The sequence below is a fragment of the Somniosus microcephalus genome, chromosome 13 (assembly GCF_052327205.1).
Source record: "Somniosus microcephalus isolate GS21.2 chromosome 13, FLI_Smic_1.0, whole genome shotgun sequence".
NCBI classification, from domain to species: Eukaryota; Metazoa; Chordata; class Chondrichthyes; order Squaliformes; family Somniosidae; genus Somniosus; species Somniosus microcephalus.
The window spans coordinates 90,743,560-90,887,738 of NC_140999.1; the positions used below are offsets into that span (position 1 = coordinate 90,743,560).

The 144,179-nt window shown below is 47.2% G+C and overlaps 2 protein-coding genes and 1 non-coding gene across 6 annotated transcripts; 1 reads left to right on the forward strand and 2 right to left on the reverse strand.

Annotated features, from left to right (window-relative positions):
- Positions 1–3,869: 3,869 nt before the first annotated feature.
- LOC147108477 (ubiquitin-conjugating enzyme E2 C-like) lies at positions 3,870–15,431 on the reverse strand. The gene is made up of 6 exons (XM_086005127.1): positions 11,872–15,431; positions 11,743–11,770; positions 11,081–11,167; positions 10,273–10,477; positions 5,903–5,962; positions 3,870–4,109 (listed from the first exon to the last, which is right to left on the reverse strand). The coding sequence occupies exons 1-6, from the start codon at positions 11,967–11,969 to the stop codon at positions 4,060–4,062; spliced, it is 528 nt and encodes a 175-aa protein (XP_085861253.1). The 5' UTR covers positions 11,970–15,431; the 3' UTR covers positions 3,870–4,059.
- A 9,030-nt stretch (positions 15,432–24,461) lies between these two features.
- LOC147108478 (deoxynucleotidyltransferase terminal-interacting protein 1-like) lies at positions 24,462–73,876 on the reverse strand. 4 transcript variants are annotated; one of them, XM_086005124.1, is made up of 13 exons: positions 73,762–73,876; positions 61,638–61,708; positions 59,753–59,849; positions 47,265–47,363; positions 44,993–45,061; positions 42,311–42,367; positions 36,000–36,061; positions 33,413–33,458; positions 32,539–32,597; positions 31,309–31,369; positions 30,047–30,118; positions 28,514–28,569; positions 24,462–26,208 (listed from the first exon to the last, which is right to left on the reverse strand). In XM_086005124.1, exons 1-13 carry the CDS (start codon positions 73,825–73,827, stop codon positions 26,100–26,102), a joined length of 924 nt encoding a protein of 307 aa, XP_085861250.1. In that variant the 5' UTR covers positions 73,828–73,876; the 3' UTR covers positions 24,462–26,099. The 4 variants fall into 4 exon arrangements, with proteins under 4 accessions (XP_085861250.1, XP_085861249.1, XP_085861252.1 ...); XM_086005123.1 differs by having other exon boundaries at positions 42,305–42,367; XM_086005126.1 differs by lacking the exons at positions 33,413–33,458; positions 36,000–36,061.
- A 531-nt stretch (positions 73,877–74,407) lies between these two features.
- Positions 74,408–74,480, forward strand: trnat-ugu (transfer RNA threonine (anticodon UGU)). The gene has a single exon. It is a non-coding gene; the product is annotated as a tRNA-Thr (tRNA).
- The last annotated feature ends 69,699 nt before the right edge of the window (positions 74,481–144,179 follow it).

Genomic DNA, 144,179 nt, shown 5'->3' on the forward strand with positions numbered 1-144,179 from the left:
GTCCCTCTCTCTCTTCACCCCCCGCAGTCGCTCTCTCGCTCTTCCGCCCCCCCCCAGTCACTCTCTCTCTCTCTTCCAACAACAACATGCCCTCCAAAAAGCCTCGGCACCGCCGGGCACTCCAGCTAGTATAGATATAGATAGATAACAACATAAAATGCTTGAAAAATTCAGCAGCCAGGCAACATCCGTGGAGAGAGAAACAGAGTCAACGTTTCAGGCCGAAACCCTTTGTCAGGACTGAGGAAACATAGGAAATGAAACAGATTAAAAGGCCAGTTTGCGGGCTGGGAAATGGGGATGAAAGAACAAAAGAGAAGTGAAGAGACATTAAGAGGTATTCAAAATGAGACAAGCTGGTGATAGGACTAGTAGAGACAAAAGACGGCTCTAGATGAGGTGTGAAATGCGCTGGCAGAATGGGAGAAAGCTGCCATGTGGGAGAGAAAAAAAGGGGAAAGGGCACAAAACAAAGGTGTGGATAAAAAATTATATATAAAAATGAAATAGGGGCCGAGGTTATGATCTGAAATTGTTGAACTCGATATGGAGTCCGGAAGGCTGTAAAGTGCCTAATCGGAAGATGAGGTGCTGTTCCTCGAGCTTACGCTGGGTTTCCATGGAACAATGCAAGAGCCCGAGTATAGTGAAGTTGGAGTGGGAATGGGGCGGTGAATTAAAATGACAGGCGACCGGAAGCTCGGGGTCACCCTTACGGACTGAACGGAGGTGTTCTGCAAAGCGGTCACCCAATCTGCGTTTGGTGTCCCCAATGTAGAGGAGACCACATCGTGAGCAGCGAATACAGTATACTAGATTTCAAGAAGTACAAGTAAATCACTGTTTCAGCTGGAAGGGGTGTTTGGGGCCCTGGACAATGGGATGGTATAAGGGCAGGTGTTGCATCTCCTGCGTTTGCACAGGAAGGTGCCGGGCGAAGGGGGGCTGGGGGTGATAGAGGAGTGGACTAGGGTGTCTCGAAGGGAGCGGTCCCTACGGAATGCTGAAAGGGGAGGGGAGGGGAAGATGCGTTTCATGGTGGGATCACGTTGGAGGTGGCGGAAATGGCGGAGCATGATCCATTGAATGTGGAGGCTGGTGGGGTGAAAGGTGAGGACAAGGGGAACCCTATTGTGGTTCCAGGAGGGAGGGGCAGGGGTGAGGGCAGAAGTGCGGGAGATAGAACAGACACGATCGAGGGCTGTGTCAACCATGGTTTATCTTGGTTGCTCAAAGACTGAGGGAAAAGCAGACTGACACAGAATAAAAGCATCATGACTGCTGCCAGGATACCGGGCATTCACCATCATGATGTGCTGAGCATGGTCACATACCAACTGCACATTCAGCGAGTAGTAACCTTTGCGGTTGCGGTACATCTCAGCATTTAGATGCAGTGCCCACAAAGCTACGTGCGTGCAGTTAATGGTAGGCTGCAGCATGGGGAAGCCCGCTATCCTAGCGAAGCCACATGCACACACCGCCTGCTTCTCTCTGGTCAGAGAGAAGGTAATGAAGTCCCCTCCCCCAGCATAAAGAGCCTCTGTCACCTCTCTTATGTAGCAGTGGATGGCGAACTGTGAGATGTTACAGATGTTGCCTGCTCCAGCCTGCAAGGATCCCGATGCCAAAAATTCAGGGCCTCAGTCACCTTCACAGCCACTGGCAGCGCTGTCCTTGCCCTGGAGTGAGGCTGCAGGTTTGGTTGCAAGAAGTGGCAGAGTTCTGCGAGCACCTCCTTTGTAAAGCGCAGACACCTCACACACTGCTCCTGGCTCAGGCAAGAGAATTACTCTCTGGAGACGCTAGGTGGTTAAGGCCTCCTGCCGAGCCCTTCTCCCTCTGCGAGCAGCTTGTCCTCTTTTTCGCTGCCTCTGCTCCATCTCCCTGTCATGCTGCAGGCCAAGGGGGGTGACAACTAGAGCACCCATGACTGGGAGCAACTGGTCTGACTAGAAGCCTTGAAGTCAGAAGCAAGGCCTTCTCCACTTGCAGCGCCCTCTCAGTCACCTCACCAACTTTAAACAACTCTAGAAAGCTCTAAACATTTCCACAAACTTACACAGAGCCAGTAGAAATTAAATAGCAACTAATCTTAGTGTGCTTGCTGATCCCTTTAACTATCGCTGGTGGCGGGTCCTTGCTGCTGCTGAACACACGTTCAGCTGTGAGGTTAACACAGGGCATTAGCTCCAGCGTGGAGGACAAAAATAGCAGCAATGACGTCAAATCAGCGTTGCATGCCGAGTGACATCACAATCTGCGCACTTCCAGCACCCGCCCTATTGCCATCACGAAGATAGTGTCCAGCGCTACCCATACCAGAAGTGCACAACCTGGATGCCATTTTGGGCAGAAAACAGCACCAAAAAAAATCAGTTGCTTTAGGCTAATGTTTTCGCCATGGGAATTTTAAATTTCTGGTCGTCTGAAATGTAAACACAACTCAAACCTTTAAGACTGGTACAAGAACCCTCCTCAAACTTCCAGCAACAAAACTCTCAGCATTGTATTCAAGTCAAAGCTCCTAGCAAATGATGGTGGGAGAAACAAACCCCTAAAGATGGAGCTCAAAGAGGAAAGGAACAGTCAAGCACAGCACTCCACTTCGTGCCAATACAGACTTGCTTCAGAAGAGGCATTAAGAGAAGAGGTAGAAAGGGACAAACAGCAAATGGGAGTCTGGGTTTTATACAAAGTGCCATTGAATATAAAAGGAAGTGATGTTGAATTTGTAGAAGACAAAACCTTGCATTTATATAGCACCTTTCCTACCTTACAACAGTGACTATGCTTCAAAAAAGTACTTCATTGGCTGTAAAGCACTTTGGGACGTTCGGTGGTCGTGAAAGCCGCTGGAGAAATGCAAGCCTTTCCTTCTTTTAGCATAGTAAAACTTCCCAAGGCACTTCACAGGAGTGTCATCAGGCAAAAACTTGACCCCAAGCCAGAGATATTAGGACAAGCAACCAAAAACTTGGTCAAAGAGGTAGAGAGCGCTTAGGGCCCACAGCCGCCAATGTCTTACCTCCTGCAATCTTTATGTGATGTGCAAGAGGCCAGAATTGGAAGAGTACTGTTTCAGGAGGGGATGACAGAGATCGGAAGCTGCGAGGCCATGAAGGGACTTGAACACAAAGATGAGGATTTTAAAATTGAGGCATTGGTGAACCAGAAGCCAATGTAGGGGAGCGGTGGGTGAATGGGACATTAGTTAGGCCCCAGTTGTTGCCCTGTAGTCCTGGGCACTGATGCGCTATCAATTACTCATAAAAGACTGAGAGTTAGGAGAGTAACTAAAGGCTTTTATTAACAAAAGAATGAAGGTCTGCCTCGAGTGGTCGACCGGTCCAGAAATACAAAGGGGCTGGGGAGCAGTCACCTTTATACTAGGACTTGTGGGAGGAGTCAGCCGAGGCATGTCCAGAGTGGAATACAAACAGTGGTTTACCACAGGCACCCCATTATACCCCGTGGTTTTAGAGTCACAGAAAAGGGGGCAGTGAAGATTCAGGGTAGAGTTATGAGGAAAAGGTTTAAAAAATGGACTTTACTACAAGAGATTGAATGGGGAATCGAAGAGATGTTCAAAACAGGAAAGGTTAGAATAAAGAGTGAAAAATAGTTTTTGCTGGCAAGTGAGTCAGTAAAAAGGGGCAAATGTTTAACAGGTAGATAGAACAAAGCCCCAACCCCAGAGGTGATCAGATCATGGAATTGAAAAGAGGGGGAAAGAGCATTAGAAGGTCACGGGCACAATGGCTCAAAAGGTCCTTCTCTTGTGCTCACTGTAATTTCCAATGCCTGGAGACTGTCTACCCCACTGCAGAGAACTCACCCAGAACCAGACAACAGAGCAGCAACTGGGCTTAATGTTTCATTGCTGTTTATTAGAAAATATTCAGCCAGTGCACTTTATTCACATGGTAAAATTTAAAAATAAAACACATGCCCATTTACATAATTGGACTGACAGACAAACATTCAAAGGGGAAACACAGGAGAACCAAAGGAAAGATCGCAGGAGGTAGGACAGCAGCTCAAAGTTCCGGCCTCACTTTAACTCTTCATCTGTCGCGCGTAGGCTTCATGTAGTCGCAGCTTGTACTCTGTAACAGACATGGAGTCAAGAGGAGATAAGACAGGCTGGTGGAATGGGCACACATGGCAGATGAAATTCAACAGAGAAATGTGAAGTGATGCATTTCAGTAGGAAGAATGAGGAGGCGCAATATAAACTAAATCGTTCAATTTTAAAGAGGGTGAAAGAACAGGGAGACCAGGGAGTGTTTCTGCAAAAATCTTTGAAGGTGGGAGGGGGGCAGGTTAACAAAGCAATTAATAAAAGGACATGGGATCCTGTGTTTTATAAATAGAGGCAGAGTACACAAAAGCCAGGAAGTTATGCTAAACCTATATAAAGCACTAGTTCGGCTTCAGCTGGAGTATTGTGCCCAATTCTGGGCACCGCACTTTAGGAAGGACGTGAAGGCTTTGAAGAAGGTACAGAAGAGATTTACTCGAATGGTCCCAGGGATGAGGGACTTCAGTTATGTGGATAGGCTGGAGAAACTGGGGTTGTTCTCATTAGAGCAGAGAAGGTGAAGAGGTCAGTTGATATGAAGGGTTTAGATAGAGTAAATAAAGAGAAACTGTTTCCAAAGGCTGAAGGGTTGATAACCAGAGGGCACAGATTTAATGATGGTTGGCAAAAGAACCAGAGGCGACATGAGAAAAACTTTTTTTTTTTTTTTTACAAACATGAGTGGTTAGGAATGCACTGCCTGAGGGTGATGGATAGATTCAATAGTAGCCTTCAAAAGGGAATTGGATAAATACTTGAAGGAGAAAAAATTGCAGGGATATGGAGAAAGAGTGGGACTGACTGGATTGCTCTGTGAAAGAGCCGATGCAGATTCGTTGGGCCTCCTTATGTACCGTACTATTCGGATTCTACGGCATTACATCAGACTCACAGACCACACAGACAGACCCCTTCAGCAGAAACAAGAGGAACTGAAATTTCACCCAAAAAAGTAAAGCAGAAACAGACTAGGAATAAAGCCATGGGAAATACCTCATTGGTTAATGTAACAGCAGTGTATCACTTTAAAACAAGTCTATCCCTTCAAGGGACATCACTAGCATAGATTTTAAATTTACAAACACTAAAACTTAATATAAACCAGAAACAGAATGAATGTGAATAAAGTTTTGTAACATTAAATCACCTGTACTAAAGAGGACTTCACTTCCTCCCTTTCACTGTGCCCACTGCCGTGTTTCAGTGTAACCGATATATTTAGATTAGAGGGGTGGCATCTGTGCCTCCCCCCCCCCACCCCCAAAGAGAAGAGAATGCACCCAATGTGCATCACTTACTTGTCCTTGGAGCACCAGGTCCACTGACCTACCCTGAGAAACCCAGGGGACATCAGCAGACAAGGATCGGACTATGGGGCAGTTTTAGTTAGAACGGGGAGACTGTGGGGAGATTTGATAAGAGGTGCTTGAAACGATGGGACAGAGTAGAGGGAAATAGATGGTTTCCAGGGATTGAAGGTCCAGAACGAGGGGAACATGGCTTTAAGATTAAATGTGAAACACAGGACAGAGAGCATCAGAAACATTTATTTTTATATAAACAGAAGATTGAGGCTGTGGAACGTTAGCGGTTGAAAGAGACCCTGTTAACATTGAAAGAAAGGAGGATACTGCTTGTGTGGAGGATAAACACCAACACAATCTGGGTGGACTGAAGGGCCTGTTTCCATGCTGTAATTTTCGTGTAATCCTCAGCTGTCCCCTTTGGTCAGGATACTTGGAAAGACACCAGGTCTGAGTCGGCAAACAGCTCCCCTCTCCCAACCGACAGTGGAGGAGAGTGTGAACAGGTTCTTACCTGGCTGGTTGGACCATAGTTGAGCTGCAGCAACATTCAGGGGACTCTGTACATTCGGTTCTATTGGGGAGAGGAAGAGAGAAAAAAATTAAGATTTGAACTGAGTCATCACCAAATGCAGAAGAGATTCTCTTCCCCACCAACAGAGCAACATTTACCTGGAATTCACCAGTGATATCACCGTGTTCCCCACAAACTCTCCGTGGCCTTGTGATACGATTGACCACACCATCCTCATGAACCGCTTAGGTGGTCCACTATCTCCAGCAACCCCCCGCGCCCCTCCAATCCCAGGACTGTCCAGTTGCCTCCTCCACTACACACTGCTCCCTGGTAACGAGTTACAGCATCCTACAGGAAGACTAAATCCACAGACACTGCCCTGCCGCCATAAACTTCAACCCGTCAAAGTCTGCTCTTGCTTCACTGACATATGCCCCCATCTATTCTCTCCCTCTATGGCCATGTCAATGCCCCGATCCATTTCCATGGGACTTTTTTTTTTTTTTTTTTTACTTCGAAGCCGCTAAATAAATGCAGATTTTGGTTCTTTGGCTCTGGATTTTATTCATTGTACGAGAAGCTCAGTCTCGTCTCCACACTTGAACCCCTGGGCACAAGACAGAGGCATCACTGAACTAAAGGACAGGAGCAAGGAAGTACTTATATAAAAAGCTTCACTCTCCAAAATGTCTTAAAAGCCAACCTCTCTTTACCCAACCCCATGTATAGCTCAGCAGTGGGTCAAAGACTGGCTCACAACGCTCCAATCACTGGCCGCCTGTCTCTAGCTCCCTGCCCACCCTGGATGGTGTCCCAAAGAGGACATGTTCCTCCCACCCAAAGCAAAGCTGCCCCTCTTTGGAGAGCTGCATACAGAGGATGTAGGTGGGGGAAAGGCGAAACCAGTTACTTCATCTATCCCATAGCAACCAGCAGGAAAATAGGTCCCTGAAGCACAGAAACCAAAGTATCAGACCTGGGCTTTAATTGAGAAATTGTGCACAGTAAGGTGAGGGGGTGTCAGTGCCAATCAGCGCACACACTGTTACTTATAGCACAAGCCAAATAGAAACACAGAAGATAGGAGCAGGAGTAGGCCATTCGGCCCCTCGAGCCTTCTCCGCCATTTAATGAGATCATGGCTGATCATCCAAATTCAGTACCCTGTCACTGCTTTATCCCCATATCCCTTTAGCCTTAAGAAAAATATCTAACTCCTTCTTGAATATATTTAATGAATTGGCCTCTACTGCCTTCTGTGGTAGAGAATTCCACAGGTTCACCACTCTCTGGGTGAAGAAATTCCTCATCTGTCCTAAATGGCTTACCCCTTATATTTAGACTGTGACCCCTGGTTCTAGACACCCCTGCCATCGGGAACATCCTTCCTGCATCTAGTCTGTCTAGTCTTGTTAGAATTTTATAAGTTTCAATGAGATCCCCTCTCATTCTTCTAAACTCCAGCGAGTATAAGCCCAATCGACCCAATCTCTCCTCATACGTCATTCCTGCCATCCCAGGTATCAGTCTGGTGAATCTTCGCTGTACTCCCTGCATGACAAGAACATCCTTCCTCAGATAAGGTGACCAAAACTGCACACAATACTCAAGGTGTGGTCTCACCAAGGCCCTGTACAACTGCAGCAAGACATCCTTGCTCCTGTACTCGAAACCTCGCTACGAAGGCCAACATAGCATTTGCCTTCTTAACCGCCTACTGCACCTGCATGCGTACCTTCAGCGACTGGTGCACAAGGACACCCAGGTCTCGTTGCACTTCCCCTTCTCCCAATCTATTGCCGTTCAGATAATAATCTGCCTTCCTGTTTTTGCCACCAAAGTGGATAACCTCGCATTTATCCACATTATACTGCATCTGCCCAATCACCCAACCTGTCCAAATCACACTGGAGTTTCTCTGCATCCTCCTCACTGCACACACGCCCACCCAGCTTTGTGTCATCTGCAAACTTGGAGATATTACAACTAGTTCCCTCGTCTAGATCATTAATATATATTGTGAACAGCTGGGGTCCTAGCACCGATCCCTGCGGTACCCCACTAGTCACTGCCTGCCACTCGGAAAAAGACCCGTTCATTCCAACTCTTTGCTTCCTGTCTGCCAACCAGTTCTCTACCAAGTCAGTACCTTGCCCCCAATCCCATGTGCTTTAACTTTACACACTAATCTCTTATGCGGGATCTTATCGAAAGCCTTCTGAAAGTCCAAATACACCACATCCACTGGTTCTCCTTTATCTATTCTACCAGTTACATCCTCAAAAAATTCCAGTAGATTAGTCAAGCACGATTTACCTTTTGTAAATCCATGTTGACTTTGTTTGATCTTGTCACTGTTTCCAAGTGCTCTGCTAATACATCTTTTATAATGGACTCTAGCACTTTCCCCACTACCGATTCCCCGTTTTCTCTCTCCCACCTTTTTTGAATAGTGGGGTAACATTAGCTACCCTCCAATCCATGGGAACTGTTCCAGAGTCTATAGAATTTTGGAAGATAACCAGCAATGCATCTACTATTTCTAGGGTCACTTCCTTAAGTACCCTAGGATGTAGATTATCAGGCCCTGGGGAATTATCGGCCTTCAATCCCATCAATTTCCCCAACACCATTTCCCTACAAGTACTGATTTCAATCAGTTCCTCCCTCTCATCAGACCCTATGTACCCCAACATCTCTGGGAGGTTATTTGTGTCCTCCTTTGTGAAGACAAAACCAAAGTATGTATTAATTGGTCAGCCATTTCTTTGTTCCCCATTATAAATTCCCCTGATTCTGACTGCAAGGGACCTACGCTTGACATCACCAATCTTTTTCTCCACATATCTATAGAAGCTTTTACAGTCAGTTTTTATGTTCCCTGCAAGCTTACTCTCATACTCTATTTTTCCCCTAAGTAATCCCTTTGTCCTCCTTTGCTGAATCCTAAACTGCTCCCAATCCTCAGGTTTGCTGCTTTTTCTGGCCAATTTATATGCCCTCTCCTTGGATCTTATGCTATCCCTAACTTCCCTGGTTAGCCACCTTTTTTGTTTTATTTTTATGCCAAACAGGGATGAACAAATTCTGTAGTTCATCCATGCGATTGTTAAATGTTTGCCATTGCCTATCTACCGTCAACCCTTGAAGTAACGTTCCCCAATCCATCCTACCGAACTCGCGCCTCATACCATCGTAGTTTCCTTTATTTAAATTCAGGATACTAATCTCCGAGTCAAATACTTCACTCGCCATCTTAATGAAGAATTCTGTCATATTATGATTGCTCCGCCCCAAGGGGCCTCGCACAAGATTGCTAATTAATCATTTCTCATAAAATACCCAGTCTAATATGGCCTCAATCGCCACTACTCTTCCTCAGCCTTCAGACATCATCCACTAGCACTAGCGTTCCTCCAACACCAGCTTTCTCTGTGGATCCAGGCGCACAAGGAACTGAGCTGGTTTACAACTCGCATTTATATAGTGCCAAGGGGCAGCATGTAGATGAGAAATAGGAGGGGCCAAGGTTAGATCCTTGGGCGACACCAGAGCAATGCTCCCTTTAAGCTGCGCAGCCGCGCTCCGGAGCTCCCGCGCAGCGCTGCTCCGGAGCTCCCGCGCAGCCGGCTCTTAAATGGAAAAACTGCGCATGTGTGGTATCTTGAATGGGCCACACACCCAAAAGAAATTAACAGGAACATTGCACCAGAGGTAATGATGCTGGAGCGGGAAGAGAAGCCGCCGCAGGTGATTCTCTGGCTACGATTAGATAGATAAGAATAGAACCAGGCGAGTGCAGTCCCACTCAGCTGGACAATGGTGGAGAGGTGTTGGAGAAGGATGGCATGGTCAACCATGTCAAAGGCTGCAGACAAGTCAAGAAGGACGAGGGATAATTTACCTTTGTCACAGTCACAAAGGATGTCATTTGACCTCCAGAGGCAGAGGACAAGGGCACCAAGCACCACTCCATCCAATCAGTAATCCAGGTAAAGGAAACCACCACAACTTGAATTTATATAAATGTAGAAAAACACCTCATGGTACTCAACAGTAATCAGACTCAAAAAAGCCACATTAGTTGAGTAAAAGCTTGGGGAGAGGGAATTCCAGAGGGCAGGGCTCAGACGGATGAAAGGTACCTTACCACAGAACACACCCTGCAAAAGCAGTATTCAGACACAGTACCCAAGAGGTCTCACTTGCCCCATTGGAGACCTCCAGCCAATGAGATGTACATGCCACACCAGAGACAGTTTGTTGGGCAGTGAATGAAGGCATACCTCACAGCTGTGTACTGTTAATGTCAACCATACCTGTGACCTGCAGTGGTCCCTTCCAGTACAGCACTCAAGTATCCTTACCTCCCAGTAAACTCTGGATTGACAGCAGGATTGTCCTGACATCGTAAAGTGCTGACCATTTGTCTTTGAGAATATCCAGGCAAATGTTCCCTTCTCCGTCTACATTGGGGTGGTAACAGGAAGTGAGGAACTTGACAGTAGGTGGGTTGTATGGATATCCACTGGGGAATTCCAGAGAGAGCTTGTACTGCAAACCTTCGTAAACCTGCAAACCAGACAAACCACAGCCCATTTACTACACATGCGATGTCTGCGACCGATGGACATCATAGCGCATTGTCGATATGACTGAATTTATTAAATTTCCTTTTTTTAAAAAAAAATTCGTTCCTGGGATGTGGGCGTTGCTGGCAAGGCCAGCATTTATTGCCCATCCCTAATTGCCCTTGAGAAGGCGGTGGTGAGCAGTCCATGTGGTGAAGGTACTCCCATAGTGCTGTTAGGTTGGGAGCTCCAGGATTTTGACCCAGCGACGATGAAGGATCGACGCTATACTTCTATCTCAGAATGGTGCGTGACTTGGAGGGGAACTTGGAGGTCGTGGTGTTCCCATGCGCCTGCTGCCCTTGTCCTTCTAGTTGGTAGAGGTCGCAGGTTTGGGAGGTGCTGCCGAAGAAGCCATGGCAAGTTGCTGCAGTGCGCAAGGGTGATCTCTGAGTGCGACAGGGTGATCTCACAGAGCCAGGGTGATCTCAGAAAGCCCAGGGGCACGGCTTCTATTGATCCTGTCGGACTCGGGAAAGTTGGAGTCCACTGGCAGTCACTTGAAATCTATTTCACTAAAACCACCTCCACCCCACCAGCTCACCGTTCCGCCAGCTCCTTCGATAGTGCCAATCCACCGGAAGAGATTGTCCGATTCAGGGAAAGCAGAAATTCCTTTGTTACCAGACATCTGAAAATCAAAACAGGAAACTCTCCTCAGTAAATTCATGCACAAACTTCTAAAAACACAGGATTGTCCCTCCTTGGTGCTTCTAACAAAAAGCAGAGAGGAAAGATGTGGCAGGATTAGTGCTAGTGACATATGGCCAAGGAGACTGGCAAGAGCAAGGTACTTTCTGCATAGGCTGGACTCCTACACAACTGCAATACAATGGCCAGACACAAGCCAGCCTGATCCTACACTGGACCATGAAAGGACATTCACCTCAAAGCTCTTAACAGGCAACATCCTGCTCAAACCGGGTTCAGGACAGCGGCTGGAACACATGAGCACCAGCTGAACCTCAAACAGTCGCAAGAAGCTCCCTCCCTGGAGAGAAGCAGGGATCAGTGTCTCTGGGGAGGGGGAGGTGGGATGGCTGTCGGTGTAGGGACCGGGTGGTAGGGTTTGGATGATCAGCCATGATCTCGTTGAATGGCGGAGCAGGCTCGAAGGGCCTACTCCTGCTCCTAGTTTCTATGTTTCTATGTAAAAGGAGCCCAAGCGACATCAGAACCAGGGAGCAAGAGACACAAACAACTCACCATCAAAGTCATCAGCTCCTGCTGCAACCTGCAATAGAGAAAGGACAGTTAGAGACAGAACAGTGCAGCCCTCCGACTAGGAGCCAGCCCTCAGCCCCAACCAGCCCACTGGCCCCCGCACCAACTCACCGCTTGGACACCGAGCCCCGGGCGATGGCGGTGCCGCTCTCACTGCCTTTCCGGGCGCCCGAACCAGCGGCAGCGGCGGGATCCACATTCTGGGCCATGGTGGGCGGACACTGGGCCCTTCCCGGTCTCCCCGGGTCCGAGCACTCTCGCACGGGCTCTTCCTCTGTCGCGGGCAGCCTCTCCCCCGGGTCTGTCTGAATATCCCGGGTCTGTCTGTCGCGGTGTCCTAGGTCTGTCTGTTTCTGGACCTCTGTCCCCGCGGTTTATTTGAATTTTACACCCGTGAACACTCCACCAATCAAGCTGCAGTTTTGATTTAATTGAGCCAATCAGCACCGGCTATTTATGTATTTGTTGCCTAGTAGCGGATGATGTCACAGAAGCGGCTGATGGCGGACAATAATTGGTACATTGGGGCACTCCCTACGATATGATTGGTGTGCGCTGGGGCACTCGCTGTGTTCTGATTGGTGCACTGGGGTATACACTGATCTGATTGGAGTTCTGCGGAACTGTCTGTGATCTGATTGGAGCGCTGGGGTAAAACAGAAAATGCCGTAAATACTCAGCAGGTCAGGCAGCATCGGCGGAGAGAGAAAAAGAAAGTTAACGTTTCAAGCCGATGGCCTGGAACACTGGCTGTGATCAGCTTGGAGCTCTGCGAATCCCTGTGATCTGATTGGAGGTTCCATTGTACTTTTGCAGTGGAAGTAAGGTGTGATAGCAGAACCCTCGCTAATCTAGATGACGATATATCTAGATTTGCCTCAATGAATTCAGCACTACCCTTGACTGACAACTGGAAACAGCTGACAGAACAACATTTCTGATTTTCAAATTCTCAATCTTGTTTTCAAATTCCTCCAGCCCTACAACTCTTCCAGATATCTGCGCTCCTCCAATTTTGGCCTCGAGCATCCCCGATTTTAATCGCTCCACCATTTGTGGCAGTGCCTTCAACTGCCGAGGCCCGAAGGTCTGGAATTCCCCCCTTAAATCTCTGCCTCTCTTTCCTCCTTTAAGATGCTCCTTAAAACCTACCTCTTCGACCAAGCTTTTGGTCAATGTCTCAGTTGTGTGGCTTGGTGTCATATTTTGTTCGATAAGTTCCTGTGAAACACCTTGGGACATTTTATGACATTACAGCCACGATATAAATACAAGTTGTTGTGTTGTCATCAGCTTCAACATGTTTGGTGGACTTTCTTTTTGATTAGCTGGGTGCCTGACAGATACAGAAACCCATCACCATGGCCAAGAGTCTCAAAGACAAACTAGAAAGTCATCCACAAAAGTCGTTTTAGCTTGCCTGAAATGGATTGCACACTATTACTTGAGAGACACAGCCTCTTTGCCGACTTGGCAAGAGCCAAGGCTTAGGGATCTCCAAACATTGGGTAGGGTGACTGCACGAGTTTAACCAGCCCAACTATGACCTCCACCCCCAGTTACACCTGGAGATCCCAGCCCCCAGTTAATTATATCCACTAGGCTCCTGGGCCACCGGGGCCTGGCCTGGCTCAACTACTCGAGAAGGTGAAACTTGCCTTGGTATCAGGTCAACTGACCTTATAATCTAGGTGGACACAAAAATCAGACAATCAGCATAGAGATGAAAGAACCTGCCTCTGAACTACAAGTCAATCAGATCACAGAGCTCTGCACCGCTCCAACCAGATCAGAGAGATCCGCACCACTCCAATCAGATCACAGAGGGAGATCCGCACCACTCCAATCAGATCACAGAGAGCTCCACACTGCTCCAATCAGATCACAGAGATCCACACCGCTCCAATCAGATCACAGCGTGTGCTCCAGTGCAGCAATCAGATCACAGCAAGTGCCCCATGGAGCCATCCCAGGTGCCATTAGATATGAGAAATCAGGAGATATAGGGCTTAACTAAAACAAAAAACATGAATTGGATCAGCACAGGTAGGGCCTGAGCAGAGAAGTTTGAAGGAACAACTGGATGGGGTGAAGTATCATGAGAGGCTGCTTAGAGAGAGGATGTCAGAGATATGGGAAACCTGGAGAGAGGGAGGGAACAATGGCAGTGAAATCCTCTCACTTCACTGGGCAAACATCAACAGGAAGCTGGCTGTTGCTCTTCAGCAAAGAGGACAACTGCTAGTGTCAGCCTCTCTCCTGGGAGTAGACTGAGCTTGTTGGGGAGGAGGATGGGAAATGTGTGGTAGAGTACTCAGTTGTGTGGTACGCCCCAATAGCTACAGGGAAATCAGCAGCATCCACTCCAGACTTATGGACCAGAAAAAATAAGGACTAGTTGTTAGAAAAATTTGTAACCAATTATCCTCAGCATTTATAGACAATTGAAATGTTCTTCTTTCCCCATTTAGACACGACAAACATATTTTACTATTTATCATATTTTAACCGATCACAGAAAAAAAAATCAAATCAAGTTTATCATGAAATCTTTATAAATATCAACCTGGAATATCCAAGGTCTGCGCTCTTCTACGCTTGGCATGAAGAGTGAGACCCCAGAGTTCCTAGATGAGATTAAAAATCTAGACATTATCTTTCTACAGGAAACCTGGTGTAGAGGAGAAGGACACACTGGCTGTCCCAGTGGGTACACAGAGCTGGTGGTCCCCTCCAATAAATTGCCAGGAGTAACCCAGGGCAGAGAATCTGGAGGCATACTGATTTGGATCAAAGCAGAACTTAGGAGTTGCATTGAATTTGTGGAAAAGGGCGAAAACCACCTATGGCTAAATATAAGAGGGGCATCATCTCCAGCAGGAAAGATATTTTCATTTGCACACTCTATATCCCCCCCGACAGATTCCCCGTACTTCAAAGAAGACACCTTCTCCAACATAGAGAGGGAGATTATCCAATTCCAGGCCAAGGGAAATGTGTTGATATGTGGGGACCTCAACTCAAGAACGGGAGAAGAACCAGACTTCACCAACAATCACGGGAATAATTACATATTTGGGAATAACCATTTTGATCTCCCTTCCCATCCACACAGGCATAACTGCGACAAACAGACAAATACTAACGGAAAACAGCTACTGCAGCTCTGTCGAAGCCTGGGTCTGTACATTGTCAATGGTAGGTTATTGGGAGACTTCCTAGGAAGACCCACCTATTGCTCACCTCTTGGCTTCAGCACCGTAGACTATATGATTACAGATCTAGACCCATCCTCTTTCAGAACATTCACCGTCAAACCGCAAACAACATTGTCAGACCACAGTCAAATTACTGCATATCTTGAAAGGACAGAAACAACCAACACAAACACAACCCAGTAAACTGTACAACATTAAAAAATCCTACAGATGGGCCAAAAACAGCACAGAAATATACCAGAAATCAATTAGCAACCAAACAACTCAAGCTCTCTTGGACACCTTTCTGGAAAATACATACACACACAATAAAGAAGGCGTAAACCGGGCAGTGAATAACCTAAATAATATTTTGGATAATCTGGCATCAATGTCAAACTTGAAAGTTCGAAAGAACAAACCCAAAACAAAAAACTACGAAAAATGGTTTGACTCTGATTGCCAGAACATGAGGAAAAAACTCAGAAAAATATCAAACCAAAAACACAGACAACCAGAAAACGAGGAATTACGCCTTGCTTATTGTCAGGCACTAACACAATACAAACGCACACTCAGAACCAAGAAAGAGCAGTATATTAAGAATACACTCATCTCCATTGAGGAATCCATTGATTCCAATTGTTTCTGGGACAACTGGAATACATTACACAAAAAACAACACGATGAATTGGCCATTCAAAACGGTGACACATGGGAAAACCATTTTGAAAAATTATACCAGAAAAACACACTAAGCCCAGAGCAATACCAAATATGCGAAAAACTGGCAAAGCTAGAATCTGCCATAAAAGATAACCAAAACCCGATAGACACCATAATATCTGAAAAAGGGCTAATTGAAAAACTCAAGGACCTGTGACCAGGAAAGGCTTGCGGGGCAGATGGCATCCTAAGCGAGATGATTAAACACACGGACGATAAAATGAGATTGGCTATACTGAAACTCTTCAACTTGGTTCTGAGTGTCGGTTACTTCCCTGATATCTGGAACAAAGGACTCATAACGCCCATATACAAAAGTGGGGATAAAGGAGACCCAAATAACTATCGAGGCATCTGTGTAAACAGTAACATGGGAAAGGTTTTCTGTAGTATCATAAACAAAAGACTTATAAACTTCCTTGAGGAGCACAATGTCTTGAGTAAAAGCCAAATTGGATTCCTGCCAAACTATAGAACATCAGATCATATCTTCACCCTACAGACCCTAATTGACAAACACGTCCATCAAAACAAAAGCAAAATCTACGCATGCTTTATAGATTTCCAGAAGGCTTTCGATTCCATCTGGCACGACGGTCTATTCCTGAAACTTATCGAAAGCGGGGTAGGGGGAAAAACATATGATGTAATTAAATCAATGTATACAAACAACAAATGTGCAGTTAAAATTGGAGACAAACAAACAAAATACTTCCCATGGGGCGGGGGGTGACGCAGGGCTCGCCAATCTCACCGACACTCTTTAATATTTACATAAATGAATTAGCAAAACTACTTGAACAATCTACAGCACCCGGCCTCACCCTATATGAATCCAAGGTTAAATTCCTCCTCTATGCAGACGACCTGGTTCTGCTGTCACCAACTAAGGAGGGTCTACAGCAGAACCTGGATCTGCTGGAATCAGTCTGTCAGACCTGGGCCCTGACAATAAACCTCCAAAAAACCAAAGTCCTCGTGTTCCAACAAAGATCCAGACATCAGGGACCCAAAATAAATCTCACACTAGGAACAACTAAAATCGAACAAACCACTAACTACACATACTTGGGCATAAAAATCAGCTCTACGGGAAATTTCAAACTGGCTGTGAATGAACTGAAAGAGAAAGCAAGAAGGGCTTTCTACGCCATTAAAAGATCAATCCAAATAGAAATCCCAATTAGCATTTGGCTCAAAATTTTCAAATCAGTAATTGAACCAATTGCACTATATGGCAGTGAAGTGTGGGGACCGCTAACACAACAAGAATTTGCAAAATGGGACAAACACCCAATTGAGATCCTACATGCAGAATTCTGTAAAAGTATCCTCCGGACTCAAAGGAAAACCGTAAACAATGCATGCAGGGCAGAACTAGGCCAATTTCCACTAATAATTACTATCCAAAAAAGAGCCACCAACTTTTGGAACCACCTAAAAATGAGCAACCCCCACTGCTATCATTACGAAGCCTTGAAATGCCAAGAGAGGACCATAAAGAATAACTCCCTCAGTCAACTAGTCCTGGGACTCAGTGAAGCAACCACTAACACTACTAACAATAACCAGCCCCAGGACAGTGACATCGTAGCAGAGAGAATTCGACCCAACACAATTGTCACGAAACAAAAGGAAAAATACCTGTCATATTGGGCAGAAACAACAAAAACCCAAAGCAAACTCAATTGCTACTTGGCCCTAAACAGACAATACAACATGGCTGAGTACCTGACCATGGTAAAGGATAACAAACTGAGAAAAACCTTGACAAGGTACAGACTTAGCGAACATAGCCTAGTGATCGAAAAAGGCAGACACAGGCAGACCAGGCTGCCAAGAGAGGACAGGATATGCTCTCACTGCAGTCAGGGAGTAGTGGAGACAGAGATGCACTTCCTCACAGCCTGTGGAAAATATCAGGGCATCAGGGAGAATTGCTACCAAAAATTCTCACAAATATGCCCTGAATTCAGAAATCTGAATGACGACCAAAAACTCCCATACCTACTGGGGGAGGAGAGAAGCTGTGTAGCACTGGCGGCACACTATGCTACAGCTTGCCATGAACAGAGGGACAACCAGTAAACCTAAGAAAAGAGTATATATAAATAATGCGAATGTATATTTATACACTCAGGGATATACCTGTTTATACACTGTATGAATAGAACTGCGTTTATGTGCTCAACCATAAATGTATTTTGATGCTTTGGCAACATAAGATGTACCTTATCATGCCAATAAAGCGATTTGAATTGAATTGAATTGAATTGAAATGGCTTAGCCCAGGGACGGCTCCCATGTCAGAAAACAATTGGGCTTCTCGCACACTGGAGTAACTTGGGACCGAGTTCCATTTTTGGCCACAATCATTGAATAGTACAGCACAGAAGGAGGCAATTCGAGTCTGTGCTGGCTCTTTCGAAGAGCAATCCAGTTAGTCCCACTCCCCCACTCTTTCCCCACATCCTTGCAATTTTTACTCCTTCAAGTATTTATTCAATTCCCTTTTGAAGGCTGCTATTGAATCTGTATCCACCACCCTATCAGGCAGTGCATTCCAAATCCAAACCACTGATTGCGTAAAAAAAGACTTTAATTTTGCCTCTAGTTCTTTTGCCTTAAATCTGTGCCTTCTGCTTATCGACCCTTCAGCCATTGGAAAGTTTCTCTCTATTTACCCTATCTAAATCCTTCATGATTTTAACCACCTCTATCAAATCTCCTCTTAGCCTTCTGTGCTCTAAGGAGAACAACCCCAGCTTCCTTAGTCTATCCACATAACTGCAATCCCTCATCACTGGAACCATTCTAGTAATGGCAGCTTAACCTTGGCATGAATGGAGTGGGACTTCTGTTTGTCCCATCCGGATGCCTCTGAGCCCCCAGCCGATTTCTTGGGGCAGCCACCACTAGTGGCAGAGAGAGAGGTTGCTGCAGGACTGTGGGGTGGGGAGTGTTGTGTTAAATTGTAAAGGGCAACCTTGCTTTGTGCAATCGATCTCATTAGGCAAGGCGGCCCTTTTAAATTTAAATTTGGCGGATATATAGTCCACCCAATGTCACTTCCAGAGGAAAATTAGGCAGTTACGACAGGTGGAAACTGTCAACATTCAAGACTAGACTGGACAGGTGGGTGAAGCAAAAGAGGTTGAATGGATAGGTGAACAGGGCGGGTAAATGTGATAAGGTCTATCTGCTCATGTGGAGGGTAAACACCAACATGGACTGGCTGGGCCGAATGGCCTGCTTCCATTTTTCTATTTAAGAGGTCTACTTGTTCCATAGGAGCAGGCCATCATCTTCAGCACTTGGCTGCTTCAACCCACTTAGCACGGAAATCTCACCCCTCACTGCTGTCACCTCAGGTAAGACAGCTGGAGAAAGCGGTCAATCAATTATCCTGCGAGGCTGCAGGAAGGGGGAGCGGGTGGATGTACCCACACCTATGTACAGGGGACAATCTTAGCCCGAGAGGGTTGTTTAAAGCAGTGAGCCCATGTCCTCCTACTCTTGGGCCACCAACTGGCTGCAGTATGTGACTTCATTTCATTGACCCAGCTTGTGGCAAACATAGAAGATAGAGTAGGCCATTCGGCTCATCGAGCCTGTTCTGCCATTTAATGAGATCATGGCTGATCATCCAAATTTAGTACCCTGTCCCTTTCTCCCCATATCCCTTGATCCCTTCAGTCTTAAGAAATATATCTAACTCCTTATTAGATAATATATTTAATAAGTGGGCCTCAACTGCCTTCTGTGGTAGAGAATTCCGCAGGTTCACCACTCTCTGGGTGAAGAAATTCCTCATCTCAGTCCTAAATGGCTTACCCTTACCCTTAGACTGTGACCCCTGGTTCTGAACTCCCCCACCATCGGGAACAGCCTTCCTTCATCTAGTCTGTCTAATCCTGTTAGAATTTTATAAATTTCAATGAGATCCCCTCTCATTCTTCTAAATTCTAGCGAATATAAGCCTAATCGACTCAATCTCTCTTCATACGTCATTCCTGCCATCCCAGGCATCAGTCTGGTGAATCTTCGTTACACTCCCTCCATGGCAAGAACATCCTTCCTCAGATAAGGCGACCAAAACTGCACACAATACTCAAGGTGTGGTCTCACCAAGGCCCTGTACAACTGCAGCAAGACATCCTTGCTCCTGTACTCGAATCCTCGCGCTATGAAGGCCAACATACCATTTGCCTTCTTAAATGCCTGCTGCACCTGCATGCTTACCTTCAGCGACTGGTGCACAAGGACACCCAGGTCTCGTTGCACTTCCCCTTTTCCCAATCTATTGCCATTCAGATCATTTGTCTTCCTGTTTTTGCCACCAAAGTGGATAACCTCGCATTTATCCACATTATACTGCATCTTCCATGCATCTGCCCAATCACCATGTCCAAATCATACTGGAGTTTCTCTGCATCCTCCTCACAGCACACACCCAGCCAGCTTTGTGTTATCTGCAAACTTGGAGATTGTGGTAAACCACGTTCACTATCGTATCACTGTTAGTAGTTAGCACTGTTCACCACTGTTCGTTATAACTGTATCACTGACCACTATTGTATCACGGTACGAGGTCGCCTCTTGCCACACTGCTATACCTGGGATGACCACTGCCGACTCCGCCTTGGCTCCACCCACCAGGCCAGGTATAAAGGTGAGCGACTGGCTGGTATTCCTCCTGCTTGGATCGGATCACCCACGAGAGTGGGCTCTGTTATTTAGTCAATAAAAACCTTTAGTCACCTTCGTAACTCTTCGCCTTTTATTGGAGGAATTGATAGGTATATCAATTTTATTGACTAAATTTAATGATGTCCGACAACGAGTCACAACCGGCGGAGGAGCCACCAGCGCAGCTCCCAGGAGCACAGCCACACCAGCCAGCTTGGCTGCGAGCCCTCAGACCGCCGTACCTGGACCTGAACCCACGAGCAGCAAACTCAGCCGCAGACTTTAAACACTGGCTGGTCTGCTTCGAATCATACCTGAGAGAATCCAGCGTCCCTCAGGCATCCAAACTAAGTGTCCTGCAGGCACAACTGAGCCCGAGAGTATACACTCTCATCGAGGACATGACTACCTACGAGACCGCCATCAACCTGCTGAAACAGAAGTACCGGACCCCGCTAAACTACATGTACGCTAGGCACCTCCTAAGATCACGGCCGCAACAGCCAGGAGAATCAGTAGCCGAATTCTCACAGGCGCTATATGCACTCGCCAGGAACTGTGAGTTTAAATCGGTGTCGGCAGCCGAAAATACTGAAGATAATATCCGCGACGCATTCCTGAAAGGCCTACGGTCCGAGTACTCACGGCAAAGACTGCTGGAAGCTAAAGACCTCAGCATGGAAAAAGCTGAAGCCCTCGCTATCTCCCTGGAAGTGGCCCACCAAGATCAGGAAGCATTCACCAGGTACTGCTCGCGACCCTGGGACTCGGGCCCGACCCCTACCACAGCACCCTTCCCAGCGCCGCCCCCGGGACCTACCTCTGCGTCGGCGTCCCGGACCCGACCGGCCCCGCCACCCCCGGCACCGGCCCCGACATCGGGCATCCGCGATCGGGCCGCCGGCTGTTTTTTTTGTGGCCAGGAGAAGCACCCGAGGTCGCGCTGCCCAGCCAAGAACTCCATATGTAAAACCTGCCTGAAGAAAGGCCACTTCTCCAAGGCCTGCAGGAGCGGATCCTCAGAGACCAGCAGTGCCGCATGCGAACTATGGGGGCGGCCATCTTCGTTTAGGGCAACTGAGGCCAGCATCCCCACACATGAGTCATGGGGGCGGCCATCTTTGTTTAGGGCAACTGAGGCCAGCATCCCCACACATGAGTCATGGGGGCGGCCATCTTTGTTTAGGGCAACTGAGGCCAGCATCCCCACACATGAGTCATGGGGGCGGCCATCTTTGATTAAGGCAACCGACCCCAATAGTGCCTCATGGGGCCCTACCTCGTGGGAGACGCCATTTTACTCACCACGCCCGACCGCCTCGCCCGCAGATGACAACGACTCGCTCAGCTACACACTAGCTTCCGTCACCCTGGACCAAGCCCGCCCGCACCATCTGTCCAAGTCAATGATGGACATCAAAGTGAACGGCCACGCCACGACCTGCCTGTTCGACAGCGGAAGCACGGAGAGCTTCATCCACATCTAGTTCCCTCATCTAGATCATTAATATATATTGTGAATAGCTGGGGTCCTAGCACCGATCCCTGCGATACCCCTCTAGTCACTCCCTGCCACTCGGAAAAAGACCTGTTTATTCCAACTCTTGGCTTCCTGTCTGCCAACTAGTTCTCTATCCAAGTCAGTATCTTACCCTCAATCCCATGTGCTTTAACTTTGCACGCCAATCTCTTATGCGGGACTTTATCGAAAGCCTTCTGAAAGTCCAAATACACCACATCCACTGGTTCTCCCTTATCTATTCTACCAGTTACATCCTCAAAAAATTCCAGATTAGTCAAGCATGATTTACCTTTTGTAAATCCATGTTGACTTTGTCTGATTCTGTCACTTTTTTCCAAGTGCTCTGCTATTACATCTTTTATAATGGACTCTAGCATTTTCCCCACTACCAATGTCAGGCTTACCGGTCTAGAATTCCCTGTTTTCTCTCTACCACCTTTTTTAAAATAGTGGGGTTACATTAGCTACCCTCCAATCCATGGGAACTATTCCAGAGTCTATAGAATTTTGGAAGATGACCAGCAATGCATCTACTATTTCTAGGGCCACTTCCTTAAGTACCCTAGGATGTAGATTATCAAGCCCTGGGGATTTATCGGCCTTCAATCCCATCAATTTCCCTAACACCATTTCCCTACAAGTACTGATTTCATTTAATGCCTCCCTCTCATTAGACCCTATGTTCCCCGACATCTCTGGAAGGTTGTTTGTGTCCTCCTTTGTGAAGACAGAACCAAAGTATGTATTTAATTGGTCTGCCATTTCTTTGTTCTCCATTATAAATTCCCCTGATTCTGACTACAAGGGACCTACGCTTGACTTCACCAATCTTTTTCTCTTCACATATCTATAAAAGCTTTGAGTCAGTTTTTATGTTCCCTGCAAGCTTACTCATATTCTATTTCCCCCCTCTTAATTAATCCCTTTGTCCTCCTTTGCTGAATCCTAAACTGTTCCCAATCCTCAGTTTTGCTGCTTTTTCTGGCCAATTTATATGTCCTCTCCTTGGATCTTATGCTATCCTAATTTCCCTTGTTAGCCACAGTTGAGTCATCTTTTTTGTTTTATTTTTATGCCAAACAGGGATGAACACATTCTATAGTTCATCCATGCGATCTTTAAATGTTTGCCATTGCCTATACACCATCAACCCTTTAAGTAACATCCCCCAATCCATCCTAGCCAACTCGCGCCTCATACCATCGTAGTTTCCTTTATTTAAATTCAGGACCCTAGTCTCTGAGTCAACTACCTCACTCTCCATCTTAATGAAGAATTCTATCATATTATGATCGCTCCTCCCTAAGGGGCCTCGCACAACAACATTGCTAATTATTCCTTTCTCATTACATAATACCCAGTCTAAGATGGCCTGATCTCCAGTTGGTTCCTCGACATATTGGTCCAGGAAACCATCCCGTGTACATTGTAGGAATTCCTCCTCCACAGTATTGTTACTAATTTGGTTAGCCCAATCTATATGTAGTTTAAAGTCACCCATGATAACTGCTGTGCCCTTATTGCATGCATCTCTAATTTCCCGTTTAATGCCATCCCCAACCTCAGCATTACTATTTGGGGGTCTGTATACAACTCCCACTAACGTTTTCTGCCCCTTGGTATTCCTCAGCTCTACCCAGATTCCACATCATCAGAGCTAATATCCTTCCTTACTATTGTGTTAATCTCTTTAACCAGCAATGCTACCCCACCTCCTTTTCCTTTTTGCCTGTCCTTCCTGAATATTGAATACCCCTGGATGTTGAATTCCCAGCCTTGGTCACCCTGGAGCCATGTCTCCGTAATTCCAATTACATCATATCCGTTTACATCTATTTGCGCAGCTAATTCATCCACCTTATTACGAATGCTCCTCACATTAAGACACAAAGCATTCAGGCTTGTTTTTTTAACACTCTTAGAATTATTATTTACTGTAGCCGTTTGATTTACACCCTTGATTTCTCTGCCTTCCACTTTTGCTTTTCTCCTTCCTGTCTTTTGTTTCTATCCTTGCTTCCCTTTCCTCTGTCTTCCTGCACAGGTTCCCAACCCCCTGCCATTTTAGTTTAAACCCTCCCCAACAGCACTAGCAAACACTCCCCCTAGGACATCGGTCCCGGTCCTGCCCAGGTGCAAACCGTCCAGTTTGTACTGGTCCCACCTCCCCCAGAACCGGTTCCAATGTCCCAGGAATTTGAATCCCTCCCCCTTGCACCATTCCTCTAGCCACATATTCATCTGAAATATCCTTCTATTTTTACTCTGACTAGCACATGGCACTGGTAGCAATCCTGAGATTACTACCTTTGAGGTCCTATTTTTAAATTTACCTGCTAACTCCCTATATTCAGCTTTTAGGACCTCATCCCGTTTTTTATCTATATCGTTGGTACCTATATGCACCACGACAACTGGTTGTTCACCCTCCCCCTCCAGAAATGTAGTTCTTAATTAGCTACCAAACACTGCCACAGATACAGGAATCGCAAATTCTGTGAAGCTGTGGGCACTGTGTACAGAAATCCACACACACACTTCCATAGGGACTGCGACAGCCAGGCAACTTTTGGGGAAAAAAACTTTTAATTGATGACAAGAGAGCAATAAAGATCCAATTCTCCAAAGTTGGAGAGTTAAATTCACAGGCATGGTGGAAGCTTGTATTTAATTCCTCACATTTCTGATCTGCATCAGCTCAAGGGGATGTCCAGCACTAACAATTTAGCCGCGTGCCTAAGCATGCACAATTTAAAAAAAACACAAGATTTCAAAGTAATGACTTGCTGAGCACTGTTCCCATGTTGGGAGATGTCGTATCTAACTGCAGCACCAAGACAGATAACATCATCCCCAATAACTTTGACAGCTTTTGTCTCAAGAAAAAAATCCAGTTTCAGAAAACTGATGTGACAGAAGTACCATTTTGGTTTGTTAAAGTTGCCGGAGCCTGATATTCCTGGAGTTGGCAGGTTTAGAATTAATATTTGTAATCACACCTTTTACTATTAAACATCTATTCTGATAAGTCACTATATTCCGGATATATTTATATAATGTCCCTTTGCTCCAGAGCTGACACAATCTCACCTTTCCCCACCCAATAAACGAGTGATAGCTAACACATTTATACAGCACCAATATACCACTTACATTTTGGGAAACACCATCCAGCTGTAAAAGCAGAGTTTGTCATTGTATATTGTATCGAGGAGGAGCGGGAGGAAGTGGGGAGGGGGTGGGAGGAAGAAAGGGGGAGGGGGGAGTGAAGGTGTGAGGGGGGGAGTGAGGAGGGAGAGGGGGGAGTGAGGGGAGAGCAGACCCATCCTATTTTCAGCAAAATTGTATACCTGTTCTAAATAATTGTTCAGCATTTTGCTACAAATAATCAATTCAGCAAATCTCCCCTCACCCCTCAGGACAAGAACTCATCAATGATATTAACACACTGATCTTTGAAAGGAAGTCTGTTCACCGAGCACAAGATCTGGGCGAAGTCTCAATGCTGTTTGCCGAAGGTTGTCTTTAACTACTCACCACACACACCTGTAGCAGTGCCGAGGTCATCGTCTGTGTGCCATGTACAGCAATCTGAGCCTGCACACTTGAATAGGTTCAGAATGGATTGTGAAAGTCAATGCCTCTCCCTGGACATTTCAAGGGTCTGGTCCACTCATCCTCTTTACTGGTTTGGCCTGTGCTGCTTATCAAATGCACATCATTCTTGAGCCCTTGAGCCAAGGATACTGTCGCATTTCAATGACTCATTCTCTGAGGTACAGGCAGCACCCAGGGCTCCCAACACTCAGGGTATGAACAGCAGCTGCAATTCACAAAGATCTTGTAACTGAAGCAGTGGCAGAGGACATTCCTTCCCAGCCCAGATTCCTGCAAGGCCCAGTAGGACATCTCAGGAACTTTCAGATACAGGCTTTACAGATTACAGGAACACAGAGGCACCTTTTAATATATGACCAGCCTCACTTGTTTCACACAGTACTGGAGTACAATAATCAAGTCTGGTGTCTTCAGTGCTTCATGCTTGTTTGTAGTTCCTGAGGTAAGTGTTACTCTCCTGTGCCGAGTGTCACTTTCAGGAACACTAGTGATAGAAACTACAAACAAGTCCTCAAAAGGGCTAATTACACCACCAGACACTCGGTCGCTCCTGGAGATAAAGGCTTCTCTCCTGGCGCAGCTCTGCTCTACTCTTTCTCTGTCCGTACAGCCATCATGTATTTCTGCATCTTCTCCAACATCCAGATGGGAACGACGAAGGGTCGGAGTTCATCCAATCTCAGCTCAGGGCAGTCCCTGCAACACAGGATGAAGATTTAGTGATGCACACAGTGACCTATAGTGAGACACACGCACACCGTGACCTACAGTGAGATGCACAGTGATCTATCAAGTATTATTGAGTGGGTTAGTGCGAGAGATACAGAATTAGAGAATGATACAGCACAGAAGGAGGCCATTCGGTCCATCGTGCCTGTGTTGGTTCTTTGAAGGAGCTATCCAATTAGTCCCACTCCCCTGCTCTTTCCCCATAGCTCTGCAACTTTTTCCTGTTCAAGTATTTAACCAATTCCCTCACACAGAACTGTTAAATGTCATTTGCACTATCTTTACTCTTGTATTAAGGAACATGCTCCACATACACTATCACCAATGTAGCAAACGTGGAGAGGCTGTCCCTTCAACAGCTTAATGTTTGGTAGTCTCACGAGGTCCACCTGTCCTCCCCCATGGCTCTTCCCTATTCATCCCTCTGCATTATACCTCAGTATTGTCTGATGGAGGCAGTTATCTATTTCACCCTGGGTAAGGTCTACAGACAAGAGCCTCCAACAGAGGTTAATTCTCTCCTAACTACCGCCATTCTTCACCGGACTGTTCCCAACTCCATTCTTCACTGGACTCTCCCCAACTCCATTCTTCACCGGACTCTTCCCAACTCCATTCTTCACCGGACTCTTCCCAACTCCATTCTTCACCGGACTCTTCCCAACTCCATTCTTCACCGGACTCTTCCCAACTCCATTCTTCACCGGACTCTTCCCAACTCCATTCTTCACCGGACTGTTCCCAACTCCATTCTTCACTGGACTCTCCCCAACTCCATTCTTCACCGGACTCTTCCCAACTCCATTCTTCACCGGACTCTTCCCAACTCCATTCTTCACCGGACTCTTCCCAACTCCATTCTTCACCGGACTCTTCCCAACTCCATTAATCCTCTCTGATTGACACAGTTTAAATCCCACCGCATGAGACTGCCTTTCTGCAGACTTTCACCATGCCAAGCTGATTATATAAACCCCCTGCGACACACAGCCTTCGACTTCCTGCATCATTTGGTTTCCACTTGGTCTAAAAAGGCTTGATTATCATTTACAATGATCCCTACCTCGTGTTTTTAATCTCCCAAGTTCTCAGTGCCTTGCCTCTCTCAGCAGGTCTACAACAACTTGTATTTATATAGCACCTTTAACATAGTAAAACATCCCAAGGCGCTTCACAGGAATATTATAAGACAAAAAATTTGACACTGAGCCACATATGGAGAAATTAGGGCAGGTGACCAAAAGCTTGGTCAAAGGTTTTAAGGAGCGTCTTAAAGGAGGAAAGAGAGGTGGAGAAGTTTAGGCAGGGAATTCCAGAGCTTATGGCCTAGGCAGCTGAAGGCACGGCCACCAATGGTTGAGCGATTAAAATCAGGGATGCTCAAAAGAGCAGAATTAGAGGAGCGCAGATACCTCGGGGGGTTGTGGGGCTGGAGGATTAGAGAGATACGGAGGGGCGAGGCCATGGAGGGATTTGAACACAAGGACGAGAATTTTGAAATCAAGGCGTTTCTTAACCGGGAGCCAATGTAGGTCAGTAAGCACAGGGGTGATTGGTGAACGGGATTTGGTGCGAGTTAGGACACGGGCAGCCGAGTTTTGGATGACCTCAAGTTTACCATGTGGGAGGCCAGCCAGGAGTGCGTTGGAATAGTCAAGTCTAGAGGTAACAAATGCATGGAGGAGGGTTTCAGCAACAGATGATCTGAAGCAAGGGCGGAGGCGGGCGATGTTATGGAGGTGGAAATAGGCAATCTTAATTATGCCGTGGATATGTGATCGGAAGCTCAGTTCAGGGTTAAATATGACGTCAAGGTTGCGAACAGTATGGTTCAGCCTCAGACAGATGTTAGGGAGAGGGATGGAGTCAGTGGCTAGGGAACGGAGTTTGTGGCGGGGACCGAAAACAATGGCTTCGGTCTTCCCAATATTTAATTGAAGAAAATTTCTGCTCATCCAGAACTGGATGTCGGACAAGCAGTCTGACAATTTAGAGACTGTGGAGGGATCGAGAGAAGAGATAGTGAGGTAGAGCTGGGTGTCGTCAGTGTACATGTGGAAACTGATGCTGTGTTTTCGGATGATGTCGCCAAGGGGCAACATGTAGATGAGAAATAGGAGGGGGCCAAGGATAGACCATTGGGGGACACCAGAGGTAATGATGTGGGAGCGGGAAGAGGAGTCATTGCAGGTGATTCTCTGGCTACGGATAGATAAGAATGGAACCCAGCTGGACTAGCTTGGGATGGTTGTCTGGTTGCCAAAGTTCTCACCTGTAGTCATCACTGGCTGCCAGTTCTCGAATGTCATCTTCTATTAGCAGGTAAGCCTTAAACATAAATAAATTACAGTCAGAGCAGCACCTTGCATTCCCACTGGGTCCCTGTCATCACTTACAACTCATGCAATGGGATCCCTGTGAAGTCTGTGCCTGGGCAAAGCTGCTACTGGGAGATTCAGACTGCATTCCCTCTCCAGAAGAACTAGGGACGTGCATGAGTGAGAAGATAAGAAAATAGCATAAATTGCCCAAGGAGGTGAAACACCCACGGGTCGAGGGCATAATAAAAATTAATGAAATAATTTGGGACTGTAGAAAATAAATTGGAGATAAAGACAGTTTAAGGATATGCATGAGATTTATATCCTGTGCTGAGATTTCAGATCAATTGATGCCTTTAAAAGGCATGAGGCAAGTTGGTTGCTGTGCATCACTACGATCGGCAAATAGGGGGATTTTTGTCTTTACTTCACACCGTTATTAAAATAGCTAGTTAAAATAGAAGCTCGAGTTAAAATGGAAGCTATCGTTCCTCAGCAAGATTCACAATCTGCTGGAACCGGCAGACATTGGGCTAAATTTACCGCCCCATGCAGGGTCAGTGGGGGAATTCTAGCCTTGTGTCTAAGGGAAAGCAAATACTTTTATTTAGAAACCAACTGAGACAGCAGCTACAATGTTAATGTATGTGGATTTGTGGTGTAGACAATTCTATTCTCTCTCAATACTGAGTCATTCAAAAAATCCATTGCAAGTGTGAAGCCCTATCCAGAGGAGTGTGAGGAGGAAACAGCAATTCCTAGATATTAACGCCTCACAGGGTGTAAAATGTGTTCCATTCTCAGTGGGTTTGTTAAATTGTAAAAAAAATGGCTGGAAAATGAATAAAGTTCCTTGGCATAACCACAGCTCTGGTTAGTTCTGGCCAGACATCTGAACTCTGTGGGTCAATAGGTAACATCTCATCTTTAAGATCTACCAAGAGCAAATGTGACTGTTTCACCTTAGGTCCAGCTACTGATTTGATGCTAAGAAATTGCACTTTAAATATGGTATATAAACCCTTACTGACTGATTTTGCTATTATTATTTTGCAGTTTGAGTATCTTGCTGTGTATTCTGGCTTCTACATATTAACTTGTAATTAAATCCCAACCCAGTAGTTTCTCCTGTACACATGGGTGTAATGGCAGGTTATTTCCATCTTTTAAAGGTAGAAGGGAGAACATGGTGGGCATCTCATGGAGAGAGATGTGTGGCAAATGGCTGGCGGTCGGTCGGTCACCCACCCACCCACCCGGTCACTGTTTTCTCACTGTAACATTGAAGAGATGAAAGAGCAACAATATTGGCGCAACATTTCTGGAGACCTCGTACCACTGGCAGTGCCAACCACACAGCGGGCAGGTTATCTGGAAACGGCACACGAGGCCCCGCCAGCAGCACAGAACATGGAATATTTTGCTCGAGGTGATGATATTGAGCCTGATGAGCTGCTTGTGTTGCTTTGAGTGTCAATACTCACCATCTTGCCCCCGGTGGCTGGCATGTGATGTTTCTCCCCGAGCCAGTGCTTGTCCTGCGAGTCAGCAGAGTACTGAAAATCAGGGAGAGTGCAGATGAGAACAAGCATGGCTCAGACACTGGAACGAACCACTCACATCACCACAAGGTAAATTACAGCACTGACTCGCACTGAACACACAGCGCTGACCCCCCCGCACTGACCACTCCCTGCACTAACCCCCCACACTGAACACACAGCAATGAATGCATTGGTACATACCTGAAGGGGAAAAAATGCAGTGCTATGGGAAAAGAGGTGAGTGGGACTAATTGGATACCTCTACCAACAAACCAGCACTGGCAAGATGGGCTGAATGGCCTTCTTCTGTGCTCTATGATATCTGTGGATTTGTAGAGATGCACACAATGCAGTCCAGGGACTGCAGGGCAGGGTTTGGAACTGGACCAGCACAAGACTAGGTGGGGTCAAAACCCTGTCTGCCTTACTGATTTACCGAGAGACAGACAATCAGCACATCACAGAGAATCAACATATCAGAGAGAGAAACAAACAGATACACAAGGGAAAGGGGACAGACAGCTGAACGAGAATATACTCCCTATGAGGAAAAGAGATGTGTATATTTGGTATATGTATCATTTCAGAGTTGTGGAAATTGAAGATGGAATCCCAGGGCCTCCTTGGCTACTCAAAGACCATTTGTCTCCTTCAGAGCCTCCAATTAGCTTTGATCTAGAATTATAAATTATAAACTCTGTGAAGGAGAAGAGACATTGCACATAGTCTCATGAACAGCCAGAGTTGTTGTCAGTAACTAGCATGTCAAACAGTAGCAACAAGGGGCTGTGAGTTAACTGTTGGACATAAGGCCCCGTGTTCTGTTATTGTTGAGCAAATGGAGACTATCTGTTTCAAAGAGACCCTGTGGCATGTCATTTTGATGATTTTTGAGGTGTTAGGAGAATTTGGTGGCTATCTCACATATTCTCCAGTAGACCATTTACTGTGATTCAGGGTTAATACTGAAACCTGGACTCAGCTGACCCTTACTCAGAGAATAAAGATTCGGGTTTGGGGGCATCAGAGATTCTGTCTTCTTACTGAAATGTTGAGGGGGAAAAACCCCAACTGTAACACTCGTCACTAGGACTCTGTCACTGCAATAGGCAATGAGTGTCAATAGTTAAATCACATAGTGAGCCTGCTACCACTGAGCTTTTCAATGCAGGTGCTGAGAGTAATGGTCCACTTGCTCTTACCTTGAATAGTTCAGGATGCTTGATGTAGATTCTTCCACGGGTGCCACCCATTCCCAAGGCTCTGAAACAGGAGGGGCATGAAGAGGTCACCCTCAAACAAAATGCATGCGAAGCATTTTATACGCAGTTACATCAGTCATGCTACATCTGGGATGCATCTTTGCAGAGCTCTGGGACCCACAGATAGCAGGGCAGAGAAGTTACAGAAACAACCCATAACATTTCAGGATCCGGTATAACACTTACTCCAAAAGGAGATGGGGTGCTGCCTCTGTTGGGAACGGTGCACAGTGGGCTTTTCTCCCGCTCCAGTTACCCACAGCTCTTCCTGCACTAAGATCCGGTTTAGACAATCACAGGAACATTACCGGTGGGAATCCACCTATCACAGGAAGGTGCCGATTCAGGGGTTCGGAGGGGGGGGGGGGGGGGGGGGGCGCGGCAGGAAGGGGAACCAATTCTGTAGCACACCTATTTAAAATGCTGCACCCTTTTTATTGCTCTCAAATAATGTAGAGATGACAATGATAATGTAGTGAAACAGAGCCCCACATATTGGGCGGTTGTGGCAAGAAAGCTGCTCCACACAAAAAGAGAACAAAAGGTACCCCTGGAGTCAAAACAGACTCTTCAAATCTTCCACTGCATCTTTACTCATTCTCTCTTCAAAACTGGAACACAGAAATCTTGTACCATCTTGTTTATTAATCACACAGCGTCACTCCTGGTCACCTTACACAGGCATAAGATTAGTACTCGGTATCTAACCCATGCTGTACCTGCCCTGGAGTGTTTGATGGGACAGTGTAGAGGGAGCGTTACTCTGTATCTAACCCGTGCTGTACCTGCCCTGGGTGTGTTTGATGGGACAGTGTGCAAATAATTGAAGATATTCTACTCCCCAACAATGATATCCTCACTTTGTGAGGGTGCAAGAAATTGCAGATCAAACACAGACACTTATATATTCAGCAATGCATTTTCTTGTACCAAGAAAACAAGGCGAGGGCCCAGAGTGCAGGACATCACCATAGTAGGGAGCACCGACACTGGGACAGCCAGCTCAGGTGTTAAAAGCTGGACGATGCAGAGGAATGGAGTTCCAAAGCTCTTCTCCTCAGTTCAGATCTTATTCTCCTGCAGAACAGGCAAGTGTCTAGACACAGCTGATGCGAGAAAGACAGCGTTCCCTGACTGAGGATGTACAAAACATGCAAACTGGCTGCTTACTTGTTAGCACGTGAACCGAGCACAAATGTGGTTGATGTACTCAGCCTGGCTGGGTCCCACTGTGAAGATATAGAATGCAAAAACAATTAATATTGTGCTTTTGTCTGTTGCTCCCTTCAGTCTCCCACTACAGCCTATTCTTTGCCGTCTTTCACTTCCAGCGAAAGGCATCGGTGTGGGTCGCCTGCCCCAACGTACACAGCTGGGCTGTAGGCAAGGCCGCAAGTCTCCTGGCACTGCCTCTTTGTCCGCCCGCTGCCAGCAGGGTGACCCATATGAGCGAATGGTGAACCACCTGGGGTGGACAATGGTTCAATGATGACCAAACACAACTGGGCTTACTACAGCTCTCTGGGGTGTCTGCACAGCAGGTTTGAAGCGCCTCTCATCTCTTTCCCAGTCTGACCCATTTAAGAAGAGAAATAAGAGGAGAAATAAATGGATGAAGGCACCGCCCAGTGTTGTACTGAGCCATCCTAGAGGAGCAGGTCCCTGTGTTGATTCCCTGTCTACTCAGTTGGCCAAACCCAGTCAGAGCAGCAATTGGGATGTTATAACAGGCCTCCAATGCTGGCTAGGAAGGGGAAATCAGCCAAGGCTCCAGATCAGGTTCCAGTAACCCCTGGGAAACAAGCATGTGGACATCAGCCAATAACAATATTGGGCACTGCTGTGATGCACTCCACAGTCAAATAGCCCACTAACACCCACTATGTAGGCTCACAAGAGGGATGGTATCGAAGAGCAGCCAGCGCCCGAGGAATTTCACTCCAGCAAGAGTCAGCGCCTTCGATCGGGGGAGAGGAATTGGAGACAAAAATAAATAACATTTCAAATTCCAGTTAGAGAGGGTGGCAAAAGCTGAAAACATTACCTTGGGTCCTTCCCGTTTGATTGGCTCAGTGTACTTCACCTTTGAGCTGAGAGAAAGGTTAAGAAGTTAGAGCCTTTCTGATAACAGCGCTGTGGGGTTTTTAAATCATTTTTACATTTAAATAACCTGTTCCTGTCTTGCATCAAACTTCACCCAGACTCAGCCCTGGATTGGATGTTGCTGTGCTGCCTTCCAGAGTCAAACAGCCTGCTAAATCTGACTGACTGGGCTCAGATACGAGGGACGACCTCTCAACAACAACAACAACAACTTGTATTTATATAGCACCTCTAATGTAGTAAAACATCCCAAAGCGCTTCACAGCAGCGATTATCAAACAAAATTTGACACCGATCCACATAAGGAGATATTAGGGCAGACTTGGTCATAGAGGTAGGTTATAAGGAGCATCTTTAAAAGGAGGAGAGACGGAGAGGCTGAGAGATTTAGGGGGGGAATTCCAGAGCCGAGGGGTTGGTCAGCTGAAGGCTGTGTGGCACCACACTCTGTGTACTGGAGATCATGACATACACACTGAAACAAGGTGAAGATTTTGTTTGGAAAGGGTATATTTTATAATATCTGCATTGATTTTTCACACCACTAGAAATACCTCCCGAGCAGTTGGCAGTAGGAGGCTGCTACTGGCATCACCCAGCTCCAGACACACGGCCTGAGCATGGCTGCTGAGAAAGGTTAGCTCCAACCTCAGCAGTCATTTTTTATTCTACACAATGTTTTGGGGGCAGGAACGCAGTACTTCATCCATTAAATGCTCAAAACCTTTGTTGGCCCTGAACATATGGTTCCCTGACCCTGATCACGGGGCACTGGAACCTGGAGTGAGGAAGAGGAGCCCCCCCTCGAACACGGGGCACTGGAACCTGGAGTGAGGAAGAGGAGCCCCCCCCTCGAACACGGGGCACTGGAACCTGGAGTGAGGAAGAGGAGCCCCCCCTCGAACACAGGGCACTGGAACCTGGAGTGAGGAAGAGGAGCCCCCCCTCGAACACAGGGCACTGGAACCTGGAGTGAGGAAGAGGAGCCCCCCCTCGAACACGGGGCACTGGAACCTGGAGTGAGGAAGAGGAGCCCCCCCCTCGAACACGGGGCACTGGAACCTGGAGTGAGGAAGAGGAGCCCCCCCTCGAACACAGGGCACTGGAACCTGGAGTGAGGAAGAGGAGCCCCCCCTCGAACACGGGGCACTGGAACCTGGAGTGAGGAAGAGGAGCCCCCCCTCGAACACGGGGCACTGGAACCTGGAGTGAGGAAGAGGAGCCCCCCCTCGAACACGGGGCACTGGAACCTGGAGTGAGGAAGAGGAGCCCCCCCTCGAACACGGGGCACTGGAACCTGGAGTGAGGAAGAGGAGCCCCCCCCTCGAACACGGGGCACTGGAACCTGGAGTGAGGAAGAGGAGCCCCCCCCTCGAACACGGGGCACTGGAACCTGGAGTGAGGAAGAGGAGCCCCCCCTCGAACACGGGGCACTGGAACCTGGAGTGAGGAAGAGGAGCCCCCCCTCGAACACGGGGCACTGGAACCTGGAGTGAGGAAGAGGAGCCCCCCCTCGAACACGGGGCACTGGAACCTGGAGTGAGGAAGAGGAGCCACCCCCCTCGAACACAGGGCACTGGAACCTGGAGTGAGGAAGAGGAGCCCCCCCCTCGAACACGGGGCACTGGAACCTGGAGTGAGGAAGAGGAGCCCCCCCCTCGAACACGGGGCACTGGAACCTGGAGTGAGGAAGAGGAGCCCCCCCCCCGAACACGGGGCACTGGAACCTGGAGTGAGGACGAGGAGCCCCCCCCCCCCGAACACGGGGCACTGGAACCTGGAGTGAGGAAGAGGAGCCCCCCCCTCGAACACGGGGCACTGGAACCTGGAGTGAGGAAGAGGAGCCCCCCCCTCGAACACGGGGCACTGGAACCTGGAGTGAGGAAGAGGAGCCCCCCCTCGAACACGGGGCACTGGAACCTGGAGTGAGGAAGAGGAGCCCCCCCCTCGAACACGGGGCACTGGAACCTGGAGTGAGGAAGAGGAGCCCCCCCCCCTCGAACACGGGGCACTGGAACCTGGAGTGAGGAAGAGGAGCCCCCCCCTCGAACACGGGGCACTGGAACCTGGAGTGAGGACGAGGAGCACCCCCCCCCCCCCGAACACGGGGCACTGGAACCTGGAGTGAGGAAGAGGAGCCCCCCCCCTCGAACACGGGGCACTGGAACCTGGAGTGAGGACGAGGAGCCCCCCCCTCGAACACGGGGCACTGGAACCTGGAGTGAGGAAGAGGAGCCCCCCCCCTCGAACACGGGGCACTGGAACCTGGAGTGAGGCCGGCCTCCCTCCCCACCCCCATCCCCCACCCTCCCATATTCACCATTCTGCTTTTGTGGGGACCACTAACTGTTACCCAGCCAGTGAAGCTAAGGAAAAGAGGTGCATCATCATTACTGTAGGTTTACAATCATTCCCAAGGAGAAGTAACCTGCAGAAAAAGCAGTCAGTTGGAGGAGGGCAGTTTACCAAGTCCTTTCCGACGCTAACAATATGGCAGTATGCACTCGCTCCAGAGAGTCTGTACTCACACAGCAGCACTCGGGGTTGTCCGGTCAAATGAAATCAGATGTCCCGGTGGTCGTCCTTTCCTCTGCAAAAGTACGAGTGCAATATCTTTAAAACTTTACACATAGTGTCCTTCACTATTTCCAGCTGCTACCACCTCTTTGCTTGGGATCAAGCGGGGCGTGGAGATGTATCTTGGTCCTGCTCAGATTAGTCATCACCTGCTCCTTGTCCAGTGCTGTCACGTTAACAAGATTCACCAAATCACAGTGTGGGATCCCCACTGGATTTGGCACCGTTGGCAAGTTCCTGAAGTCCAATGGACACGATGCCCTGGGGCAGCTGAACTGCGGCTTATCCGGGTTTCCAAGGAGACCTAGAATAGCTAACGTCATGTAGACCCAGTGTTTGGGATCGTCTCCACAGACAAGCCAATCACTGAGGCAGTGACAGACCAAGGGCAGTTAGGGGTGTGCACAGGAGGTGTTCTTGGGATGTGAGCGACGCTGGCCAGGCAGCATTTATTGTCTGGGGGCATAAAGAGTCAACCACGTGGTGTGGGACTGGAGTCACAGGTTGGTCAGACTGGGTACGGATGGCAGGCTCTCTTCCCTGAAGGACATTAGTGAACTCGTCTGGGTTTTACAGCAAAACAGCAAATTATCATAGAATTAGAGAATATACAGCACAGAAACAGGCCATTCGACCCAACAAGTACATGCTGGCATTTATGCTCTTCTCAAGCCTCCTCCTATTTTGGACTTTCTTTTTTGCACTCTCTCCTCCTATCCTTCCTCATCTAACTATCAGCATATCCTTCTATCCCTTCTCCCTCATACGCTTATCTAACTTCCCCTTAAAGCATTTGTACTATTTGCCTCAACCACTCCCTGTGGTAGTGAGTTCCACATTCTCACCACTCTTTGGGTAAAGAAGTTTCTTCTGAATTCCCTATTTGATTTCTTGGTGACTATCTTATATTGATGGCCTCTAGAGTTATGCTCTTCCCCACAAGTGGAAATATTCTTTCTGTGTCTACTCTATCAAAACCTTTCATAATTTTAAAGACCTCTATTAGGTCACCCCTCAGCCTTCTCTTTTCAAGAGAAAAGAGACCCAGTCTGTTCATCCTTTCCTGATAGGTATAACCTCTTAGTTCTAGTATTATCCTTGTAAATCTTTTTTGGACTTTCTTTTTTGCACTCTCTCCAGTGCCTCTATGTCCTTTTTATAATATGGCGACCGGAAATGTACACAGTATTCCAAGTGTGGTCAAACCAAGGTTCAATACAGGTTTAGCATAACTTCTCTACTTTTCAATTCTATCCCTCTAGAAATAAACCCTAGTGCAAGTTTGCTTTTTTTAATGGCCTTATTTACTATTGACTATCCCCCCAATTTGGTGTCATCCGCAAATTTAGAAATTGTGTTTTTGATTCCAAAGTCTAAATTGTGAACAACAGTGGTCCCCAGCACTGATCCTTGTGGGACACCACTTTTTACCTTCTGCCACTCTGAATAGCTACCTTTTACCCCCACTCTCTGCTTTCTGTCTTGAAGCCAGCTAGCTATCCATTCTGCTACTTGCCCCCCGACTCTGTATGCTCTGACCTTATCATTCAGTCATGCGGCACCTTATCGAAGGCCTTTTGGAAATCTAGATAAATTACATCCACTGCATTACCCTTGTCTGCTCTCGGTTACCTCTTCAAATAATTCAATGAGGTTGGTCAAACAAGACTTTCCCTTTTGAAATCCATGCCAACTATTCATTATTATATTTTTGGTTTCTAGATGTTTTTCTATTTTCTCCTTTAGTAGGGATTCTATTATTTTTCCTACTACCGATGTTAAGCTGACTTGTCTATAGTACCCAGGGCTTGTTCTATCTTGCTTCTTAAAGATAAGTGTAAAGTTAGCTATCTGCCAGTCCTTTTTCTAACAAATTATTAAATATGAGTGATAGTGCCTCTGCTATTCGCTTCTCTAGATTCTTTTGAAATGCTTGGGTACAATCCAACCGGACCAGGGGTTTTATACTCTTTGAACTTGATTAGTTTATTTAAAATTTCTCTTTTTATTTTAAATGTGGTTATATAATTTCTAATCTCATTTCCATCTGATCTGTCTCCCTGGTAAATACTGAAGCAAAATAATTATTTAATATTTCTGCAATTTCACTATCCCTGCCTGTAACTTTATCCTGTCCATCCTTTGTGGCCCTCATCCCACCCCAACTTTCCTTTTTTTATTTATGTGCCTGTCGAATATTTTACTATTTTGTTTTGTTCCTTGATCATTTAAAATCAATAGTTCCCCTTTGCCTTCCAAATTGCTTTTTTGACTTCTCTCCTAATCTCTTTGTAGTCTCCCTTGTCATACTCTCCCTGCTGTCCGTGTACTTAGCGGACGCCTCTTTCCTTAACCTCATTTTTTCCCTTATGTCTTTATTCATCCATGATGTCTCATTAGTGTTTAGTTCGTTCTTGTTTTCTAGCAGAATATATTTTTCTTGGACTCTGTTGAACACTGTTTTAAACGTTTCCCATTGCTGTTCAACATCATGGTTTGCCAATATTGTTCCCATATTATTTTCCCCAAGTTCTATTCTCAGCCCCTCAAAATCAGATTTTCTCCAATCTATTTACCCTGGTCTTTGTCATGCTTATGTCCTTCTCAATTATTATCTTAAAGCATATTATATTTTGGTCACTATTGACTATGCTCCCATACTTTTACTTCTTATCTGTTCTGGTTCATACTAGATCCAATAGTGAATTCTTCCTTGTTGGGCTTCTTATATACTGGGTCAGAAAGGAGTCCCATTCACATTGTAGGAACTCCATTCCCTTATCCCCTTTACCTACCTGTTCTGTCCAATTAATTGCAGGATAGAATAATAATCATGGGGGAATTTAAACTATGTTTTTTACTCATCTCCCTAATTTGTTTCCATGTTTCTTCCTCCACCTCCCTTCCACTATTAGTTGGTCTCTAGGCTACCCTATTAGTGTGATTGATCCTTTATTATCTTTCATCTCTATCCACATAGATTCTATTTCTGTCTTACTGATGGCAAGGTCACCATGGCAGCACGGTGGCATAGTGGTTAGTACTGTTGCCTCACAGCGCCAGGGACCCGGGTTCAAATCCAGCCTCGGGTGACTGTCTGTGTGGAGTTTGCACATTCTCCCCATGTTTGCGTGGGTTTTCTCCGGGTGCTCCGGTTTCCTCCCACAGTCCAAAGATGTGCGGGTTAGGTTGATTGGCCATGATAAAAAAATTGACCCTTAGTGTTAGGGGGGATTAAATACGTGGGGTTATGGGGATAGGGCTTGGGTGGGATGGCTGTCGGTGTAGGGACCGGGTGCTAGGGTTTGGATGATCAGCCATGATCTCGTTGAATGGCGGAGCAGGCTCGAAGGGCCGAATGGCCTACTCCTGCTCCTATGTTTCTATGTTTCTCTATTGCCAGTTATCTCTAATAAGTACAGCTACTCCACTTCCCCCCCCCTTTTGCCCTCGCTATCTTTTTAAAATATGTTATAGCCTGCAATGTTTAACTCCCAGTGATTCTTCTGCAGCCATGTCTCAGTAATCCCTACTATATCTGCTTACTCGCAATGTATTATTGCCTCCAGTTCCCCTGTTTTATTAGGCACTGTGTGCATTGTTGCACAGACAGTTTAACTCCATTTTAATAACAGTACCCCTCACTTTATTTTTAACCATCTTTTTACACTCTTGTTCTATAACTATTTATTCCCTGGCCATTTATGTCCTCCCTTAGTTTAGTCTGTCCTTTGCTCTCCTTTCTTGTTTCGTTTATATTTAGGCTTGTTTGATTTCTTGTAGATTTCCCACTCATCTTACTAGTTTAAAGCCTTTGCTACCTCCCTATTTACCCTTTCTGCTAGGACACTAGTTCCATTCCGGTTCAGGTGGAGTCTGTCCCATCAGTACAGCTCCTTCCTGTCCCAGTGTTGGTGCCAGTGTCCCATGAAAAGGAACCCCTCTTTCCCACACCAGCCCTTTAGCCACATGTTAATTCTCCTGTTGTCCTGATATCTGTCTCTACGCCAATTACTCGGGCAATAATCCAGAGATTATTACCCTCTCGGTCCTGCATCTTAATTTAGCTCCTAACTCCTGATATTCTTTCAGCAGGGCCTCCTCCTTGTTCCTACCTATGTTGTTTGTTCCAACAGGGATCACGACAACTAGATTTACCCCCTCCCTTTCCAAATTCCTCTCCAGCCACGAGATATCACTTACGCTGACACCGGGTAGGCAATACACCTTTCAGGACTCTCATTCGTGGCTGCAGAAGGCGTTATATATCCCCCTAATTATAGAATCCCCTATCGCTACCACATTTCTATTCTGCTCTTTCCCTCCCCCCCTTGGACAGCCTTCTGAGCAACGGTGCTTTGGTCTGCATTGTGGCGGTCCTCCCGCAATCTTTCTCCTTGTCTTCACAGGCAGTGAGTACATCTTACCTGTTGGACAGGACCAGTGTCTACAGGACCTTCTTCTCAACCTCTCCTAAGTCCCCGCTACCTGGCTCCCCGACAGTCACACCCTCCCCTTCCCGAACCTGTGCTTTCCTCTGGGGTGTGACTGTGTTCTGGATAAAACTATCCAGAAATTCCTCCCCCTCCCTTATGTTTCGGAGTGTCTCTAACTTGCACTCCAGCTCAATGACTCTGAGCCAGAGTGACTGAAGGCAGAGACATTTTCTGCAATCTGGGAATCTGGGTCCGTCTCGCTGTCCACGAACTCCCACATACTGTAGTCCCGACACATCGCCGGCCCTGCCATCTCTAGTCTTTTTTATTTACAGGAAACTTTGTGTTATCCGGAGGCTAAATGTCCGGCAAGCTCGAGCCACCGGCAAAAATCAGGAGTCGTTTTTTTTCTTTTCGTTGCTTTTTTCTCAACAGTCAAGCTCTGCAAGGTCTGTAGCTAAGCAACAGCTTCAGCTAGAGACGCTTGCCGACTGTTTAGAAGCTGTTGCTAAGCAACAGGGTTTGTTGATTCACACGGAGCTGAAAATCTCCGTATGTTTCAAAATTAGTGCTGGAGTGTCCGGCAGTTTTGAGGGAACGGCAACAGCTCGGTCCCGTCGGTGCCGGATAGCACAAAGTTTCCTGTAATTGTTTATTGATAGCCTGAATTAAAATTAGGTAAACTGCTTTTGTTAAAGAAAACAAATTACTTGCTGTTTACTCACCTGAGAGCAGAAAAAATTGTGTTACTCACCAACCAATCACCAACCTGCTGACCCATGACGTCGCCAGGTCCAGGAGATATTTACCCTTTCGAATAGACGCTACTGGAAAATCTCATGCTTTTTGAAACCCGGTTAAGGTATCTTAGTTCTTTATCTTTGGTCCTTACCTTATCTTAGTCTAGATGTATGTATAGATGATTACCTTTTAGTCTGTTTTAAGGGTTTTTTCGGGGTTTTTAAAAAAAAAAAATTTTAAACACACTAATTTGCGCTAAGCGCTAAAATACTGAACAACATTTTAAATACTTACTGCCTCAAGCTTACACAAACCACTACAAGTGTTAAAGGCAAAAAGAAGCACTGTACCAGATTCACTGAATTCAATTTCACAATTTGCCATAGGATTTGAAATCATGACCACTGGGCTGTTAGTCCAGTACCATAACACTAGGCTATTGTACCCAAAACCGTACTCTGCACTGGTATTAGTCCAACATGTTAAAACTGCCGAGCGATTTAGGGGCACTCGGAGGTCAATGACTGCTTGGAAAGGATGATCAGGTTTTCTGATGTGCAAGATACTGAACCTTTTATATTGGGTGTGTGGTACCTTTCCGATCCCATAGCCGCATCGCCTTGCTACCTTGTCCTGTTGTTGTACAGTCTTACTGACCAGAAAGTCCCTGCTTCAGTTCCTGGGTTGGGATTGGGTTACATAGTCTAATCTGGGCTAGCAGTTGGGGTGCTACAACTTGCCTCAACGCCCCATGGCTGCTGTTAGTAACCACTATCCAGTAACCTCTGATAGAAAGTGCAGACTGAGGCTCGACCGTGATGCTCCCTTGGTTGGGAAACCTGCCAAGTACTCTGTGTTTGGGCTTATACATGAAGAATAGCCGTTCAGCTAAGGTACAGGCTGGCAGTCGGTGCCCATCTGAGCAAAGGACAGGGGCAGTGCCTTCAGAAGATGGAGACAAACCTGGAGAAGCAAGCTTACCACCTTGCCCAGCAGGGGCTATCCCATTCCCAAATTGCCACAAACTTCAACCATTGCTTTTGGCCTTATCTCAGCTTCCCATTTCCAACATTACTCACGCTGACCTTCTTTGGGATCGGACTCCCTCTCTGGTTCAGGTCGTCCTCCATTTGCCGTGAACGCTGCAATAAGACATATTTTACATAAAAATACCACACAGGTTGCTTTCAAGCTCAAAGATGCATTTAAAGAAAAAACAAATTTGCATCTATATAGCATCTTTCATAAACTCAAAGTGCTTTACAGCCAGTGAAGTACTTCTGAAGTGTAGTCACCGTTGTAATGTCGGAAACGTGTCAGCCAATCCGCGCACAGCAAGATCCCACAAACAGCAATATGATAATGACCAAATACTCTGTTTTAGGGATAAATACTGGCCAGGATACCGGGGAGAATACCTCTGCTCTTCTTCAAAGTAGTGCCACGAAATAGGCAGACTTCAGTCATTGTCGTCGGTCCCCGTCACAAACTCTGTTCCCTAACCACCCACTCCACCCCTCTCCCTGGCCACTGTCTGAGGTTGAACCAGAGAGGCCGCAACCTTGGCGTCCTATTTCACCGAGTTGAGTTTCCGACCCCATATCCCGTCCATCACCAAGACCGCCTATTTCCACCTCCGTAACATCACCCGACTCCACCCCTGCCTCAGCCTATCTGCTGCTGAAACTCTCAGCCATGCCTCGGTTACCTCGAGACTCAACTATTCCAACGCTCTCCTGGCCGGCCTCCCACCCTCCTCAAACTTGAGCTCCTCCAAAACTCTGCTGCCTGTATCCTAACTCGCACCAAGTCCCATGCACCCATTACCCCTGTGCTTGCTGACCTACATTGGTTCCCAGTCCAGCAACACCTCAAATTTAAAATTCGCATCCTTGTGTTCAAATCCCTCCATGACCTCACCCCTCCCTATCTCTGTAACCTTCTCCAGCCCAACAACCCTCCGAGATCTCCACACTTGTCCAATTCTGGCCTCTTGCGCATCCCTGATTTTAATCACTCTACCATTGGCGGCCACACCTTCAGCTGCCTAGGCCCAAAGTTCTTGAATTTCCTCCCTAGCCTCTCCGCCTCTCCTCCTTTTAAGTGCCATGGGAAGTTTTACGACATTAAAGGAGTTATATAAATGCAAGTTGTTGTTGTTGTAACGTCTCATGCGAAAGATGGCACCTCCAACTGTGCAGCAGTCCCTCAGTACTGCCCTGGGAGTGCCAGCCTAGATTTTGTGCTCAAGTCTCTGGAGTGGGACTTGAACCCACCACCTTCCAATTCAGAGGCGACAGTGCTACCCCTGAGCCACGGCTTACACTGACCATCAGCTCCACAAGGGCTTACTGGGAAAATACAGCATGCAGCTGAACCACAGGCCAAGAAAGTAGCAGGATCGACTTCTGGCCTGTGTTCAGTTAGTATCCAGAGCAGGGATGGCGCTCTACTTAGCCTCAGCGTCCCCAGACTAGGGTGCGGGTGAAAAAAAACTGCCAGGGTTTTCACTCCTGGTCAGTATTCAGTGACCCCTGCTGGCAACCCACGTGAATAGACAAAATTGGAATCGGTGGTGATGCCTTCTGTTGTCGAATAGGCCTGCCAACATTCACTGTCTAGTTCACACATGAAGAACACCCACTTGTGTAAGATAACCCTAGAGCTGTCGGTATCAATCGAACTACACTCCACGAGTCAGTATATTGGTGTGAGGAAAAGAAACACACAAGTGTAGTGACCCATTGTGTAGCTATAAATATATGTGCGCAGGCATTTCCTATCCACAAATTTCAGTTCCGGTCAGCATGATTTTTAATGTCAACATTTAACATTGAAAATCCCCATGCAGTGGGAACACCCTATGTAAACAGGTCTTGGTCATACTGTAGTTGTAGGCTGCAACCACTAAGTGGTGCTGAAGCTCCATTGTACCCTACACCACTGCAACCTGTGCCAGCCTTTGAGCAATGCCACGGGAGAAGAACTAACACCATACTTAAACAGAGTAAATATGAGGGGCTGGGTGATGTTCCACTGATTCAGTCTGGTCACTAACAATGAATTGATGTATGACATTCTCCAGAAGGTGTCACCATCCTGTTTCGAAGGTTATTGCCAATATAATGGTGAATGGGACTCGGGCAAGGTTGAAGAATGCACTCAGCTTTGAAACCACAGCTTTAGAAGTTAAAACAAAACGGAACTGATCGAAACTAGCCAAGGTTTAACTGGATAAAAAGAATCACATGCACTTTTATTACAACAGTATACCTCAGACAGTCGTCAGGTACACGGCTCAACCTGGTAGAATCTACAAGCTTTCAAAGTGCATCTGGAACATGGCCTCAGAGTCCTTTTACTTACCCAGACGTTTCACTCCCTTCAGCTGTGAGAACAGTGTCCAGACTGCAGAGTTCTCCACACTGACCGACCAATAATGCTCTCGGACTAACAGGAAGAACCCACTGTCGCAGCTCTTCCTCATGACGTGCCTGAGAACAGGTGGACCTGACCCCACCTGTGCCAGATGGAACCACTGATTGGCTGATTAACAGGATCTGGATCATGGCAGCTTGGTTACAGTAACCAGCTCTCTGCTAACTATCGAGGGACAGACTCACCGACAGCGAATAACCCAGTGCAGTATTATATACGGAAAGAAACAGCGCTGGGCTTTTCCACTGATCCAGACCCAGCCTGACACTCAGTGGAGCAAGTTGTACTTGGGCAATCTCCGTGCTCACTGAGGTAAAATCTGAGCCTACCTTTGTGGCAGAAAACTCTCCAATGGGTTTGGTAATCATCTTCCCTCCGTCTGAATACATCATCTTAGCCTGTAGCAGGGAGAGAGGATAAGGCAAGTGAGGTGCTGGCTCACAGTTACAAGTACACACAGACACAACAAAGGAATCCCTCCCCCTATGTAATTCCCCAGCGTACAACTACAATATCAGACATTACAGCTCAGGAGGAAGTCACTCGGCCCATCGTGCCTGTGCATCCATTGGAGTTCTCCACTCTAATTCCATTTCCTGATCTGGCTCCCTACCCATAAATCCCGGGTGAGCCCAATTTATTACTAGATGCAGGAAGGATGTTCCCGATGGCGGGGGAGTCCAGAACCAGGGGTCACAGTCTAAAGATAAGGGGTAAGCCATTTAGGACAGAGATGAGGAGGAGTTTCTTCACCCAGAGAGTGGTGAACCTGTGGAATTCTCTACCACAAAAGGCAGTTGAGGCCAATTCATTAAATATATTCAAGAAGGAATCAGATATATTTCTTAAGGCTAAAGGGATCAAGGGATATGGGGAGAAAGCAGGGACAGGGTTCTGAATTTGGATGATCAGCCATGATCTCATTAAATGGCAGAGCAGGCTCGAGGGGCCGAATGGCCTACTCCTGTTCCTATCTTCTATGTTTCTATGTTTTCTTTTCACTGTTTATAAGTGTCCCTCAAACGTTATGATTGACAATCTTCAATAGTGGGTGTAAAGAAGTGATTCATTCCTAAATATTGGCCCAGAAATTCAGGTCGGGGGCTTCCCGCTGGTGCAAGCCCCCGATCTGCACTTACCTTGCGCGCCGGCCGTTGAGCTGTGGGCCGGCATGGAATTCCGATCCGGGGTCTGGTCCAGCTACCGGCGCGCAGTGCTTGCGTATCCCAGGGGCGCAGTTAGTTTGATACGTCCCCTGGGATCACGTGGGCCATGGGGAGCCAATCGGAGCAGAGAATGCTCCATTCATAAGTCTGACAGGAAGTGCTGTCAAGACTTATAAATACTACGGCCCCAAAATAGCACTAAACCGTCAAATAAATTTTTAAAAAACATCACATTTTTAAAATAAACTATAAATTACATGAAATAACTATTTTAAACAATAATTTTAATTTTTGAAAAAAATAATTTTATATTCTAACGGGGCTAAAAATAAACTTACCTTGCTTTAAAGTATTTAAAAATAATAAACCTGTGGAAAAAATGTTTTAATTTTAATTAATTCACCACTTACCTTGTAAAAAGCAGGCCTTATGCCTGCTTTTTACATTTCTAAATTCTGCAGGCTTACGTTCCTGGAGAAACCTGTAAAAAAAAAACTAAGTTTGATGCGCACGCGCAGCCTCCCCCGCGCACGCATTCGACCTCTGAACCCCTTCGTTCAGAGGAACGGAAGTGCCGGTTTCCCGCGCATGCAGGAAACCGGCACTTCCATCGGGCCTACGGGCGAGTACCCCGTGCGTACTCATCCGTGGAGACCCGAATTTCTGGGCTACTAACTTGTTAACAATGTTAGTTTCAGTTTCATTTCCAGTGAAATGAAAAGCAAAAAGGACAGCAGAGGCTGCAAACTATTATTGTTCGCTCAGCCTGTGAGCTACCATAGATCTCTCAGCACGGAGATATCTATGGCCATGTTTTGACCATTAAGTAGAGAAGCTATTGCTTTAGATAGCAACTCCTCAGAGAACATTGCTGAGGAATTTGGTCAAGTTAAAGCCTTTATACGGTGTATGGGAGGCCTTCTGAGGTAATCCTTTGATAACATATGAATCTGCACTAGAGAAAAAATATATAAAGAGGGGCGTTAGAATAGATACTTCAGAACTCACCAAGGCTTGTCCAGCTTATTCCCTCGAGATCCAGACCTGTAACGGCTGAATTCTCTGGTACACTGGTATTGTTAGTAATGGTCATCATTGTATGCTTAATTCCAAGAATGCCAATAAATGCCTTTGAACCCTATTATCTTGTGGAATAACTTATAACTAAAAAAATCCATCCTCTAACATGGGGAATGGCTCCGTATCCTAATAACCATTTACCTGAATAAAAATTCTTCTTTTTCCTGCACTTTGTTTCCAGTACTAATCCTAAAGTCGCACTCTGTGTGCTGGAAAGATCTAGGTGTAACCCAGACAGTCTGCACTGCACAAGATGATGAGCAGAAAGACAAGACAAGCCACCGTGCATCAGGAGCAGGTCCGTCTGCTCGATTAGGACAGATTGCTCCCTCCCCTCCTCCCACCATTTTCCTACCTGTTCCAAACAGTTTTTACAGGTCTCCTGCACCAGTTGCTCAGGATCCACGTCTTCCCCAATATTCTCCTTTACATTCCACGCAGCCTTCTGGAAAAACTGAAAACAGATTCAGTCAGGAACAACAGAGAAACAAGCAAACAGACTTCAGGGAGCACTCTGCACCCAAACACTAGCACTTCAAACAACAGAGCAGACTCTACACAACTTAACCCACTGACCCAGGTGAAGGGACTACGACAATAACTTTGCAGCCTGCCGGACTCAACATTGAGTTCAACAATTTCAGATAATTATCCCTGCCCCCATTTTTCATGCAGTATGATTTTTGCCATTCCCATTTGCAACATTTTATCTTTCCTGCCTCTTACAAAAGTACAGGGTGTTCTTTCAATTCCTTCCTCCTCTCCTAACCCCCCCCCCCCCCACCCCGTCTCTGCACCTGCTCAATATCTATTACATCTCCAGCTTTTTCCAGTTCTGATGAAGGGTCCCAGACTTGAAACGTTAACTCTGTTTCTCTCTCCACGGATGCTGCCTGGCCTGCTGAGTATTTCCAGCATTTTCTTTTGTTACTACAATAACTAAAATAGTTACAGCAGGAGTGACAAATAAGAAACGTGTGAAGTTAAACACCGTGAGAAAGACAGCATCAGGGCAGAAGGACAGGTTATGGTTCTGGCCAAAAAAAGAGTTTAATATACATTTCAATGAGATCACCTCTCATTCTTCTAAACTGTAGGGCATATAGGCTTGTCTACTCAATCTCTCCTCATAGGACACTCCCCCCAATCCCAGGAACCAGTTCAGTGAACCTTTGTTGCATTCCCTCTAAGGCAAGTACATCCTTCCTTAGGTAAGGAGACCAAAACCGTACACAGCGGTCATAGAGTCATAGAGTTTTACAGCACCTGCCGCATCCAGTCGTGAATGGAATACTCTCCACTTGCCTGGATGAGTGCAGCTCCAGCAGCACTCCAGAAGCTCGACACCACCCAGAATAAAGCAGCCCGCTTGATTGGCACCCCATCCCCCACCTTAAACATTAACTCCCTCCACCACCGGCGCACTATGGCTGCAGTGTGTACCATCGACAAGATGCACTGCAGCAACTCGCCAAGGCTTCTTCGGCAGCACCTCCCAAACCTGCGACCTCTTCCACCTAGAAGGACAAGGGCAGCAGGCGCATGGCAACACCACCAGCTCAAAGTGCCCCTCCAAGTCACAAACCATCCTGACTTGGAAATATATCGCCGTTCCTTCATCGTCGCTGGATCAAAATCCTGGAACTCCCCAACTAACAGCACTGTGGGAGTATCTTTACCACACCAACTGCAGCGGTTCAAGAAGGTGGCTCACCACCACCTTCGAGGGCAAGTAGGGATGGGCAATAAATGCTGGCCTTGTCAACAACGCCCAAATCCCGTGAATAAAAAAATATTCCAGTTGATAAGGTCTTTAGAAAAGTTAGGGAAAATGGAAGAGGAGGAGGGGTAGCCTTATTGATTAAAGATATATTACAACATTAGTAAAAGAGGATATCGGTAAAGGTAAAGCAAGCAGTCAATGGTTATAATTGAGGAATAAGGGAGGATTTAAAACCGTAATGGGAGTTGTCTACAGGCCTCCTGATAGCAATGAAATGACAGAATGTATTCATTCAGAAATTAGAGAGGCTTGTAGCAAAAGGAGAGTTGTTTTAATGAGAGACTTTAATTTTCACATAGATTGGGAAGAGCAGAGAAGCTCAAGTCAAAAAGGCAGTGAATTTCTTAAGCCCATTCAAGGTAGTTTTCTGGAGCAATATGTTCCAGAACCAACAAGAGGGCAGGCCATACTAGATTTAGTAATGAGTAATGAGCTCAGTTAATAATCTAACAGTAAGGGAGCATTTACCCAGCTGTGATGATATTGCGGCGGAGCCACTAAGGGACTCCGATCAAATGTATATAATTCCCTTTAACAATATGTTAACTACAGCCTGAGTCTGTATCTTTATATATACTGTTTGCATGTACAGAGCGCGGTCCCTTTAAGAGCGCGGGCAAACGCGATGATGTCATGCCGTTCATCACGTGATCCCCCATCGGCGGGAAAAACGTGATGACGTCATGACGCCAGCCACGGGACCGTCCAAGCAGTCCTCGTGGAGCTTCCGAACTGACTAGACCTGTATTCGTAGTTTACTTGTATCTATTTGTTAAACTCAATTAGTTTCACATTAAACATCGTTTGTTTGATCGCCTGAGTCGACCTCAGTCTCTTGATAGGAACTAGACATTCCTACATTGGTGACCCCGACTTTTGCGAACGGTTTTCGCAGAAGGAACGAAGCATGGAAACGAACGCCGTTGCATTGAAGCTACTGCAATTCTGGGAGCAACAAGCGACCGCCTGATTCATCCAGGTCGAAGCCCAGTGTGCATTACAGAACATCGTTGCGGATCAGACCCGATATTTTTACATGGTCTCCGCACTCGACAGCTCCACCGCGTTGCAGATCGTCAGCCTGCTTGAGAACCCCCCGGACGACCGCAAGTATGAAACAATCAAGGCGCGGTTGTTACAGGTCTTCGGGCTCACGAAGTCGGAGCGCACCCACCGACTGCTCGCTATGCCCGGCCTCGGGGACTCCAAGCCGTCTGAGCTCATGAGCCAAATGCTCACGCTCCTTGGCTCCGAACCAGAATGCTTCCTCTTTAGGGAGCTCTTCCTCAGTCAGTTAGCAGAGCAAGTACAAGCTGCCCTCGCCAGGTCCGAAGTCTCAGACTGCGCAGTGCTTGCTGCCGAAGCGGACAAGATTTTTGCGGTGATGCAGCAGTACTGCGCTGCCACGAGGCGCCCATCCCCCACAGACGCCACCCCAGCTCCTCAACCTTCGGGGCTGTGCTCCCACCACGCGAGGTTTGGCGCGAAAGCCAGATGTTGCCGCCCTCCCTGCAGCTTCTCTCCCAGAAAAACACTACTGCAACCCCGGCAAAAGAAGAACGGGTCTGACGGGTGCCCCGCGGCTGCGATGGCAATCGGAAATTCTGGCAAGCTGTTGTTCATCAGCGATTCCATCTCTGGTCGGCAATTCCTATGAGACACCGGCGCACAGTGCAGCATTATACCCGCGTCCGCTATTGATGTTCAAGCTGGGAAGCACGGCCTCTCACTCGAAGCGGCTAATGGCGGAGCTATCCGGACCTTCGGCAAACGGCGGGTCCAGGTGTGCTTCGGCGGCCAGCGATTTGTTTGGGAATTTGTTACGGCCAGGGTTTCACAAGCCATCCTCGACGCGGATTTCCTGTGCGCCAACGGCCTTCTGGTCGATGTGAGGAACCGGCGGCTGATCAACGCGGCCACGTTTCACTCCATTCCTTGCCACCGTGGTACCGCCATGTCGCGCACCGTCACCTGCGCTTTCCTAACTCCGGACGAGTTTGCTCGCCTGCTCTGTGAATTTCCGGACCTGACCAGACTTACGTTCTCCTCTACGGCCACGAAGCATGGTGTGGAACACCACATCACTACCACAGGTCCCCCGGTCCATGCGCAGGCCCGGCGCCTCGAACCCGGCAAGCTGGTGGTCGCGAAGGCGGAGTTCGCTACGATGGAACGCCTGGGGATTATTCGCCGGTCCAATAGTCCCTGGTCTTCGCTTCTCCACATAGTACCGAAACCTGGCGGCGGATGGCGGCCATGCAGCGACTATCGGCGACTTAACGACGCTACCACACCTGATCGATACCCGATCCCCCACATTCAGGATTTCTCTGCCCATTTGACTGGGAACACCGTGTTTTCGAAGGTGGATCTGGTCCGAGGCTACCACCAGGTGCCGGTACACCCGCAGGATGTGCAGAAGACCGCAGTCATCACCCCATTCGGCCTTTTTGAATTTCTGAGGATGCCTTTTGGGTTGAAGAACGCTGCCCAGGCCTTCCAGCACCTCATGGACTCCGTGCTACGGGGCCTCAAGTTCCTTTTCGTCTATTTAGACGACATCCTCGAGGCCAGTCAAAATAAGGAGGAACACATCGTGCACCTACGCACCCTCTTTCGTCGCCTCAGCCAACACGGCCTGATTCTCAACCCGGCCAAGTGTCAGTTTGGTCTGTCCCACATTGATTTCCTGGGACATCGCATTACATTGGAGGGAGTGGTGCCTTTGCAAGCAAAGGTAGAGGCGGTGACATCCTTTCCGCGCCCGCAGACCATCAAGGCCCTGCAGGAGTTCCTCGGGATGGTAAATTTTTACCACCGCTTCGTGCCTAAGGCAGCTCTGCTCGTGCAGCCCCTGTATGAGGCCCTCAAGGGCAAGTCTGGCAAGGACCCGGTAAGCTGGACGGTCGACATGGACCGGGCGTTCGTTGACACAAAAAGTGCCCTCGCCAATGCGACCATGCTGGCGCACCCGCTGCCAAGTGCCACCATCGCCCTCACCACCGACGCGTCAGACTACGCCATTGGCGCAGTGCAGGAACAGTGGGTAAATGGAACGTGGCAACCGCTGGCGCTCTTCAGCCGTCAACTACGGCGAAACAAGCGGAAGTACAGTACCTTCAGCCGGGAGTTGCTGGCTCTCTTTCTGGCCATCCGCCATTTCCGGCTCTTGCTGGAATGACATCCTTTCACTGCTTTTGTAGACCATAAGCCACTAGCGTTCGCTATGGCCAAGACTGCCGAACCGTGGTCAGCCCGACAACAGCGTCAGTTAACGTTTATCTCTGAATTCACTACTGATATTCAGCACGTGGCCGGTAAAGACAACCTGGTGGCGGATTGCCTCTCCCGCGCGACCATTCAGGCAGTCCAGCTCGGCATCGACTATGCCCTCATGGCTGCGGATCAAGCCTCGGATCCAGAGGTGCAAGCTTACCGAACCAGCCCCTCTAGCCTCCAAGCGGCAGACGTCAAATTCCACGCCGCAGGCACCACGCTACTTTGTGACGTCTCCGTAGGAGATCCTCGCCCTATCGTGCCGGTCGCCGAAAAGTGTTTGACGCCATACACGGGTTGTCACACCCTGGCATGAAGGCCTCGCAAAGGCTGATGTCGTCCAAGTTCGTTTGGCGGGGCATGCATATGGATGTCCGCGACTGGGCCAACACCTGCGTGGTCTGCCAAAAGGCCAAGGTGCAGCGTCACATCAAAGCTCCATGGCCACCTTCGCTGTTCCAGAGCGACGGTTTGATCACGTGAATGTGGACCTGGTGGGGCCACTTCCACCTTCTCATGGGTTTACACATATCCTTACGATGGTAGACCGCAGCAAGAGATGGCCAGAGGCAGTTCCCTTGTCATCCACCACTTCGGCAGACGTAGCCAGGGCATTCATCTCTTGGGTCGCCCGTTTCAGGGTACCGGCGGACATCTCTTCTGATCGTGGACCGCAATTTTCCTCTGAGCTCTGGAACGCTCGGCATCAAGCTACATCGCACCACAGCCTACCATCCACAGGCGAACGGCCTGTGCGAACGGTTTCACAGGTCGCTCAAAGCTGCACTGAGGGCCAGCCTCCAAAGCGCTGGGTGGGTGGACAGGCTACCATGGGTCCTGTTGGGTCTTCACACGGTACCCAAGGAAGATCTTCGCTCGTCCTCGGCAGAGTTAGTCTATGGCCAGCCGCTACATGTACCAGGGATTTCCTTCCGACTCCAACAGAGCCTGGTCCGCATCCAATCAACTCATCAGCCACCAGGAGGCAGCCAGGTGTTTTGCACCAGTACCAACGTCGCATCATGGCTTTCAGAGCTCCCACGTCCCAGCAGAGCTGAAGAACGTGGACTATGTGTTCATCCGCCACGACGCTCATCGGGATCCGCTCAAGGCCCCTTACACTGGTCCTTTCCGCGTGCTAGAGCAGGGAGACAAAACTTTCTCGGTGGATATCGGAGGTAAACCGGACCACATTTCGGTTGACCGGTTGAAGCCGGCACACTTGGACCTTGACCGCCCGGTCGAGACCGCACAGCCGCCAAAACGTGGCCGACTGCCCACAGTCGCCGTGCCAGATCAAGCGCAACCGCCCGCCAGCCGTCCAGCAGCTTCCACTCCAACTGCACAGAAGTCGCTCAGACAGGCTTGTCAGGCCTCCTCGCCGTTTCACTTCTTCTGTTAAAGACAATTCTGGGGGGACGCATGTGGCGGAGCCACTGAGGGACTCCGATCAAATGTATATAATTCCCTTTAACAACATGTTAGCTACAGCCTGAGTCTGTATCTTTGTATATACTGTTTGCATGTATAGAGCGCGGTCCCTTTAAGAGCACGGGCAAACGCGATGACGTCACGCCGTTCATCACGTGATCCCCATCGGCAGGAAAAACGTGATGATGCCAGCCACGGGACTGTCCAAGCAGTCCTCGTGGAGCTTCCGAACTGACTAGACCTGTATTCGTAGTTTTCTTGCACCTGTTTGTTAAACTCAATTAGTTTCACATTAAACATCGTTTGTTTGATCACCTGAGTCGACCTCAGTCTCTTGATAGGAACTAGACCTTCCTACAATATGATCAAAGTCAATGTTAGGTTTGAAAAAGAGAAACTGAACACAGTCACTAAGATTCTAGATTTTGGTAAGGCTAACTTTAGCGAGACAGAGACTGACGACAGCAAACTGATTAAAATTGTTATCAGGTAAAACTACTGATGAACAATGGAAGGTGCTCAAAAAATAATTTAGCTTAAATCAGGACCAGTATATATCCCTAAGGGGCAAGAGCTCCACTTACCAAATAAAACAGCCATCGTCGACAAAAGAGGAGAAATAACATAAAACTCAAGGAAAGAGCAGCATACAAAAGTACAAAGAATAGTGTAGATCCAAGGGACTGGGAGAGATATAAAGAACAGCAAAGGAAGTCAAAAAAGATAGTAAGAGCTGCAGAAAGGGAATATGAAAAGAAACTTGCGAACGATATCAAGATTAACACAAAGTTTTTACAATTATATTAGAAAAAAAGGGTAGTCAAGGGTAATGTGGACCCTTTAAAAACAGATGCGAGTAATATTGCAAATGGAAACAAGGAAGTGGCGGCTTATTGAATAATTACTTTGCGTCAGTCTTCACAATAGAGGAAGAGGATAATACACCTGACATTCCAGGGAAACTAATAATGAATCAAGGACTGGACTCATTAAAGTTAACATAAGCAAGAAAACAGTATTAGAAAAAATAATCGCACTAAAGATTGACAAATCCCCAGGACCTGATGGTTAAAGGAAGTAGGTGAGAAAATTGCAGATACTTTAGCCATAATCTTCCAAAGCTCTCGCGATTCAGGAATTGTCCCTTTAGATTGGAAAATTGCAAATGTAACTCCATTATTTCAGAAAGGTGAGAGATAAAAACCAGGAAAATATAAACATGTTACTTCTTTTGTTTCTTTTATTCTTTTGTCCGATCGCAGCCCTGCCTCCGATCTATCTTCTTTTCTTTCCAGTTTTGAAGAAGGGTTCGACCCGAAACGTCAACTCAAATTTCTCTCCACGGATGTTGCCTGACCTGCTGAGTTTTTCCAGCATTTTCTGTTGTTATTTCGGATTTCCAACATCCGCAGTATTTTGCTATCGTACTAGTGTTTGGTTCACTGCCACACCTCTTCTAGGAATGCCTACCTTGAAGAAGTTCTGCTCTTCTCTTCGACAGGATCTCCATTTGGCTCTTCAACCTTGTTCATCTTCATTACTTTCAGTTTCCCTTCTCGTGTTTGATCAGGTATCTGCCAAGACTCGGTTTCACAGCCACATCATTTTCCTCAGCAACTGTCTCCGGTTCCGACTTATTCCACGTGGATTCCAACTAAACTTCCACCCTTCGTGCTTCGGATCCACCCAGGATTACAAATATCTCCAAGATATTCATCGTTCCTCGAACTACTGCTCTCGCCGCATCCTGAGATCCACGCTCAACGCCATGCGGCACCACATGAACACTCTCGACTTCTCTCTTCAGCAACACCGACGCACTCTATCTCAAAGCTGTCCGGGTCCACAGTTCCATTTCATCCTTCGACTCATCCGACGCTTCAACAAAAAACTTTTCTTCTTCCTTTCCGATGTCAAGGATCGCAAGCTTCATCAACTCTTGGACACCAACGCCCCTCCGGAACCTTCTTTCCCTTCACTTTCCTCTGACCCCCCTTCTCCCAATCTTGCCCCCTGCCGCGTTTTCACTATCCCCTCTGACCTTCCACTCTCTGACCCTGAACGATCAGTCCTCAGCAAAGGCCTGAGCTTCATCCCCTTACGCCCCCCACCTCAATGAATTTCGAGCTCGGCACGATGTTGAGCTCTTTTTCCGCCGCCTTCGTCTCCGTGCCCACTTCTCTGGCCAGGAGTCTTCCCCCCGCACAACTGACCCTTTCTCCCGCTTTCAGAATTCCCGTTCTACCTGGACCCCTCCCCCTGGCCTCTTACCCTCTCTAGATCTTTTCATCGCTAACTGACGCCGTGACATCGACCGTCTCCATTTCTCTGCTCCCCTCACTCACTCCAGCCTACCTTCCTCTGAACTTGCAGCACTCCATTCTCTTAGATCCAACCCTGACATTGTCATTAAACCCGCTGACAAGGGTGGTGCTGTTGTTGTTTGGCGCACTGACCTCTACCTAGTGGAAGCTGAACGCCAACTCTCCGACACCTCCTCCTACCTCCACCTGGACCATGACCCCACTACCAAACATCAAACCACCGTTTCCAAGACTGTCACTGACCTCATCTCCTCTGGAGATCTTCCGCCCCGCTGCCACCAACCTCATAGTTCCCCAACCCCGCACAGCCCGCTTCTACCTCCTTCCCAAGATCCACAAACAGGACTGCCCTGGTAGACCCATCGTTTCAGCCTGTTCTTGCCCCACGGAACTTATCTCTTCCTATCTTGACTCCATCTTTTCTCCCCTTGTCCAGTCTCTTCCCACCTACATCCGTGACTCTTCGGACGCCCTCCGCCACTTTAACAGTTTCCAGTTTCCTGGCCCCAACCGCTTCCTTTTCACCATGGACGTACAATCCCTCTACACCTCCATCCCCACCCAGGTGGCCTGAGGGCGCTCCGCTTCTTCCTTGAACAGAGGCCCGACCAGTCCCCATACACCACCACCCTCCTCCGCCTGGCTGAACTTGTTCTCACATTGAACAACTTCTCCTTTAACTCCACTCATTTCCTCCAAATCAAAGGTGTTGCCATGGGTACCCGCATGGGTCCTAGCTATGTCTGCCTTTTCATGGGCTATGTGGAACAATCTTTGTTCCAGTCCTACTCGGGTCCCCTCCCTCACCTCTTTTTCCGATACATTGATGACTGTATCGGTGCCGTTTCCTGCTCTCGTCCCGAACTTGACAATTTCATTGACTTTGCCTCCAATTTCCACCCTTCCCTCACCTTCACATGGTCCATCTCTGACTCTTCCCTTCTCTTCCTCGACTTCTCCGTCTCCATCTCTGGGGATAGGTTATCGACCAATATTCACTACAAGCCCACTGACTCCCACAGCTACCTGGACTACACTTCCTCCCACCCCGCTTCCTGTAAGGACTCTATTCCATTCTCCCAGTTTCTCCGTCTCCGCCGTATCTGTTCCGACGATGCCACCTTCCACACCAGTGCTTCAGACATGTCTTCCTTTTTCCGCAACCGAGGATTCCCCTCTACCGTGGTTGACACTGCCCTCGACCGTGTCAGTTCTATCTCCCGCACTTCTGCCCTCACCCCTGCCCCTCCCCCCCGGAACCACGATAGGGTTCCCCTTGTCCTCACCTTTCACCCAACCAGCCTCCACATTCAACGGATCATCCTCCGGCATTTCCGCTACCTCCAAAGTGATCCCACCACCAAACGTATCTTCCCCTCCCCTCCCCTTTCAGCATTCCGCAGGGACCCCTCCCTCCGAGACACCCTAGTCCACTCCTCTATCACCCCAAACAGCCCTTCCCCTGGCACCTTCCCGTGCAAGCGGAGGAGATGTAACACCTGCCCCTATACCTCCCCACTTCCCACTGTCCAGAGCCCCAAACACCCCTTCCAGGTGAAACAGCGATTTACTTGTACTTCTCGCAATCTAGTATACTGTATTCACTGCTCACGATGCGGTCTCCTCTACATTGGGGAGACCAAACGCAGATTGGGTGACCGCTTTGCGGAACACCTCCGTTCAGTCCACAAGGGTGACCCCGAGCTTCCGGTCGCCTGTCATTTTAATTCACCGCTCCATTCCCACTCGGACCTCACCGTCCTTGGCCTCTTGTATTGTTCCACGGAAGCTCAACGTAAACTCGAGGAACAGCACCTCATCTTCCGATTAGGCACTCTGCAGCCTTCCGGACTCAATATCGAGTTCAACAATTTCAGATCATAACCTCGGCCCCTATTTCATTTTTTCTTGTAATTTTTCCACTCCTTTCCCCCCCCCCCCCCTTTCCTTTTGTTTCTCTCTCACACCTGGCAGCTATCTCTTGCCCTGCCAGTATACTTTACACCTAATCTCAGCCTATTACCATCTCGTCTAGCTTCGTATACCTTTTATTGTCTCTTTTACTTCTTTTGTTTCTTTTATTCTTTTGTCCGATCGCAGCCCTGCCTCCGATCTATCTTCTTTTCTTTCCAGTTTTGAAGACGGGTTCGACCCGAAACGTCAACTCAAATTTCTCTCCACGGATGTTGCCTATCCTGCTGAGTTTTTCCAGCATTTTCTGTTGTTATTTTAGTCTAACATCTGTTGTGGGGAAGTTATTGGAATCTATAATTAAGGACAGAGTGACTGAGTACTCACACAAATTTAAGCTGATTAGAGAGAGCCAACATGGATTTGTAAAGGGTAGGTCATGTCTAACAAACCTAATTGAAGTAACTAAAGTAGTAGACAGGAGAATGTCTATGGATGTAATTTATACAGATTTCAGAAGGCAATCGATAAGGTTCCACATAAGAGACTGTTAGCTAAAATTAAAGCTCATGGAATTGAAGGCAAATTATTGACCTGGTTAGGAGATTGGTTAGGCGGTAGAAGACAGAAAAGACTTGCATTTATATAGCACCTTTCACGACCACCGGACGTCTCAAAGCGCTTTACAGCCAATTAAGTACTTTTTTTTTATTTTTTTTATGTAAAGTGTAGTCACTGTTGTCAGAGAGTAGGGATAATGGGTATGTACTCGAATTGGGAGGAAATGACTAGTGGTGTCCCACAAAGATCTGTGCTGGGGCCTCAACTATTCATTATACAGTATTTATTAATGACTTAGATAATGCAATAGAGAGCCATATATTGAAGTTTGCTGATGAAACAAAGATTGATGGCATAGTAAGTAGCATAGACAGGAGCATAAAATTACAAAGAAGCATTGATAGATTAGGTGAATGGGCAAAACTGTGGCAGATGGATTTCAATGCAGGCAAGTGTGAGGTCATTCATTTTAGACCAAAACAGGACAGAACAGAGTATTTTTTAAATGTGAAAATCTAGGAACAGTGGAGGTCCAAAGAGATTTAGATGTCCATTTACACAGATTGCTAAAATGTAGTAGTCAGGTACAAAAAATAATCAAAAAGGCTAATGGAATGTTAGCCTTTATAATGAGAGGGCTAGAATATAAAGGGGAGGAAGTTTTTCAACAGCTATACAAAGCCCTGGTCAGACCACACCTGGAGTGCTGTGTACAGTTCTGGGCACCGCACCTTAGAAAGGATAAACTGGTCTTGGAAGGAGTGCAGCGCAGATTCACCAGAATGTTACCTGGGCTCCAAGGGTTAGATTATAAGCAGAGATTACAGAAACTAGGCTTGTATTCCCTGCAATATAGGAGGCTGAGGGGTGATTTGATTGAGGTTTTTAGGATTTTGAAAGAATTTTGGTGGGGGAGTCCAGGACAAAGGTACATAAACCTTAAAATCAGAGCCAGCCTATTCTGGAGAGAAGTTAGGAAACACTTCTTCACACAAAGGGTGGTGGAAGTGTAGAACTCTCCCACAAAAAGCAGTAGATGCTAGCTCAATTCATAATTTTAAATCGGAGATCGATAGATTTTTGCAGGGCATACAGACTGTATAAAGCTTGACCCAGCCAGCGAGCAGGGCATACAGGCTGTATAAAGCTTGACCCAGCCAGCGAGCAGGACACACAGACTGTATAAAGCTTGACCCAGCCAGCGAGCAGGACACACAGGCTGTATAAAGCTTGACCCAGCCAGCGAGCAGGACACACAGACTGTATAAAGCTTGACCCAGCCAGCGAGCAGGACACACAGACTGTATAAAGCTTGACCCAGCCAACGAGCAGGACACACAGACTGTATAAAGCTTGACCCAGCCAGCGAGCAGGACACACAGACTGTATAAAGCTTGACCCAGCCAGCGAGCAGGACACAAAGACTGTATAAAGCTTGACCCAGCCAGTGAGCAGGACACACAGACTTTATAAAGCTTGACCCAGCCAGCGAGCAGGACACACAGACTTTCACCCACGAAGTGTAATGTAGGAATGCAGTGGGCTGGGAGGGCTTACCTTGGTGTACTTGTTGATTACAGCACGGATCTCCTCATTGATGTGAGGCTGCAGAACAGCTCGCAACAGATCCATGGATATGTTTGGATTGGTGAAACTGAAGAAAGGAGACAGTGTGTTATTTCATCTTTTTAAACTCTGTGGCAAAAAACACCTTTTAATAGTACACTGAACACCCCTGATATTCTGTAGTCCCCTTCAGGGAGACAACCATTAATAACCTGTAGCTGAATGTGTGGTAGCCCATTCCCATCCCATGAGTAAGCTGGAAAGTAGAACTCCCAAGGGTAATAAAAGTAGTGCTCACAGATTCCCATCGATTTCACTTACACCAAGTCCAAGGTTCCAATTAAATGGTACTGAGGCCTATTAGAAGTGTGGAGGGAGTCTGAACACAGCAGGAGGGGCTGCCCGAGTGAGAGTCTCCAGAGAAATTAGGGATGGCCAATAAATGCTGCCTTGCCAGCAATGCCCACATCCCATAAATGAATTAAAAAAGTCTCCCGTGTGTGATCCAAGTTAAACAACATGACCCCTTCCAAAGGATTTGCTGATCAGCAGAAGATGCTTTTGCCTCAATCCAAAGTAAAAACACCGAGTATACCAAGGTTGAAAAGACAAGACAAGGTAGGCGATTAGATGATGCCAAGCTTGGGAGATAGGAAGGATCGAGAGAGAGTTCAGTAACTCTGTGGTTTTAACCTCTGATGAAGAATGAGATCAGGACCCAGTTCAAAGAGTTCCAATTTCAACACAGTGAGATGTAAGGAGGAGGAAGAACACGCAGAAATTATTACAGCTTAGGACAAACGAAAGAGGAAAGCTCTGACGTGCAATGACCAACAGAGTATCAATAAAGGGAGCGACAGAGGGGGGGCAGGGCTGAGAGAGGAACGGCCTATCAGACAATGAAGCTTTCTCTTGCGGCCTGTCCAGGAGTGCATGGGGGAGAAGGAATTAGTTCAAAAACCTCCCTAGATATGGGAATGGGATTCAAGCCTTGAATAGGGTTTTATAGAGATTGATGGAGGGGGAGGGGGAGGGGAATTGTTTGGCATAGGAGAGGAAACTGAGCCTCTGAGAGGCAGTGTAAGTGATGGGGTCCAGCATCTCAGCGTCTCCCACACCCAGCGAGGAATGAAGAGGATGCACATCCACTCCATAAATCGCGAGCCACCAGTGGGTGAGGCAGTCCCTCAGTGTTTCCCACTTGGAGCCTGGAGACCTAGAGGCCAACCTCTGCATGCTGACAAGCTCCAGCTGGTTTAGGTGTAGTTGATGCAGCATCGAGTTGACTGGCAGACAGTCCGCTCCCAGCGTTTCTTACTGCCAGACGCCTCTAACTGGTCTGCAGAGTGATCTGCCCTTGGCCATGAAATCCCCCAGGTTTGACCTCTGTCCCGATTAACCTCCTGACCTGCAAAGGGTCATAAAGCTGAAGACTCCAATTGTAAATATGGATTCTCACACACAAACAGCACAATAAATGACTACATCCATTGGCCAAATATGCAACCAGAGAGATACAAACGCTTGTTCTTGGACCATGGGACACATTCACAACACACTATTTATTGCACATCCCGAGTTGCCCTGAGGGCATTCAGAGTCAACCATAGAGTGAGCGACTTGAGACACATGTAGACCACATCAGGTAAGGGTAGCAGGTTTCCCTCCATGAAGGACATCAGTGCACCAGTTTGGATTATACAACAATCTGGTAACTTTCAGTCATTTTATGCTGCTAGCCACAATTAATAAGTTTATTGGGAATTCAGTTTCCCAACTTAGCATCTGATCCCATCTGATCTCCGAGTTTCTGCTCCAGGACCATGACCACGAGGCTAATGTACTCACACGCACTTTGATCAATAAAATACTTTACCTCACTGCCATCTGTGATCGCCGACCCCTTCGGGCAACTTGGCGGTGTTTAATCATGATGTTCCAGGGGTTCTGCAAAACAGGGAATCGTCCTAAGATTATGGCAACACCGACCCCTCCAACAAACACTCACCATAACACCGACCCTCCAACACACACTCACCATAACACCGACCCTCCAACACACACTCACCATAACACCGACCCTCCAACACACACTCACCATAACACCGACCCTCCAACACACACTCACCATAACACCGACACTCCCAACACACTCACCATAACACCGACCCTCCAACACACTCACCATAACACCGACCCTCCCAACACACACTCACCATAACACCGACCCTCCAACACACACTCACCATAACACCGACCCTCCAACACACTCACCATAACACCGACCCTCCAACACACACTCACCATAACACCGACCCTCCAACACACTCACCATAACACCGACCCTCCAACACACTCACCATAACACCGACCCTCCAACACACTCACCATAACACCGACCCTCCAACACACACTCACCATAACACCGACCCTCCAACACACACTCACCATAACACCGACACTCCCAACACACTCACCATAACACCGACCCTCCAACACACTCACCATAACACCGACCCTCCCAACACACACTCACCATAACACCGACCCTCCAACACACACTCACCATAACACCGACCCTCCAACACACACTCACCATAACACCGACCCTCCAACACACACTCACCATAACACCGACCCTCCAACACACTCACCATAACACCGACCCTCCAACACACTCACCATAACACCGACCCTCCAACACACACTCACCATAACACCGACCCTCCAACACACACTCACCATAACACCGACACTCCCAACACACTCACCATAACACCGACCCTCCAACACACACTCACCATAACACCGACCCTCCCAACACACACTCACCATAACACCGACCCTCCAACACACACTCACCATAACACCGACCCTCCAACACACACTCACCATAACACCGACCCTCCAACACACACTCACCATAACACCGACACTCCAACACACACTCACCATAACACCGACCTTCCAACACACACTCACCATAACACCGACCCTCCAACACACACTCACCATAACACTTGCCTCTCTAACCACGTACTCTCTCAGATACAGGCTTCTCCAAACAGTCAGCACAGAACAACCCCCAACAATCAGTGTCATAACCTATTGGAATAAGTTTTTGCACACAGATATCACTGGACACATTCTCACGAGGGCGACGGAACAGCATCCAAAGCTAGAGCTCCCTTGATGACTAAAGGTATAGAGGTTAAAATGAAACAGAAAAAGGAGGCTTATTATAAATGTCAGGCTCATAATACAGTACAGAACCAAGCTGAATACAGAAAGGAAATAAGAGGGGCAAAGAGAGTTTTTGAGAATAGATGAGCAGCTAACATAAAAGGTAATACTAAAGTCTTTAATAAACATATAAATGATAAAAGGATAGTCAAAGGAAGGGTGGGGCTGATTCAGGACCAAAAGGGAGATCTGCTGGCGGAAGCAGAGGACACGGGTGAGGTACTAAATTAGTACGTTGCTTCTGTATTCACTGGCGAAGAAGATGCTGCCAATGTCGCAGTAAAGAAGGAGGGGGTAGAGAAATTTGATTGGATAATAAAAATAGATAAAGAGGAGGTACTTAAAAGGTTGGCAGTCCTCAAAGTAGAATAGTCACCCAGTCCGAATGGGATGCATCCTAGGTTATTGAAGCCAATAAGGGTGGAGATAGTGGAGACTCTGGCCACAATCTTTCAATCCTTCTTCGATAGGGTGGTGCCAGAGGACTGGGGGGCTGCAAATGTTGCTCCCCTGTTCAAAAACAGGGGAGAGGGATAAACCCGGCAACTACAGGTGAGTCCACCTAATGTCAGTGGTGGGGAAACTTTTAAAGACATAATCCAAGACTAATTTAAGCATCACTTGGAAAACTATTAGCTAATAAATGACAGCCAGCACCAATTTATTAAAGGCAAATCATGTTTGACTAACTTGATTGAGTTCTTTGATGAAGTAACGGAGAGTGTTGATGTGTATATGGACTTTCAAAGGCATTTGATAAAGTACCATATAATAAACTGGTTAGCAAAATTGAAGGCCATGGGATTAAAGGAGCAGTGGCTGCATGGATACAAAATTGGCTAACGGACAGAAAGCAGAGAGCAGTGGTGAACGGTTGCTTTTCAGACTGGAGGGAAGTATACAGTGGTGCCCCCAGAGGTCAATGTTGGGATCATTGCTGTTTTTGATATATATTAATGACCTGGACTCAGGTACACGGCATCATTTCAAAGTCTGCAGATGACTCAAAGCTTTACAAAGTATTTATAGCACAGAAACAGGCCATTTGGCCCAACAGGTCCATGCTCCACACCTGCCTCCTCCCACCCCTCTTCACTTAACCTCATCAACTATCCCTCTAATTCCTTTCTCCCTCATCTGCTTATCTGGCTTCTGCTTAAATGCATCTATTCTATTTGCCTCAACCTTTCCCTCTGGTAGCGAGTTCCACATTCTCACCACCCTCTGGTAAAGAAGTTTCTTCTGATTTCCCTATTGGATTTATTAGTGACTGTCCTGTATTGATGACCTCTAGCTCTGGTTTTGCCCGCAACAGGAAACATCTTCGCTAGGTCGACCTGATCGAACCCTTTCATAATCTTAAAGACCTCTATCAGGTCACCCCTCAGTCTTCTCTTTCCTGGAGAAAAGAGCCCCGGCCTGTTCAATCTTTCCTGATAGCTGTAACTTCGCAGTTCTGATATCATTCTAGGAAATCTTTTTTGCACATCCTCCAGTGCCTCTATATCCTTTTTATATGGAGACCAGAACTGTTCAGCCAAACCAAGAAACCACCCCAAGTTAGCACTGCACAGTGACTCCTGCTGGAAAGTGCACAGATGTAGAAACTGGGCGAGGACAGGATCGGGCTGAGCTGTGAAACTCCACTGGTCATACAGCCCATCACTGCTCACTGTCTGAGCTGTGAAACTCCCCTGGTCATACAGCCCATCACTGCTCACTGTCTGAGCTGTCAAACACCCCTGGTCATACAGCCCATCACTGCTCACTGTCTGAGCTGTGAAACTCCCCTGGTCATACAGCCCATCACTGCTCACTGTCTGAGCTGTGAAACTCCCCTGGTCATACAGCCCATCACTGCTCACTGTCTGAGCTGTGAAACTCCACTGGTCATACAGCCCATCACTGCTCACTGACAGAGCTGTGAAACTCCCCTGGTCATACAGCCCATCACTGCTCACTGACAGAGCTGTGAAACTCCCCTGGTCATACAGCCCATCACTGCTCACTGTCTGAGCTGTGAAACTCCCCTGGTCATATAGCCCATCACTGCTCACTGACAGAGCTGTGGAACTCCACTGGTCATACAGCCCATCACTGCTCACTGTCTGAGCTGTGAAACTCCCCTGGTCATACAGCCCATCACTGCTCACTGTCTGAGCTGTGAAACTCCACTGGTCATACAGCCCATCACTGCTCACTGACAGAGCTGTGAAACTCTCCATGTCATACAGCCCATCACTGCTCACTGACAGAGCTGTGAAACTCCACTGGTCATACAGCCCATCACTGCTCACTGTCTGAGCTGTGAAACTCCCCTGGTCATATAGCCCATCACTGCTCACTGACAGAGCTGTGAAACTCCACTGGTCATACAGCCCATCACTGCTCACTGTCTGAGCTGTGAAACTCCCCTGGTCATACAGCCCATCACTGCTCACTGTCTGAGCTGTGAAACTCCACTGGTCATACAGCCCATCACTGCTCACTGACAGAGCTGTGAAACTCCACTGGTCATACAGCCCATCACTGCTCACTGACTGCTCACTGACAGAGCTGTGAAACTCCACTGGTCATACAGCCCATCACTGCTCACTGACAGAGCTGTGAAACTCCACTGGTCATACAGCCCATCACTGCTCACTGACTGCTCACTGACAGAGCTGTGAAACTCCACTGGTCATACAGCCCATCACTGCTCACTGTCTGAGCTGTGAAACTCCCCTGGTCATACAGCCCATCACTGCTCACTGACAGAGCTGTGAAACTCTCCATGTCATACAGCCCATCACTGCTCACTGACAGAGCTGTGAAACTCCACTGGTCATACAGCCCATCACTGCTCACTGTCTGAGCTGTGAAACTCCCCTGGTCATATAGCCCATCACTGCTCACTGACAGAGCTGTGAAACTCCACTGGTCATACAGCCCATCACTGCTCACTGTCTGAGCTGTGAAACTCCCCTGGTCATACAGCCCATCACTGCTCACTGTCTGAGCTGTGAAACTCCACTGGTCATACAGCCCATCACTGCTCACTGACAGAGCTGTGAAACTCCACTGGTCATACAGCCCATCACTGCTCACTGACTGCTCACTGACAGAGCTGTGAAACTCCACTGGTCATACAGCCCATCACTGCTCACTGACAGAGCTGTGAAACTCCACTGGTCATACAGCCCATCACTGCTCACTGACTGCTCACTGACAGAGCTGTGAAACTCCACTGGTCATACAGCCCATCACTGCTCACTGTCTGAGCTGTGAAACTCCCCTGGTCATACAGCCCATCACTGCTCACTGACAGAGCTGTGAAACTCCACTGGTCATACAGCCCATCACTGCTCACTGACAGAGCTGTGAAACTCCACTGGTCATACAGCCCATCACTGCTCACTGTCTGAGCTGTGAAACTCCCCTGGTCATACAGCCCATCACTGCTCACTGTCTGAGCTGTGAAACTCCACTGGTCATACAGCCCATCACTGCTCACTGACAGAGCTGTGAAACTCCACTGGTCATACAGCCCATCACTGCTCACTGTCTGAGCTGTGAAACTCCCCTGGTCATACAGCCCATCACTGCTCACTGTCTGAGCTGTGAAACTCCCCTGGTCATACAGCCCATCACTGCTCACTGACAGAGCTGTGAAACTCCACTGGTCATACAGCCCATCACTGCTCACTGACAGAGCTGTGAAACTCCACTGGTCATACAGCCCATCACTGCTCACTGTCTGAGCTGTGAAACTCCCCTGGTCATACAGCCCATCACTGCTCACTGACAGAGCATCCATGCCTTTGTCACCTCTAGACTTAACTATTCCAATGCACCCCTGGCTGGCCTCCCATCTTCCACCCTCCATAAACTTAAGGTCATCCAAAGCTTTGCTGCCCGTGTCCCAACTCGCACCAAGTCCCATTCACCCATCACCCCTGTGCTCGCTGACCTACATTGGCTCCCGGTTAAGCTTTAAAATTCTCATCCTTGTTTTCAAATCCCTCCATCGTGTCGCTTTGCTTGGTAATGCTCCTGTGAAGTGCCTTGGGACATTTTACTTTGTTAAAGTTGCTATACAAATCCAAAATAACAACAGAAAATGCTGGAAAAACTCAGCAGGTCAGGCAACATCCGTGGAGAGAAATTTGAGTTGACGTTTCGGGTTGAACCCTTCAAAACTGGAAAGAAAAGAAAATAGATAGAAGGCAGGGCTGCGATCGGACAAAAGTAAAAGAAACAATAAAAGGTATTTGAAGCTAGACGAGATGGTAATAGGCTGAGATTAGGTGTGAAGTGTACTGGCAGGGCAAGAGATAGCTGCCAGGTGTGAGAGAGAAACAAAAGGAAAGGTGTGGGGGGGGGGGGGGGGCGGGGGGTGAGAAAGGAGTGGAAAAATTACAAGAAAAAATATAATAGGGGCCGAGGTTATGATCTGAAATTGTTGAACTCGATATGGAGTCCGGGAGGCTGCAGAGTGCCTAATCGGAAGATGAGGTGCTGTTCCTCGAGTTTACGTTGAGCTTCCGTGGAACAATACAAGAGGCCAAGGACGGTGAGGTCCGACTGGGAATGGAGCGGTGAATTAAAATGACAGGCGACCGGAAGCTCGGGGTCACCCTTACAGACTGAACGGAGGTGTTCTGCAAAGCGGTCACCCAATCTGCATTTGGTCTCCCCAATGTTGAGGAGACCGCATCGTGAGCAGCGAATACAGTATACTAGATTGCGAGAAGTACAAGTAAATCGCTGTTTCACCTGGAAGGGGTGTTTGGGGCCCTGGACAGTGGGAAGGGGGGAGGTATAGGGGCAGGTGTTACATCTCCTCCGCTTGCACGGGAAGGTGCCAGGCGAAGGGGAAGGGCTGTTTGGGGCGATAGAAGAGTGGACTAGGGTGTCTCGGAGGGAGCGGTCCCTACGGAATGCTGAAAGGGGAGGGGAGGGGAAGATACGTTTGGTGGTGGGATCACTTTGGAGGTAGCGGAAATGCCGGAGGATGATCCGTTGAATGTGGAGGCTGGTGGGGTGCAAGGTGAGGACAAGGGGAACCCTATCGTGGTTCCGGGAGGGAGGGGCAGGGGTGAGGGCAGAAGTGCGGGAGATAGAACTGACACGGTCGAGGGGAATCCTCGGTTGCGGAAAAAGGAAGACATGTCTGAAGCACTGGTGTGGAAGGTGGCATCGTCGGAGCAGATACGGCGGAGACGGAGAAACTGGGAGAATGGAATAGAGTCCTTACAGGAGGCGGGGTGGGAGGAAGTGTAGTCCAGGTAGCTGTGGGAGTCAGTGGGCTTGTAGTGAATATTGGTCGATAACCTATCCCCAGAGATGGAGACGGAGAAGTCGAGGAAGGGAAGGGAAGAGTCAGAGATGGACCATGTGAAGGTGAGGGAAGGGTGGAAATTGGAGGCAAAGTGAATGAAATTGTCAAGTTCGGGACGAGAGCAGGAAACAGCACCGATACAGTCATCAATGTATCGGAAAAAGAGGTGAGGGAGGGGACCCGAGTAGGGCTGGAACAAAGATTGTTCCACATAGCCCACGAAAAGGCAGGCATAGCTAGGACCCATGCGGGTACCCATGGCAACACCTTTGATTTGGAGGAACTGAGTGGAGTTAAAGGAGAAGTTGTTCAATGTGAGAACAAATTCAGCCAGGCGGAGGCTAGCTTCGAATACCTTTTATTGTCTCTTTTACTTCTTTTGTCCAATCGCAGCCCTGCCTTCGATCTATTTTCTTTTCTTTCCAGTTTTGAAGAAGGGTTCAACCCGAAACGTCAACTCAAATTTCTCTCCACGGATGTTGCCTGACCTGCTGAGTTTTTCCAGCATTTTCTGTTGGACTTTGGATTTCCAACATTTGCAGTATTTTGCTATTATACAAATCCAAGTTGTTGTTGTTGCTGCACTCCCTCAGTACTGCACTGGAGTGCCAGCCTGGAGTGGGGCTTGAACACGCGACCTTCTAACTCACGGCTGACAGCTGGACTGACACAGACCCTCAAACCACTGTACGCACACTTGAGAGAGGAAAATAAATCTGTTTCAGTGATGTCACGAGAAGCATGCACATTCAGATCTCTTGCAGATTGAGGGTATAGGCCACACTCCACTGTGTGACACTGACTGTCACTCCTGAGTTAGAAGGGCAAGCGGCTGTGAGATGTAAAGTTTTCCAGTGACAAGTTTTCCACTGTATTGGGTGAATAAACAACAACAACTTGCATTTATATAGCAACTTTAATGTACTAAAACCTCCCTTGGCATTCACAGAAGCGTTTTCAGGCAAAATATGACAGAGTCACATAAGGAGACATTAGAGGGCTGACCCAAAGCTTGGTCAGAGGTAGGTTTTAAGGAGAGTCTTAAAGGAGGAAAGAGAGGTGGAGGGGCGGCGAGGCTTAGGGAGGGAATTCCAGAGATTAGAGCCAAGACAGCTGAAGGTAAGGTCACCAATGGTGGAGCGATTAAAATCGAGGATGCTCAAGAGGCAAGAATTGGAGGAGCGCAGAGATCTAAGGGTTGTGGGGCTGGAGGAGGTTTGAGAGATATGGAGGGGCGAGGCCATGAAGGGATTTGAAAACAAGGATGAGATTTTAAAATCGAGGCATCAGTCAGAATGGAGCAGGCTCACTGGTCTGATGGAAAACTGCCGCAAAGTCCCAGCTGCTCCCAGTTTTGTTGACTCCATCCTGGGGAAATTTTTTTTACCCAGTTTTGGGTTTTTTCTGAGCACCCAACGCCATTTCAAATGTTTTTCACAGACACACTGAGCTGGAGCAGATCAGAAACTTGGTCAGGAAGAGGACACAGTCACTAGGACCACAGCAACATCAGGGCTGTACTATGAAAAATACCCTGCCGTACATTATACAGTTTGTCCATCCTAATGTGCTGAGTGTGGAGGGAGCATTGTGAGCTGCAAATTGCAAGCTGCAGTGCTGGGGTGAGAGGTCAGTCCCTGCCGCTGGGGGTGGTGGGTCAGTCCCTGCCGCTGGGGGTGGTGGGTCAGTCCCTGCCGCTGGGGGTGGTGGGTCAGTCCCTGCCGCTGGGGGTGGTGGGTCAGTCCCTGCCGCTGGGGGTGGTGGGTCAGTCCCTGCCGCTGGGGGTGGTGGGTCAGTCCCTGCCGCTGGGGGTGGTGGGTCAGTCCCTGCCGCTGGGGGTGGTGGGTCAGTCCCTGCCGCTGGGGGTGGTGGGTCAGTCCCTGCCGCTGGGGGTGGTGGGTCAGTCCCTGCCGCTGGGGTTCAGAGAGAGTGATCGAGGATTAAGGGAGGGTTGGAGGTGTAGCGATAGAGGAAGTTGTACAGGGCGGAAAGAAGTAGAGCAAAAGAGGGGAGAGAAGGAGGGGTAAGGGGAGAGAAAGAGGAGGGAAAAGATAGCGGGGGAGAGGGATGGAGAAAGCGAGAGGAATAAAGGGGAGGGATGTAGAGGTAGGGATGTGTAGAGAGAGAGAGAAAGCAGGATGGGAGTGACGGAAGGGATGGAGACCAAAGGTTCCCACTCCTCCCTTCTTCCTCAGCACTGGTCACAGCCATCACCTGGACTTTGTGCTGGACTGTCCAGTTGGACAGTAGGTCCCTTGCAGTCAGAATCAGGGGAATTTATAATGGGGAATAAAGAAATGGCAGACCAATTAAATACATATTTTGGTTCTGTCTTCACAAAGGAGAACACAAATAACCTCCCAGAGATGTCGGGGAACATAGGGTCTGATGAAAGGGAGGAACTGAAAGAAATCAGTATTTGTAGGAAAATGGTGTTAGGGAAATTGATGGGATTGAAGGCCGATAAATCCCCAGGGCCTGATAATCTACATCCTAGGGTACTTAAGGAAGTGGCCCTAGAAATAGTAGATGCATTGCTGATCATCTTCCAACATTCGATGGAATCTGGAACAGTACCCATGGATTGGAGGGTAGCTAATGTTACCCCACTATTCAAAAAAGGTGGTAGAGAGAAAACAGGGAATTCTAGACCGGTAAGCCTGACATCGGTAGTGGGGAAAATGCTAAGAGTCCATTATAAAAGATGTAATAGCAGAGCACTTGGAAAACAGTGACCGGATCGGACAAAGTCAACATGGATTTACAAAAGGTAAATCGTGCTTGACTAATCTACTGGAATTTTTTGAGGATGTAACTGGTAAAATAGATAAGGGAGAACCAGTGGATGTGGTGTATTTGGACTTTCAGAAGGCGTTCGATAAGGTCCCGCATAAGAGATTAGCGTGTAAAGTTAAGGCACATGGGATTGGGGGCAAGGTATTGACTTGGATAGAGAACTGGTTGGCAGACAGAAAGCAAAGAGTTGGAATAAACAGCTCTTTTTCCGAGTGGCAGGCAGTGACTAGTGAGGTACCGCAGGGATCGGTACTTGGACCCCAGCTATTCACAATATATATTATTGATCTAGACGAGGGAACTAGATGTAATATCTCCAAGTTTGCAGATGACACAAAGCTGGGTGGGCGTGTTTGCTGTGAGGAGGGTGCCGAGAAACTCCAGTATGATTTGGACAGGTTGGATGATTGGGCAGAAGCATGGCAGATGCAATATAACGTGGATAAATGCGAGGTTATCCACTTTGGTGTCAAAAACAGGAAGGCAGATTATCTGAATGGCAATAGATTGGGAGAAGGGGAAGTGCAACGAGACCTGGGTGTCCTTGTGCACCAGTCGCTGAAGGTAAGCATGCAGGTGCAGCAGGCGGTTAAGAAGGCAAATGGTATGTTGGCCTTCGTAGCGATAGGATTTGAGTACAGGAACAAGGATGTCTTGCTACAGTTGTACAGGGCCCTGGTGAGACCACATCTTGAGTATTGTGTGCAGTTTTGGTCGCCTTATCTGAGGAAGGATGTTCTTGCCATGGAGGGAGTGCAGCGAACATTCACCAGGCTGATACCTGGGATGGCAGGAATGACGTATGAGGAGAGATTGGGTCGATTGGGCTTATACTCGTTGGAGTTTAGAAAAATGAGAGGGGATCTCATTGAAACTTATAAAATTCTGACAGGACTGGACAGACTAGATGCAGGAAGGATGTTCCCGATGGTCAGGAAGTCCAGAACCAGGGGTCACAGTCCAAGGATATGGGGTAAGCCATTTAGGACAGAAATGAAGAGGAATCTCTTCACCCAGAGAGTGGTGAACCTGTGGAATTCTCTACCACAAAAGGCAGTAGAGGCCAATTCATCTTCTATATATATAAAGCGGCTCTTCTGTCTGTCCCGATGTCTGTCTGTCCGTTCTCTATACGTTTGAAAGTTACAGAGCGTACCGATGCGCGCGTCGCCTCAAAAGAAAGCTTACGATTCCGGACCGGTCATAGGCGTATTTACGTTTCGGCCGGACAAAAATCCCGCCCGCGGTATCCCAAAAACGTTCAGCGTTCCGCTCATTAGCATCTCATTAGCGACCGTGTGACGTCGAGGTCCACCAATCGGACGGCGGGTTCCTTCCTACAGTTGAGTGTCGAGTGACTCGACGATTGACCAATCCTACGCTTCGGTGACCTGACCGGTCGACCAATCGGTGCGTGTGTGGGCGGGCCTTATCCTTCTGAACCGAGGTGAGTGGCCGCCATCTTGATTTTTCACAATCTTTTCCCCCACGCTTTCTGTGTGTTAGGGAACTAAGGTAAATATTTTAATGATGTGTTAGGGAATTAAATAACAATTTAATGGGGAGAGCCTCGGGAAATCGCGGGGGGGGGGGGGGAGAGCCTCGGGAAATCGCGGGGGGGGGGGGGGGGGGGGGGAGAGCCTCGGGAAATCGCGGGGGGGGGGGGGGGGGGGGGAGAGCCTCGGGAAATCGCGGGGGGGGGGGGGGGGGGAGAGCCTCGGGAAATCGCGGGGGGGGGGGGGGAAAGAGAGCCTCGGGAAATCGCAGGGGGGGGAGCCTCGGGAAATCGTGGGGGGGGGTGGGGAGAGCCTCGGGAAATCGCGGGGGGGGGGGGAGAGCCTTGGTAAATCGCGGGGGGGGGGGGGAGCCTCGGGAAATCGCGGGGGGGGGGGGGGCGCCTCGGGAAATCGCGGGGGGCTCGCGCTGACCGCGCATGCGCCGCCAGCACTGACCGCGCATGCACCGCCCGCCCGCCCACAGCGGCCGTCCATCAGCCGCGCGATACGCGGGGGACCTCAGCTCCGGACCTCAGGCGCTAGGCAGGGGGAGGGGCCAGAGAGAGGGACAGAGGGGAGTGGGGGAGGGTAGGTGTGGGGGTGGGGGAGGGGAGACGAGGAAGGGGAGGGATAGGACAGGGAGAGGACATGACAGGGAGAGGGGGGACACACAGGGGCAGGGAGACCAAGCGCCCCAAAATTGCCCTCACAACACGGGGCTCCCCAGCTAGTTAAATATAATCAAGAAGGAGTTAGATATATTTCTTAAGGCTAAAGGGATCAAGGGATATGGGGAGAAAGCAGGGACAGGGTACTGAAATTGGATGATCAGCCATGATCTCATTGAATGGCGGAGCAGGCTCGAGGGGCCGAATGGCCTACTCCTGCTCCTATCTTCTATGTTTCTATGATACCCCCTCATCTCCGATACCCAGAGATACCCCCTCACCCCTCAGCCAGAGATACCCCCTCAGCCAGAGATACCCCGAGATGCCACTCGCCCCAGGGTCTGGAGCGGCCCGATGTCCGGTGCAAGGGCCCCGGGCGGAGCTGCGCTGATCTGGAGCGGGGTGGGCAGGAAGTGAGCTACACGCGGGCGGGCCCGGGGCCTAGTGGCGAGGCCTGGTGCCGGGTCTGCTCCTTACCGTGCTGGGCTGCTCAGGCTCACGCAGGCCGCCGGCTGGGCTGCAGCCCTCACCGCTCGCTCCCATGGTAACCAGACCAAAGCTGCTGCCCGCCGGACTCCCGACTCCCACTGAAACTCACCGTGCGTCACTTCCGGTGAGGCAACCGCAATGGCATCAAACAACCGACGGAAAAGCCCTGCAGCCATCTTTGAGCGGGGCACCAGAGCCGGTTCAGCTCGTGCTGCTTTGTGCAGCGAGCAACGTCGCCATCTTTGTTTAGGGCACGGGTGTCGCTATCTTGGTGCGGGCGGGAGTTCTGCATTGTGCGGCGCTTAGGGTCACCATCTTTGTTTAGGGCACTGGTGCCGCCCAGTGCCCTCATCTTAGTGAGGGGCAGCGGTCCAGATTCTTTGTTTGGGGCGCGAATGGCGGCGGTTTATTTTTATCGAATAAAGAAGCTGTTGCCGTCAGCGGCCTCTCAAGCTTGCTTTAAAACTCAAAGGAAAAGTTCCCCACTCCCCAGCCACCCGGTCGCAGCATCGCCGACAGCCTCAGCCGACCCCCAATTTGGGCAGAGCTGTCAGGCGGTACTGCCCCCTGGAGCTCAGGCCTCGCAGTCCCACCTCAGCTTCTATAGGCTGGCTTTCGCAGTTTTAAGTGCACGGGCTCCATAGCTCAGGGGTTAGAGCACTGGTCTTGTAAACCAGGGGTCGCGAGTTCAAATCTCGCTGGGGCCTTTGGCCGGTCAGTTTTATCGTTAAAATCAGTTTTATTTCTGCCCAATTTGAAAGGGAATGAGCGAGGTAGCGAGAGACGGGAAAACAAACAGGATATAAAGAAAGCGGGAGAGATGTATAGGAAGATAAAGAAAGTGGGAGGGGCAGGGCTAGAGAGAGTGATCGAGGATTAAGGAAGGGTTGGAGGTGTAGCGATAGAGGAAGTTGTACAGAGCGGAAAGAAGTAGAGCAAAAGAGGGGAGAGAAAGAGGAGGGAAAAGATAGCGGGGGAAAGATAGCGGGGGAGAGGGATGGAGAAAGCGAGAGGAATAAAGGCCCTAAAAAGAGAATATAAACTGGCAGACTATCTCTCGACCATCAGAGACACAAAACAGAGACAGACCCTCACCAGGTACAGACTAAGCGACCACCAACTAGCAATTGAAAAAGGAAGATACAAGAAATCCTGGCAGCCTATAGAGAATAGAATACGTGATCAATGTCTGGCCGGCGAGGTTGAGACAGAGATGCATTTCCTCCTAAAATGCGAAAAATTCAACACATCAAGAAACATATTATTTGACAAGCTCAGCCAAACAACCCCAGATTTCAAGGATTTGGATGACCTGTCAAAATTAAGATTAGTCCTGGGAGAAGGAGACCATACCTTGGTGCCAAATATGTAACAACATGTCACAACCTGAGGACTGTTTAAAATTAATACTGAATGTAACCAATGATGTACAACGACTGTTTAAATTAATATTGTTTAAAGTAATATTGTATGTACCCAACGAAGGTCAAAATTGTTTGACACCTACAGAATGTTGGAAAACTGTACTTTTTGTTATGTAAGCTTTGGCAATATGGTTCCCTGTAAACTTTCATGCCAATAAAGCATTTGAATTGAATTGAATTGAATTGAAAGCAGGATGGGAGTGACGGAAGGGATGGAGACCAAAGGTTCCCACTCCTCCCTTCTTCCTCAGCACTGGTCACAGCCATCACCTGGACTTTGTGCTGGACTGTCCAGTTGGACAGTAGGTCCCTTGCAGTCAGAATCAGGGGAATTTATAATGGGGAACAAAGAAATGGCAGACCAATTAAATACATATTTTGGTTCTGTCTTCACAAAGGAGGACACAAATAACCTCCCAGAGATGTCGGGGAACATAGGGTCTGATGAAAGGGAGGAACTGAAAGAAATCAGTATTTGTAGGGAAATGGTGTTAGGGAAATTGATGGGATTGAAGGCCGATAAATCCCCAGGGCTTGATAATCTACATCCTAGGGTACTTAAGGAAGTGGCCCTAGAAATAGTAGATGCATTGCTGATCATCTTCCAACATTTGATGGAATCTGGAACAGTACCCATGGATTGGAGGGTAGCTAATGTTACCCCACTATTCAAAAAAGGTGGTAGAGAGAAAACGGGGAATTACAGACCGGTAAGCCTGACATCGGTAGTGGGGAAAATGATAAGAGTCCATTATAAAAGATGTAATAGCAGAGCACTTGGAAAACAGTGAGAGGATCGGACAAAGTCAACATGGATTTACAAAAGGTAAATCGTGCTTGACTAATCTACTGGAATTTTTTGAGGATGTTGCGGCTGCCGCGGAACACGAATGGAGGCCGAACCGATCTGAGGAACACATGGCTTTTATTACATTCTCTTGAGAGATGGCTGCCCCAGCTCCTCTCTCTGCTAAACCCGAAAACAGACTGAGGGCGACACCCGCGCTTTTGAGTACACACTGAGGGCGACGCCCGCTCCTTTGTCATGCCTTAAAGGCAGCATGCTTCTTAAAGGCAAGGTGCCCGATTTATTGTCCACGGACGGAAAAGTGTTTAGGTGGCGATCCGCCACAATGTAACTGGTAAAATAGAAAAGGGAGAAGCAGTGGATGTGCTGTATTTGGACTTTCAGAAGGCTTTCGATAAGGCCCCGCATAAGAGATTAGTGTGTAAAGTTAAGGCACATGGGATTGGGGGCAAGGTATTGACTTGGATAGAGAACTGGTTGGCAGACAGAAAGCAAAGAGTTGGAATAGACAGCTCTTTTTCCGAGTGGCAGGCAGTGACTAGTGGGGTACCGCAGGGATCGGTCCTTGGACCCCAGCTATTGTAGGGTTCTCAAAATTCCCGCATTCCCCAAAATTATGGATCAAGGGACCCTGTTTGCACAAGTTATTAAAAACAGGGTACCCAAAATGGCTTCTGTAACCTCGTGACCAAAACCGACAGGATTTTAATAGCAGGGCCCTGCAAACAGGCAGGCCCGGATACGAAACTTAAAATGCAGGAATCTGTGGAGAGACTTTGTGGAGCCAGACAGCTAATGCAAACACAGAATATGCATTCATTCACCTTGAAACAGATCAAGTTAGAATGGGCCTAAATCGAGGCCATTAGGTTTCTGCATATTTAATCGGTATCAGCTCACAGTAGCCAGCAAGTCAGGATGGGAACAATTAAGTTTTATCCATGACAAACAACCAGAACATCGAGGCCATTAGACCCAGAGACAACCACTCCAGAAGTCGTTAAAGTAAATGGCTGTAATCATTTTAAAAGAGCCCGCTAAAAGTTAGACAAAGGACTGACCTGATTTGGCGCGCAGATAAGGAATGAAGAACCGGGTATAATTGTAGGCCCATCAGTGGCGATCACTGTCTTGGCCCTTGCCCTTAGCTCTTGCTCCTGCCCCTCATTCTCGTGCCCTGGCCTCGTGGTGGGCTCTCTTCTCGCTCCCCACGCCGCCCAACACCAAGGACGCCCATTACACCGGGGCCAAATGCGGGAGGGGAACGGACCCGATTCGAAAACACACAGGCCACAAATGGGCAGACGAAACGAGACGAGACGAAGAATACGGTAAAAGCAGAGAAGGGCAGCGGAAAGACATGTTGGGGGACAAACACCTATAGTTATTAGCTGGCACTTGAAGAAATAAGTTGGCGTTTACATGCGTGGACAGTAAAACCCTAGAGTCATAGCCCAGGTTGAAGAATAAGCTAGCGTTCGAAGGATGGGTAACAAAATCAATGGACAATAATAGCCCAGTTTAAAAATAAACTGGCGTTCGAAGCTTGGATAGAGAAATCATTTAGACGATAAAGACCGCCAACCGACTGCCAACCGCAGCAATACCGTCGACGACTGCCCGAGGAAGAAGAAGAAGAAGACCCATCGCGACTCGACGACGACGGTAGCTGAGAAAAAGGAGGGTGCTTCGCATAAACAACTTCAGCACCGCACCCTGAGACCACGTGGCGACGGGATATCCCAAAGGACAGAAAGAGTGGACCTCAAAACCAACCCAGTTAAAGCAACAGGTTTCGGATTGGTGAGCATGAATACCTGGCCCCTCGTAGCTTAATCTAGTTAGGTATAGGGGGTGGGATAAGGATAAGGGGATTTTTAATGTATCTGTTTCCCTCGATGTGCCGTGTGTTCCCCATTCCCATACAAGTGTAATTGTTTATGCCTGTATTCATACCAGTAATTCTCATAAGATTGTGTTTTATTCAGCTTTCAATAAATTTTGGTTTTCTTACACCAAACCACTTGTCTACTCGATTTTCTGTATCACTGCCTGTACCTAAGTCCGGTGTCTAGAACCCAGGGGTGTGGGAGCGATTCCAACCGCTCAAAGACAGTCAGAGGTGAAGCTGACTGGGCACACGCCAACCCCCTACAGAAATGGCGACTGCGGCAGGACTCTGGCAACAGGGGTGCGATACAGTAGACAATGGTTCGGATGAGCTAACCATGATGGAGGAAAGGATTTCTGATTATGTGTTTAGTAAGGTGACTATCACGAAGAAGTGGATCACCAATCTGTTAAGGGCTGGGCGTCCGGTAGATGCAGCAGCTATGTGGACAGAAGGCAGGGAGCACAAGAAATCCCTAGAGAAGGCAGTCTGGCTGATGTGTTTCACAAAGCAGGTCCAGCTTTTGGACAGGCTCGTTGCAGCACAGGCAGCCGAGTTAAAGGAGTCAGCCCTGGAGATCCAGGACAAGGCTCTAGCAGGGGAGAAGTTATTGGTAGCATTGCAGGGCCTGAATCAGGAAAGGGTACATTTAATGGGAGAACATAAGGCCAAGTTGGAATACCGACAGTGCCAGGTCACCGAAGCCAAGGTTAATGAGTTGAGGTTGCGGGAAAAGAACACCCGCCTAACGAGAAAAGTGAGAGAACAGGAGGAGAAAGTAAAAGAGGTAAAGGCAGCTTACAAGTTAGCGAGCGAACAGGGGTTTGAAGATGCAGATCATGGCCCCTGCAAGGAACAGATAGAAAATCTGAGCCTGGCCCTCAGGAAGGCAAAAGGAATGGTGTGCCTCATAAGCCCGAAGGCAGGCCAGGCGGATTTTATAGGAAACGAGGGGAGAACAGTTCAGACATCACTGGTAGTGCCAAGGGATGACCCGGTTGAGGAACAGGAGGTCACACGACCACCACCCGTAGCGCTAGGTTTTAGCGATGCCTGGCAGCAAGGGGGGGGTGGAGTCAGGGGTGGGAGCGGAGGTGGAACAGCCCCCGCAAGAGAGGCCGGAGCTGGGACCGATGTGCCCAGCCCGGCATCGGAGGTTCGGCCCACCCGTTAATGGCGACGACGAGGGACCCCTCCAAAACCAGTTCGTATTACCCTATAGCACCCAACAGCTTAGGGCTATGGTGAGCCATATCCCAAAGCTCTCTGAAAAAGGGGACCACTTGATCCACTACAGGGAAGTAGAGCAGGCAGCCAGCATCAATGACTGCGATGGCACTGAGCAGGCCAAAATGCTGCTATTCTCCCTGGAGAGTAGGCTCCTCCAATCCCTTTCTGATGAGTGTAAGAAAGGGCAGTGCAGGTATGAGGAGCTCAGGGATGAAGTTCTGGAGGCCATGGGGATGAATGAGGGAAGTCCTTTCTCCCGTGTGGAGAAGACGGTCCAGCTCGCAGGGGAAATCCCGCAAGCTTTCGCGGACAGGTTATGGCCGGTGTACCGGAGTGCCTGTCCGGGGGCACCTAACCGGGCGTTCCTGAATGGGGATCCACTGGCCCACTGGCTCCGTTGCCTGGTGGCAAACAGCTTGCCACAGGTCAGGGCCAAGGCGGAATTCTGGTTCGACCCCAAGAATCCCCAGACCGCTGAACTTACGGTGATCAGACAGTTGACCCTAGCCTATAAGAACGGTAGGGGAACCGATGCACAACCACCCAAGGGAAAGGTGCATGAGGTAAAACCCGGACAGGGTAGGAAAGAGTGGCATCAGGAAGGGAATAACCCCCCCAACACTAAGATGAATTGTTACGGGTGTGGGAAGGACAGACACTGGAGGAGGGAGTGCAAAAACCCTTGTAAAGACAACAAGGGAAAGAATTCCACAGCCCCAGCCCAAAAGGCAGAGGCAGGAATCCCTCCCGCCGCGGTCGAGTCATTTTTGGACACCATGAGGTCCTTATTGACTGGCCACGGGAGAGTAGCAGCCGCTACCGGTGCTCTGACCCCATCAGCCCATCCAACCCACAGCCCTGACTAGAGCCAGCGCAGCCTGTTTACCTGTGTGCCCTTTGGTACGATGAATGGAAGAGACCCCTCGTGGAGATGGAGGTAGAAAAGGTGAAGGGGACCTATCTGTTGGACACGGGGGCATCATGCACCGTGGTCCATTCAGCTAACCCCACCACCTCACCTCTATCTAACGGGGTCCCGGCCCATACAGTCTGTCGGGTTTCACAGGCAAAGAACAGGCCGGCTCGTTTTCCATCCCGCTCGCCATTCGTTTAGGACCACTCCGCTCTAAGTGGACCTGTGTCCTGATGAAATGGGAAGTGGAGGGTGGAAGAGGGGTCCTGGGAGCCAACTTTATTGTAGGCCACAGGATCCTGGTGGATTTAAGAAATCATTGCCTATGGGGGGCAAGTACAGGAAAGGACGGCGAGGTAGTAGTAATCCCAGGGAAAGAAGGGAAGGGGACCCTGTGCACCATGAAGCCTAAAGAGGGTTATAACCTCAAGCTCATGATCAGTAACATCCCAACAGAGTTCCAGGCATTTGTGCAAGCCCACCTAGCCACATTTGCCACACACAAACATGACTGCGGGAGGGTCAACGAGTTTGAGGTCAGCGTAGACAGGGACCCCATGGCCCGACCTCAGAAACAGTATAACTTCCCCAGGGAAGCGGAGCCAGAGATGGAAGCAGCCATGTCCTCCTTAGTACAGCAGGGAGTTCTGAGACCAATAGCCACCCACGTAAACTCTCCACTGTGGCCGGTTAAAAAGCCGAACAATTCCTGGAGGGCCATGGTGGACTATCGGGTGCTCAACAGCAACATCCCAGTCTGTGCACCCACGGTAGCAGCAGTTGCCGACCTGATAGGAAGTATCCCAGCATCCGCGACTACTTTCACGGTGCTGGATATTTCCAACGGGTTTTGGTCCATCCCTTTAAGGAGGGAGGATCAGTACAAGTTTGCCTTTACATTTAGAGGGCAACAGTACACCTGGAACTGTTTGCCTCAGGGCTTCCACAACAGCCCCAGCATTTTCCATCAGTGCATGGCAAACAGTTTAAAGGATTTCAGCCAGCCCAGGCAGCTGGTACAGTATGTGGATGACCTGCTTCTCTTCACCGATTCGAGAGAGGAGCATGGCCCACTATTGGCCGAACTGCTGGAGCTGCTCGGGCAAAAGGGTTTTAAAGTGAACCCCAAGAAAGCGCAGATCGGCCAGCAGGAGGTGAAATTCCTAGGCCTGACCATACGTGCTGGAGAAAGGGCCATAGATAAGGCTAGGAGAGAAGCGGTACAAGAGTTACCAGTCCCCAACACAGTCATGGGTGTGAGGTCGTTTCTAGTGCTAACCGGGTACTGCAGAGACTTCATTGAAGACGATGCAGCCACAGCAGCCCCTCTGCTCCGACTCCTACATAATGGAGTGGAGTGGGTTTGGGATGAAGGTTGCCAGGCAGCATTTGTCAGGCTCAAGAAGGACTTGCAGACCGCACCAGCTCTAGGGGCCATAGATGGGGGGAAAGAGTATTTCCTGGAAGTAGCAGCCAGTGGGGACAGCCTGAGTGCTGTGTTGCTCCAAGAGCGGCACGGCCGGCTGCGGCCGGTGGTCTACTCCTCCAGGATACTCACGGATGTGGAGAGGAGCTACTCCAATTGTGAGAGACACCTCTTGGCCACACATTGGGCTGTGAAAAGATCGCTGATCTTCACAGGCACCTCTCCCATCACCCTCCTCACCTATCACACACCCACCCAGATGCTTCTGGATGGGAGGATCAAGGATGGAATGGTGAGCAGTGCCCGCATTGCTCGCTGGACCCTGCTCCTCTCACAGATGGACTTAAAGGTGAAGGGTCTCTGCGAGCCAAAGCTCGCAGCCAACCTGGTATATCCTGGAACAGCCCACCGGTGTTCCATTGAAGGGGTTTGGGAAGTGGACATAGTTTTACGGGCTGGGATATCTATGTGGATGGCTCCAGCACAGTATCTGCTGCCGAGTGACTCACAGGGTGTGGAGTTTATGACCCAGCGGCAGACATTGTCCTGGCAATTAAGCTCCCTAGCACCCTAGCACCATGACCGCCCAGCAGGTTGTTACACACCCCGAAATCTTCCCCACCCCGTACACGATTTGCTCGGACAGCATGTTCACGTGCAATTTGTGTACGGAGTACCTGGCCACCTGGTCCCGCCGTGGATACACCTCCGCCGACGGGAGACCCCTCACAGTGAAACCCCTGCTGGAAAAGATTCTAGCAGCAGTGGGGGAGGAAGGGGAAGTTTTCATCCACAAGGTGAAGGCCCATTCCTCCACAGAACCCCTTAGCCAAGGCTACCAGCAGGCTGACATGCTCGCCAAGGAGAGTGCCCACGCAGGCATTTTCTGGGACCCATATGGGTCCAGACCCATGGCAGCAGTCAGAGGTAGGGACGGAACCCAAGGGAGTGCAGGGGTAGCTTTAGCCCCGGACCTTAAGACGGTCCAAGCCCAAGACCCCGTCCTCAAGGCGGTCCTCAGTGCAGTGACTGAGGGAAAAAGGGTAGAGGGACAGCAACCCTCTCCGTCAAAGTGGGCATGCTGTTCCGGGGGAACAGTGGGTTGTGCCGCAGCAACACCGGAGGGAATTCCTTCAACTGGCCCATGAGGGTCCAGGAGCGGGTCATCCCGGGCCTGAGATCACCTGGCAGCGGGTGGAACAGGCGGGATGGTGGCCAGGACTCAGGGAAGATGGCCGCGAGTTCTGCGCCGGCTGTCTGGTGTGCGCTGTTAATAACCCTGACCCCCACAAAAGGAAGTTACCTATGGGACACATCAGGAGGGTAGAGGGACCATGGCAGTCGATACAGGTCGACTACATCGGGCCCCTGCCCACCGCCCAGGGAGGCTATAAGTACTGCCTAGTCCTGGTAGATGTGTTCACGAAATGGGTAGATGCCTTCCCCTGCAGAACAGCCACAGCTCTGGGTACTGCCAGGATCCTGGTCCGGGAGGTGTTCTCGCGGTGGGGGCTACCACAGTATGTGGAATCCGACCAAGGGAGTCACTTCACCGGACAGGTAATGCAGAACACCCTTATGCTGCTAGGCATTGAGGGGAAGTGGCACATGGCCCACAACCCACAGGGATCAGGGATTGTGGAGAGGATGAATAGGACCTTAAAGGAAAGGTTGAGGAAGGAGACGGTGGACTCGCCCCGAAAATGGGCCGAGGTCCTACCGTTGGTTCTGATGGGGATCCGGGCCAGCCAGTCGAAAAGCACGGGGTACTCCCCGTACGAGCTGATGACTGGCAGGGTTATGCGGACCCCCACCCATGTACTAGCCCCGGTGCTCACGGAGGGTCAGCTCAGAGAGGTAAACCGGGACAGGTTCGCCCGAAACCTCTTCGAGCACCTTAAACATGTCCACGAGCAGGCGGCTGGGAACATGGGAAAGCAGCATCGGAGTAACCGATTGCTGTTAGAACCCCGAAAACACCACGAGTGGGAGGTAGGGGATCAGGTCATGGTGAGGAACTATGCCCGAGTAGGGAGTCTGGAACCATTATACATGGGGTCCTACAGCATTGTAGACAAAGCCAGCCCCATGGTATATGCCATTAAGATGCCTCGGTGCACCAAATGGTTCCATATTAATCGGTGTAAACTGTTTAAACCTGAAAAGAGAAAACAGCCAGTTGGGGTATGGTCTAAGGATAGAAATCCTCAGCCTGCAGCGGGAGCGAGTTCACAGACTGCACAGGCAGGCGCTGTGGCTTGCTTAATGGGAGGGGCCATCCCGCCCACCGATTGGGACACTCCCCCACTCTTCTGGGCTCCAGATGAGGAGGGACACAAAGGCAGAGACCCCGCCCCTAACCCAGGTTTAGAGGAGGAGGGACCCGAGGTCAAAAACCCCGCCCCGGACCCAGATTTGGGACCTGAGGGCAAGGATCCCCAGCCAGCGGCAGTGGTAAGCCCACAGACTGCACCGGAGGGGGCAGCGGTTCGGGTTAAAGGCCCACCAGCCAAGAAAAGCCCACCCGCCAAAGTCCTCAGAAGATCCCCACGGACGCCCCAGCCAAGGAAACCATGGTCACCAGCTCCCCATTTTAAAAGGACAGCCTCCTGAGTTAGGGGGAAGTCCAAGGACAGGGGTCCCCAGCCGGCAGCCACAGGCTGCGAGGGACCGACAGTGCAGGACGGTGCGGCCACGCCGAAGGGAGCGGTGTGCCGCAGTCCAAACAGAGATTAGCCTGGCTGCCCGGAGACGGGCGGCGGATGTACATAGTTTACGTAAGTTTATATTGTTAAGTTTGGGTGTTTTAGTTTAAGTTTAAACACGGTGATGGGTAGTTTTAATACAGTAGTAGTTGTTTTACGAATGTTTGTATTAAGTCGAGGTCGCAAGACTCGACTATGCTTCACCCAAACCAGAGAATCTCCTCGGGACCTGGCTATATGCTCTTGTGTCTCTTTGCAGAAAGAGGATTTGAGAATGAAGGGGGGCGTACTCCTACTCGCCCTGCTAGGGATGAGCGTTGGAAAGCGAGGTGACATGGAGGACTCCCACATCTATGGGTGCTCGGGAGAGAAGGCACCAGTGGTGACTGCAGGGAGCAGCGAACAAGGCGCGGAGGAGCCTGCCATCTACGCCCACGAGGGAAGATGGCCCGGGCGGTTGGGACCCAACTCCACCCGATACTCCAGCCAGACTGAGTTCACCTATGGGGAGGCCTTCCTCCCCTGCCCCAGCGTACAGGTTGTGGCCTCACTGAGGGGAAACGTGTGTGCCTGACTTGCAAAGGACAGATTCCCCTGGGAAGGTGGTGGTGGCTCAGGAAGCTGAGCACAGACATGGGGGACCATACAGCTGACTGGGAACGAATGGGGAATGACACCCACCGGACGGTCACCGGAACCCAAGAAGGGACTAGCGTATGTTGGGATAAGTGGTGGGAGTCGGAACAGGGAATCTATGTCTGTATGTGGGGGTCAAACAGGGCCTGCCCTACGGGCATATCCATCATCTTCACCGCATCATGGCAGGATAAGGGGAAGGGGGTGGAATGAGATTCCCACCTACACACCTGCATAGTCCCACGTTACCCCACTGAGCTAGTGGCACGCGCCCGGAAGCCCCTGCCCACGACTCAGGCAGCCAGGACACACAGAGAGGGGTGCCCCACCACCACCAAGGGACCAGGGAATGGGCTAGTACTGGTGCCTACGGATCAGGTACTATACCAGGGGGTATACTACGCGGTAGCCTCCGTGATTTTAAATCTCACCGAGGTACACTTACCGGAGTGGTGTCACAAAGAGACAGAGCAGCTATACCAGGCCCTGTTAAAGGACATGTTTAGAAAGTTTTACGAGTGCGACTTCGCTAATGTAGACAAAACCGAACTGTACACCACACACCGCGAGTACTTTGGTAATACAGGGAGACAAAGAAGGGGAGTATGGAATGATGTTTTTACTGCATTTAACACAGGGTCCTCTGTCATCAACAGTCTGGATGACATAGAGTTGCAGACCCAGATAAGCGGTTTAAAAACACAGTTAAGGAAGATATTAATGGATGAGAACAAGGTGGTAGGCTCGGAGTTACATGAGGACCAGGCCATGACGGTCCATTTAAAAGAAATTATAGCGGAGCTGGAGAAGCACGCAAAGACTGTAAATGCCCTCATCAGAGAGGACAGAAATGCTTTAGATCAGGCTGCACAGAACGAGGTGTGCATGCTGTATGGGGCATGGTTGCTGGGTGAGGGCCGCAGTAATCTGGAGGATTTAAAACAGGATTTAGTCCCCTCCTGGATCAGCAACAAACACCTCGCAGCCCTCCACCCGTTTGAGAATGCATTAAGCCCGTGTCAACTCTGGCTAGCTTCCGAGGCCTACCCAGTCCCAGTGGATTGTGGGCGGTCCAACCACACCATCATGGGGGTAGTAGTTAGGATGCCGGTCATGGGTAGGACAGCCTGACCCGCGCCGGTATACAGGGTTGAGAACATTGGTGTCATTCAAGGGGGTGCACACATTCGTTTCACAGCGGTCCCACCTTACGTCATAAAGTGGGAGCACGCTATGACAGGTACTGACCTCTCGGGGTGCCAGAGCTGGGGAGCACACATAATACTGTGTCCCCAGCACTTGAATGCCTATTCAAAACCACAGTGCGGGTTTAAAGCTGTTGGCGCAAAACCTATAAATTGTACCATGGAGGCAATGGCACAAGGCCATGTTCCCCCACAGGTAGCATATATAGGGGATGGGACATATTGTGTCACCACAGGCGCGTCCCACTACCAGCATGGACAGCATAGCTGGTGTCCGGTAATTGACAGCAGTTTCTGCTTTAAACCCAAGGCAGAAGTTCAAGTGGCCCAGGAACGGATTGTCCCCACTCCTGAACCCTCCACTGTTCACCTCACTGTAAAAGAGTATTTTAACAACCTGCAAAAGTACATAGCGCATTTTGGCTATGAAATTCCCCCTCTCCCAGAACACCTTACCAGATACTCAAAGCCGTAATAGTCTCGCAGAAATATTTCTACACGCTAGAGCAGAAAATGGTAGAGATAGGGGCTAAGATATTGGACATTGTGATCCCACCCTGGTGGGACATTTTCAATAATATAGAGGTCCCTTCGTGGATTAGGCTGTGATACGCTTATCAAATACTCCATAAAAGGCGATGAATTAGGAAAGTAATGAAGAGGTTTTTATTAACTAAAGAACAGAGCATGCCTCTCGTGGCCAACTGGTTCCAAGAAGGAAGTGGGTTGCCGAAACACCCACCTTTATACCTGGTCATGTGGACGGAGCCAGCTGAGGCATGCATTGGTACACAGCGCCAACCAGAGGTAACAATATGCAATAACGATAACAGTAGGATACAATAACTGGTTTACCACATTCACCCCTTCTTTAAAATTTTGTCCGGCGGGGTGAAGTGTACTACAAGTTTGTGTAGGTAAGTCTATCAGGAGGCCTTGTATGACGTCCTGATCGTCATGGTGGTGGCGGCGGTGGTGCAGTATCCAACGTCGAATCTGGTGTCTGGGTGGTCAACGAAGGGTCCTGGGGCTCCGGCATGCCGTCTACAGGGGTTGGGTTGGGAGAAGTGGTGGGGGATAACGGTGGTAATTCAGGGGCACCCGAGGGTGCGAGGTCTCGTATGGAGACCGTGTCCTCCCGCCCGTCTGGGTATGCCACGTAGGCATACTGGGGGTTGGCGTGTAGGAGGTTCACCCTCTCGACCAGGGGGTCCATTTTATGGGTCCTCACGTGCCTCCGCAGTAGGACGAGCCCAGGAGAAGTCAGCCATGTCGGTAGCGAGGTTCCCGATGTGGACTTCCTGGGGAAAGCGAACATTTGCTCATGAGGGGTGGCATTAGTGGCAGTACAAAGCAGTGACCGGATGGAGTGGAGCGCCGCAGGGAGGACGTCCTGCCAGCGAGAGGTCGGAAGGCCCTTAGATTTTAAGGCTAAGAGGACGGCCTTCCAAACCGTCGCGTTCTCTCTTTCTACCTGGCCGTTCCCCCGGGGGTTGTAGCTGGTGGTCCTGCTCATAGCAATACCTCTCGTGAGCAGGTACTGACGAAGTTCATCGCTCATGAAAGATGAGCCCCTGTCGCTATGTATATACCTAGGGAACCCGAACAGGGCGAAGAGGTCGTTCAGACATTTGATGACCGTGGTACTGGTCATGTCTGGGCCAGGGATGGCGAACAGGAAACGGGAGTACTCATCAATTATGTTGAGGAAGTACGCGTTGCGGTCAGAGGAGGGGATGGGCCCTTTAAAATCGACGCTCAGGCGCTCGAAGGGGCGAGTGGCCTTGATCAGGCTTGCTCTGTCTGGCCTATAAAAATGCGGTTTGCACTCGGCACAGATTTGGCAGTTCCTGGTCATGGTCCTGACCTCCTCAATGGAGTAGGGCAGGTTACGGGATTTGATGAAATGGAAGAACCTGGTGACCCCCGGGTGGCAGAGGTCATTGTGGAGGGACTGCAGTCTATTAACCTGCGCGTTGGCGCATGTACCACGTGATAGGGCATCTGGGGGCTCATTGAGTTTCCCGGGCCGGTACAAGATATCGTAATTGTAGGTGGAGAGTTCAATTCTCCACCTCAAGATCTTGTCGTTCTTGATTTTGCCCCTCTGCTTATTATTGAACATAAAAGCAACTGAACGCTGGCCATTTTCCGGCCAGGTAATGCCTCCAGTGACGCACCGCTTCCACAATAGCCTGGGCCTCCTTTTCGACAGAGGAGTGTCGAATCTCGGGGCCCTGGAGGGTCCTTGAGAAAAAGGCCACGGGTCTCCCCGCCTGGTTAAGGGTCGCAGCTAGGGCGAAGTCGGATGCATCGCTCTCCACTTGAAAGGGGATGGACTCATCCACTGCGTGCATTGTGGCCTTCGCAATATCGCTCTTGATAAGAGTGAAGGCTGCACACGCCTCTGGTGTCAGGGGGAAGGAGGTGGATTTGATGAGGGGTCTGGCTTTGTCCGCATAGTGGGGCACCCACTGAGCATAGTAAGAGAAAAACCCCAGGCATCTCTTCAGTGCTTTTTGGCAGTGGGGGAGGGGGAGCTCCATAAGGGGGCGCATTCTGTCGGGGTCGGGCCCGATGACTCCGTTCTCCACTACGCAGCTGAGAATGGCAAGGCGTTTGGTGCGAAACATAAATTTCTCCTTATTGTACGTTAGGTTCAGCCGCTGGGCCGTACGGAGGAATTTTTCTAGATTAGCGTCATGGTCCTGCTGGTCGTGGCCGCAGATGGTGACGTTATCCAGGTAGGGAAAGGTGGCCTGCAGCGTGTTCTGGTCAACCATCTGGTCCATCTCCCTTTGGAAGACCGAAACCCCGTTGGTGACGCCGAAGGGAACCCTAAGGAAGTGGTAGAGGCGGCCGTTCGCCTCAAAGGCAGTATACTGGCGGTCCTCATGGCGGATGGGGAGTTGGTGGTATGCTGACTTAAGGTCAATGGTGGAGAATACTCTGTATTGCGCAATCTGATTGACCATATTAGATATGCGAGGAAGGGGGTATGCGTCCAGCTGAGTGTACCGGTTTATGGTTTGGCTGTAGTCAATGACCAGGCGGCGTTTATCGGTGGTTTTAACGACTACAACCTGGGCTCGCCAGGGGCTGGTGCTCCCTTCGATAATGCCCTCCTTCAGGAGCCGCTCCACCTCAGAGCTAATAAAAGCTCTGTCCCCGGCGCTGTACTGCCTGCTCTTGGTAGCGATGGGTTTACAGTCGCGGGTGAGGTTAGCGAACAAGGGGGGGGGGACTTTGAGTGTGGAAAGGCTGCAAGTGGTGTGCGGCGGGCGATTTAAAAGGTGTTGGTTGCAGACTGTGAGTGGGGGAGGGGTCCACCGTATGCTAATGTGACACTTTTAAGGTGGCACTGAAAATCCAACCCTAGCAGCATGGCAGCGCAGAGACGGGGCAGGACAAGAAGTTTAAAATTTTTATATTCTGTGCCCCTAACCGAAAGGGTCACCACACAGTAGCCGCCGACGTCCATTGAATGGGACTTAGACGCCATAGAAATCCGATGGCGCGTTGGCAGGACCGTGAGGGAGTGGCTACGTACCGTGTCGGGGTGAATAAAACTCTCTGTGCTCCCGCTGTCAAATAGGCAAGTGGTGGCGCGGCCGTTTACCATGATGTCCATCATGGACCTGGACAGATGATGAGGCAGGGCTTGATCCAGCGTAACGGAGGCCAGTGTATGGCTTAGTGAGTCGATATGGTCGTCCGACGAGACGGTGGTCGAGTCCGGAGACAAAATGGCGGTTGAGTGCGGCGGACAAAATGGCGGCGGCCATGATTCAGGTCCCCACGCGGCCGGAGGTGAACAAAATGGCGGATAAGATGGCTGCCCCCACGGTTCGCACGCGGCGCTGCTGGCGTTCGCGGGTTTCCCCCTGCAGGCATTGGTGTAATGGCCTTTCTTCCCGCAGCCCGAGCAGGTAGTGGTCTTAGCCGGGCAGCGCACTCTAGGGTGTTTTAACTGGCCACAGAAATAGCATTTTGGGGCCTGGTTATGGGGCATCGCTGCAGCAGTTGGTACCGGGGGCGGCGGTCCCATGTCCCAAGGTCGCGATGGCCATGGCGCGGCGCCGTTACGTGAGTATGCTTCGAGGTTTCGGTGGGCCGCATCTAACGAGAGCGCAAGGGCTACGGCCGTCTTCAGGTCGAGCTCCTTGCTTTCGAGCAGTCTCTGCCGGGAGTAGTCGGACTGGAGGCCCCTAACGAAGGCATCACAGGTAAGTCCCTCCGCGTGCCCCGCAGCCGTTACCTCCTTACAGTCGCAGTCCCTGCAGAGTGTCTGTAACGCCCGTAAAAATGCCTCTACCAATTCCCCCGGTTGCTGCCTGCGGGATCCCAAGAGGTGTCTGGCGTAAATCGTGTTCACTGGGCGCGTGTATTGCTCTTTTAGCAGTTCGAGGGCCGCCGTGTACGTAGTAGCGTCCCGGATGAGTGTATATACTTGAGGGCTCACCTGGGCGGTCAAAACTTTTAGTTTGTTCTCCTCCGATGTCACGGCGGAGGCTTCTAGGAAGGATGCAAAGCAGCTCAGCCAGTGTTCGAAATTGGTCGATGAACCCGCTGCTTGAGGGTCGAGGTCCAGGCATGCTGGTCTGAGGGCTCGCAGCAACGCCTGCTGTTGTTGCTGTTCAGGTGTCGACATTTTACTTTTAGTTAATAAAGTTGATACACTTATCAATTACTCCATAAAAGGCGATGAATTAGGAAAGTAATGAAGAGGTTTTTATTAACTAAAGAACAGAGCATGCCTCTCGGGGCCAACTGGTTCCAAGAAGGAAGTGGGTTGCCGAAACACCCACCTTTATACCTGGTCATGTGGGCGGAGCCAGCTGAGGCATGCATTGGTACACAGCGTCAACCAGAGGTAACAATATGCAATAACGACAACAGTAGGATACAATAACAGTGGTTTACCACAGGCTGGCTTCCCACATTCTCGTGGTGTGCCAGCTGGGGATAGTATTGTACCTAGTATGCACTCAGTGCAAGGGAAAAGGACAAATACTAGAATTCTGAAACCAGAGGACCTGGAAGGAACATTATGTGAAGGTGGAGGGAGATACAACTGTTTGAATTTTTTTGTATTTCTGATTAAAGATTGTTGTTTTTTTATGCCTTGTTTTTAGTAAAGATTTTTGACGTGCTGTTTTAATAAAGATGTATGTGTGCCAAGTGGTGCAGGGGTGTTGGACCCCTCCATGCTTGGATGTGTGTAAACGACTGTAATTATTCTATGTATGCTTATGTACACTACATTTTACAGAATGGGAGATGCATGTGTCGTGGGTATCTTAGATAAGTAATTATAGGGGAAGATTGACTATGGAGGGTCGGAAATTTTGCTCACCTTATCAGGATGATACTTAAAGCGAGTTTAGTATCAACAGGGGGGAGTGTAGGGTTCTTAAAATTCCCACATTCCCCAAAATTATGGATCAAGGGACCCTGTTTGCACAAGTTATTAAAAACAGGGTATCCAAAATGGCTTCTGTAACCTCGTGACCAAAACTGACAGGATTTTAATAGCAGGGCCCTGCAAACAGGCAGGCCCGGAGACGAAACTTAAAATGCAGGAATCTGTGGAGAGACTTTGTGGAGCCAGACAGCTAAAGCAAACACAGAATATGCATTCATTCGCCTTGAAACAGATCAAGTTAGAATGGGCCTAAATCGAGGCCATTAGGTTTCTGCATATTTAATCGGTTACAGCTCACAGTAGCCATCAAGTCAGGATGGGAACAATTAAGTTTTATCCATGACAAACAACCAGAACATCGAGGCCATTAGACCCAGAGACAACCACTCCAGAAGTCGTTAAAGTAAACGAGCCAGCCAAAAGTTAGACAAAGGACTGGCCTGATTTGGCGCGCAGATAAGGAATGAAGAACCGGGTATAATTGTAGGCCCATCAGTGGCGATCACTCTCTTCGCTCTTGCCCTTAGCTCTTGCTCCTGCCTCTCGTTCTCGTGTCCTGGCCTCGTGGCGGGCTCTCTTCTCACTCCCCGCGCCGCTCAACACCAAGGACGCCCATTACACTGGGGCCAAATGCGGGAGGGGAACGGACCCGATTCGAAAGCACACAGGACACACAGGCCACAAACAGGCAGATGAGACAAGACGAGATGAAGAATATGGTAAAAGCAGAGAAGGGCAGCAGAAAGACGTGTTGGGGGACAAACGCCTAGTTATAAACTGGCGCTTGAAGAAATAAGTTGGCGTTTACATGCGTGGACAGTAAAACCCTAGAGTCATAGCCCAGGTTGAAGAATAAGCTAGCGTTCGAAGGATGGGTAGCAAAATCAATGGACAATAATAGCCCAGTTTAAGAATAAACTGGTGTTTGAAGCTTGGATAGAGAAATCATTTAGACGATAAAGACTGCCAACTGACCCCCAACCGCAGCAATACCATTGACGACCGCCCGAGGAAGAAGAAGAAGAAGGCCCATCGCGACTCGACGACAACGGTAGCTGAGAAAAAGGAGGGTGCTTCGCATAAACAACTTCAGCACCGCACCCTGAGACCACGTGGTGACGGGATACCCCAAAGAACAGAAAGAGTGGACCTCAAAACCAACCCAGTTAAAGCAACAGGTTTCGGATTGGTGAGCATGAATACCTGGCCTCTCATAGCTTAATCTAGTTAGGTATAGGGGGTGGGATAAGGATAAAGGGATTTTTAATCACAGAAATCACAGAATCACAGAAATCCCACACTGCAGATAGAGGCCATTTCGGCCCATCGAGCCTGCACCGACACATATCCCACCCGATCCCCGTAACCCCTACACCAACACATATCCCACCCTATCCCCGTAACCCCATGTATTTAATCCCCCTAACACTAAGGGTCAATTTATCATAGCCAATCAACCTAACCCGCACATCTTTGGACTGTGGGAGGAAACCCACGCAAACACGGGGAGAATGTGCAAACTCCACACAGACAGTCACCCGAGGCCGGATTCGAACCCGGGTCCCTGGCGCTGTGAGGCAACAGTGCTAACCCTCGATGTGCCATGTTTCCCTCGATGTGCCATGTGTTCCCCATTCCCATACTTGTGTAATTGTTTAAGCCTGTATTCATACCAGTAATTCTCATAAGATTGTGTTTTATTCAGCTTTCAATAAATTTTGGTTTTCTTACACCAAACGACTTGTCTACTCGACTTTCTGTATCGCCGCCTGTACCTAAGTCTGGTGTCTAGAACCCAGGGGTGTGGGAGCGATTCCAACTGCTCAAAGACAGTCAGAGGTGAAGCTGACTGGGCACACACCAACCCCCTACACTATTCACAATATACATTAATGACCTAGACAAGGGAACTAGATGTAATATCTCCAAATTTGTAGACGACACAAAGCTGGGTGGGCATGTGTGCTGTGAGGAGGATGCCGAGAAATTACAAGATGATTTGGACAGGTTGGGTGATTGGGCAGAAGCATGGCAGGTGCAATATAATGTGGATAAATGTGAGGTTATCCACTTTGGTGGCAAAAATGGGAAGGCAGATTATTATCTGAATGGCAATAGATTGGGAGAAGGGGAAGTGCAACGAGACCTGGGTGTCCTTGTGCACCAGTCGCTGAAGGTAAGCATGCAGGTGCAGCAGGCGTTTAAGAAGGCAAATGGTATGTTGGCCTTCGTAGCAAGAGGGTTTGAGTACAGGAACAAGGATGTCTTGCTGCAGTTGTACAGGGCCTTTGTGAGACCACATCTTGAGTATTGTGTGCAGTTTTGGTAGCCTTATCTGAGGAAGGATGTTCTTGCCATGGCAGGAGTTCAGCGAAGATTCACCAGGCTGATACCTGGGATGGCAGGAATGACATATGAGGAGAGATTGGGTCGATTGGGCTTGTACTCGCTGGAGTTTAGAAGAATGAGAGGGGATCTCATTGAAACTTATAAAATTCTGACAGGACTGGACAGACTAGATGCAGGAAGGATGTTCCCGATGGTCGGGGAGTCCAGAACCAGGGGTCACAGTCTAAGGATAAGGGGTAAGCCATTTAGGACAGAAACGAGGAGGAATTTCTTCACCCAGAGAGTGGTGAACCTGTGGAATTCTCTACCACAGTAGGCAGTAGAGGCCAATGCATTATATATATTCAAGAAGGAGTTGGATATATTTCTTAAGGTTAAAGGGATCAAGGGGTATGGGGAGAAAGCAGGGACCGGGTACTGAATTTGGATGATCAGCCATGATCGCATTGAATGGCGGAGCAGGCTCAAGGGGCCGAATGGCCTACTCCTGCTCCTATCTTCTATTTTTCTATGTTTCTATGGAAATAACAACAAAAAACGCTGGAAAAACTCAGCAGCCCAGGCAGCATCTGTGGAGAGAGAAGCAGAGTTAACCTTTCAGGTCGAAGACCCTTTGTCAGAACTGGAAAAAAGCAGGAAATGGAAAGCGAGTTTAGGGGCTGGGAAAAGGGGGAGGGGATGAAAGAACAAAAGTGAAGGTCAGTGATAGGATAGAAAGCAGGAGAGATTAAGAGACATTGAGAGATATTCAAGGCAAGAGGAGGTGGTAATGCGATAGGTTAAGGAATAAAGGATGGCTCTAAATGAGGTGTGAATTGCACTGACAGCTGCCATGTGGGAGGGAAAAAAAATGGGCCAAACAAAAAGTGTGGATTAAAAAAAAAGAAGAAAATATATGTATATGATAGGGGCCGAGGTTATGATCTGAAATTGTTGAACTCTATGTTGAGTCCAGAGGGCTGTAGAGTGCCTAATCGAAAGATGAGATGCTGTTCCTCAAGCATTTGGATGTGTGCAGGGTCCATCGTGTAGAGCATTCGCCTTGGAAACTAGGGCTGGTGTCTCACACTGGTCTGTGTTATGTATCCATTTTATTTCTGTGAAAATGTGAAGAGAGAAAGAGACAGTGATGGGGAGAAGCAGAGTAGGAAAGCTGCCCTCTTGTGTCCTGAAGTGCCAAATTGTGCACACCTGCTTACACCCACCTCGCCGTCTCCCAGGATTGCTGCGCCTTCCATTCTTTGTACATTAGCTGGATCCCTTACATGTACCAGCTCAAGATGAGCACTAAATCCTGTTTCCCAGCTACACTGGGTTATATAACAGTCGTGCATTACCTTTACCAACTTGGACTCTAAACAACTTGGGTTTTCCAAATTTGTATTGGGTTAATTAAAGTCTCCCATTAAAATACATAGGGGGAAAAATTGGCTTGTGCCCCCTTTGGGGTGCTAACTTCGCTGGGGTGCAGCACCCCCACGCCCAAAATTCAATGGTAGCGCCCCAAGCAAGAGCCGGGGCACTACTGGAAGCATTCCCCCCTCCCACTTGGGGTGCTCCCATTGAATATCGCGGCACTACGTGCAACAGCGCCACATATGCCGGCACGTTGTGCTGTGGCACTGCGGGCCTCCCCTAATTAAAGGGGAGGGGCCTAGCGCAGCATGCACCGGGGCCCTGCAGGACCACCGGGGAGCGGGGTGCCGGCAAAAGAGCCCGGTCGCGGCCAGTACCCCGCGGGAGGAGGCGAGAGGGGGCAGGTGTTGGCAGGCAGCCCAAAAAAAAGGCTGCCTGGCACCTGCCCTTTAATTATCGCTGCCCTGGCCGCAAACATGGCACCCTGACACTGTTGGACACAGTGTCCAGCGGTAGGTCAGGGGACGCGAGCCAAGTTTGTGGCCGGGGTGCTGTGCACGGCGATGACATCATCGCTGAAGGCACAGCGCCACAGGGCGCTACCGGCTACTGCCGCCGCTAACATCCCACTGAATTTTGTGGGAGCCGTGAGCAGCAGTGCGCACGGTCGCTGGTGCTTTGTGCCCTCAGGGCGCTAATGGGAGGCGCAAAGCAACCGAATTCCTCCCCCATGATATTCTCACCTTATTTTCCTATGTCTTCACAGTGCAAATTGTTCTTACCTTCTCAAGGCTAATGGATTAAAGGCGGGAAAATTGAAGTAAGTACAGATCAGCCATGATGTAACAGAATAGCAGAACAGGGTCAAAGGGGTCAATGGCCTCTTCCAATATCCAAAGTCTCGCACTCAGACAGCCTCATTTCAGTTCCTGATTCTTCCTTCTCCTCCTGCATATATCAACTTAAAATCATTCTCAATTGATGCCTCAATGTTCTTTGCAAGTCTCCTAGTTTCTCCTTGGTCTATGTGTAGCCTTGCTTACTGACCCTTTCTCGACAGACCCTCACTGTTCCTGCCCATTTTGTTTTTGTCCATTCTGTTTTGACCATTCTGTTTTTGTCCATTCTGTTTTTGTCCATTCTATTCCTGTGCATTCTGTTGCTCTCCATCCTGTTCCTGTCTGTTCCAATCCTGTCTGTACCTGTCATTATTGTATCGGTCCATTCTGTACCTCTTGTTATTGTATTGGTCCTGTCTGTACCTCTCGCTTTTGTATCGGTCCTGTCAGGACCTGTTGTTATTCTTTCAGTCCTGTCGGTCCTGTCTGTACCTGTCATTATTGTATAGGTCCTGTCTGTACCTGTCTTTATTGTATCAGTCCTGTCAGTACCTGTCTTTATTGTATCGGTCCTGCCTGTACCTCTAATATTGTATCGGTCCTGTCTGTATCTGCGGATGTTGTATCCGTCCAGTCTGTACCTGTAGATATTGTATCGGTCCTGTCTGTACCTGTCGTTATTGTATCGGTCCTGTCCTGTACCTGTTGTTATTCTATCGGTCCTGTCTGTACCTGTCGTTATTGTATCGGTCCTGTCTGTACCTGTTGTTATTCTATCGGTCCTTTCTGTACCTGTCGTTATTGTATCGGTCCTGTCTGTACCTGTCGTTATTGTATTGGACATGTCTGTACATGTGGTTATTGTACCAGTCCTGTCTGTACCTGTCTTTATTGTAACGGTCCTGTCTGTACCTCTAATATTGTATCGGTACTGTCTGTACCTGTCATTACTGTATCGGTCCTGTCTGTACCTGTCGTTATTTTATCAGTCCTGTCTGTACCTGTCGTTATTGTATCGGTCATGTCTGTACATCTAATACTGTATCGGTCATGTCTGTACCTGTCGTTATTGTATCGGTCCTGTCTGTACATGTCGTTATTGTACTGGTCCTGTCTGTACCTGTCGTTATTGGACCGGTCCTGTCTGTACCTGTCGTTATTGTATCGGTCCTGTATGTACCTGTGGATACTGTATCGGTCCTGTCTGTACCTGTCATTATAGAAACATAGAAGATAGGAGCAGGAGTAGGCCATTCGGCCCCTCTAGCCTGCTTCGCCATTCAATGCGATCATAGCTGATCATCCAAATTCAGTATCCGGTCCCTGCTTTCTCCCCATACCCCTATTGTATTGGTCCTGTCTGGACCTGTCGTTATTATATCGGTCCTGTCTGTATCTGTCTTTATTATATCGGTCCCGTCTGTACCTGTCGTTATTGTATCAGTCCTGTCTGTACCTGTTCTTATTGTATCGGTCCTGTCTGTACCTGTCGTTATTGTATCGGTCCTGTCTGTACCTGTGGTTATTGTGTCGGTCCTGTCTGTACCTGTCGTTATTGTATCGGTCATGTCTGTACCTGTCGTTATTGTATCGGTCCTGTCTGTACCTGTCGTTATTGTATTGGTCCTGTCAGTACCTGTCGTTATTTTATCGGTCCCGTCTGTACCTGTGGATATTATATTGGTCCTGTCAGTACCTGTGGATAATGTACCGGTCCTGTCTGTACGTGTCGTAATTGAATTGATTCTGTCTGTACCTATCATTATTGTACCAGTCCTGTCTGTACCTGTCGTTATTGTATCGGTTCTGTCTGTAGCTGTCGTTATTGTATAGATCCTGTCTGTACCTGTCGGTATTGTATCGATCTGTCTCTACCTTTTGTAATTGTATCAGTCCTGTCTGTACCTATTATTGTATCGGCCCAGTCTGTATCTGTCATTATTGTGCCGGCCCTGTCTATACCTGTCGTTCTTGTATCGGTCCTATCTGTACCTGTCGTTATTGTATCAGTCCTGTCCGTACCTGTGGATATTGTATCAGTCCTGTCCATACCTGTGGATATTGTATCGGTCCTGTCTGTACCTCTCGTTATTCTATCGGTCCTGCCTGTACCTGTCGTTATTGTATTGGTCCTGTCTGTACCTGTCATAATTGTATCGGTCCTGTCTTTACCTGCGGGTACTGTATCGGTCCGGTCTGTACCTGTCATTATTGTATCGGTCCTATCTGTACCTGTCATCATTCTATCGGTCCTGTTTGTACCTGTCGTTATTGTACCGGTCCTGTCTGTACCTGTCGTTATTGTATCGGTCCTCTCTGTACCTGTCGTTAGTGTATCGGTCCTGTCGTTATTGTATCGGTCCTGTCTGTACCTGTTGTTATTGTATTGGTCCTGTCTGTACCTGTCGTTATTGTATCAGTCCTGTCTGTACCTGTCGTTATTGTATCGGTCCTGTCTGTACCTCTAATATTGTATCGCTGATGTCTGTACCTGTCGTTATTGTATCGATCCTGTCTGTACATGTGGTTATAGAAGCATAGAAGAAAGGAGCAGGAGTAGGCCATTCGGCTCCTCTAGCCTGCTTCGCCATTCAATGCGATCATGGCTGATCATCCAAATTCAGTACCCGGTCCCTGCTTTCGCCCCATACCCCTATTGTATTGGTCCTGTCTGTACCTGTCGTTATTATATCGGTCCTGTCTGTAACTGTGGATATTGTATCGGTCCTGTCTGTACCTGTCATTATTGTATCGGTCCTCTCTGTACCTGTCGTTATTGTATCGGTCCTGTCTGTACCTGTCATTGTTGTATCTGTCCTGTCTGTACCTGTCGTTATTTTATCGGTCCTGTCTATAGCTGTAGTTATTTTGTAGGACCTGTCTGTACCTGTCGTTAATGTACTGGTCCTATCTGTACCTGTTATTATCATATCGGTCCTCTCTTTACCTGTCATTATTGTATCAGTCCTGTCTGTACCTGTCCTTATTGTACTGGCCCTGTCTGTACCTGTCATTATTGCATCGGTCCTGTCTGTACCTGTCGTTATTGTATCGGTCCTGTCTGTACCTGTTGTTATTCTATCGGTCTTGCCTGTACCTGTTATTATTATATTGGTCCTCCCTGTACCTGTCAGTATTGTATCGGTCCTGTCTGTACCTGTCGTTATTGTACTGGTCCTGTCTGTACCTGTCATTATTGTATCGGTCCTGTCTGTACCTGTCGTTATTGTATCGGTCCTGTCTGTACCTGTTGTTATTCTATCGGTCTTGCCTGTACCTGTTATTATTATATTGGTCCTCCCTGTACCTGTCAGTATTGTATCGGTCCTGTCTGTACCTGTCGTTATTGTACTGGTCCTGTCTGTACCTGTCATTATTGTATCTGTCCTGTCTGTAGCTGTAGTTATTGTGTCGGACCTGTCTGTACCTGTCGTAAATGTACTCGTCCTATCTGTACCTGTTATTATTATATTGGTCCTCTCTGTACCTGTCATTATTATATCGGTCCTGTCTGCACCTGTCGTTATTGAATCGGTCCTGTCTGTAGCTGTCGTTATTGTATCGGTCCTGTCTGTACCTGTCATTATTGTATCTGTCCTGTCTGTACCTGTCGTTATCGTATCGGTCCTGTCTATAGCTGTAGTTAGTGTCGGACCCGTCTGTACCTGTCGTTAATGTACTGGTCCTATCTATACCTGTTATTATTATATCGGTCCTGTCCGTACCTGTCATTATTGTATCAGTCCTGTCTGTACCTGTCGTTAATGTACTAGTCCTGTCTGTACCTGTCATTATAGCATCGGTCCTGTCTGTACCTGTCGTTATTATATTGGTCCTGTCTGTAACTGTGGATATTGTATCGGTCCTGTCTGTACCTGTCGTTATTATATCGGTCCTGTCTGTTCCTGTCATTATTGTATCGGTCCTGTCTGTACCTGTCGTTATTGTATCAGTCCTGTCTGTACCTGTCTTTATTATATCGGCGCCATCTGTACCTTTGGATATTGTATTGGTCCTGTCAGTACCTGTGGATACTGTACCGCTCCTGTCTCTACCTGTGGATACTGTATCGATTCTGCTGTTATTGTATCGGTCCTGTCTGTACCTGTCATTATTGTATCGGTCCTGTCTGTACCTGTCGTTATTGTATCGGTCCTGTCTGTATCTGTCGTTATTGTACCAGTCCTGTCTATACCTGTCGTTATTGTATTGTTATGTCTGTACCTGTCGTTATTGCACTGGTCCTGTCTGTAGCTGTCGTTATTGTATCGGTCCTCTATGTACCTGTCATTATTATATCGGTTCTGTCTGTACCTGTCATTATTTTATCGGTCCTGCCTGTACCTGTCTTTATTATATCGGTCCCGTCTGTACCTGTCGTTATTTTATTGGTCCTATCTGTGCCTGTCGTTATCGTATCAGTCCTGTCTGTGCCTGTCGTTATTGTATCGGTCCTGTCTGTAGCTGTCGTTATTCTATAGGTCCTGTCTGTACCTGTCGGTATTGTATCGATCTGTCTCTACCTTTTGTTATTGTATCAGTCCTGTCTGTACCTATTATTGTATCGGTCCAGTCTGTATCTGTCAGTATTGTGCCGGTCCTGTCTATACCTGTGGATATTGTATCGGTCCTGTCTGTACCTGTCATTATTCTATCGGTCCTGTCTGTACCTGTCATTATTTTATTGGTCCTGTCTGTACCTGTCATAATTGTATCGGTCCTGTCTGTACCTGTTGTTATTGTATCAGTCCTGTCTGTACCTGTGGATATTGTATCGGTCCTGTCTGTAGCTGTCATTATTCTATCGGTCCTGTCTGTACCTGTCGTTATTGTATTGGTCCTGTCTGTACATTTTATTATTGTATCAGTCCTGTCTGTACAAGTGGATATTGTATCGGGCCTGTCTGTACCTATCATTATTGTACCAGTCCTGTCTGTACCTGTCGTTATTGTATCAGTCCTGTCTGTAGCTGTCGTTATTGTATAGATCCTGTCTGTACCCTTCGGTATTGTATCGACCTGTCTCTACCTTTTGTTATTGTATCAGTCCTGTCTGTACCTATTATTGTATCGGTCCAGTCTGTATCTGTCATTATTGTGCCGGCCCTGGCTATACCTGTCGTTCTTGTATTGGTCCTATCTGTACCTGTCGTTATTGTATCAGTCCTGTCTGTACCTGTGGATATTGTATCGGTCCTGTCTGTACCTGTCGTTATTCTATCGGTCCTGTCTGTACCTGTCGTTATTGTATTGGTCCTGTCTGTACCTGTCATAATTGTATCAGTCCTGTCTTTACCTGCAGGTACTGTATCGGTCCTGTCTGTACCTGTCGTTATTGTATCGGTGCTGTCTGTACCTGTCATCATTCTATCGGTCCTGCCTGTACCTGTCGTTATTGTACCGGTCCTGTCTGTACCTGTCGTTATTGTATCGGTGCTGTCTGTACCTGTCATCATTCTATCGGTCCTGCCTGTACCTGTCGTTATTGTATCGGTCCTGTCTGTACCTGTCGTTATTGTATCGGTCCTGTCGTTAATGTATCGGTCCTGTCTGTACCTGTTGTTATTGTGTTGGTCCTGTCTGTACCTGTTGTTATTGTATCAGTCCTGTCTGTACCTGTCGTTATTGTATCGATCCTGTCTGTACATGTCGTTATTGTACCAGTCCTGTCTGTACCTGTCGTTATAGAAGCATAGACGAAATTAGCAGGAGTAGGCCATTCAGCCTCTCTAGCCTGCTTCGCCATTCAATGCGATCATGGCTGATCATCCAAATTCAGTACCCGGTCCCTGCTTTCGCCCCATACCCCTAATGTCTTGGTCCTGTCTGTACCTGTCATTATTATATCGGTCCTGTCTGTAACTGTGGATATTGTATCCGTCCTGTCTGTACCTGTCATTATTGTATCGGTCCTCTCTGTACCTGTCGTTATTGTATCGGCCCTGTCTGTACCTGTCATTGTTGTATCTGTCCTGTCTGTACCTGTCGTTATTTTATCGGTCCTGTCTATAGCTGTAGTTATTGTGTCGGACTTGTCTGTACCTGTCGTTAATGTACTGGTCCTATCTGTACCTGTTATTATTATATCGGTCCTGTCTGTACCTGTCATTATTGTATCAGTCCTGTCTGTACCTGTCGTTAATGTACTAGTCCTGTCTGTACCTGTCATTATAGCATCGGTCCTGTCTGTACCTGTCGTTATTATATCGGTCCTGTCTGTTCCTGTCGTTATTGTATCGGTCCTGTCTGTACCTGTCGTTATTGTATCGGCCCTGTCTATATCTGCGGATATTGAATCGGTCCTGTTTGTACCTGTCATTATTGTACCAGTCCTGTCTGCACCTGTCGTTATTGTATCGGTCCTGTCTGTAGATGTCGTTATTGTATCGGTCCTGTCTGTACCTGTCATTATTGTATCGGTCCTGTCTGTACCTGTCGTTATTGTATTGGTCCTGTCTGTACCTGTCGTTATTGTACTCGTCCTGTCTGTACCTGTCATTATTGTATCGGTCCTGACTTTACCCATCGTTATTGTATCGGTCCTATCTGTACCTGTCGTTATTGTATCGTTCCTGTCTGTACCTGTCATTATTGTATCGGTCCTGTCTGTACCTGTCGTTATTGTATCGGTCCTGTCCGTACCTGTCTTAACTATATCGGTGCCGTCTTTACCTTTGGATATTGTACTGGTCCTAACAGTACCTGTGGATACTGTACCGGTGCTGTCTGTACCTGTGGATACTGTACCGGTCCTGTCTGTACCTGTCGTTATTGTATCGTACATGTCTGCACCTGTCGTTATTGAATCGGTCCTGTCTGTAGCTGTCGTTATTGTATCGGTCCTATCTGTACCTGTCATTATTGTATCTGTCCTGTCTGTACCTGTCATTATCGTATCGGTCCTGTCTATAGCTGTAGTTAGTGTCGGACCTGTCTGTACCTGTCGTTAATGTACTGGTCCTATCTGTACCTGTTATTATTATATCGGTCCTGTCCGTACCTGTCATTATTGTATCAGTCCTGTCTGTACCTGTCGTTAATGTACTAGTCCTGTCTGTACCTGTCATTATAGCATCGGTCCTGTCTGTACCTGTCGTTATTATATTGGTCCTGTCTGTAACTGTGGATATTGTATCGGTCCTGTCTGTACCTGTCGTTATTATATCGGTCCTGTCTGTTCCTGTCATTATTGTATCGGTCCTGTCTGTACCTGTCGTTATTGTATCAGTCCTGTCTGTACCTGTCTTTATTATATCGGCGCCATCTGTACCTTTGGATATTGTATTGGTCCTGTCAGTACCTGTGGATACTGTACCGCTCCTGTCTCTACCTGTGGATACTGTATCGATTCTGCTGTTATTGTATCGGTCCTGTCTGGGCCTGTCTTTATTGGATTGGTCCTATCTGTGCCTGTCATTATTGTATTGATCCTGTCTGTACCTGTCATTATTGTATCGGTCCTGTCTGTACCTGTCATTATTGTATCGGTCCTGTCTGTACCTGTCGTTATTGTATCGGTCCTGTCTGTATCTGTCGTTATTGTACCAGTCCTGTCTATACCTGTCGTTATTGTATTGTTATGTCTGTACCTGTCGTTATTGTATCGGTCCTCTATGTACCTGTCATTATTATATCGGTTCTGTCTGTACCTGTCATTATTTTATCGGTCCTGCCTGTACCTGTCTTTATTATATCGGTCCCGTCTGTACCTGTCGTTATTTTATTGGTCCTATCTGTGCCTGTCATTATTTTATCAGTCCTGTCTGTACCTATTATTGTATCGTTCCTGTCTATACCTGTCATTATTGTATCGGTCCTGTCTACCTGTCGTTATTGTATCGGTCCTGTCTGTAGCTGTAGTTATTTTGTCGGTCCTGTCTCTACCTGTCGTTATTGTACTCATTCTGTCTGTACCTGTCATTATTGTATCGGTCCTGTCTGTACCTGTTATTATTGTATTGGTCCTCTCTGTACCAGTCATTATTGTATCTGCCCTGTCTGTACATGTCGTTATTCTACTGGTCCTGTCTGTAGCTGTGGCTATTTTATCGGTCCTGTCTGTACATGTCGTTATTGTACCGCTCCTGTCTGTACCTGTCATTATTGTATCGGTCCTGTCTGTACCTGTCATTATTGCACTGGTCCTGTCTGTACCTTTCATTATTGTATCGCTCCTGTCTGTACCTGTCGTTATTGAATCAGTCCTGTCTGTAGCTGTAGTTATTGTGTCGGTCCTGTCTGTATCTGTCGTTATTGGACTGGTCCTATCTGTACCTGTTATTATTGTATCGGTCCTCCCTGTACCTGTCATAATTGTGTCGGTCCTGTCTGTACCTGTCGTTATTCTACTGGTCCTGTCTGTACCTTTCGTTATTGTATCGGTCCTGTCTGTACCTGTCGTTATTCTACTCGTCCTGTCTGTACCTGTCATTATTGTATCGGTCCTGTCTGTACCTGTCGTTATTGTATCGCTCCTGTCTGTACCTGTCATTATTATATTGGTCCTGTATGTAACTGTGGATATTATATCGGTCCTGTCTGTACATGTCGTTACTGTATCGGTCCTGTCTGTACCCGTCGTTATTGTATCGGTCCTGTCTGTAGCTGTCTTTATTGTATCGGTTTTCTGTAGCTGTCATCATTGTATCGGTCCTCTGTTTAGCTGTTGATATTTTATCGGTCCTGTCTGTGCCTGTCGTTATTGTACCGGACTTGTCTGTACCTGTCATTATTGTATCAGTCCTGTCTGTACCTGTCATTATTGTACTGGTCCTGTCTCTAACTGTCATTATTCTATCTCTCCTGTCTGTACCCGTCGTTATTGTATCGGTCCTGTCTGTAGCTGTAGTTATTGTATCGGTGCTGTCTGTACCTGTCGTTATTGTATCAGTCCTGTCTGTACCTGTTTTTATTATATCGGTGCCGTCTGTACCTTTGGATATTGTATTGGTCCTGTCGGTACCTGTGGACACTGTACTGGTCCTGTGTATACCTGTGAATACTTTATCGATCCTGTCTGTACCTGTCATTATTGAATCGATCCTGTCTGTACCTGTCGTTATTGTATCGGCCCTGTCTGTACCTGCGGATATTGTATCGGTCCTGTCTGTACCTGTCATTATTGTACCAGTCCTGTCTGTACCTGTCGTTATTGTATCGGTCCTGTCTGTATCTATTATTGTATCGGTCCAGTCTGTAGCTATTGTTATTGTATCTGTCCTGTCTGTACCTATTATTGTATCGGTCCTGTCTGTAACTGTCGTTATTGAATCGGTCCTGTCTGTACCTGTCGGTATTGTACTGGTCCTGTCTGTACCTGTCATTATTGTATCGGTCCTGCCTGTAGCTGTCATTATTGTATCGGTCCTGTCTGTACCTGTCATGAGTGTACTGGTCCTGTCTGTACCTGTCATTATTGTGTCGGTCCTGTCTATACCTGTCATTATTGGACTGGTCCTATCTGTACCTGTTATTATTGTATCGATCCTCTCTGTACCTGTTAGTATTGTATCGGCCCTGTCTGTACCTGTCGTTATTCTACTGGTCCTGTCTGTACCTGTCATTATTGTATCGGTCCTGTCTGTACCTGTCTTTATTGTGTCGGTCCTGTCTGTACCTGTCGTTATTGTACTCGTCCTGCCTGTACCTGTCATTATTGTATCGGTCCTGTCTGTACCTGTCGTTATTGTTTCACTCCTGTCTGTACCTGTCGTTATTATATTGGTCCTGAATGTAACTGTGGATATTATATCGGTCCTGTCTGTACCTGTCGTTATTCTGTCGGTCCTGTCTGTACAAGTCGTTATTGTATCGGTCCTGTCTGTAGCTGTCGTTATTTTGTCGGTCCTGTCTGTACCTGTCGTTATTGTACTCATTCTGTCTGTACCTGTCATTCTTGTATCGGTCCTGTCTGTACCTGTTATTATTGTATCGGTCCTCTCTGTACCTGTCATTATTGTATCAGCCCTGTCTGTACCTGTCGTTATTCTACTGGTCCTGTCTGTAGCTGTGGTTTTTTTATTGGTCCTGTCTGTAGCTGTGGCTATTTTATCGGTCCTGTCTGTACCTGTCGTTATTGTACCGTTCCTGTCTGTACCTGTTGTTATTGTATCGGCCCTGTCTGTACCTGTCATTATTGTGCTAGCCCTGTCTGTACCTGTCATTATTGTATCGGTCCTATCTGTACCTGTCGTTATTGTATCGGTCCTGTCTGTACCTGTCATTATTGCATCGGCCCTGTCTGTACCTGTCATTATTGTACTGGTCCTGTCTGTACCTGTCATTATTGTGTCTGTCTTGTCTGTACCTGTCGTTATTGGACTGGTCCTATCTGTACCTGTTATTACTGTATCGGTCCTCTCTGTACCTGTCATTATTGTATCGGCCCTGTCTGTACTTGTCGTTAATCTCCTGGTCCTGTCTGTTCCTTTCGTTATTGTATCGTTCCTGTCTGTACCTGTCTTTATTGTATCGGTGCTGTCTGTACCTGTCGTTATTGTACTCGTCCTGTCTGTACCTGTCATTATTGTATCGGTTCTGTCTGTACCTGTCATTATTGTATCGCTCCTGTCTGTACCAGTTGTTATTACATTGGTCCTGTATGTAACTGTGGATATTATATCGGTCCTGTCTGTACCTGTCGTTATTGGATCGGTCCTGTCTGTACCCGTCGTTATTGTATCGGTCCTGTCTGTAGCTGTCGTTATTTTATCGGACCTCTCTTTAGCTGTTGATATTTTATCTGTCCTGTCTGTACCTGTCGTTATTGTACCGGTCCTGTCTGTACCTGTCATTATTGTATCAGTCCTGTCAGTACCTGTCGTGATTGTACTGGTCCTGTCTCTAACTGTCAGTATTCTATCTCTCCTGTCTGTACCTGTCGTTATTGTATCGGTCCTGTCTGTAGCTGTAGTTACTGTGTCGGTCCTGTCTGTACCTGTTGTTATTGTATCGGTCCTGTCTGTACCTGTCGTTATTGTACTGGTCCTGTCTGCACCTGTCATTATTGTATTGGTCCTGCCTGTACCTGTCGTTATTGTATTGGTCCTGTCTGTAGCTGTAGTTATTGTGTTGGTCCTGTCTGTACCTGTCGTTATGCAACCGGTCCTGTCTACACCTGTCGTTATTGTATCGGTCCTGTCTCTGCCTGTGTTTATAGGATTGGTCCTATCTGTGCCTGCCATTATTGTATTGGTCCTCAATCTACCTCTCGTTATTGTATTGTTCTTGTCTGTAACAGTCGTTATTGTATCGGTCCTGTCTGTACCTGTCGTTATTGTTCTGGTCCTGTATGTAACTGTGGATATTATATCGGTCCTGTCTGTACCTGTCATTATTGTATCAGTCCTGTCTGTACCTGTCATTATTGTATCGGTCCTGTATGTACCTGTCGTTATTGTATCGGTCCTGTCTGTACCTGTGATTATTGTACCAGTCCTGTCTGTACCTCTAATGTTGTATCGGTACTGTCTGTACCTGTCATTATTGTATCGCTCCTGTCTGTACCTCTAATATTTTATCGGCCCTGTCTGTACCTGTTGTTATTGTATCGGACCTGTCTGTACATGTCGGTATTGTACCAGTCCTGTCGGTAACTGTCCTTATTGTATCGGCCATGTCTGTACCTGTCATTATTGTAACAGTCCTATATGTAACTGTCGTTATAGGCCGGTCCTGTCTGTACCTATTGTTATTGTATCTGTCATGTCTGTTCCTGTCGTTAATGTATCGGCCCTGTCTGTACCTGTCGTTATTGTATCGGTCCTGTCTGTACCTGTCTTTATTATATCGGTGCCCTCTGTACCTCAGGATATTGTGTTGGTCCTGTCAGTACCTGTGGATGCTGTACCGCTCCTGTCTGTACCTGTGGATACTGTACCACTCATGTCCGTACCTGTCATTATTGTTTCGATCCTGTTTGTACCTGTCGTTATTTTATCGGTCCTGTCTGTACCTGCGGATATTGTATCGGTCCTGTCTCTACCTGTCGTTATTGTATCGGTCTTGTCTGTACCTGTCGTTATTCTACTGGTCCTGTCTGCAGCTGCCGTTATTTTATTGGTCCTGTCTGTAGCTGTGGCTATTTTATCGGTTCTGTCTGTACCTGTCGTTATTGTACCGTTCCTGTCTGTACCTGTCGTTATTGTATCGATCCTGTCTGTACATGTCGTTATTGTATCGGTCCTGTCTGTACCTGCGGATATTGTATCGGTCCTGTGTGCAGCTGTAGTTATTGTGTCGGACCTGTCTGCACCTGTCGTTAATGTACTGGTCCTATCTGTACCTGTTATTATTATATCGGTCCTTTCTGTACCTGAATTTTTTTATCGATCCTGTCTGTGCCTTTCGTTATTGCACTGGTCCTGTCTGTACCTGTCATTATTGTATCGGTCCTGTCTGTACCTGTCATTATTGTATCAGTCCTGTCTGTACCTGTCGTTATTGTACTGGTCCTGTCTGCACCTGTCATTATTGTATCGGTCCTGACTGTACCCATCGTTATTGTATCGGTCCTGTCTGTATCTTTAATTGTATTGATCCAGTCTGTAGCTATCATTATTTTATCAGTCCTGTCTGTACCTATTATTGTATCGTTCCTGTCTGTACCTGTCATTATAGTATCAGTCCTGTCTGTACCTTTCTTTATAATATCAGTGCCGTCTGTATCTTTGGAAATTGCATTGGTCCAGTCAGTACCTGTGGATATTGTACTGGTCCTGTCTATACCTGTGGATACTGTATCGATCGTGCCTGTACCTGTCGTTATTGTATCGATCCTGTCTGTAACTGTCGTTATTGTATCGGCCCTGTCTGTACCTGTCATTATTGTACCAGTCCTGTCTGTACCTGTCGCTATTGTATCGGTCCTGTCTGTATCTATTATTGTATTGGTCCAGTCTGTAGCTATCATTATTTTATCAGTCCTGTCTGTACCTATTATTGTATCGTTCCTGTCTGTACCTGTCATTATTGTATCGGTCCTGTCTGTACCTGTCGTTATTGTATCGGTCCTGTCTATAGCTGTAGTTATTATGTTGGTCCTGTCTGTACCTGTCGTTATTGTACTCGTTCTGCCTGTACCTGTCATTATTGTATCGGTCCTGTCTTTACCTGTTATTATTGTATCGGTCCTCTCTGTACCTGTCATTATTGTATCTGCCCTGTCTGTACATATCGTTATTCTACTGGTCCTGTCTGTAGCTGTCATTATTGTATCGGTCCTGTCTGTAGCTGTGGCTATTTTATCGGTCCTGTCTGTACCTGTGGCTATTTTATCGGTCCTGTCTGTACCTGTCGTAATTGTACCGGTCCTGTCTGTACCTGTCATTATTGTATCGGTCCTGTCTGTACCTGTCATTATTGTACTGGTCCTGTCTGTACCTGTCATTATTGTATCGGTGCTGTCTGTACCTGTCGTTATTGAATCGGTCCTGTCTGTAGCTCTAGTTATTGTGTCGGCCCTGTCTGTACCTGTCGTTATTGGACTGGTCCTATCTGTACCTGTTATTATTGTATCGGTCCTCTCTGTACCTGTCATTATTGTATCTGCCCTGTCTGTACATGTCGTTATTCTACTGGTCCTGTCTGTAGCTGTCGTTATTGTATCGGTCCTGTCTGTAGCTGTGGCTATTTTATCGGTCCTGTCTGTACCTGTGGTTATTTTATCGGTCCTGTCTGTACCTGTCGTTATTGTACTGGTCCTGTCTGTACCTGTCATTATTGTATCGGTGCTGTCTGTACCTGTCATTATTGTACTGGTCCTGTCTGTACCTGTCATTATTGTATCGGTGCTGTCTGTACCTGTCATTATTGTACTGGTCCTGTCTGTACCTGTCATTATTGTATCGGTCCTGTCTGTACCTGTCGTTATTGATTCGGTTCTGTCTGTAGCTGTAGTTATTGTGTCGGTCCTGTCTGTACCTGTCGTTATTGGACTGGTCCTATCTGTACCTGTTATTATTGTATCGGTCCTCTCTGTAGCTGTCATTATTTTATCGGTCCTGTCTGTACCTGTCGTTATTCTACTGGTCCTGTCTGTACCTGTCATTATTGTATCGGTCCTGTCTGTACCTGTCGTTATTGTATCGCTCCTGTCTGTACCTGTCGTTATTATATTGGTCCTGTATGTAACTGTGGATATTATGTCGGTCCTGTCTGTACCTGTCGTTATTGTATCGGTCCTGTCTGTACCCGTCGTTATTGTAACGGTCCTGTCTGTAGCTGTCGTTATAGTATCGGTCCTGTCTGTAGCTGTCATCATTGTATCGGTCCTCTCTTTAGCTGTTGAAATATTTTATCGGTCCTGTCTGTACCTGTCGTTATTGCACCAGTCCTGATTGTACCTGTCATTATTGTATCAGCCCTGTCTGTACCTGTCGTTATTGTACTGGTCCTGTCTCTAAATGGCATTATTCTATCTCTCCTGTCTGTGCCTGTCGTTATTGTATTGGTCCTGTCTGTAGCTGTAGTTATTGTGTCCGACATGTCTGTACCTGTCGTTATTGTATCGGTCCTGTCTGTACCTGTCGTTATTGTATCGGCCCTGTCTGTAGCTGTAGTTATTGTATCGGTCCTGTCTGTACCTGTCGTTATTGTACTGGTCCTGTCTGTACCTGTCGTTATTGTATCAGTCCTGTCTGTACCTGTTTTTATTATATCGGTGCCGTCTGTACCTTTGGATATTGTATTGGTCCTGTCAGTACCTGTGGATACTGTACTGGTCCTGTGTATACCTGTGAATACTTTATCGATCCTGTCTGTACCTGTCATTATTGAATCGATCCTGTCTGTACCTGTCGTTATTGTATCGGCCCTGTCTGTACCTGCGGATATTGTATTGGTCCTGTCTGTACCTGTCATTACTGTACCAGTCCTGTCTGTAGCTGTCCTTATTGTATCAGTCCTGTCTGTAGCTATCGTTATTGTATCGGTCCTGTCTATCCCTATTATTGTTTCGGTCTAGTCTTTATCTGTCATTATTGTGCCGTTCCTGTCTATACCTGTTGTTATTGTATCGGTCCTATCTGTACCTGTCGTTATTGTATCTGCCCTGTCTGTACATGTCGTTATTCTACAGGTCCTGTCTGTACCTGTCGTTATTGTATCGGTCCTGTCTGTACCTGTCTTTATTGTATCTGTCCTGCCTGTACCTGTCGTTATTCTACTCGTCCTGTCTGTACCTGTCATTATTGTATCGGTCCTGTCTGTACCTGTCGTTATTGTATCGCTCCTGTGTGTACCTGTCGTTATTATATTGGTCCTGTATGTAACTGTGGATATTATGTCGGTCCTGTCTGTACCTGTCGTTATTGTATCAGCCCTGTCTGTACCCGTCGTTATTGTAACGGTCCTGTCTGTAGCTGTCGTTATTGTATCGGTCCTGTCTGTAGCTGTCATCATTGTATCGGTCCTCTCTTTAGCTGTTGATATTTTATCGGTCCTGTCTGTACCTGTCGTTATTGTACCAGTCCTGTCTGTACCTGTCATTATTGTATCAGTCCTGTCTGTACCTGTCGTTATTGTACTGGTCCTGTCTCTAACTGGCATTATTCTATCTCTCCTGTCTGTACCTGTCGTTATTGTATCGGTCCTGTCTGCAGCTGTAGTTATTGTGTCCGACATGTCTGTACCTGTCGTTATTGTATCGGTCCTGTCTGCACCTGTCGTTATTGTATCGGCCCTGTCTGTAGCTGTAGTTATTGTATCGGTCCTGTCTGTACCTGTCGTTATTGTACTGGTCCTGTCTGTACCTGTCGTTATTGTATCAGTCCTGTCTGTACCTGTTTTTATTGTATCGGTGCCGTCTGCACCTTTGGATATTGTATTGGTCCTGTCAGTACCTGTGGATACTGTACTGGTCCTGTGTATACCTGTGAATACTTTATCGATCCTGTCTGTACCTGTCATTATTGAATCGATCCTGCCTGTACCTGTCGTTATTGTATCGGCCCTGTCTGTACCTGCGGATATTGTATTGGTCCTGTCTGTACCTGTCATTATTGTACCAGTCCTGTCTGTACCTGTCATTATTGTATCAGTCCTGTCTGTAGCTGTCCTTATTGTATCAGTCCGGTCTGTAGCTATCGTTATTGTATCGGTCCTGTCTATCCCTATTATTGCTTCGGTCTAGTCTTTATCTGTCATTATTGTGCCGGTCCTGTCTATACCTGTTGTTATTGTATCGGTCCTATCTGTACCTGTCGTTATTGTATCTGCCCTGTCTGTACATGTCGTTATTCTACTGGTCCTGGCTGTAGCTGTCGTTATTGTATCGGTCCTGTCTGTAGCTGTGGCTATTTTATCGGTCCTGTCTGTACCTGTGGCTATTTTATCGGTCCTGTCTGTACCTGTCGTAATTGTACTGGTCCTGTCTGTACCTGTCATTATTGTATCAGTCCTGTCTGTACCTGTCTTTATTGTACTGGTCCTGTCTGTACCTGTCATTATTGTATCGGTCCTGTCTGTACCTGTCGTTATTGAATCGGTCCTGTCTGTAGCTGTAGTTATTGTGTCGGTCCTGTCTGTACCTGTCGTTATTGGACTGGTCCTATCTGTACCTGTTATTATTGTATCGGTCCTCTCTGTACCTGTCATTATTGTATCTGCCCTGTCTGTACATGTCGTTATTCTACTGGTCCTGTCTGTAGCTGTCGTTATTGTATCGGTCCTGTCTGTAGCTGTTGCTATTTTATCGGTCCTGTCTGTACCTGTGGATATTTTATCGGTCCTGTCTGTACCTTTTGTTATTCTACTGGTCCTGTCTGTACCTGTCATTATTGTATTGGTCCTGTCTGTACCTGTCTTTATTGCATCGGTCCTGTCTGTACCTGTCGTTATTGTATCGCTCCTGTCTGTACCTGTTGTTATTATATTGGTCCTGTATGTAACTGTGGATATTATATCGGTCCTGTCTGTACCTGTCGTTATTGTATCGGTCCTGTCTGTAGCTGTAGTTATTGTATCGGTCCTGTCTGTACCCGTCGTTATTGTATTGGTCCTCTCTTTAGCTGTACTTATTGTATCGGTCCTGTCTGTACCTGTGGATACTGTACTGGTCCTGTGTGTACCTGTGAATACTTTATCGGTCCTGTCTGTACCTGTCATTATTCTACTCGTCCTGTCTGTACCTGTCATTATTGTATCAGTCCTGTCTGTAGATGTCCTTATTGTATCAGTCCTGTCTGTAGCTATCGTTATTATATCGGTCCTGTCTATATGTATTATTGTTTCGGTCTAGTCTTTATCTGTCATTATTGTGCCGGTCCTGTCTATACCTGTTGTTATTGTATCGGTCCTATCTGTACCTGTCATTATTGTATCTGCCCTGTCTGTACATGTTGTTAGTCTACTGGTCCTGTCTGCAGCTGTCGTTATTGTATCGGTCCTGTCTGTAGCTGTGGCTATTTTATCGGTCCTGTCTGTACCTGTGGCTATTTTATCGGTCCTGTCTGTACCTGTCGAAATTGTACCGGTCCTGTTTGTACCTGTCATTATTGTATCGGTCCTGTCTGTACCTGTCATTATTGTACTGGTCCTGTCTGTACCTGTCATTATTGTATCGGTCCTGTCTGTACCTGTCGTTATTGAATCGGTCCTGTCTGTAGCTGTAGTTATTGTGTCGGTCCTGTCTGTACCTGTCGTTATTGGACTGGTCCTATCTGTACCTGTTATTATTGTATCGGTCCTCTCTGTACCTGTCATTATTGCATCTGCCCTGTCTGTACATGTCGTTATTCTACTGGTCCTGTCTGTAGCTGTCGTTATTGTATCGGTCCTGTCTGTAGCTGTTGCTATTTTATCGGTCCTGTCTGTACCTGTGGATATTTTATCGGTCCTGTCTGTACCTGTCGTTATTGTACTGGTCCTGTCTGTACCTGTCATTATTGTATCGGTGCTGTCTGTACCTGTCATTATTGTACTGGTCCTGTCTGTACCTGTCATTATTGTATCGGTCCTGTCTGTACCTGTCGTTATTGATTCGGTCCTGTCTGTAGCTGTAGTTATTGTGTCGGTCCTGTCTGTACCTGTCGTTATTGGACTGGTCCTATCTGTACCTGTTATTATTGTATCGGTCCTCTCTTTAGCTGTAGTTAGTGTATCGGTCCTGTCTGTACCTGTCGTTATTGTACTGGTCCTGTCTGTACCTGTCGTTATTGTATCAGTCCTGTCTGTACCTGTTTTTATTATATCGGTGCCGTCTGTACCTTTGGATATTGTATTGGTCCTGTCAGTACCTGTGGATACTGGACTGGTCCTGTGTATACCTGTGAATACTTTATCGGTCCTGCCTGTACCTGTCGTTATTCTACTCGTCCTGTCTGTACCTGTCATTATTGTATCGGTCCTGTCTGTACCTGTCGTTATTGTATCGATCCTGCCTGTACCTGTTGTTATTATATTGGTCCTGTATGTAACTGTGGATATTATATCGGTCCTGTCTGTACCTGTCGCTATTGTATCGGTCCTGTCTGTACCCGTCGTTATTGTATCGGCCCTGTCTGTACCTGCGGATATTGTATCGGTCCTGTCTGTACCTGTCATTATTGTACCAGTCCTGTCTGTACCTGTCATTATTGTATCGGTCCTGTCTGTAGCTGTCCTTATTGTATCAGTCCTGTCTGTAGCTATCATTATTGTATCGGTCCTGTCTATACCTATTATTGTTTCGGTCTAGTCTTTATCTGTCATAATTGTGCCGGTCCTGTCTATACCTGTTGTTATTGCATCGGTCCTATCTGTGCCTGTCGTTATTGTATCGGTCCTGTCAGTATCTATTATTGTATTGGTCCAGTCTGTAGCTATTGCTATAGTATCGGTCCTGTCTGTACCTATTATTGTATCGGTCCTGTCTGTAACTGTCGTTATTGTATCGGTCCTGTCTGTACCTGTCGGTATTGTACTGGTCCTGTCTGTACCTGTCATTATTGTATCGGTCCTGTCAGTACCTGTCATTATTGTATCGGTCCTGTCTGTACCTTTCATGATAGCACTGGTCCTGTCTATACCTGTCATTATTGTGTCGGTCCTGTCTGTACCTGTCGTTATTGGACTGGTCCTATCTGTACCTGTTATTATTGTATCGGTCCTCTCTGTACCTGTCATTATTGTATCAGCCCTGTCTGTACCTGTCGTTATTCTACTGGTCCTGTCTGTATCTGTCATTATTGTATCGATCCTGTCTGTATCTGTCTTTATTGTATCGGTCCTGTCTGTACCTGTCGTTATTGTTTTGCTCCTGTCTGTACCTGTCATTATTATATTGGTCCTTTATGTAACTGTGGATATTATATCAGTCCTGTCTGTACCTGTCATTATTGTATCAGTCCTGTCTGTAGATGTCCTTATTGTATCAGTCCTGTCTGTAGCTATCGTTATTGTATCGGTCCTGTCTATATGTATTATTGTTTCGGTCTAGTCTTTATCTGTCATTATTGTGCCGGTCCTGTCAATACCTGTTGTTATTGTACTCATCCTATCTGTACCTGTCGTTATTGTATCTGCCCTGTCTGTTCATGTCGTTAGTCTACTGGTCCTGTCTGTAGCTGTCGTTATTGTATCGGTCCTGTCTGTAGCTGTGGCTATTTTATCGGTCCTGTCTGTACCTGTGGCTATTTTATCGGTCCTGTCTGTACCTGTCGAAATTGTACCGGTCCTGTTTGTACCTGTCATTATTGTATCGGTCCTGTCTGTACCTGTCATTATTGTACTGGTCCTGTCTGTACCTGTCATTATTGTATCGGTCCTGTCTGTACCTGTCGTTATTGAATCGGTCCTGTCTGTAGCTGTAGTTATTGTGTCGGTCCTGTCTGTACCTGTCGTTATTGGACTGGTCCTATCTGTACCTGTTATTATTGTATCGGTCCTCTCTGTACCTGTCATTATTGTATCTGCCCTGTCTGTACATGTCGTTATTCTACTGGTCCTGTCTGTAGCTGTCGTTATTGTATCGGTCCTGTCTGTAGCTGTTGCTATTTTATCGGTCCTGTCTGTACCTGTGGATATTTTATCGGTCCTGTCTGTACCTGTCGTTATTGTACTGGTCCTGTCTGTACGTGTCATTATTGTATCGGTCCTGTCTGTACCTGTCGTTATTGGACTGGTCCTATCTGTACCTGTTATTATTGTATCGGTCCTCTCTGTACCTGTCATTATTGTATTGGTCCTGTCTGTACCTGTCGTTATTCTACTGGTCCTGTCTGTACCTGTCACTATTGTATCGGTCCTGTCAGTACCTTTCATTATTGTATCGGTCCTGTCTGTACCTGTCATGATTGTACTGGTCCTGTCTATACCTGTCATTATTGTGTCGGTCCTGTCTGTACCTGTCGTTATTGGACTGGTCCTATCTGTACCTGTTATTATTGTATCGGTCCTCTCTGTACCTGTCATTATTGTATCGGCCCTGTCTGTACCTGTCGTTATTCTACTGGTCCTGTCTGTACCTGTCGTTATTGTATCGGTCCTGTCTGTACCTGTCTTTATTGTATCGGTCCTGTCTGTACCTGTCGTTATTGTACTCATCCTGTCTGTACCTGTCATTATTGTATCGGTCCTGTCTGTACCTGTCATTATTGTTTCGCTCCTGTCTGTACCTGTCGTTATTATATTGGTCCTGTATGTAACTGTGGATATTATATCGGTCCTGTCTGTACCTGTCGTTATTCTGTCGGTCCTGTCTGTACCCGTCATTATTGTATCGGTCTTGTCTGTAGCTGTCGTTATTTTGTAGGTCCTGTCTGTACCTGTCGTTATTGTACTCGTTCTGTCTGTACCTGTCATTATTGTATCGGTCCTGTCTGTACCTGTTATTATTGTATCAGTCCTCTCTGTACCTGTCATTATTGTATCGGCCCTGTCTGTACCTGTCGTTATTCTACTGGTCCTGTCTGTAGCTGTGGTTATTGGATTGATCCTGTCTGTTGCTGTGGCTATTTTATCGCTCCTGTCTGTACCTGTTGTTATTGTACTGGTCCTGTCTGTAGCTGTCATTATTCTATCGGTCCTGTCTGTACCTGTCATTATTGTACTGGTCCTGTCTGTACCTGTCATTATTGTATCAGTCCTGTCTGTACCTGTCTTTATTGTATCGGTCCTGTCTGTACCTGTCATTATTGTACCGGTCCTGTCTGTACCTGTCATTATTGTACTGGTCCTGTCTGTACCCGTCATTATTGTGTCTGTCCTGTCTGTACCTGTCGTTATTGGACTGGTCCTATCTGTACCTGTTATTATTGTATCGGTCCTCTCTGTACCTGTCGTTAATCTCCTGGTTCTGCCTGTACCTTTCGTTATTGTATCGTTCCTGTCTGTACCTGTCTTTATTGTATCGGGCCTGTCTGTACCTGTCGTTATTGTACTCGTCCTGTCTGTACCTGTCATTATTGTATCGGTCCTGTCTGTACCAGTCGTTATTGTATCGCTCCTGTCTGTACCTGTCGTTATTATATTGGTCCTGTATGTAACTGTGGATATTATATCGGTCCTGTCTGTACCTGTCGTTATTGTATCGGTCCTGTCTGTACCTGTCGTTATTGTATCGGTCCTGTCTGTAGCTGTCGTTATTTTATCGCTCCTCTCTTTAGCTGTTGATATTTTATTGGTCCTGTCTGTACCTGTCGTTATTGTACCAGTCCTGTCTGTACCTGTCATTATTGTATCAGTCCTGTCTGTACCTGTCGTTATTGTACTGGTCCTGTCTCTAACTCTCAGTATTCTATCTCTCCTGTCTGTACCTGTCGATATTGTATCGGTCCTGTCTGTAGCTGTAGTTATTGTGTCAGTCCTGTCTGTGCCTGTCGTTATTGTATCGGTCCTGTCTGTACCTGTCGTTATTGTACTGGTCCTGTCTGTAGCTGTAGTTATTGTGTTGATCCTGTCTATACCTGTCGTTATGCTACCGGTCCTGTCTATACCTGTCGTTATGGTATCGGTCCTGTCTGTGCCTGTGTTTATTGGATTGGTCCTATCTGTGCCTGCCATTATTGTATTGGTCCTCTCTCTACCTCTCGTTATTGTATCGGTCTTGTCTGTAACAGTCGTTATTGTATCGGTCCTGTCTGTACCTGTCGTTATTATTTTGTTCCTGTATGTAACTGTGGATATTATATCGGTCCTGTCTGTACCTGTCATTATTGTATCAGTCCTCTCTGTACCTGTCATTCTTGTATCGGTCCTGTCTGTACCTGTCGTTATTGTGTCGGTCCTGTCTGTACCTGTGATTATTGTACCAGTCCTGTCTGTACCTCTAATGTTGTTTCGGAACTGTCTGTACCTGTCGTTAATGTATCGCTCCTGTCTGTACCTCTAATATTGTATCGGTCATGTCTGTACCTGTTTTATTGTGTCGGTCCTGTCTGTACATGTCATTATTGTACCAGTCCTGTCGGTAACTGTCCTTATTGTATCGGTCATGTCTGTACCTGTCATTATTGTACCAGTCCTATGTGTAACTGTCGTTATAGGACCGGTCCTGTCTGTACCTGTTGTTATTGTATCTGTCATGTCTGTTCCTGTCATTATTTTATTGATCCTGTCTGTACCTGCGGATATTGTATCGGTCCTGTCTGTACCTGTCGTTATTGTATCGGTCTTGTCTGTACCTGTCGTTATTCTACTGGTCCTGTCTGTAGCTGTCATTATTGTATTGGTCCCGTCTGTAGCTGTGGCTATTTTATCAGTCCTGTCTGTACCTGTCGTTATTATACCGTTCCTGTGTGTACCTGTCGTTATTGTATCGGTCCTGTCTGTACCTGCGGATATTGTATCGGTCCTGTGTGCAGCTGTAGTTATTGTGTCGGACCTGTCTGTACCTGCCGTTAATGTACTGGTCCTATCTATACCTGTTATTATTATATCGGTCCTTTCTGTACCTGAATTTTTTTATCGGTCCTGTCTGTACCTTTCGTTATTGCACTGGTCCTGTCTGTACCTGTCATTATTGTATCGGTCCTGTCTGTACCTGTCGTTATTTTATCGGTCCTGTCTGTACCTGTCGTTATTGTACTGGTCATGTCTGCACCTGTCATTATAGTATCGGTCCTGACTGTACCCGTCGTTATTGTATCGGTCCTGTCTGTTCCTTTCGTTATTGTATCGGTGCTGTCTGTACCTGTCGTTAAAGTATCAGTCCTGTCTGTACCTTTCTTTATAATATCAGTGCCGTCTGTATCTTTGGATATTGCATTGGCCCAGTCAGTAACTGTGGATACTGTACTGGTCCTGTCCATACCTGTGGATACTCTATCGATCGTGTCTGTACCTGTTGTTATTGTATTGATCCTGTCTGTACCTGTCGTTATTGTATCGGCCCTGTCTGTACCTGTCGTTATTGTATCGGTCCTGTTCTTACCTGTCGTTATTGTATCAGTCCTGTCTGTACCTATCTTTATTATATCGGTGTCATCTTTACCTTTGGATATTGTATTGGGCCTGTCAGTACCTGTGGATACTGTACCGGTACTGTCTGTACCTGTGGACACTGTATCGATCCTGCTGTTATTGTTTTTGTCCTGTCTGTACATGTCACTATTGTATCGGTCCTGTCTGTACCTGTCCTTATTGTACTCGTTCTGTCTGTACCTGTCGTTATTGTACCGGTCCTGTCTGTGCCTGTCATTATTTTATCGGTCCTATCTGTACCTATCATTATTGTACTGGTCCTGTCTGTACCTGTCAATTTTGTATCGGTCCTGTCTTTACCTGTCGTGATTGTATCGGTCATGTCTGTAGCTGTAGTTATTGTGTCGGTGCTGTCTGTACCTGTCATTATTGTACTGGTCCTATCTGTACCTGTTATTATTGTATCGGACCTCTCTGTAGCTGTCATTATTGTATCGGCACTGTCTGTACCTGTCGTTATTCTACTGGTCCTGTCTGTACCTGTCGTTATTGTATCGGTCCTGTCTGTACCTGTCGTTATTGTATCGGTCCTGTCTGTACCTGTCATTATTGTATCGGTCCTGTCTGTACCTGTCGTTATTGTATCGCTCCTGTCTGTACCTGTCATTATTATATTGGTCCTGTATGTAACTGTGGATATTATATCGGTCCTGTCTGTACCTGTCGTTATTGTATCGGTCCTGTCTGTACCTGTCATCATTCTATCGGTCCTGTCTGTACCTGTCGTTATTTTATTGGTCCTGTATGTAACTGTGGATATTATATCGTTTCTGTCTGTACCTGTCGTTATTGTTTCGGTCCTGTCTGTACCTATCGTTATTGTACCGGTACTATCTGTACCTGTCATTAATGTAGCAGTCCTGTCTGTACCTGTCGTTATTGTAGCGGTCCTGTCTGTAGCTGTAGTTATTGTGTCGGACCTGTCTGTACCTGTCGTTAAAGTACTGGTCATATCTGTACCTATTATTATTATATCGGTCCTTTCTGTACGTGTCACTTTTGTATCGGTCCTGTCTGTACCTGTCATTATTGCACTGGTCCTGTCTGTACCTGTCATTATTTTGTCGGTCCTATCTGTACCTGTCGTTATTGTATCGGTCCTGTCTGTACCTGTCGTTATTGTACTGGTCCTGTCTGTACCTGTCATTATTTTATCGGTCCTGTCTGTACCTGTCGTTATTGTATCGGTCCTGTCTGTTCCGGTCATTATTGCACTGGTCCTGTCTGTACCTGTCATTATTTTATCGGTCCTGTCTGTTCCTGTCATTATTGTATCGGTGCTGTCTGTACCTTTCGTTATTGTATCAGTCCTATCTGTACCTGTCTTTATTATATCGGTGCCGTCTGTACCTTTGGATATTTTATTGGTCCTGTCAGTACCTGTGGATACTGTACTGGCCCTGTCTATACCTGTGGATACTGTATCGATCCTGTCTGTAGCTGTCATTATTGTATCGAAACTGTCTGTACCTGTCATTATTGTATCGGTCTTGTCTGTACCTGTCGTTATGCTACCGGTCCTGTCTATACCGTCGTTATTGTATCAAGTCTGTCTGTGCCTGTGTTTATTGGATTGATACTATCTGTGCCTGCCATTATTGCATTGGTCCTCTCTCTACCTGTCTTTATTTTATCGGTCTTGTCTCTAACAGTCGTTATTGTATCGGTCCTGTATGTAACTGTGGATATTTTATCGGTCCTGTCTGCACCTGTCGTTATTGTCTCCGTCCTGTCTGTACCTGTTGTTATTGTATCTGTCCTGTCTGTACCTGTCATTATTTTATTGGTCCTGTCTGTACCTGTGGTTATTGTACCAGTCCTGTCTGTACCTGTCGTTATTGTATCGCTCCTGTCTGTACCTCTAATATTGTATCGCTCATGTCTGTACCTGTCGTTATTGTACCGGTCCTGTCTGTAACTGTCTTTATAGGAACGGTCCTGTCTGTACCTGTTGTTATTGTATCGGTCATGTCTGTTCCTGTCGTTATTGTATCGGCCCTGTCTGTATCTGTCGTTATTGTATCGGTCCTGTCTGTATCTGTCTTTTTTATATCGGTGCCCTCTGTACCTCAGGATATTGTATTGATCCTGTCAGTACCTGTGGATAGTGTACCGCTCCTGTCTGTACCCGTGGATACTGTACCACTCATGTCTGTAGCTGTCGTTATTGTATCGATCCTGTCTGTACCTGTCGTTATTGTATCGGTCCTGTCTGTACCTGCGGATATTGTATCGGTCCTGTCTGTACCTGTCGTTATTGTATCGGTCCTGTCTGTACCTGTCATTATTGTACAGGTCCTGTCTGTACCTGTCATTATTGTATCGGTCCTGTCTGTAGCTGTAGTTATTGTGTTGGTCCTGTCTGTACCTATCGTTATTGTACTCGTTCTGTCTGTACCTGTCGTTATTGTATTGGTCCTGTCTGTACCTGTCATTATTGTACTGGTCCTGTCTGTACCTGTCGTTATTGTATCGGTCCTGTCTGTACCTGTCGTTATTATATTGGTCCTGTATGTAACTGTGGTTATTATATCGGTCCTGTCTGTACCTGTCATTATTGTATCGGTTCTGTCTGTCGATGTCGTTATTGTATCGGTCCTGTCTGTACCTGTCGTTATTGTATCGCTCCTGTCTGTACCTGTCGTTATTATATTGGTCCTGTATGTAACTGTGGTTATTATATCGGTCCTGCCTGTACCTGTCGTTATTGCATCAGTCTTGTCTGTAGCTGTCGTTATTGTATCGGTCCTGTCTGTACCTGTCGTTATTGTACTCGTCCTGTATGTACCTGTCATTATTGTATCGGTCCTGTCTCTAACTATCGTTATTGTATCGGTCCTGTCTGTAGCTGTAGTTATTGTGTCGGTCCTGTCAGTACCTGTCATTATTGTACCGTTCCTGTCTGTGCCTGTCGTTATTGTGCTGGTCCTGTCTGCACCTGTCATTTTTGTATCAGTCCTCTCTGTTCCTATCATTATTGTATTGTCCTGTCTGTACCTGTCGTTATTGTACCAGCCCTGTCTGTAGCTGTCGTTATTTTATCGGTCCTGTCTGTAATTGTGGATATTTTATCGGTCCTGTCTGTACCTGTCGTTATTGTACCGGTCCTGTCTGTACCTGTCATTATTGTATCGGTCTTGTCTGTACCTGTCGTTATTTTACTGGCCATGTCTGTACCTGTCATTATTGTATCGGTCCTGTCTGTACATGTCATTATTGTATCGGTCTGGTCTGTACCTGTCATTATTGTATCGGTCCTGTCTGTACCTGTCATTATTGTATCGGTCCTGTCTGTAGCTGTAGTTATTGTGTTGGTCCTGTCTGTGCCTGTGTTTATTGGATTGGTCCTATCTGTGCCTGCCATTATTGTATTGGTCCTCTCTCTACCTCTTGTTATTGTATCGGTCTTGTCTGTACCTGTCGTTATTGTATCGGTCTTATATGTACCTGTCATTATTGTATCGGTCCTGTCTGTACCTGTCGTTATTGTATCGGTCCTGTTCTTACCTGTCGTTATTGTATCAGTCCTGTCTGTACCTATCTTTATTATATCGGTGTCATCTTTACCTTTGGATATTGTATTGGGCCTGTCAGTACCTGTGGATACTGTACCGGTACTGTCTGTACCTGTGGACACTGTATCGATCCTGCTGTTATTGTTTTTGTCCTGTCTGTACATGTCACTATTGTATCGGTCCTGTCTGTACCTGTCCTTATTGTATCAGTTCTGTCTGTACCTGTCGTTATTGTATCAGTCCTGTCTGTATCTATTATTTTATCGGTGCAGTCTGTAGCTATCGTTATTGTATCAGTCCTGTCTGTACCTGTCATTATTGTATCGGTCCTGTCTGCACCTGTCGCTATTGCATTGGTCCTGTCTGTACCTGTCGTTATTGTATCGGTCCTGTCTGTACCTGTCTTTATTATATTGGTGCCATCTGTACCTTTGGATATTGTAGTGGTCCTGTCAGTACCTGTGGATACTATACCGGTGCTGTCTGTACCTGTGGATCCTGTACCGGTATTGTACTCGTCCTGTCTGTACCTGTCATTATTGTATCTGTACTGTCTGCACCTGTCGTTATTGTATCGTACCTGTCTGTACCTGTCTTTATTGTATCGGTCCTGTCTGTAGCTGTCATTATTGTATTGGTCCAGTTGTACCTGTCGTTATTGTATCGGTCCTGTCTGTACCTGTGCATATAGTGTCTGTCCTGTTTGTACCTGTCGCTATTGTATCGGTCCTGTCTGTACCTGTCGTTATTTTATCAGTCCTGTCTGTACCTATTATTGTATTGGCCCAGTCTGTACCTGTCGTTATTGTATCGGCCCTGTCTGTACCTGCTGTTATTGTATCGTTCCTTCCTGTGACGGTAATTACTGGATTGGTCCTATCTGTGCCTGTTGTTATTGTCTTGTACCTGTCTGTACCTGTCATTATTGTATCGGTCCTGTCTGTAGCTGTCGTTATTGTTTTGGTCCTTTCTGTACCTGCCATTATTGTATCAGTCCTGTCTATACCTGTCGTTATAGTATCGTTCATGTCTGTGCTTGTCATTATTGGATTGGTCCTATCTGTGCCCGTCGTTATTGTGTTTTTCCTGTCTGTACCTGCTGTTATTGTATCGGTCCTGTCTGGAGCTATCGTTATTGTATTGGTCCTGTCTGTAGCTGTCGTTATTGTATCGGTCCTCTCTTCACCTGTCGTTATTGTATCGGTCCTGTCTGTAGCTGTCGTTATTGTATCGGTCCAGTCTGTACATGCTGTTATTGTATCGGTCCTGTCTATGACGGTAATTTTTGGATTGGTCCTATCTGTGCCTGTCGTTATTGTTTCGGTCCTTTATGTACCTTTTGTTATTGTATCGGTCCTGTCTGTAACTGTCGTTATAGTATCGGTCCTGTCTGTTCCTGTCGTTATTGAATCGGTCCTATCTGTACCTGCTGTTATTGTATCGGTCCTGTCTGTGCCTGTCATTATTGGATTGGTCCTATCTGTGCCCGTCGCTATTGTATTGTTCCTGTCTGTGCCTGTCATTATTGTATCGGTCCAGTCTGTACCTGTCGTTATAGTATCGGTCCTGTCTGTACCTGTCGTTATAGTATCGGTCCTGTCTTAACCTGTTGTTATTGTATCGGTCCTATCTGTACCTGCTGTTATTGTATCGGTCCTGTCGGTGCCTGTCCTTATTGGATTGGTCCTATCTGTGCCCGTCGCTATTGCATTTTTCCTGTCTGTGCCTGTCATTATTGTATCGGTCCTGTCTGTACCTGCTGTTATTGTATCGGTCCTCTCTGTACCCGTCGTTATTGTATCAGTCCTGTCTGTAGCTGTCGTTATTGTATCAGTCCTGTCTGTACCTGTCGTTATTGTATCGGTCCTGTCTGTTCCTGCTGTTAATGTATCGGTCCTGTCTGTACCTGTCGTTATTGTGTCGGTCCTGTCTGTAACTGTCGGTATTGTATCCGTCCTGCCTCTACCTGCCATTATTGTATCGGTCCTGTCTGTGCCTGTCCTTATTGCATTGGTCCTGTCTGTAGCTTTCGTTATTGTATCGATCCTGTCTGTACCTGTCGTTATTGCTTCGGTCCTGTTTGTACCTGTCTTTATTGTATCGGTCCAGTACTACCTGTCGTTATTGTATTGGTCCTGTCTCTACCTGTGGACATAGTGTCGGTCCTGTTTGTACCTGTCGTTATTGTATCGGTCCTATCTGTACCTGTCGTTATTGTATCAGTCCTGCCTGTACCTATTATTGTATCGGCCCAGTCTGTACCTGTCGTTATTGTATCGGCCCTGTCTGTACCTACTGTTATTGTATCGGTCCTGTCTGTGACTGTAATTATTGGATTGGTCCTATCTGTGCCTGTTGTTATGTATTGTACCTGTCTGTACCTGTCATTATTGTATCGGTCCTGTCTGTACCTGTCGTTATTTTATCGGTCCTGTCTGTACCTGTCGTTATTGTATTGGTCCTATCTGTACCTGTCATTATTGTATCGGTCCTGTCTGTACCTGTCGTTATTGTATCGATCCTCTCTGTACCTGTCGCTATTGTACTCGTCCTGTCTGTGCCTGTCGTCATAGTATCGGTCCTGTCTGTACCTGTCTTTGTTGTTTCGGTCCTGTCTGTACCTGTCTTTATTGTATCAGTCCTGTCTGTACCTGTCATTAATATAGCGGTCCTGTCTGTACCTGTCGTTATTTTATCGATCCTCTCTGTACCTGTCGTTATTGTACTCATCCTGTCTGTACCTGTCATTATTGTATCGGTCCTGTCTGTACATGTCGTTATTATATTGGTCCTGTATATAACTGTGTATATTATATCGGTCCTATCTGTACCTGTCGTTATTGTATTGGTCCTGTCTGTACCTGTCGTTATTGTTTTGGTCCTTTCTGTACCTGTCGTTATTGTATCGGTCCTGTCTGTACCTGTCATTATAGTACAGGTCCTGTCTGTTCCTGTCATTATTGTATCGGTCCTGTCTGTACCTGCTGTTATTGTATCGGTCCTGTCTGTTCCTGCCATTATTGGATTGGTCCTATCTATGCCTGTCGTTATTGTATTTTCCTGTCTGTACCTGTCATTATTGTATCGGTCCTGTCTGTACCTGTCGTTATAGTATCGGTCATGCCTGTACCTGTCGTTATTGTATCGGTCCTGCCTGTACCTGTGGATACTGTATTGGTCCTGTCAGTACCTGTGGTTACTGTACCAGTCCTGTCTGTACCTGTGCATACTGTATCAGTCCTGTCTGTACCTGTCGTTATTTTATCGGTCCTGTCTGTACCTGTGGATATTGTATCGGTCCTGTCTGTACCTGTCGTTATTGTTTTAGTCCTGTCTGTACCTGTCGTTATTGTACCAGTCCTGTCTGTGCCTGTCGTTATTGTACCGGTCCTGTCTGTACCTGTCATTTTTGTATCGGTCCTCTCTGTACCTGTCATTATTGTATTGTCCTGTCTGTACCTGTCGTTATTGTTCCGGTCCTGTCTGTAGCTGTCGTTATTGTATCGGTCCTGTCTGTACCTGTTGTTATTGTACTGGTCCTGTCTGTACCTGTCATTATGGTACCGGTCCTCTCTGTACCTGTCGTTATTGTATCAGTCCTGTCTGTATCTATTATTGTATCGGTCCAGTCTGTAGCTATCGTTATTGTATCGGTCCTGTCTGTTCCTATTATTGTATCGGTCCAGCCTGTATCTGTCATTATTGTGCCGGTCCTGTCTATACCTGTTTCTATTCTTTCGGTCCTATCTGTACCTGCCGTTATTTTATCGGTCCTGTCTGTACCTGTGGATATTCTATCAGTCCTGCCTGTACCTGTCGTTATTGTATCGGTCCTGTCTGTACCTGTCATTATTGTATTGGTCCTGTCTGTCCCTGTGGATATTGTATTGGTCCTGTCAGTACCTGTGGATACTGTACCGGTCCTGTCTGTACCCTTGCCTACTGTACCGGTCCTGTCTGTACCTGTCGTTATTGTATCGATCCTCTCTGTACCTGTCGCTATTGTACTCGTCCTGTCTGTACCTGTCGTTATAGTATCGGTCCTGTCTGTACCTGTCTTTGTTGTTTCGGTCCTGTCTGTACCTGTCTTTATTGTATCAGTCCTGTCTGTACCTGTCTTTGTTGTTTCGGTCCTGTCTGTACCTGTCTTTATTGTATCAGTCCTGTCTGTACCTGTCATTAATATAGCGGTCCTGTCTGTACCTGTCGTTATTTTATCGATCCTCTCTGTACCTGTCGTTATTGTACTCATCCTGTCTGTACCTGTCACTATTGTATCGGTCCTGTCTGTACCTGTCGTTATTATATTGGTCCTGTATATAACTGTGTATATTATATCGGTCCTATCTGTACCTGTCGTTATTGTATTGGTCCTGTCTGTACCTGTCGTTATTGTTTTGGTCATTTCTGTACCTGTCGTTATTGTATCGGTCCTGTCTGTAGCTGTCATTATAGTACAGGTCTTGTCTGTTCCTGTCATTATTGTATCGGTCCTGTCTGTACCTGCTGTTATTGTATCGGTCCTGTCTGTTCCTGCCATTATTGGATTGGTCCTTTCTATGCCTGTCGTTATTGTATTTTCCTGTCTGTACCTGTCATTATTGTATCGGCCCTGTCTGTACCTGTCTTTATTATATCAGTCCCATCTCTACCTGTCGTTATTGTATCGGTCCTGTCTGTACCTGTCGTTATTGTATCGATCCTCTCTGTACCTGTCGCTATTGTACTCGTCCTGTCTGTGCCTGTCGTCATAGTATCGGTCCTGTCTGTACCTGTCTTTGTTGTTTCGGTCCTGTCTGTACCTGTCTTTATTGTATCAGTCCTGTCTGTACCTGTCATTAATATAGCGGTCCTGTCTGTACCTGTCGTTATTTTATCGATCCTCTCTGTACCTGTCGTTATTGTACTCATCCTGTCTGTACCTGTCATTATTGTATCGGTCCTGTCTGTACATGTCGTTATTATATTGGTCCTGTATATAACTGTGTATATTATATCGGTCCTATCTGTACCTGTCGTTATTGTATTGGTCCTGTCTGTACCTGTCGTTATTGTTTTGGTCCTTTCTGTACCTGTCGTTATTGTATCGGTCCTGTCTGTACCTGTCATTATAGTACAGGTCCTGTCTGTTCCTGTCATTATTGTATCGGTCCTGTCTGTACCTGCTGTTATTGTATCGGTCCTGTCTGTTCCTGCCATTATTGGATTGGTCCTATCTATGCCTGTCGTTATTGTATTTTCCTGTCTGTACCTGTCATTATTGTATCGGTCCTGTCTGTACCTGTCATTATTGTATCGGTCCTGTCTGTACCTGTCGTTATAGTATCGGTCATGCCTGTACCTGTCGTTATTGTATCGGTCCTGTCTGTACCTGTCATTATTGTATTGGTCCTGTCTGTCCCTGTGGATATTGTATTGGTCCTGTCAGTACCTGTGGATACTGTACCGGTCCTGTCTGTACCCTTGCCTACTGTACCGGTCCTGTCTGTACCTGTCGTTATTGTATCGATCCTCTCTGTACCTGTCGCTATTGTACTCGTCCTGTCTGTACCTGTCGTTATAGTATCGGTCCTGTCTGTACCTGTCTTTGTTGTTTCGGTCCTGTCTGTACCTGTCTTTATTGTATCAGTCCTGTCTGTACCTGTCTTTGTTGTTTCGGTCCTGTCTGTACCTGTCTTTATTGTATCAGTCCTGTCTGTACCTGTCATTAATATAGCGGTCCTGTCTGTACCTGTCGTTATTTTATCGATCCTCTCTGTACCTGTCGTTATTGTACTCATCCTGTCTGTACCTGTCACTATTGTATCGGTCCTGTCTGTACCTGTCGTTATTATATTGGTCCTGTATATAACTGTGTATATTATATCGGTCCTATCTGTACCTGTCGTTATTGTATTGGTCCTGTCTGTACCTGTCGTTATTGTTTTGGTCATTTCTGTACCTGTCGTTATTGTATCGGTCCTGTCTGTAGCTGTCATTATAGTACAGGTCTTGTCTGTTCCTGTCATTATTGTATCGGTCCTGTCTGTACCTGCTGTTATTGTATCGGTCCTGTCTGTTCCTGCCATTATTGGATTGGTCCTTTCTATGCCTGTCGTTATTGTATTTTCCTGTCTGTACCTGTCATTATTGTATCGGCCCTGTCTGTACCTGTCTTTATTATATCAGTCCCATCTCTACCTGTCGTTATTGTATCGGTCCTGTCTGTACCTGTCGTTATTGTATCGATCCTCTCTGTACCTGTCGCTATTGTACTCGTCCTGTCTGTGCCTGTCGTCATAGTATCGGTCCTGTCTGTACCTGTCTTTGTTGTTTCGGTCCTGTCTGTACCTGTCTTTATTGTATCAGTCCTGTCTGTACCTGTCATTAATATAGCGGTCCTGTCTGTACCTGTCGTTATTTTATCGATCCTCTCTGTACCTGTCGTTATTGTACTCATCCTGTCTGTACCTGTCATTATTGTATCGGTCCTGTCTGTACATGTCGTTATTATATTGGTCCTGTATATAACTGTGTATATTATATCGGTCCTATCTGTACCTGTCGTTATTGTATTGGTCCTGTCTGTACCTGTCGTTATTGTTTTGGTCCTTTCTGTACCTGTCGTTATTGTATCGGTCCTGTCTGTACCTGTCATTATAGTACAGGTCCTGTCTGTTCCTGTCATTATTGTATCGGTCCTGTCTGTACCTGCTGTTATTGTATCGGTCCTGTCTGTTCCTGCCATTATTGGATTGGTCCTATCTATGCCTGTCGTTATTGTATTTTCCTGTCTGTACCTGTCATTATTGTATCGGTCCTGTCTGTACCTGTCATTATTGTATCGGTCCTGTCTGTACCTGTCGTTATAGTATCGGTCATGCCTGTACCTGTCGTTATTGTATCGGTCCTGCCTGTACCTGTGGATACTGTATTGGTCCTGTCAGTACCTGTGGTTACTGTACCAGTCCTGTCTGTACCTGTGCATACTGTATCAGTCCTGTCTGTACCTGTCGTTATTTTATCGGTCCTGTCTGTACCTGTGGATATTGTATCGGTCCTGTCTGTACCTGTCGTTATTGTTTTAGTCCTGTCTGTACCTGTCGTTATTGTACCAGTCCTGTCTGTGCCTGTCGTTATTGTACCGGTCCTGTCTGTACCTGTCATTTTTGTATCGGTCCTCTCTGTACCTGTCATTATTGTATTGTCCTGTCTGTACCTGTCGTTATTGTTCCGGTCCTGTCTGTAGCTGTCGTTATTGTATCGGTCCTGTCTGTACCTGTTATTATTGTACTGGTCCTGTCTGTACCTGTCATTATGGTACCGGTCCTCTCTGTACCTGTCGTTATTGTATCAGTCCTGTCTGTATCTATTATTGTATCGGTCCAGTCTGTAGCTATCGTTATTGTATCGGTCCTGTCTGTTCCTATTATTGTATCGGTCCAGCCTGTATCTGTCATTATTGTGCCGGTCCTGTCTATACCTGTTTTTATTCTTTCGGTCCTGTCTGTACCTGTCTTTATTGTACCAGTCCTGTCTGTACCTGTCATTAATATAGCGGTCCTGTCTGTACCTGTCGTTATTTTATCGATCCTCTCTGTACCTGTCGTTATTGTACTCATCCTGTCTGTACCTGTCACTATTGTATCGGTCCTGTCTGTACCTGTCGTTATTATATTGGTCCTGTATATAACTGTGTATATTATATCGGTCCTATCTGTCCCTGTCGTTATTGTATTGGTCCTGTCTGTACCTGTCGTTATTGTTTTGCTCATTTCTGTACCTGTCGTTATTGTATCGGTCCTGTCTGTAGCTGTCATTATAGTACAGGTCCTGTCTGTTCCTGTCATTATTGTATCGGTCCTGTCTGTACCTGCTGTTATTGTATCGGTCCTGTCTGTTCCTGCCATTATTGGATTGGTCCTATCTATGCCTGTCGTTATTGTATTTTCCTGTCTGTACCTGTCATTATTGTATCGGCCCTGTCTGTACCTGTCTTTATTATATCAGTCCCGTCTCTACCTGTCGTTATTGTATCGGTCCTGTCTGTACCTGTCGTTATAGTATCGGTCATGCCTGTACCTGTCGTTATTGTATCGGTCCTGTCTGTACCTGTGGATATTGTATTGGTCCTGTCAGTACCTGTGGTTACTGTACCGGTCCTGTCTGTACCTGTGCATACTGTATCAGTCCTGTCTGTACCTGTCGTTATTTTATCGGTCCTGTCTGTACCTGTGGATATTGTATCGGTCCTGTCTGTACCTGTCGTTATTGTTTTAGTCCTGTCTGTACCTGTCATTATTGTACTGGTCCTGTCTGTGCCTGTCGTTATTGTACCGGTCCTGTCTGTACCTGTCATTTTTGTATCGGTCCTCTCTGTACCTGTCATTATTGTATTGTCCTGTCTGTACCTGTCGTTATTTTTCCGGTCCTGTCTGTAGCTGCAGTTATTGTATCGGTCCTGTCTGTACCTGTTGTTATTGTACTGGTCCTGTCTGTACCTGTCATTATGGTACCGGTCCTCTCTGTACCTGTCGTTATTGTATCAGTCCTGTCTGTATCTATTATTGTATCGGTCCAGTCTGTAGCTATCGTTATTGTATCGGTCCTGTCTGTTCCTATTATTGTATCGGTCCAGCCTGTATCTGTCATTATTGTGCCGGTCCTGTCTATACCTGTTTTTATTCTTTCGGTCCTATCTGTACCTGCCGTTATTTTATCGGTCCTGTCTGTACCTGTGGATATTCTATCAGTCCTGCCTGTACCTGTCGTTATTGTATCGGTCCTGTCTGTACCTGTCATTATTGTATTGGTCCTGTCTGTCACTGTGGATATTGTATTGGTCCTGCCAGTACCTGTGGATACTGTACCGGTCCTGTCTGTACCCTTGCATACTGTACCAGTCCTGTCTGTACCTGTCGTTATTGTATCAGTCCTGTCTGTACCTGTCGTTACTGTATCGGTCATGTCTGTGCTTGTCGTTATTGTATCGGTCCTGTCTGTAACTGCCGTCATTGTATCGGTCCAGCCTGTACCTGCCGTTATTGTATTGGTGCTGTCTGTAGCTGTCGTTATTGTATCGGTCCTGTCTGTGCCTGTCATTATTGTATCGGTCCTGTCTGTAGCTGTCGTTATTGTATCAGTCCTGTCTGTGCCTGTCGTTATTGTATCGGTCCTGTCTGTACCTGTCGTTATTGTATAGGTCCTGTCTGTACCTGTCGTTATTGTATCGGTCCTGTCTGTACCTGTGGTATAGTGTTGGTCCTGTTTGTACCTGTCATTATTGTATCGGTCCTGTCTGTACCTGTCGTTATTGTATCGATCCTCTCTGTACCTGTCGCTATTGTACTCGTCCTGTCTGTACCTGTCGTTATAGTATCGGTCCTGTCTGTACCTGTCTTTGTTGTTTCGGTCCTGTCTGTACCTGTCTTTATTGTATCAGTCCTGTCTGTACCTGTCATTAATATAGCGGTCCTGTCTGTACCTGTTGTTATTTTATCGATCCTCTCTGTACCTGTCGTTATTGTACTCATCCTGTCTGTACCTGTCACTATTGTATCGGTCCTGTCTGTACCTGTCGTTATTATATTGGTCCTGTATATAACTGTGTATATTATATCGGTCCTATCTGTACCTGTCGTTATTGTATTGGTCCTGTCTGTACCTGTCGTTATTGTTTTGGTCCTTTCTGTACCTGTCGTTATTGTATCGGTCCTGTCTGTAGCTGTCATTATAGTACAGGTCCTGTCTGTTCCTGTCGTTATTGTATCGGTCCTGTCTGTACCTGCTGTTATTGTATCGGTCCTGTCTGTTCCTGCCATTATTGGATTGGTCCTATCTATGCCTGTCGTTATTGTATTTTCCTGTCTGTACCTGTCATTATTGTATCGGTCCTGTCTGTACCTGTCTTTATTATATCAGTCCCGTCTCTACCTGTCGTTATTGTATCGGTCCTGTCTGTACCTGTCGTTATAGTATCGGTCATGCCTGTACCTGTCGTTATTGTATCGGTCCTGTCTGTACCTGTGGATATTGTATTGGTCCTGTCAGTACCTGTGGTTACTGTACCGGTCCTGTCTGTACCTGTGCATACTGTATCAGTCCTGTCTGTACCTGTCGTTATTTTATCGGTCCTGTCTGTACCTGTGGATATTGTATCGGTCCTGTCTGTACCTGTCGTTATTGTTTTAGTCCTGTCTGTACCTGTCATTATTGTACTGGTCCTGTCTGTGCCTGTCGTTATTGTACCGGTCCTGTCTGTACCTGTCATTTTTGTATCGGTCCTCTCTGTACCTGTCATTATTGTATTGTCCTGTCTGTACCTGTCGTTATTTTTCCGGTCCTGCCTGTAGCTGCAGTTATTGTATCGGTCCTGTCTGTACCTGTTGTTATTGCACTGGTCCTGTCTGTACCTGTCATTATGGTACCGGTCCTCTCTGTACCTGTCGTTATTGTATCAGTCCTGTCTGTATCTATTATTGTATCGGTCCAGTCTGTAGCTATCGTTATTGTATCGGTCCTGTCTGTTCCTATTATTGGATCGGTCCAGCCTGTATCTGTCATTATTGTGCCGGTCCTGTCTATACCTGTTTTTATTCTTTCGGTCCTATCTGTACCTGCCGTTATTTTATCGGTCCTGTCTGTACCTGTGGATATTCTATCAGTCCTGCCTGTACCTGTCGTTATTGTATCGGTCCTGTCTGTACCTGTCATTATTGTATTGGTCCTGTCTGTCCCTGTGGATATTGTATTGGTCCTGTCAGTACCTGTGGATACTGTACCGGTCCTGTCTGTACCCTTGCATACTGTACCGGTCCTGTCTGTACCTGTCGTTATTGTATCGGTCCTGTCTGTACCTGTCGTTATTGTATCGGTCATGTCTGTGCTTGCCGTTATTTTATCGGTCCTGTCTGTAAATGTCGTCATTGTATCGGTCCTGCCTGTACCTGCCGTTATTGTATTGGTGCTGTCTGTAGCTGTCGTTATTGTATCGGTCCTGTCTGTGTCTGTCATTATTGTATCGGCCCTGTCTGTAGCTGTCGTTATTGTATCGGTCCTGTCTCTACCTGTCGTTATTGTATTGGTCCTGTCTGTACCTGTGTTTATTGTACCTGTCCTCTCTGTACCTGTCTTTATTGTATTGGTCCTGTCTGTACCTCTAATGTTGTATCGGTACTGTCTGTACCTGTCGTTATTGTATCGGACCTTTCTGTACCTGACTTTATTGTATCAGTCGTGTCTGTACCTGTCGTTATTGTATCGGTCCTGTCTGTACCTGTCATTATTGTATCGGTCCTGTCTGTACCTGCTGTTATTGTATCGGTCCTGTCTGTTCCTGCCATTATTGGATTGGTCCTATCTATGCCTGTCGTTATTGTATTTTCCTGTCTGTACCTGTCATTATTGTATCGGTCCTGTCTGTACCTGTCGTTATAGTATCGGTCATGCCTGTACCTGTCGTTATTGTATCGGTCCTGCCTGTACCTGTGGATACTGTATTGGTCCTGTCAGTACCTGTGGTTACTGTACCAGTCCTGTCTGTACCTGTGCATACTGTATCAGTCCTGTCTGTACCTGTCGTTATTTTATCGGTCCTGTCTGTACCTGTGGATATTGTATCGGTCCTGTCTGTACCTGTCGTTATTGTTTTAGTCCTGTCTGTACCTGTCGTTATTGTACCAGTCCTGTCTGTGCCTGTCGTTATTGTACCGGTCCTGTCTGTACCTGTCATTTTTGTATCGGTCCTCTCTGTACCTGTCATTATTGTATTGTCCTGTCTGTACCTGTCGTTATTGTTCCGGTCCTGTCTGTAGCTGTCGTTATTGTATCGGTCCTGTCTGTACCTGTTGTTATTGTACTGGTCCTGTCTGTACCTGTCATTATGGTACCGGTCCTCTCTGTACCTGTCGTTATTGTATCAGTCCTGTCTGTATCTATTATTGTATCGGTCCAGTCTGTAGCTATCGTTATTGTATCGGTCCTGTCTGTTCCTATTATTGTATCGGTCCAGCCTGTATCTGTCATTATTGTGCCGGTCCTGTCTATACCTGTTTTTATTCTTTCGGTCCTATCTGTACCTGCCGTTATTTTATCGGTCCTGTCTGTACCTGTGGATATTCTATCAGTCCTGCCTGTACCTGTCGTTATTGTATCGGTCCTGTCTGTACCTGTCATTATTGTATTGGTCCTGTCTGTCCCTGTGGATATTGTATTGGTCCTGTCAGTACCTGTGGATACTGTACCGGTCCTGTCTGTACCCTTGCCTACTGTACCGGTCCTGTCTGTACCTGTCGTTATTGTATCGATCCTCTCTGTACCTGTCGCTATTGTACTCGTCCTGTCTGTACCTGTCGTTATAGTATCGGTCCTGTCTGTACCTGTCTTTGTTGTTTCGGTCCTGTCTGTACCTGTCTTTATTGTATCAGTCCTGTCTGTACCTGTCTTTGTTGTTTCGGTCCTGTCTGTACCTGTCTTTATTGTATCAGTCCTGTCTGTACCTGTCATTAATATAGCGGTCCTGTCTGTACCTGTCGTTATTTTATCGATCCTCTCTCTACCTGTCGTTATTGTACTCATCCTGTCTGTACCTGTCACTATTGTATCGGTCCTGTCTGTACCTGTCGTTATTATATTGGTCCTGTATATAACTGTGTATATTATATCGGTCCTATCTGTACCTGTCGTTATTGTATTGGTCCTGTCTGTACCTGTCGTTATTGTTTTGGTCATTTCTGTACCTGTCGTTATTGTATCGGTCCTGTCTGTAGCTGTCATTATAGTACAGGTCTTGTCTGTTCCTGTCATTATTGTATCGGTCCTGTCTGTACCTGCTGTTATTGTATCGGTCCTGTCTGTTCCTGCCATTATTGGATTGGTCCTTTCTATGCCTGTCGTTATTGTATTTTCCTGTCTGTACCTGTCATTATTGTATCGGCCCTGTCTGTACCTGTCTTTATTATATCAGTCCCATCTCTACCTGTCGTTATTGTATCGGTCCTGTCTGTACCTGTCGTTATTGTATCGATCCTCTCTGTACCTGTCGCTATTGTACTCGTCCTGTCTGTGCCTGTCGTCATAGTATCGGTCCTGTCTGTACCTGTCTTTGTTGTTTCGGTCCTGTCTGTACCTGTCTTTATTGTATCAGTCCTGTCTGTACCTGTCATTAATATAGCGGTCCTGTCTGTACCTGTCGTTATTTTATCGATCCTCTCTGTACCTGTCGTTATTGTACTCATCCTGTCTGTACCTGTCACTATTGTATCGGTCCTGTCTGTACCTGTCGTTATTATATTGGTCCTGTATATAACTGTGTATATTATATCGGTCCTATCTGTACCTGTCGTTATTGTATTGGTCCTGTCTGTACCTGTCGTTATTGTTTTGGTCCTTTCTGTACCTGTCGTTATTGTATCGGTCCTGTCTGTACCTGTCATTATAGTACAGGTCCTGTCTGTTCCTGTCATTATTGTATCGGTCCTGTCTGTACCTGCTGTTATTGTATCGGTCCTGTCTGTTCCTGCCATTATTGGATTGGTCCTATCTATGCCTGTCGTTATTGTATTTTCCTGTCTGTACCTGTCATTATTGTATCGGTCCTGTCTGTACCTGTCATTATTGTATCGGTCCTGTCTGTACCTGTCGTTATAGTATCGGTCATGCCTGTACCTGTCGTTATTGTATCGGTCCTGCCTGTACCTGTGGATACTGTATTGGTCCTGTCAGTACCTGTGGTTACTGTACCAGTCCTGTCTGTACCTGTGCATACTGTATCAGTCCTGTCTGTACCTGTCGTTATTTTATCGGTCCTGTCTGTACCTGTGGATATTGTATCGGTCCTGTCTGTACCTGTCGTTATTGTTTTAGTCCTGTCTGTACCTGTCGTTATTGTACCAGTCCTGTCTGTGCCTGTCGTTATTGTACCGGTCCTGTCTGTACCTGTCATTTTTGTATCGGTCCTCTCTGTACCTGTCATTATTGTATTGTCCTGTCTGTACCTGTCGTTATTGTTCCGGTCCTGTCTGTAGCTGTCGTTATTGTATCGGTCCTGTCTGTACCTGTTGTTATTGTACTGGTCCTGTCTGTACCTGTCATTATGGCACCGGTCCTCTCTGTACCTGTCGTTATTGTATCAGTCCTGTCTGTATCTATTATTGTATCGGTCCAGTCTGTAGCTATCGTTATTGTATCGGTCCTGTCTGTTCCTATTATTGTATCGGTCCAGCCTGTATCTGTCATTATTGTGCCGGTCCTGTCTATACCTGTTTTTATTCTTTCGGTCCTATCTGTACCTGCCGTTATTTTATCGGTCCTGTCTGTACCTGTGGATATTCTATCAGTCCTGCCTGTACCTGTCGTTATTGTATCGGTCCTGTCTGTACCTGTCATTATTGTATTGGTCCTGTCTGTCCCTGTGGATATTGTATTGGTCCTGTCAGTACCTGTGGATACTGTACCGGTCCTGTCTGTACCCTTGCATACTGTACCGGTCCTGTCTGTGCCTGTCGTTATTGTATCGATCCTCTCTGTACCTGTCGCTATTGTACTCGTCCTGTCTGTACCTGTCGTTATAGTATCGGTCCTGTCTGTACCTGTCTTTGTTGTTTCGGTCCTGTCTGTACCTGTCTTTATTGTACCAGTCCTGTCTGTACCTGTCATTAATATAGCGGTCCTGTCTGTACCTGTCGTTATTTTATCGATCCTCTCTGTACCTGTCGTTATTGTACTCATCCTGTCTGTACCTGTCACTATTGTATCGGTCCTGTCTGTACCTGTCGTTATTATATTGGTCCTGTATATAACTGTGTATATTATATCGGTCCTATCTGTCCCTGTCGTTATTGTATTGGTCCTGTCTGTACCTGTCGTTATTGTTTTGGTCATTTCTGTACCTGTCGTTATTGTATCGGTCCTGTCTGTAGCTGTCATTATAGTACAGGTCCTGTCTGTTCCTGTCATTATTGTATCGGTCCTGTCTGTACCTGCTGTTATTGTATCGGTCCTGTCTGTTCCTGCCATTATTGGATTGGTCCTATCTATGCCTGTCGTTATTGTATTTTCCTGTCTGTACCTGTCATTATTGTATCGGCCCTGTCTGTACCTGTCTTTATTATATCAGTCCCGTCTCTACCTGTCGTTATTGTATCGGTCCTGTCTGTACCTGTCGTTATAGTATCGGTCATGCCTGTACCTGTCGTTATTGTATCGGTCCTGTCTGTACCTGTGGATATTGTATTGGTCCTGTCAGTACCTGTGGTTACTGTACCGGTCCTGTCTGTACCTGTGCATACTGTATCAGTCCTGTCTGTACCTGTCGTTATTTTATCGGTCCTGTCTGTACCTGTGGATATTGTATCGGTCCTGTCTGTACCTGTCGTTATTGTTTTAGTCCTGTCTGTACCTGTCATTATTGTACTGGTCCTGTCTGTGCCTGTCGTTATTGTACCGGTCCTGTCTGTACCTGTCATTTTTGTATCGGTCCTCTCTGTACCTGTCATTATTGTATTGTCCTGTCTGTACCTGTCGTTATTTTTCCGGTCCTGTCTGTAGCTGCAGTTATTGTATCGGTCCTGTCTGTACCTGTTGTTATTGTACTGGTCCTGTCTGTACCTGTCATTATGGTACCGGTCCTCTCTGTACCTGTCGTTATTGTATCAGTCCTGTCTGTATCTATTATTGTATCGGTCCAGTCTGTAGCTATCGTTATTGTATCGGTCCTGTCTGTTCCTATTATTGTATCGGTCCGGCCTGTATCTGTCATTATTGTGCCGGTCCTGTCTATACCTGTTTTTATTCTTTCGGTCCTATCTGTACCTGCCGTTATTTTATCGGTCCTGTCTGTACCTGTGGATATTCTATCAGTCCTGCCTGTACCTGTCGTTATTGTATCGGTCCTGTCTGTACCTGTCATTATTGTATTGGTCCTGTCTGTCACTGTGGATATTGTATTGGTCCTGTCAGTACCTGTGGATACTGTACCGGTCCTGTCTGTACCCTTGCATACTGTACCAGTCCTGTCTGTACCTGTCGTTATTGTATCAGTCCTGTCTGTACCTGTCGTTACTGTATCGGTCATGTCTGTGCTTGTCGTTATTGTATCGGTCCTGTCTGTAACTGCCGTCATTGTATCGGTCCAGCCTGTACCTGCCGTTATTGTATTGGTGCTGTCTGTAGCTGTCGTTATTGTATCGGTCCTGTCTGTGCCTGTCATTATTGTATCGGTCCTGTCTGTAGCTGTCGTTATTGTATCAGTCCTGTCTGTGCCTGTCGTTATTGTTTCGGTCCTGTCTGTACATGTCGTTATTGTATCGGTCCAGTCTGTACCTGTCGTTATTGTATAGGTCCTGTCTGTACCTGTCGTTATTGTATCGGTCCTGTCTGTACCTGTGGTATAGTGTTGGTCCTGTTTGTACCTGTCATTATTGTATCGGTCCTGTCTGTACCTGTCGTTATTGTATCGATCCTCTCTGTACCTGTCGCTATTGTACTCGTCCTGTCTGTACCTGTCGTTATAGTATCGGTCCTGTCTGTACCTGTCTTTGTTGTTTCGGTCCTGTCTGTACCTGTCTTTATTGTATCAGTCCTGTCTGTACCTGTCATTAATATAGCGGTCCTGTCTGTACCTGTTGTTATTTTATCGATCCTCTCTGTACCTGTCGTTATTGTACTCATCCTGTCTGTACCTGTCACTATTGTATCGGTCCTGTCTGTACCTGTCATTATTATATTGGTCCTGTATATAACTGTGTATATTATATCGGTCCTATCTGTACCTGTCGTTATTGTATTGGTCCTGTCTGTACCTGTCGTTATTGTTTTGGTCCTTTCTGTACCTGTCGTTATTGTATCGGTCCTGTCTGTAGCTGTCATTATAGTACAGGTCCTGTCTGTTCCTGTCGTTATTGTATCGGTCCTGTCTGTACCTGCTGTTATTGTATCGGTCCTGTCTGTTCCTGCCATTATTGGATTGGTCCTATCTATGCCTGTCGTTATTGTATTTTCCTGTCTGTACCTGTCATTATTGTATCGGTCCTGTCTGTACCTGTCTTTATTATATCAGTCCCGTCTCTACCTGTCGTTATTGTATCGGTCCTGTCTGTACCTGTCGTTATAGTATCGGTCATGCCTGTACCTGTCGTTATTGTATCGGTCCTGTCTGTACCTGTGGATATTGTATTGGTCCTGTCAGTACCTGTGGTTACTGTACCGGTCCTGTCTGTACCTGTGCATACTGTATCAGTCCTGTCTGTACCTGTCGTTATTTTATCGGTCCTGTCTGTACCTGTGGATATTGTATCGGTCCTGTCTGTACCTGTCGTTATTGTTTTAGTCCTGTCTGTACCTGTCATTATTGTACTGGTCCTGTCTGTGCCTGTCGTTATTGTACCAGTCCTGTCTGTGCCTGTCGTTATTGTACCGGTCCTGTCTGTACCTGTCATTTTTGTATCGGTCCTCTCTGTACCTGTCATTATTGTATTGTCCTGTCTGTACCTGTCGTTATTTTTCCGGTCCTGCCTGTAGCTGCAGTTATTGTATCGGTCCTGTCTGTACCTGTTGTTATTGTACTGGTCCTGTCTGTACCTGTCATTATGGTACCGGTCCTCTCTGTACCTGTCGTTATTGTATCAGTCCTGTCTGTATCTATTATTGTATCGGTCCAGTCTGTAGCTATCGTTATTGTATCGGTCCTGTCTGTTCCTATTATTGTATCGGTCCAGCCTGTATCTGTCATTATTGTGCCGGTCCTGTCTATACCTGTTTTTATTCTTTCGGTCCTATCTGTACCTGCCGTTATTTTATCGGTCCTGTCTGTACCTGTGGATATTCTATCAGTCCTGCCTGTACCTGTCGTTATTGTATCGGTCCTGTCTGTACCTGTCATTATTGTATTGGTCCTGTCTGTCCCTGTGGATATTGTATTGGTCCTGTCAGTACCTGTGGATACTGTACCGGTCCTGTCTGTACCCTTGCATACTGTACCGGTCCTGTCTGTACCTGTCGTTATTGTATCGGTCCTGTCTGTACCTGTCGTTATTGTATCGGTCATGTCTGTGCTTGCCGTTATTGTATCGGTCCTGTCTGTAAATGTCGTCATTGTATCGGTCCTGCCTGTACCTGCCGTTATTGTATTGGTGCTGTCTGTAGCTGTCGTTATTGTATCGGTCCTGTCTGTGTCTGTCATTATTGTATCGGCCCTGTCTGTAGCTGTCGTTATTGTATCGGTCCTGTCTCTACCTGTCGTTATTGTATTGGTCCTGTCTGTACCTGTGTTTATTGTACCTGTCCTCTCTGTACCTGTCTTTATTGTATTGGTCCTGTCTGTACCTCTAATGTTGTATCGGTACTGTCTGTACCTGTCGTTATTGTATCGGACCTTTCTGTACCTGACTTTATTGTATCAGTCCTGTCTGTACCTGTCGTTATAGTATCGCTCCTGTCTGTATCTCTAATATTGTATCGGTCATGTCTGTACCTGTCAGTATTGTACCGGTCCTGTCTCTACCTGTCGTTATTGTATTGGTCCTGTCTGTACCTGTGTTTATTGTACCTGTCCTCTCTGTACCTGTCTTTATTGTATTGGTCCTGTCTGTACCTCTAATGTTGTATCGGTACTGTCTGTACCTGTCGTTATTGTATCGGACCTTTCTGTACCTGACTTTGTTGTATCAGTCCTGTCTGTACCTGTCGTTATAGTATCGCTCCTGTCTGTATCTCTAATATTGTATCGGTCATGTCTGTACCTGTCAGTATTGTACCGGTCCTGTCTTTAACTGTCGTTATTGTATCGGTAATATCTGTGCGAGTGGATATTACATTGGTCCTGTCTGTAACTGTGGATATTGTATCGGTCCTGTCTGTACCTGTCGTTAATGTATCGGCCCTGTCTGTACCTGTCTTTATTATATCGGTGCCGTCTGTACCTTTAGATATTGTATTGGTCCTGTCAGAACCTGTGGATACTGTACCGGTCCTGTCTGTACCTGTGGATACTGTACTGCTCCTGTCTGTACTTGTCATTATTGTATTGATCCTGTGTGTACTTGTCATTATTCTAATGGTCCTCTCTGTAGCTCTCGTTATTGTATCGGTCCTGTCTGTAGCTGTGGCTATTTTATCGGTCCTGTCTGTAACTGTCGTTAATTTACCGGTCCTGTCTGTACCTGTTATTATTGTATCAGTCCTGTCTGTACCTGTCGGTATTGTATCGGTCCTGTCTGTAGCTGTAGTTATTGTGTCGGTCCTGTCTGTACCTGTCGTTATTGTACTGGTCCTATCTGTACCTGTTATTATTGTATCGGTCCTCTCTGCACCTGTCATTATTGTATCGGTCCTGTCTGTACCTGTCTTTATTGTACTGGTCCTGTCTGTACCTGTGGATACTGTAACGGTGCTGTCTGTACCTGTGGATACTGTACCGGTCCTGTCTGTACCTGTCATTATTCTATCAGTCCTGTCTGTACCTGTCATTATTGTATCCATCCTCTCTGTACCTGTCATTATTGTATCGGTCCTGTCTGTACTTGTCGCTATTGTACTGGTCCTGTCTGTACCTGTCATTATTGTATCCATCCTGTCTGTACCTGTCGTTATTATATTGGTCCTGTCTGTAACTGTGGATATTGTATCGGTCCTGTCTGTACCTATCGTTACTGTATTGGTCCTGTCAGTACTTGTGGATACTGTACCGGTCCTGTCTGTACTTGTGGATATTGTATCGATCCTGTCTGTACCTGTTGTTATTGTATCGGCCCTGTCTGTACCTGCAGATATTATATCGGTCCATTCTGTACCTGTCATTATTGTACCAGTCCTGTCTGTACCTGTCGTTATTGTATCGGTTCTGTCTGTAGCTGTCGGTATTGTATCGGTCCTGCCTGTACCTGTTGTTATTGTATCAGTCCTGTCTGTATCTATTATTGTATCGGTCCAGTCTGTAGCTGTCATTATTGTATCAGCCCTGTCTGTACCTATTATTGTTTTGGTCCAGTCTGTATCTGTCATTATTGTGCCTGTCCTGTCTATAACTGTTGTTATTGTATCGGTCCTCTCTGTACCTGTCATTATTATATTGGTCCTGTATGTAACTGTGGATATTATATCGGTCCTGTCTGTACCTGTCGTTATTGTATCGGTCCTGTCTGTACCTGTCGTTATTGTATCGGTCCTGTCTGTACCTGTCGTTATTGTATCGGTCCTGTCTGTACCTGTCTTTATTATATCGGTGCCGTCTGTACCTTTGGATATTGTAGTGGTCCTGTCAGTACCTGTGCATACTGTACCGGTGCTGTCTGTACCTGTGGTTACTATACCGGTCCTGTCTGTACCTGTCGTTATTTTATCGTACCTGTCTGTGCCTGTCGTTATTGTATCGGTCCTGTCTGTAGCTGTCGTTATTGAATCAGTCCTGTCTGTACCCATCGTTATTGTATCGATCCTGCCTTTATCTGTCTTTATTGCATCGTACCTGTCTGTGACTGTCATTAATGTTTCGGTCCTGTATGTACCTGTCGTTATTGTATCAGTCCAGTCTGTACCTGTCGTTATTGTATCGGTCCAGTCTGTAACTGTCGTTATTGTATCGGTCCTGGCTGTACCTGCGGATATAGTGTCATCCTTTTTTTAATTGTCGATATTGTATTGGTCCTGTCTGTACCTGCTGTTATTGTATCAGTCCTGTTTTTACCTGTCATTATTGTATCGGCCCTGTCTGTACCTGCTGTTATTGTATCGGTCCTGTCTGTACCTGTCGTTATTGTATCGGTCCTGTCTGCAACTGTCGTTATTGTATCGGTCCTGCCTGTACCTGCCGTTATTGTATCGGTCCGGTCTGTGCCTGTCCTTATTGTGTCGGTCCTGTCTGTAGCTGTCGTTATTGTATCGGTCCTGTCTGTATCTGTCGTTTTTGTATCGGTCCAGTCTGTACCTGTCGTTATTGTATCGGTCCAGTCTGTACCTGTCATTATTGTATCAGTCCTGTCTGTACCTATTACAGTATCAGCCCAGTCTCTACCTGTCGTTATTGTATCCGCCCTGTCTGTACCTGCTGTTATTGTATCGGTCCTGTCTGTGACTGTCATTATTGGATTGGTCCTTTCTGTGCCTGTCGTTATTGTATTGTTCCTGTCTGTACCTTTCATTATTGTATCGGTCCTGTCTGTACCTGTCGTTATTTTATCGGTCCTGTCTGTACCTGTCGTTATTGTTTCAGTCCTTTCTGTACCTGTCATTATTGTATCGGTCCTGTCTGTACCTGTCGTTATAGTATCGGTCCTGTCTGTTCCTGTCATTATTGTATCGGGCCTGTCTGTACC

Coding starts and splice junctions, on each gene's coding strand:
- LOC147108478 (XM_086005123.1), bottom strand. CDS start 73,827: ATGGGAGCGAGCGGTGAGGGCTGCAGCCCAGCCGGCGGCCTGCGTGAG. Junction 33,459..35,999: donor ACAACCCCGAGTGCTGCTGT/GTGAGTACAGAC, acceptor CCTTTCTCTCAG/CTCAAAGGTGAAGTACACTG. Junction 28,570..30,046: donor CAGCCACCGGGGGCAAGATG/GTGAGTATTGAC, acceptor TTTATGTTTAAG/GCTTACCTGCTAATAGAAGA.
- LOC147108477 (XM_086005127.1), bottom strand. CDS start 11,969: ATGGCCCAGAATGTGGATCCCGCCGCTGCCGCTGGTTCGGGCGCCCGG. Junction 10,478..11,080: donor TCGAAGGAGCTGGCGGAACG/GTGAGCTGGTGG, acceptor TCTGGTTTGCAG/GTTTACGAAGGTTTGCAGTA. Junction 4,110..5,902: donor ACTATGGTCCAACCAGCCAG/GTAAGAACCTGT, acceptor TGTCTGTTACAG/AGTACAAGCTGCGACTACAT.